We start from the raw sequence: 144,179 nt of genomic DNA on the forward strand, positions 1-144,179 counted from the left end.
GCTTCTTCACCAAACTAGATCTCAGGAGCGCTTACAACCTGGTGCCTATCCGGGAGGGAGACAAGTGGAAGACGGCTTTCAGTACCAACTCAGGCCACTATGAGTACCTCGTCATGCCGTACAGGTTGATGAATGCGCCATCAGTCTTCCAAGCCTTTGTAGACAAGATTTTCAGGGACCTGCACGGGCAGGGTGTAGTGGTGTATATCGATGACATTCTGATATACTCCGCTACACGCGCCGAGCATGCCTGTTCTTCCAGCAGTCTCCTTCCTAGGGTACCGTATTTCCACCTCAGGGCGGGAGATGAAGAGTGACCGCATTTCAGCCGTGCGTAGTTGGCCGACTCCCACCACGGTAAAGGAGGTGCAGCGGTTCTTAGGGTTTGCCAACTACTACCGGAGGTTTATCCGGGGTTTTGGTCAGGTAGCGGCTCCCATTACCTCACTGCTGAAGGGGGGCCCGGTACGTTTACGTTTGCTGAGACGGACAGGGCTTTTGGTCACCTGAGGACTCTGTTTACCTCGGCTCCCGTGCTGGCCCATCCGGATCCCTCTTCGGCGTACATGATGGAGGTGGACGCGTCCGAGGCTGGGATAGGAGCTGTGCTCTCTCAGCGCTCGGGTACGCCACCGAAGCTCCGCCCCTGTGCCTTCTTCTCGAAGAAGTTCAGCCCGGTGGAGCGAAACTATGACGTGGGGGACCGGGAGCTGTTGGCTGTCGTCAAGGCCTTTGAAGGTGTGGAGACATTGGCTTGAGGGGGCTAAAGACCCTTTTCTCATCTGGACTGACCACCGCAATCTGGAGTACATCCGGGCAGCGACGATACTGAACCCTCGCCTGGCAAGGTGGGACATGTTTTTCACCCGTTTTGTTTTCACCCTGTCCTACAGACCAGGCTCCCAGAACGTGAAGGCAGACGCACTGTCCCGGCTGTATGACACAGAGGAGCGGCCATGGATCATACTCCCATACTTCCGGCCTCCTGTCTGGTAGCGCCGGTGGTATGGGAGCTGGACGCGGACATTGAGCAGGCGTTGCGTGCAGAGCCCTCTCCCATCCAGTGTCCCGCTGGGCATCTGTACGTCCCGTCTGCTGTCCGTGACCGGTTGATCTATTGGGTCCACACATCACCCTCCTCTGGTCATCCTGGGATTGGTCGGACAGTGCACTGTTTGAGCGGGAGGTACAGGTGGCCTACCTTGGCTGAGGACGTGAGGGTTTATGTTTCCTTCTGCTCAGTGTGCGCCCAGTGTAAGGCTCCTAGGCACCTGCTCAGAGGGAAGCTACACCCCTTACCCGTTCCACAACGGCCGTGGTTGCACCTGTCGGTGGATTTCCTTACCGATCCCTCCCCTCACAGGGTAACACCGCGATCCTGGTCATTGTGGATCGGTTCTCGAAGTCCTGCCGTCTCCTCCCTCTGCCCGGTCTCCCTACAGCCCTACAGACTGCGGAGGCCTTGTTTACGCACGTCTTCCGGCACTACGGGGTGCCTGAGGATATAGTGTCTGATCGAGGTCCCCAGTTCATGTCGAGGGTCTGGAAGGCGTTCATGGAACGTCTGGGGGTCTCGATCAGCCAGTCTCACCCCGAGAGTAATGGGCAGGTGGAGAGAGTAAACCAGGATGTGGGCAGGTTTCTGCGGTCTTATTGCCAGGACCGTCCGGGGAGTGGGCGGCGTTCGTGCCCTGGGCCGAGATGGCACAGAACTCGCTCCACCACTCCTCCACTAACCTCTCCCCCTTCCAGTGCGTACTGGGGTACCAGCCTGTTCGAGGCTCCTGCGGTGGACGACTGGTTCAGGCACGTGGAGGAGACATGAGAAGCTGCCCGTGTTCCCCTTCAGCGGGCCGTGCTGCCCCAGAAAAACAGTGCAGACCGTCACCGCAGTGATGCCCCGGTGTTCGCACCGGGGGACTGGGTCTGGCTCTCGACCCGAAACCTGCCCCTCCACCTGCCCTGCTGGAAGCTGGGCCCGTGGTTTGTGGGGCCATTTAAAGTCCTGGGGAGAGTGAACGAGGTTTGCTATAGGTTACAGCTTCCCCCCGATTACCGTATTAACCCCTCGTTCCATGCGTCTTTCCTCAGCCCGGTGGTGGCTGGCCCGCTCCAGGAGCCTGAGGTGCGGGAGGTTCCTCCGCCCCCTCTGGACATCGAGGGGGCCCCGGCGTACTCCGTTCGCTCCATACTGGATTCGAGGCGTCGGGCGAGGGGCCTTCAGTACCTCGTGGAGTGGGAGGGGTACGGTCCGGAGGAGAGGTGCTGGGTTCCGGTCGAGGACATGTTGGACCCTTCAATGCTGCAGGAGTTCCACCGTCTCCGTCCGGATCGCCCTGCGCCTCACCCTCCGAGTTGTCCCCGAGGCCGGTGTCGGCGCGCTGCTGGAGCCGCTCGTCAAGGGGGGGGGGTACTGTCACAACTTCCGCCGAAGTCGGTTCCTCTCCTTGTTCGGGCGGCGCTCGGCGGTCGGCGTCGCCGGTCTTCTAGCCATCATCGATCCACTTTTCATTTTCCATTTATTTTTTCTTGCCTTCTCACACACCTGGTCTCAATTTCCCTCATTACATGTTATGTATTTAACCCTCTGTTCCCCCATGTCTTTTGGCGGAATTGTTTTTTGTAAGTGCATGTGCACGTTTTCTCTGGTCCGCGACAGGTTTTATACCCATTTGTTTGTGGTTCTGGTTATCAGTGGTTTTATGAATAAAACTGCTTCGTTGATTACCAAGTTTTGCTCTCCTGCACCTGACTTCCCTGCCGCCAGTTACGCACTCCCTTACATTAACAAAGAGTTGCAGTCAGTTTTGGAATGGCTGGCCAGTAATAAAATGGCCCTGAACATCTCTAAAACTAAGAGCATTGTATTTGGTACAAATCATTCCCTACATTGTAGACCTGCAGTTCTAGACCTAAGTTCAAGTGCTGCAGGCTCAAATCAAATAAAATGTTATTTGTCACATGTGCCAAATACCGCTTGCCGTGCGGTAACAGAGAGAACAGTCTATGACTAGAACAGTCTATGACCTTACAGTGAAATGCTTACTTACAAGCCCTTAACAAACAATGCAGTTTTAAGAAAAAACAAGTGTTAAGAAAATATTTACTAAAACAAAAGAACAAAAAGAAGAAAATATGTGGGGGGTGTCAATGCAAATAGTCAGTGTAGCCATTTGGTTAGCTGTTCAGGAGTCTTATGGCTTGGGGATCTAGACTTGGCGCTCCGGTACCGCTTGCCGTGCGGTAGCAGAAAGAACAGTCTATGACTAGGGTGGCTGGAGTCTTTGGCAATTTTTAGGGCCTTCCTCTGATGCCGCCAGGTATAGAGGTCCTGGATGGAAGGTCCCTCCCTCACCCTCTTCTCATGTCTCCTTCTTCCTCCTCTCTCCCTTCCCCTCCATTCTCTCAGTCCTTCTTTCCCTCCCTCCCTCCCTGCCTCCATCCCTTCCATGCCTCCCCATCCTCTCATCTCTCCCTCTTCTTCCTCTCTCTCCCTCCTCTCTCCCACAGACAGGCCGACAGACAGACAGGCAGACAGACATAGAGACAGACAGGCAGACAGGCAGACTGGCAGTTAGGCCGACAGGTAGACAGATAGACAGACAAATACAGACAGTTTCAAGTCAATACAATTTTTTTACCAATATCCTCTTCAGAATTCATTCAAGAATTCATAACAAGGCTCTTAGTTTCTAGAACTGTAAGGCCATTGTGTCCAATGGACGTCAAAAATGCTTTTAGGTCGATTTACTTAAAATGTCCCGCGTTCACAAATATGTACAATTTGGGTACAATTTGGGTACAATTTTCAACCCTTCGAAACCTCCCATATGACCCCCAATTAAGTCACTTCCTATAATCTAAGGAAGCTGAAATTCAATGTACGGCCTCTTTAACAATGCCCTGAGTTTCTACAGAGGACCGTTCTACAGAGGACGTAAGACAGTGTTTTTGTGATAAAGAGGGTTAAACCAAAATTAAAATTATGTTATAATAAACTGTAAGGTCTCTTCTTCAGGAGACCTCTGTGTGTGTGTTAAAACCTGTTTTGAGTGCTGTGACCTTCAGACACTATCAGAAGGCGTCTACATTCAGACTCCTCCTGTCTGGATCCCACCGTGGTTATCTGGTTTTCTGAGAACACAAGGCTGCCACAGACCTGATGAAACCAGCCACCTGTCAGAAGATGCTTACACTCGTTCACCTTGTCATGACCCTATACTTGTGATGAAAGGTCAAGTTTCGGTCAAACCCACTTTGAGTTTTTACTTGCTGATAAGATGGTTACTGCTGTCAGGGGGAGGTTAGATTTATTAAAATATTGTTACTAGGGACAGTTACGCAAGGGGGATTGGGGAGGCTATATAAGTTACAGGATGTCTTAGACATTTTGCAGAACTTGGGATGAACTATCATATACTGTTATACTGTACTCTGTACCAACCTCTGCCTACAATTGTATTACTAAAAGGAGTATTTTAAACAAAGAGTCTGTGTTTCCTTTCCATTACTAATGTATGTTTGATAATTATATAGACCTGATCATTTGTTGAAGAAATTTACCAACAGTGCAGCTACAGTGCAGAGCTAACTTGGCTCATCTTGGCTCAACCCTTCTGCCGATGTCACTCATAAGCACATTAAGTCTAGGTCAGGCTTCAAGTGAGGCCTACCTTTCTGCCATGTAGTGGAGGGCAAATGTATTAACCTAATCTCCAAAGTGAACCAGTTGATATCGGTAGGCCTAGGCTGAGAAACAGAGGTGACTGCAGTTGACAGGATGAGGGAGAGAAGTAAAGGTCCCGGGGTTTTGAAGGTGGAGTGTCGGTCTGTGGAGGAGAATGTGGCTCTGTTATGGAAAAAACAAAAGCTGTGAGGCCATCCTGATTATAACAAAGTCTTCCTTCGATCAGCCAAGTCCCACACCGATCATCTTATAGAACTGAACTTCAAGACGCTGCTGAGCGAAATACCAGCAGGAAAGGACTATTTCGTCACAGGAAGCGCACAGGTCATGAAACGAGATCAACCAGAAGGACAATGCGGACAAGGACATGGGGTGGACAGACCTACTACATACTGAGGGGCTTCCCATCCCCTACAAGATTCAATTTCAATAGCGCATTGGAATGTTAACGGATGGACTACCTTGAACAATAAATTACGAATAACAATACTAAAATCCTTAAACTTAGACATTATCTCAATAAATGAAACGCATTTGTGTCGGCAAGAAATTATTGATATTGAAGGGTATGTATGGTATGAACACAACAGAAAAACTCATGTGAAAGCCCCCAGGGGTTCTGGGGAAGTGGGAATATGTGTAAAGTCTGATATGATGAAAGCATATAAAATTTAAATGATCAATAAAGCCATAGAAGGAATTATTGGTTTGCGCTTTAAACATAGGGAGTCAGATTATTGTTTTGTTGTGTTCTCATGCTATTTGCCACCTGAGTAGTCCACATGGGGTAGAGATGCATGCTCTTTCTATTGTCATATGTTAAGTCAAGTATACCTATATACAGAAGCAGATGCTATTTACGTATGTGGGGATCTTAACAGTGGGATTGGGAGGTTAGATGACTATATAAATTATATGAATGATATTCCATCATGTGTTGCTTTGGATGACTTTGTTAATCATCATGGGGAAACCCTGTTAGAATTCCTTCGGGACTCTAAAATGTGTATCATTAATGGAAGGATATGCCCATTAAGCGATAACTTCACATCCATATCTGGCAATGCTAAAGCTTTGGTGGACTATATAGTTACCCTCCACGACTTTCTAGAAACTTGTTTGGAATTGAAGGTGTTATCTCCTACACAGATGGTTGAAGAATGCAGATGTTTTGACTTAATTGGACAAAAAAGTAGACTTCCTGATCATTCTCTTTTATTTATGATATTTTCTGTTGGCCACAAACTTTCTCATCCAGGTATTACTGTGCATCACTTGGGGCAAAAAATACATACCCCGCATAGGCCTATATGTAAGAAAATAAATATGCCAAATGACTTTCTATGTTCTGAAATGGTATGTAAAGCTCTGGTGGAAATCATCAAAACTCTGCAAAGATGCCAAGAAACAACATTTGATTTAGATGTGTGGTATGAAACATGTTGTGATATTATATATTCTGAAATGGGGAAAGAATTATGCAAATATAGAATACACCCCCAAGTCCAGGAAGGTTTACAAACCGAACAGCCTTATTAGAATGAAGAGTTAAGGGATCTATGGTCAGTAATGCGCAAGGCTGAGTACTTATTTTTACAGTGACAAGATAGGAATACAAGAGAACAGTGTAGGAAGGAATTTAAGAAAAAACAGCATGTGTTTGATAAAAGACTGCGCCTATTTAATTAAACAGAGATATGAGAGAGGGCAGTTATTACACCTTGAGATACAGACAAGAAATCCTCAACGGTTCTGGAGCCAAATTAACAAGTTAGGACCAAAACGATATAAGAAAATTCCAATGGAAGTCAGGGAAGAGCAGGGGGGGGCTGAACTCTGATATTACACAGGTACCTAAGGAGTGGGAGAAGGGGTTTCCTAGCTTGTTCTCAGGTAACGAAAATGTGGCATATTTTGAGGAAGAATTTTATAAAGACATATGTTCCCTGAAAACTAAAATGGAAAATACAATGTTAGAACCCTCGTTTTTAAATGAGGAGCTGTCTGTGGCAGAAGTTAAGAAGGTGATTGACGCTGCAAAAAATGGGAAAGCGTTTGACATTGATGAACTGCCTAATGAGGTTTTAAAATCCCCTAAATTAATTCATGTCCTATATGATTTGCTCCGAATTTGTTTTGAGTACAGTATACTGCCATCCACTTGGTACAAGTCTATAGTGAATCCCATTCCCAAATCTTCGAAAAATTACCCAAGAGTGCCACGAGAGGCATAAGTTTATAAATTATATTCATCCATCCTCAACAATAGGCTAATTCGATTGTTGGAGGATCAAAACATTCTGGTGGAAGAACAAAATGTTTTTTTTCGTAAATCCAGAGCCTGTATAGATCATAACTTCTCGGTCTGTACAATAATCAGAAATAGATTACACAAAGAGAAACCTACTTTTGCATGTTTCATTGATTACCAGAAAGCTTTTGATTTTGTAAATAGGGATATTTTAGCCTGTGGTTTGTTAAAGACAGGGGTTGATGGGAAATTTTATCACGCAATCCAGTCTCTTTGTGTGGGGTGCTAAGAGGTATTTTAAAAATGAACATGTCCATAACAGAGCAGTACATTACTTTTTAGGTGTCCACAAGTTTGCACCTATACTTGCAATAACTGGGGATATGGGCTGGGAACCCTGTGAGGTGAGATGGAAGGTGTGTATGGTGAGACTATAGAATAGACTGTTGGATATGGGCTGGGAACCCTGTGAGGTGAGATGGAAGGTGTGTATGGTGAGACTATAGAATAGACTGTTGGATATGGGCTGGGAACCCTGTGAGGTGAGATGGAAGGCGTGTACGGTGAGACTATAGAATAGACTGTTGGATATGGGCTGGGAACCCTGTGAGGTGACATGGATGGTGTGTATGGTGAGACTATAGAATAGACTGTTGGATATGGGCTGGGAACCCTGTGAGGTGACATGGAAGGTGTGTATGGTGAGACTATAGAATAGACTGTTGGATATGGGCTGGGAACCCTGTGAGGTGAGATGGAAGGCGTGTACGGTGAGACTATAGAATAGACTGTTGGATATGGGCTGGGAACCCTGTGAGGTGAGATGGAAGGTGTGTATGGTGAGACTTTAGAATAGACTGTTGGATATGGGCTGGGAAACCTGTGAGGTGAGATGGAAGGTGTGTATGCTGAGACTATAGAATAGACTGTTGGATATGGGCTGGGAACCCTGTGAGGTGAGATGGAAGGTGTGTATGGTGAGACTATAGAATAGACTGTTGGATATGGGCTGGGAACCTTGTGAGGTGAGATGGAAGGTGTGTATGGTGAGACTATAGAATAGACTGTTGGATATGGGCTGGGAACCCTGTGAGGTGAGATGGAAGGCGTGTACGGTGAGACTATAGAATAGACTGTTGGATATGGGCTGGGAACCCTGTGAGGTGAGATGGAAGGTGTGTATGGTGAGACTATAGAATAGACTGTTGGATATGGGCTGGGAACCCTGTGAGGTGAGATGGAAGGTGTGTATGGTGAGACTTTAGATTAGACTGTTGGATATGGGCTGGGAACCCTGTGAGGTGAGATGGAAGGCGTGTATGCTGAGACTATAGAATAGACTGTTGGATATGGGCTGGGAACCCTGTGAGGTGACATGGAAGGTGTGTATGGTGAGACTATAGAATAGACTGTTGGATATGGGCTGGGAACCCTGTGAGGTGAGATGGAAGGCGTGTACGGTGAGACTATAGAATAGACTGTTGGATATGGGCTGGGAACCCTGTGAGGTGAGATGGAAGGTGTGTATGGTGAGACTTTAGAATAGACTGTTGGATATGGGCTGGGAACCCTGTGAGGTGAGATGGAAGGTGTGTATGCTGAGACTATAGAATAGACTGTTGGATATGGGCTGGGAACCCTGTGAGGTGAGATGGAAGGTGTGTATGGTGAGACTATAGAATAGACTGTTGGATATGGGCTGGGAACCCTGTGAGGTGAGATGGAAGGTGTGTATGCTGAGACTTTAGAATAGACTGTTGGATATGGGCTGGGAACCCTGTGAGGTGACATGGAAGGTGTGTATGCTGAGACTATAGAATAGACTGTTGGATATGGGCTGGGAACCCTGTGAGGTGAGATGGAAGGTGTGTATGGTGAGACTATAGAATAGACTGTTGGATATGGGCTGGGAACCCTGTGAGGTGCCATGGAAGGTGTGTATGCTGAGACTTTAGAATAGACTGTTGGATATGGGCTGGGAACCCTGTGAGGTGAGATGGAAGGTGTGTATGGTGAGACTATAGAATAGACTGTTGGATATGGGCTGGGAACCCTGTGAGGTGAGATGGAAGGTGTGTATGCTGAGACTTTAGAATAGATTGTTGGATATGGGCTGGGAACCCTGTGAGGTGACATGGAAGGTGTGTATGCTGAGACTATAGAATAGACTGTTAGATATGGGCTGGGAACCCTGTGAGGTGAGATGGAAGGCGTGTATGCTGAGACTTTAGAATAGACTGTTGGATATGGGCTGGGAACCCTGTGAGGTGAGATGGAAGGTGTGTATGCTGAGACTATAGAATAGACTGTTGGATATGGGCTGGGAACCCTGTGAGGTGAGATGGAAGGTGTGTATGGTGAGACTATAGAATAGACTGTTGGATATGGGCTGGGAACCCTGTGAGGTGAGATGGAAGGTGTGTATGGTGAGACTATAGAATAGACTGTTGGATATGGGCTGGGAACCCTGTGAGGTGAGATGGAAGGCGTGTACGGTGAGACTATAGAATAGACTGTTGGATATGGGCTGGGAACCCTGTGAGGTGAGATGGAAGGTGTGTACGGTGAGACTATAGAATAGACTGTTGGATATGGGCTGGGAACCCTGTGAGGTGAGATGGAAGGTGTGTACGGTGAGACTATAGAATAGACTGTTGGATATGGGCTGGGAACCCTGTGAGGTGAGATGGAAGGTGTGTACGGTGAGACTATAGAATAGACTGTTGGATATGGGCTGGGAACCCTGTGAGGTGAGATGGAAGGTGTGTACGGTGAGACTATAGAATAGACTGTTGGATATGGGCTGGGAACCCTGTGAGGTGACATGGAAGGTGTGTACGGTGAGACTATAGAATAGACTGTTGGATATGGGCTGGGAACCCTGTGAGGTGAGATGGAAGGTGTGTACGGTGAGACTATAGAATAGACTGTTGGATATGGGCTGGGAACCCTGTGAGGTGACATGGAAGGTGTGTATGGTGAGACTATAGAATAGACTGTTGGATATGGGCTGGGAACCCTGTGAGGTGAGATGGAAGGCGTGTATGGTGAGACTATAGCATAGACTGTTGGATATGGGCTGGGAACCCTGTGAGGTGAGATGGAAGGCGTGTATGGTGAGACTATAGAATAGACTGTTGGACATGGGCTGGGAACCCTGTGAGGTGAGATGGAAGGCGTGTATGGTGAGACTATAGAATAGACTGTTGGATATGAGCTGGGAACCCTGTGAGGTGAGATGGAAGGCGTGTATGCTGAGACTATAGAATAGACTGTTGGATATGGGCTGGGAACCCTGTGAGGTGAGATGGAAGGTGTGTATGGTGAGACTATAGAATAGACTGTTGGATATGGGCTGGGAACCCTGTGAGGTGAGATGGAAGGTGTGTATGGTGAGACTATAGAATAGACTGTTGGATATGGGCTGGGAACCCTGTGAGGTGAGATGGAAGGCGTGTATGGTGAGACTATAGAATAGATTGTTGGATATGGGCTGGGAACCCTGTGAGGTGAGATGGAAGGTGTGTATGGTGAGACTATAGAATAGACTGTTGGATATGGGCTGGGAACCCTGTGAGGTGAGATGGAAGGCGTGTATGCTGAGACTATAGAATAGACTGTTGGATATGGGCTGGGAACCCTGTGAGGTGAGATGGAAGGTGTGTATGGTGAGACTATAGAATAGACTGTTGGATATGGGCTGGGAACCCTGTGAGGTGAGATGGAAGGTGTGTATGGTGAGACTATAGAATAGACTGTTGGATATGGGCTGGGAATCCTGTGAGGTGAGATGGAAGGTGTGTATGGTGAGACTATAGAATAGACTGTTGGATATGGGCTGGGAACCCTGTGAGGTGACATGGAAGGTGTGTATGGTGAGACTATAGAATAGACTGTTGGATATGGGCTGGGAACCCTGTGAGGTGAGATGGAAGGTGTGTATGGTGAGACTATAGAATAGACTGTTGGATATGGGCTGGGAACCCTGTGAGGTGAGATGGAAGGTGTGTATGGTGAGACTATAGAATAGACTGTTGGATATGCCAACTGCCAGAATAGCTAGTAAAGTTGTTCAATGGGATCTATCCATAGGAGAGCTTGGGTTGGCGCCCCCCCCTTGGGTTGTGCCGTGGCGGAGATCTTTGTGGGCTATACTCGGCCTTGTCTTCGGACGGTAAGTTGGTGGTTGTAGATATCCCTCTAGTGGTGTGGGGGCTGTGCTTTGGCAGAGTGGGTGGGGTTATATCCTGCCTGTTTGGCCCTGTCCGGGGGTATCATCGGATGGGGCCACAGTGTCTTCTGATCCCTCCTGTCTCAGCCTCCAGTATTTATGCTGCAGTAGTTTATGTGTCGGGGGGCTAGGGTCAGTCTGTTACATCCGGAGTATTCTCTTGTCTTATCCGGTGTCCTGTGTGAATGTAAATATGCTCTCTCTAATTCTCTCTTTCTCTCTTTCTTTCTTTCTCTCGGAGGACCTGAGCCCTAGGACCATGCCTCAGGACTACCTGGCATGATGACTCCTTGCTGTCCCCAGTCCACCTGGCCATGCTGCTGCTCCAGTTTCAACTGTTCTGCCTGCGGCTACGGAACCCTGACCTGTTCACCGGACGTGCTTGTTGCACCCTCGACAATTACTATGATTATTATTATTTGACCATGCTGGTCATTTACGAACATTTTAACATCTTGACCATGTTCTGTTATAATATCCACCCGGCACAGCCAGAAGAGGACTGGCCACCCCTCATAGCCTGGTTCCTCTCTAGGTTTCTTCCTAGGTTTTTGGCCTTTCTCAGGAGTTTTTCCTAGGGAGTTTTTCCCAGCCACCGTGCTTCTTTCACATGCATTGCTTGCTGTTTGGGGTTTTAGGCTGGGTTTCTGTACAGCACTTTGAGATTTCAGCTGATGTACGAAGGGCTATATAAATAAATTTGATTTGATTTGATTTGATTTGATTTTGATTTGATTTGGGCAACTGAAATGTCTGACGTTTTTCAAGAGTCTGACTGTGAACAGCTGTGCGAAAACAAAATTAAGGGAGACATAGATATGATTAAAAAACAACTGTTGGCGCAATATATAAAAAATTGGGTGGAGGAGATGAACTATAAACCCAAATTGAGAACCTTTTGTTTGATTAAGGGTGAATTCATGTGTGAGAGATAAATTATGTATAACCTACCTAAAAGCAAGAGATGTGCACAGGTAAGATCAGGGATATTGCCTCTGCGTATTGAAACAGGTAAGATCAGGGATATTGTCTCTGCGTATTGAAACAGGTAAGATCAGGGATATTGTCTCTGCGTATTGAAACAGGTAAGATCAGGGATATTGTCTCTGCGTATTGAAACAGGTAAGATCAGGGATACTGTCTCTGCGTATTGAAACAGGTAAGATCAGGGATACTGCCTCTGCGTATTGAAACAGGTAAGATCAGGGATACTGCCTCTGCGTATTGAAACAGGTAAGATCAGGGATACTGCCTCTGCGTATTGAAACAGGTAAGATCAGGGATACTGCCTCTGCGTATTGAAACAGGTAAGGTCAGGGATATTGCCTCTGCGTATTGAAACAGGTAAGATCAGGGATACTGCCTCTGTGTATTGAAACAGGTAAGATCAGGGATATTGCCTCTGCGTATTGAAACAGGTAAGATCAGGGATACTGCCTCTGCGTATTGAAACAGGTAAGATCAGGGATATTGCCTCTGCGTATTGAAACAGGTAAGATCAAGGATATTGCCTCTGCGTATTGAAACAGGTAAGATCAGGGATATTGCCTCTGCGTATTGAAACAGGTAAGAACAGGGATATTGCCTCTGCGTATTGAAACAGGTAAGATCAGGGATACTGCCTCTGCGTATTGAAACAGGTAAGATCAGGGATATTGCCTCTGCGTATTGAAACAGGTAAGATCAGGGATATTGTCTCTGCGTATTGAAACAGGTAAGATCAGGGATACTGCCTCTGCGTATTGAAACAGGTAAGATCAGGGATACTGCCTCTGCGTATTGAAACAGGTAAGATCAGGGATACTGCCTCTGCGTATTGAAACAGGTAAGATCAGGGATATTGCCTCTGCGTATTGAAACAGGTAAGATCAGGGATACTGCCTCTGCGTATTGAAACAGGTAAGATCAGGGATATTGCCTCTGCGTATTGAAACAGGTAAGATCAGGGATACTGCCTCTGCGTATTGAAACAGGTAAGATCAGGGATATTGCCTCTGCGTATTGAAACAGGTAAGATCAGGGATATTGCCTCTGCGTATTGAAACAGGTAAGATCAGGGATATTGCCTCTGCGTATTGAAACAGGTAAGATCAGGGATATTGCCTCTGCGTATTGAAACAGGTCGGTATTGTGGTGAAATGGAAGTGGAAAGACTATGTAACTATTGTGACCGCAAAGAAATAGAGAATGAAACTCATTTTATCCTCTATTGCCCTTTCTACCACGATATACGCTTGCTCTTATTCCAGAAAGCACACCAGATACACCCTGGCATTATGTGGCTGAGTGATGAGGAGAAATTGCAATGTTTTTTTGTCCATTGTGTATTTCCGTTTGAAGAACATTTAAATAAAGCCTGGAATAAAATTAAATGAATTGTAAAAAAAAAAAAAATGCTTCTAAAATTGCTTCTATGTGGTTAATGTGTGTGTATATAGATGGTGTGTAGGCTTGTCTCCCATATGAATCTTCTATGTGGTTAATGTGTGTGTATATAGATCGTGTGTAGGCTTGTCTCCCATATGAATCTTCTATGTGGTTAATGTGTGTGTATATAGATCGTGTGTAGGCTTGTCTCCCATATGAATCTTCTATGTGGTTAATGTGTGTGTATATAGATCGTGTGTAGGCTTGTCTCCCATATGAATCTTCTATGTGGTTAATGTGTGTGTATATAGATCGTGTGTAGGCTTGTCTCCCATATGAATATTCTATGTGGTTAATGTGTGTGTATACAGATTGTGTGTAGGCTTGTCTCCCATATGAATCTTCTATGTGGTTAATGTGTGTGTATATAGATCGTGTGTAGGCTTGTCTACCATATGAATCTTCTATGTGGTTAATGTGTGTGTATATAGATCGTGTGTAGGCTTGTCTCCCATATGAATCTTCTCTTTGTGCCACACTGGGTTCAAGTGACTTCTGTTTCTTTTTTTTCTGTATTTATTTATATGTTATGTATGTACTGTATGTACAGTTGAAGTCAGAAGTTAACATACACTTAGGTTGGAGTCATTAAAACTTGTTTTTCAACCACTCCACAAATGTCTTGTTAACAAACTATAGTTTTGGCAAGTCGGTTACGACATCTACTTTGTGCATGACACAAATCATTTTTCCAACAATTGTTTACAGACAGTTTATTTCATTTATAATTCACTGTATCACAATTCCAGTGAGTCAGAAGTTTACATACACTAAGTTGACTGTGACTTTAAAAAGCTTAGAAAATTCCAGATAATGATGTCATGGCTTTAGAAGCTTCTGATAGGCTAATTGACATAATTTGAGTCCATTGGAAGTGTACCTGTGGATGTATTTCAAGGCCTACCTTCAAACTCAGTACTTCTTTGCTTGATGGGAAAATCAAAAGAATTCAGTCAAGACCTCAGAAAAAAATGTTGACCTTCACAAGTCGGGTTCATCCTTGGGAGCAATTTCCAAATGCCTGAAGGGGCCATGTACGAACAATAGTACGCAAGTATAAACACCATGGGACCACGCAGCCATCATACCGCTCAGGAAGGAGACGCGTTCTGTCTCCTAGAGATGAATGTACTTTGGTGCGAAAAGTGCAAATCAATCCCAGAACAAAAGCAAAGGACCTTGTGAAGATGCTGGAGGAAACAGGTACAAAAGTATCTGTATCCACACAAAAACAAGTCCTATATCCACATAACCTGAAAGGCCGCTCAGCAAGGAAGAAGCCACTGCTCCAAAACTGCCATAAAAAAGCCAGACTACGGTTTGCACTGCACATGGGGACAAGATCGTAGCTACCAAATACTAATTGAGTGTATGTAAACTTCTGATCCACAGGGAATGTGATGAAAGAAATTAAAGCTGAAATAAATCATGTTCTCTACTATTATTCTGACATTTCACATTCTTAAAATAAAGTGGTGATCCTAACGGACCTAAGACAGGGAATTTTTACTGTGATTAAATGTCAGGAATTGTGAAAAACTGAGTTTAAATGTATTTGGCTAAGGTGTATGTAAACTTCAGACTTCAACTGTATGTATATATGTGTATTATTTACTGCTCTAGGGATGTAATTTACTATTTTGTATGGATTTTTACCTTACTCTCTTTCTTTCTTTCTTTTTTTGTATCTTAATTATTTTATTTTTTTACTATTTATGCAATGCAGAGAACACCGGAAGCATAATTATCATTTAATTACCATAGTGAATCATTGTAATGTTTGTTTATGTGTCAATTAATCTCATAAGGGATGGGTTGCCAATTGGCAATTTGACACGAAAATAAAATTTCATTCATTGCATTGTTTCATTCATTCAATTGTTAATTGGATTATGGTTAAGGTTATGTCTAGGATTAAGGCCCTAGGTTCATGTCCACTTGCAGCTCAACCCTAACCCTAACCCTAGCCATAACTCTAACCCGGCACATCTTCGCTCAGCTCTCGGAGTTAGGGTTGAGCGGACATGTGAACAAGAAGTTAGTGTTAGGGTTATGGCTAGGGATAGGGTTGAGGTGGGATGTGGACAGGAAGCTAGAGTTAGGGTTAGGGTTGAGCTGGGATGTGGACATGATGCTAGGGTTAGGGTTTGGTTTAGAGTTTGCCTGCCTGCCTGTCTGTGATTTTATATATCTGTCTGCTTTCCTGCCTGCCTCTCTTCCTGCATGTGAGTGGAGATGTCTTTCTGTCTGAGATAAAGAGAGATGAGGGAAAAATAGATAGAAGAGAGAGTCATGTCTGTGAAACCTTTCTCTATGCATCCATATTGTGATGCTTATCTTTGCCCATTGAATGCAATGTATCCACTTGGGCATCAACCCTGTGACACTCATATTTTCCCATTGACCACAATGTATTTACATAAGCTTCAACACTGTTTATTTATTGATCTAGGCAAGTCAGTTAAGAACAAATTCTTATTTACAATGACGGCCTACCTAATGACGACACTGGGCAAATTGTGCACCACCCTATGGGACTCCCAATCACGGCCGGTTGTGATACAGCCTGGAATCGAACCAGGGTCTGTAGTGACGCCTCTAGCACTGAGATGCAGTCCCTTAGACCACTGCGCCACTCTGGAGTGACAGTCATCTTTTCCCATTGACTGCAATGTTAAATTAAACGTCAACCCTGTGACACTCATCTTTTCCCATTGACTGCAATATTAAATTAAACGTCAACCCTGTGACACAAACTTTTCCCCATTGACTGAAATGTATTGAGAAAGACGATAACCCTGTGACACTCATCTTTTCTCATTGACTGCAATGTATTGAGAATAACATCAGGTACTATGACATTTTACCTTTTTGCAAAAATGTGCCAGGATGACGTTTTCAGGCTGATAATGGGCTGATGCTGTTTATCCCCTCCCCAGTAGCAACTGTGATTGGATATGATTCATGACAACCAACCACAAATCTGAGAGAGTATTAAAACATAAAGGAACCCGGTTTATCCTGTGTAAATATCACCTGTCTGCATAAAAACCAAATAATCAAAAACAAACACATAAGTAAACAAACAAAACAACAAAGAATACACTGTACAGAATTGAAAATATTTATCACTCATCACAATATTCACTATCTCATGCCAGGAATGGGGCATGATGGGAATGAGGAAACAGACAGGATATGACAGTGGCTGTGTCCTCTGTAATGGCTGACCCAAACTGTTGTGAAACAGGGATGAAAGTTCACCTCTTAGACAGCATCACAAAATAACAGACCAAAGAAATTATGCTATTTACTTTTTTTTTAAAGAACGGAAAAATAATATACATAAAATTATGTATGCCTGTGTGTGTATGTGTATGTTTATCTGCCTATCATCATGCATAAACATACACTCACAGACATACAAGCACACACATACATGCTATGTATACACACAGTCGCATATAACTAAGGCCAATTTTGAGGAAGAAATCAAACTAAATTTCTCTTACCACAATGTTGATTCAGTAATGGCTAAATCTACAGTGCATGACCTGATTCTGCAGAGTTATGTGTATCCCCTTTGGACACAGCAATGAACCCTCTCTTTCTCAGTCCCACAGCAGCACCTCCCAATGCCTTCAGTGATTTTGCTGCCATCCTGACGGTCTATGCACTCAAGTAGCAGGAAAAGGAAGGAAGAGTGAGCTCCTTCCTGTGTCCCAAAAGTTTTACTTATTGGGCATTTGTTACAAAAAAAACCGGCAAATGTGTTTTCAGTGCCTTTTACTCAAGTGAGTAGAGGTGCAGCTCCTGGTATGGGTTAGAGTTCATGTTTTCTTTTATTTCTCTGTAGTATTTGCACCATGTCCTCCTGTTTGGGTGCTCTCTATACTACCTTTTCCCTTCCTTTGTGCCTCACTTTCTCTCATTACTGGTGTTTGAACAACTCCTCTCTCCCCGGGAGAGCACATGGTTCTCCTGTCCCCCCCCTGGCCTGCCCTCCAAGGGGAACACACTATTAGCCAGCATCTTCTGGGAGCCCTCCAGGTGGTTGGCTGCAATGTGGTGGCTGCTATGGGAGCTGAGCTTGGGGCTGGCTTTTCCCAGGAGCCTCTGGGAGGGGTTGGTGCCTGAGCCGTCATGGAGGTGCTCCTCCTCGTCTGTGTCAGCGTCGATGAACTTACTAATGGAAGCGTCGTGGAATGTGAAGACTGTGGGGATCAGGGTCTCATGGGGTGGGGTCCTGCTGCTGGTGGTGGTGTAGACAGACACCTCAGGACTCATGAAGGAGTGGTCAGACAGGGCAGAGCTATCTGAGAGGGCCCCACCCCCTGGACCCTGTCCTGAGAAGGAGGAGGAGGGGCCCACGCCGCCACCTTTGAAGTTGACCTTGAGTGAGCGGTTCTTGAGAGGGTTACTGAAGCGCAGGCCACGGGGGCTGTCAGGGAGGCCGCACGTGGAGCCTCGTCTTTCAGGGAGCTTGGTAGCAGTGTGAGGACCGTCCATGGCCTCATCCTCCAGGGTGGTCTCAAGTACGGGGTTGGCGCTAACCCTCCCTGGTACACTGGTGCTGGGGCTGTGGGAGAAGCGGGCGCTTTCGGTGAAGTCGGCAGCGCAGCTCATGAAGCTGTCAATACTGGACATGCTCCTTATGTCTGTGGTTGGGGCAGGCTCCGTGGGGATGCTTCCCATCTCTATCTCATCTCTCTTCTTGGCTGCTTTAGATAAAGGTCCCTTGTCCTTGTTGTTAAGGTTAGGTTGAGATTGGGTCTTGGCCATCTTGTTGTACATCTCCTCCAGTTTCTGAGCGTTGAGGTGCTGAGGGCTTCCAGGACGGGCTTTGTCTGGTGAGCCGGGCTCAAGGGACTTGGCGGAACCCGTCTCTGAGGTAGTCCGCTTGGGAGTCCCTTTCCTGTAGCTGGGAGACAGGTGGTTGCCCTGCAACTTCCCAATGTTCTCTCCATTATTTTCTACCACTACGTCCATGAGCTCGACGCTGCGTGCGAACGCCTCCTTCATGTTCATGGAAACGATGCTACCGTTTCTCTTGGCTTTCTCCAGGGCCTCCCGCCTCTTGATGGCCTTTTCCTGCCTCTTCTGCTCCTTGTAGAACTCTGAGAAGTTGTTGACGATGATAGGGATGGGCAAGGCTATCACCAACACTCCAGCTATGCAGCACAGACCCCCAATAATCTTGCCTAATAAAGTCTTTGGGTATATGTCGCCATACCCCACCGTAGTCATAGTAATGGTGGCCCACCAGAAGGAGGCCGGGATGCTTTTAAACTTAGTGTCCTCTTCGTCCTTCTCAGCGAAGAAGACAAGACTGGAGAAGATCATGATGCCCATGGCCAAGAAGAGGATGAGCAGGCCCAGCTCGTTGTAACTCCTCCTCAGGGTGAAGCCCAGAGACTGGAGCCCTGTGGAATGTCTGGCTAGCTTCAGAATACGCAGAATACGCATTATTCGGAAGATCTGCACCACCCTCCGGACGTTCTGGAACTGTAGAACACTCTTATTGGACTCAGTCAGGAAGATGGTGACGTAGTAGGGCAGGATGGCCAGCAGGTCAATGATGTTCAGCGGACCCTTGAAGAACTTCCACTTGCTTGGCGAGGAGATGAAGCGGAGCAAATACTCCATTGTGAACCAGGCGATGCACACCGCCTCCACGTGAGCCAGCTGAGGGTTGTCTGTCACCTGGCCAAACTCGTCTATGTCCTGCAGCTCCGGGAGGGTGTTCAGAGACAAGGCAATAGTTGACAGCACGATAAAGAGGATGGAGATGATGGCCAGGACCTGTTGAAACACAACCAAGACAACACGCATCAGTCAAACTTCAGTGCAGTGACATATTGAACATTAATGCCAGAGCATTTCAAGGCTTTTTAGTCTGGATCCAATACGCGATAAAACAACTTTCAAAGATGCTTTAAATATCCTAAGTACAGCTGCAGCAAATAATAACAGTCATTATGTAAAGCTGACGCCTGAAAAATATGATTAATTCATGACCCACTTAGCTCTCTGACTAATTTCTCCTGAACATTATGAAAAGGCTACTGTCCTATCAGGACTAGCGGATTTTTAAAGAGAAAAAAATGTCAAAGATAAATATCATCTAGATGGCCTGGTCATTCAAGTCTGACCAAAAGAATGTTTAGAATGTCAGTGCCATTCCCTTTAAAAAACGTGAACCAAAATACTAGTTTCCCTGGTAACCCACTTTCTTTGCCACCAAATGTTGTATTTTCTGTGGATTGTGATTGACAGAACACACACCATGAGATGAGGGTGCACATTGATCCTCAGATAGTGTGTGTGTATTACCAGCGTTCCCTATCACAGTAGGAGGGTGTGATGGCTGTCAGCTGGCTGTCAGCTGCTATCTCTTCAGCTATGAGTTGTGGTGTGTTATATCCCTGCCAAAATGTGTGCCCTTGTTCCTATCCTGCTTTATGCCTCCTCTCAGTCCCTCCTCATCTGCCTCTCTCCTTCAGACTGACTCCCTCAGACATATTGTCCTAGTTCTTCTACAAAGCACCTTGCAAAGTGAGTGTACTACTAGCAAACTACTAGAGACATAGATTCACAGCACAGTCTGCGACTCCACTGCATGATGACAGCATTTGGACCTGTAAGAAGGTCACAGGGAACAGGATGATGAGTACTACATGCTGAGTACATCAGGATCTGGATAATGTATTGTGGATTAACAGAGTGCATTCAGGGCCGTGTGCACCCTGTTTGTGGCACAACTATTATTCCTCTACCAGCCAGTGTGTGTCAATCCAACACAAGGTCACAGTGGAGGCTGTGTCCCTATCCATGTCCCAGGTCAGTGCAGTGCAGGATTACTCCCTGGCAGTGCTCAGCATTCATTAACTTTAATTAATCCTGGCAGGTGAGGTGCCTGCAAACCCACCCTGGCCTTGAGGGAGAGGCTGAGAAAGAGAGAGAGAGAGAGAGAGATAGGGAGAGTCTGAGAGAGAGAGCGAGAGAGAGACAAAGAGAGACAATGAGAGACAAAGAGGCAAAGAAAGACAAAGAGAGGTAGAGACAAACTGGACTAAAGCGTTTCAGCATCATTTTGATGCCCAAGTTAAAAGAGAGTGAATTAAAGGCCAGACAAGAGTTTAAACTCAATCAGGGCCCCCCCCTAACATGTCCTTCGTCTAGTCAGGATCCTGAGGGACCAGAGTGATGGATGAAAATCTACAAACACATTAGATCCAAAGTGGATTTGCTCCCATGAAAGATTCACTCAACCAATCACCATTAATGACTCAAGTTTCAAGTGTAAACTGCACATTACATATTTGCAAGGACAAAAAACTTTTGAATATGCGGTATGTCACCGTATCCTTATATTTCCATTGTGTTTAGAAGGATACTGTGTAGTGTTTGTGGTTCTTGTGTATTGAACTGACACACCTAAACGTACACACATTGGTTGTTAGGCATACTATACCTCATACATGACTAAGTGCACATTACGCCTGACATCCAGACATGCAATACTGTAACTCTGCCGGTGGGACAAACATAAACGACTTTTCACAATGACTTTCCAAAACTTTCCACACCATTTCACACATTACACACAATATCACGTGAACGGTAACACCTTTAAAGGTGTTACACTACTTCCATGAAATAAAACAGGGATATCTGCTTGTCCTACTGAAATATTAATCTAACCTGCTCGCTGTGTCTAGTCTAGATGTTTATCTCTCACACAAACATACTCAGTGTTGGGTTACAAAGCAGGGATAAGGAGAGCTCAACGATGGGTTAAAACAGACCAGGGACCATGTAAAGGCACAGAGCCAGCTCCAGCGCTGCTCCCCACACACTGAGAATCCAGATAAATTATATCAACTACAATCCGAGCAGAACAGTGTGATGTGAATGGGAACTGCATGCACTCACATGCTCATCTCTCTGGCTAGTGTGTGTGGGTAGAGTAGCGTACTAGGAAACACAGAGCTCTGGGCTCCCGAGCCCTGGTTCCAAAATGGGCCTTTGAGGAGAGGCAGCTGTAACACTCAGGAATATGTGCACGGATGGTGGAGTCTCACCTGGATGGGAGCCTGCGACTGGATGTTGAACTAGATGCGGATGTAAAATTAGCAGGAAGGACATCAGTGCAACCTGGACGTCTTGGGGAGAGCATCCATCTCAGAGTTACATCCAGCATCCAGCTCAGCAACCAGCTGAGTTACATCCATCATCCAGCTCAGAGTTGCATCCAGCATCCAGCTCAGAGATACATTCAGCATCCAGCTCAGAGTTTCATCCACCATCCAGCACAGAGTTGCATCCAGCTCAGAGTTGCATCCAGGGAAAGGGGATACATAGTCAGTTGCACAACTGAATGCATTCAACCGAAATCTATCTTCCACATTTAAACCAACCACTCTGAATCAGAGAGGTGCGGGGGGCTGCCTTAATCAACGTCCACGTTATCAGCGTCCAGGGAGCAGTTGTTGTTGGGGGTTGACTGCCTTGCTCAAGGGCAGAACGGCAGATTTTTACAACTTTCTGGCTTGGGGATTCCAACACTCTTAACCGCTAGGCTACCTGCCAGCATCCAGCTCAGAGTTGCATTCAGAATCCAGCTCAGAGTTACATCCAGCATCCAGCTCAGAGTTACATCCAGTGTGTGCTAGCTAGCTAGTATTGTACTAGCTAGCTAGTGTGTAGTAGCTAGCTAGCTAGTGTGTTGTGACGTAATGCTTGTAGTGACACAATGCTTGTGGTGACGTAATGCTAATGGACATCATACTGTTACAAGTACCCTCAATGGCAGTTGGCGCGGCCTGTAGTAGGCGCGGCGGGTAGTTAATGTAGTCTGCAGATAGATATTATTGTAATGAACAAAGACAGTGTGGGCATGGATATGAGGGTCTGCAACAGAATACATGTGCTAGTAAAAGCTGTGAGACTCTAACTAATGTTACCTGACCATCGCTCCAGCTAACTAGCTTTCGACAGGTTAGTAACAAGGGCCACCAACAAGTCAAGTTAGTGAGTTAGCTAGCTAGCTGCCTTCCTTCAATGCTTTGGTGGCTTTACTGACAGACAAGACAGGGCGCTTATATTACAAGTCACCAAGTATTGAGCTTAAGGCTACAGATAGCTAGCTATCATATCAAAGATGTGTGTACACGTGCACACCTGCGTGTTTCTGTCTGTGTGTGTGTGTGTGTGTACACACTGTGCAAGAATCGATCAAAACTAGCCAGCTAACACAGCTTGACATCCCAAGTTTTGACCTTCACCCTCTCTCTGCCATCAGGTGAGTATGAAGTAATTATCAGCAATTGTCTATATCAGGGAGGGGCAACTCCATTCCTCGGGGGCCTGATTGGTGTCATACTTTTCCCGCAGCCATATAGCTAACACGCCTGATTAAACTAACTGCATTCTAAACAGAAAACCATGATTAGTTGATTATTGGAGTCGGGTGTGTCACTAATCAGGCCCCCAAGGACTGGAGTTGTCCATCCCTGTTCTATATGGTGTAGGTAGCTATAGCGCCCTCAAATGCAACTCTGGACCTCGAAGCCAGTTCCACTGCTTTTTTTCATTGTTCCCCTCTAATCGGGGACTGATTTAGACCTCGGACACCAGGTGGGTGCAATTAGTTATCAGGTCGAACAGAAAACCAGCAGGCTCCTGACCTATAGCTGGTCCTTCCCTCTACCTAATAATGGAAGAGATGAAAGGAGAAGGGCACAGTAAGGTATCTGCGCTGATCATCATGAACTTCATGTAATTACATGACCAATACAGTAAGTTAAAATTAGCTTTTTATAGGTATGGATATGCTTCACCAGCATCCTTTCCTGTTCATTGAAATGCAGACGTAGGCTATACTCTTCAATTGTGAACACAACTATTGTTACGACAATTGGCATACTCTACGAATGTATACAAACCCCTGTCTGGGGGGCTGATGATCAATGACCACCCACATGAAGAAATACTATGGTCTAAATATTTATATGCTATAGTATTCACTGTAGTGTTTTTGCAGACTTTACCGTAGATTTCACTGTAGTGTTTATGCAGACATGGCTGTAGTGTACTATGGTATTCACTGTAGTGTTTCTGCAGTCTTTACTGTAGTATTCATTGTAATGTTTTTGCAGACATGACTGTAGTACACACTGTAATGTTTTTGCAGACATGACTGTAGTACACTAGTATTCACTGTAGTGTTTTTGCAGACATGACTAGTATACTGTAGTGTTTTTGTGGACATGACTGTAGTATACTATATTATTCACTGTAGTGTTCTGCAGACTTTTACATTTTACATTTTAGTCATTTAGCAGACCCTCTTATCCAGAGCGACTTACAGTAGTGAATGCATACATTTCATACATGGCCCCCCGTGGGAATCGAACCCACAACCCTGGCGTTGCAAACACCATGCGTTGCAAACACCATGCTCTACCAACTGAGCTACAGGGAAGGCTTACTGTAGTGTACTGCAGTGTTTACTGTAGTTTATTTGCGGACATGACTGTAGTATACTGTAATATTTACTGTAGTGTTTTTGCAGACATGACTGTAGTATATTGTACTAACACCTGTCTACTAGGGTTAGCTAAAAGGGCACAACTACTAGACTACGGCAGTTACTGTTTGAGGTGAACACCTCAACCAGAACATAAGACACAGGTTAGTAACAGGCCACCTATTGAGTTCGGTCAACAGTTCTGAGCAATGCAACGGACCATAAAAAAACCTTAGCAAAACTATAAAATTTGTATTACAATTGCAACATCTAAACATTAGAGGTTCTAGGCCCATTACAGGGAAACAGTACAGAGGCAGAGAAAGAACAAGCAACATTTATTAAATCTTAGAGGATTAGGTTTGCTTGTTTGACACAGATAGATAAATAACACACATTAACAAGAGTAGACCATAATCACTTCTTAGATATTACTTCCACTAGATAGCTTTTTGAAATATACTGCTCAAAAAAATAAAGGGAACACTTAAACAACACATCCTAGATCTGAATGAAATAAATAATCTTATTAAATACTTTTTTCTTTACATAGTTGAATGTGCTGACAACAAAATCACACAAAAATAATCAATGGAAATCCAATTTATCAACCCATGGTGGTCTGGATTTGGAGTCACACTCAAAATTAAAGTGGAAAACCACACTACAGGCTGATCCAACTTTGATGTAATGTCCTTAAAACAAGTCAAAATGAGGCTCAGTAGTGTGTGTGGCCTCCACGTGCCTGTATGACCTCCCTACAACGCCTGGGCATGCTCCTGATGAGGTGGCGGATGGTCTCCTGAGGGATCTCCTCCCAGACCTGGACTAAAGCATCCGCCAACTCCTGGACAGTCTGTGGTGCAACGTGGCGTTGGTGGATGGAGCGAGACATGATGTCCCAGATGTGCTCAATTGGATTCAGGTCTGGGGAACGGGCGGGCCAGTCCATAGCATCAATGCCTTCCTCTTGCAGGAACTGCTGACACACTCCAGCCACATGAGGTCTAGCATGGTCTTGCATTAGGAGGAACCCAGGGCCAACCGCACCAGCATATGGTCTCACAAGGGGTCTGAGGATCTCATCTCGGTACCTAATGGCAGTCAGGCTACCTCTGGCGAGCACATGCAGGGCTGTGCAGCCCCCCAAAGAAATGCCACCCCACACCATGACTGACCCACCGCCAAACCGGTCATGCTGGAGGATGTTGCAGGCAGCAGAACGTTCTCCACGGCGTCTCCAGACTCTGTCACGTCTGTCACGTGCTCAGTGTGAACCTGCTTTCATCTGTGAAGAGCACAGGGCGCCAGTGGCGAATTTGCCAATCTTGGTGTTCTCTGGCAAATGCCAAACGTCCTGCACGGTGTTGGGCTGTAAGCACAACCCCCACCTGTGGACGTCGGGCCCTCATACCACCCTCATGGAGTCTGTTTCTGACCGTTTGAGCAGACACATGCACATTTGTGGCCTGCTGGAGGTCATTTTGCAAGGCTCTGGCAGTGCACCTCCTGCTCCTCCTTGCACAAAGGCGGAGGTAGCGGTCCTGCTGCTGGGTTGTTGCCCTCCTACGGCCTCCTCCACGTCTCCTGATGTACTGGCCTGTCTCCTGGTAGCGCCTCCATGCTCTGGACACTACGCTGACAGACACAGCAAACCTTCTTGCCACAGCTCGCATTGATGTGCCATCCTGGATGAGCTGCACTACCTGAGCCACTTGTGTGGGTTGTAGACTCCGTCTCATGCTACCACTAGAGTGAAAGCACCGCCAGCATTCAAAAGTGACCAAAACATCAGCCAGGAAGCATAGGAACTGAGAAGTGGTCTGTGGTCCCCACCTGCAGAACCACTACTTTATTGGGGGTGTCTTGCTAATTGCCTATAATTTCCACCTGTTGTCTATTCCATTTGCACAACAGCATGTGAAATGTATTGTCAATCAGTGTTGCTTCCTAAGTGGACAGTTTGATTTCACAGAAGTGTGATTGACTTGGAGTTACATTGTGTTGTTTAAGTGTTAATTTTTTTGAGCAGTGTATAAGGTTTCAAAGAGATTCAGCTGACCAAGTTCATAAGATGACCAAAAACAGTGACAAACAATACTGCACTTCTGAATGTACAAAATAAACAGTTAACCACTGCATTTACATAAACAATACATATTTTTGAAATACAACTGACTTTACATAAAGACAGTCACCTTATTGGAGGGCGCTGCCATAAACTGCCTGGACCTCAAACCAGCAAAGTCTCTCCAAACAAACCCACTGAAAACAAAAGTACATTATAGCAGTGGCTTAACATAATGAACATCGACCACACCCACAATATTTATTCAAGACAGCATGGTCACAAAATGGCTCACAGAAATAAACCAACAGCAACAACCCCATGCAGCCTATACACACAAAGGACCTTCCCAGTACAAAGCTCTCACCTGAACATGTACAATGGGTGCTTTTATACATTTCCTGCATGTCCTCCCCTAATAAGGGTGCCCAGGGAAACACTGACCAAAACTTTGCTTCCTAGCTTGTCACACAATATTCTTCAGTTACAAGACTAACTGATTGAGGTTTAGGGGAGGGTTATGGTGATGCCCCTCTACTGTGGGACTTCAGTTAAAGAGCAGGCAGAGGCAGAGATGCTGTTCAGTTTAAGAGTCTTTTTAGATTCAGGTAATGGAGATGATACATGGCAAGGAATGATTGACAGTTGTTGACGTGATTCGTCTTGAATTGAGACTTGATTGGCTTTGTATGGAGTATGGCTTATCTAAAAGGAGGCACAGAAAGATGCAAATAATAAAGGGCAATAACATCAGTGAACATTCATCATAAATGGGTTGTTAATGGCAATAATAAATGACACTATATCAATGCAATAAGCATATAACATGGGTAAAGCTATGCATAAACATAGCAGCAGTTAACAATGAATGGCCAGAAAGGGTGTGCAGAAGCACGCGGCATGGTAGGCAGAAGCCAGATATTTTATTTATCAATGGCTTCATAGCATAGCTTATATTGTTTGTTTGCTTGCCATGCTAACAAAAATAGCAGGTCTAATTAACATAACAAAGGCATTGCACAAAAAGTGCAAAAAACATGTATATATTTTATTATTTTCCCCTAACCCTACCACCCCTCCCCTATTGGAGTAAAATAATGGACAACAACACTTAGGCTTCTACTTCCAGCTTATACATACTACATACATTTTACAGACACGGTATATTTTACAATAGTTCTCTTTTGTTTGTTTTTAGTCCCATCGTTCAGCTACCCTCAACCCCCCCCATCTATCTCTGAACACCATCCTGTTATCATTTCTATTTGCCATATATTTTCCAACTGTGCTGTTTCACAAAAGTTCTGAACCTATATACATTTTACGGACACAGTATTTTTTACATTAGCGATCTTGTTATTTTTAGTCCCACCCTTTAGCTCTACTCAACCACTCCCATCTATCTCTGAACGCTATTTGCCGTATATTTTTCATCTGTGCTGTGATGATTCTGTTCTGAACCTTTCTAGTCTCATAGTTTCTACAGATTTTAAATTAAAGATGAAAAAAATCTAAGAATAGTAGTGCAACAATTATTAAAATGCATCCATTAACACAACAAGTACCAAGACAACAGGGCCCAGTTACCCAAAAGCATCTGAAAGGCTTTGTCTTATTCTTGTTAAGTTGATCATTAAAACCTTCGTAGGAGCATCGTTAAATCTCAGAGCCAACCCTGTTCCTGGAGAGCTACCTGCCTGCAGGTTTTCCCTCCAACCCCAGTTGTAACTAACCTGGTTCAGGTAATCAACCAGCTAATTATTAGAATCAGGTATGCTAGATTAGGGTTGGAATGAAAACCTACTCTCCAGGAACAGGGTTGGAGAGCCCTGACCTACAGCATGGCCAATGACGTTACTGTTTCAGACATTTTCAGACCACTAAACAACTATTGATTTAGAACACAGGAGAGTTACTGCAAGTTGCAAAGAAAACAGGACCTACCTTCACTATTCCAGCACCATTTCACCTTCAACATTTCAACATTTTTTTATTATTTCAATTCATATGATTTATAAATATATCATCAAATCACTTATGCTTAGTTTAATTCAGTGACAACTAAAATATTCCAAAAACAATATTTGTAAATTATTTAGTCCAATCAACGTAAACTAAAAATCATGTGGCTGTCCATGGTACTGATTTGTGTGTGTGTGTCTGCGTGCATAAGTAGAAAACATGTTGACTCACCCTACTTGTAGAGAAACACCAATGCCATCCTCTTCTCCTCTCTCTCTTTCATTATGCCGAAACGGTCTACACTGAGTATACAAAACATTAAGAACACCTGCTCTTTCCATGACATAGACTGACCAGGTGAATCCAGGTGAAAGCTATGATCCCTTATTGATGTCACTTGTTAAATCCACTTCAATCAGTGTAGATGAAGGGGAGGAGACAGGTTAAAGAAGGATTTTTAAGCCTTGAGACATGATTGTGTATGTGTGCCATTCAGAGGGAAAATGGGCAAGACAAAAGATTTAAGTGCCTTTGAACGGGGTATGCTCAACAGTTTCCTGTGTGTATCAAGAATGGTACACACAGTTGTTCTTTTGTTGTCCTACGCTACCTGGCTAAAATACCAGGCCAGCTAGTTAACATTAGCCTACAACATCTAGCTACATATTGAACTTCCATCCTCTCAGGCCAGGGGCACAACAATGTATGAATTTATGGTTCGATCAGAATCATTGTTATAATCATTGGCCAGTACGGAGAATTAAGTAAAACCACAAGTTCATAACCCTATCTCCATCCATGGCTAATTTAGGAAAGGAAACATTTGAGCTAGCTAGCCACCGGTGGACAACAACACAACGAGATGCAACGATTCCATTATATTTGTCAATGATGTTTAGCTTTTGATGGGATGCGATTGGTGTGAAGCCAAATCACATCACTTGACACTTTTTTTTTTTTTTTTAGCTCAACGCTGATTGGCTATTGTTGCATATTATTTTATCAAGGGAGGCCACATGCTCACTGGTTTCCCTTACATTCAATGCTACGATTCACATCAATATCATACTCTTTTTGACCAGACAGCATCAGATAGATGGGCTACACATACAGAGACAGGGGAGCGTTTATTTCGCATGCTTTCTCTGGTGAGATACATTTAGCCTTTTTCGAATTGAAGGACATTTATGAAATACAGAGAGACAAAGGAAAAATGATTTTGTTTTAAAAAAAAATGTCTTGGTAAAATGTTTTGGGGAAGCCTGGCTTCCCTTGGCAGCCATGAATACACGCCACAGTGTAACTCTGAGCTGGATGCTAGATATAACTCTGAGCTGGATGTAACACTACTCTGAGCTGGATGCTGGATGTAACACTACCCTGAGCTGGATACTGGATGTAACACTACTCTGAGCTGGATGCTGGATGTAACACTACTCTGAGCTGGATGCTAGATATAACTCTACTCGGCGCTTGATGCTAGATATAACTCTGAGCCGGATGCTGGATGTAACACTACTCTGAGCTGGATGTAACACTACTCTGAGCTGGATGCTGGATGTAACACTACTCTGAGCTGGATACTGGATGTAACACTACTCTGAGCTGGATGCTGGATGTAACACTACTCTGAGCTGGATGCTAGATGTAACTCTACTCTGAGCTTGATGCTAGATATAACTCTGAGCTGGATGCTGGATGTAACACTACTCTGAGCTGGATGTAACACTACTCTGAGCTGGATACTGGATGTAACACTACCCTGAGCTGGATACTGGATGTAACACTACTCTGAGCTGGATACTGGATGTAACACTACTCTGAGCTGGATGCTTGATGTAACACTATTCTGAGCTGGATACTGGATGTAACACTACTCTGAGCTGGATGCTTGATGTAACACTATTCTGAGCTGGATGCTAGATATAACTCTGAGCTGGATGTAACACTACTCTGAGCTGGATGCTGGATGTAACACTACCCTGAGCTGGATACTGGATGTAACACTACTCTGAGCTGGATGCTTGATGTAACACTATTCTGAGCTGGATGCTTGATGTAACACTACTCTGAGCTGGATGCTTGATGTAACACTACTCTGAGCTGGATGCTAGATATAACTCTGAGCTGGATGCTGGATGTAACACTACTCTGAGCTGGATGCTTGATGTAACACTACTGTGAGCTGGATGCTGGATGTAACTCTACTCTGAGCTTGATGCTAGATATAACTCTGAGCTGGATGCTGGATGTAACACTACTCTGAGCTGGATATAACACTACTCTGAGCTGGATGCTGGATGTAACACTACTCTGAGCTGGATGCTCGATGTAACACTACTCTGAGCTGGATGCTGGATGTAACACTACTCTGAGCTGGATGCTGGATGTAACACTACTCTGAGCTGGATGCTCGATGTAACACTACTCTGAGCTGGATGCTGGATGTAACACTACTCTGAGCTGGATGCTCTCCACAAGACGTCCAGGTCACTATGCCTTATGGCTTGTTTTACTTCCGCATCCCACTCAACATCCACTTCAGCGCTCCCCCGTGCTCTAGTGGAGGACGTCCATGTGCTCTAGTGTCCGTCTTCCTCAGTGTTACAGACCCTACTGCCTTTGAGGGGAACTCACGCTCATCAGATCCTGGCTAATGTGGCCTGATGAGCAGACAGGGCTGTAGCGCGTGCCTAATGAAGAGTGCTAAATAGGAACGGCAGCATTGAAATTGACCCCAGGTGTGTGTGTGCGCTAACTATAGAAGAGCAGCTGAAGCATGACCGCTCTGCCCCTCTAATCTCTCTCCCATAAAACATCTTCCCACTCCAGTCTCGGTGCACTGCCAGTCTCAGCCAGCCAGCTAGGCAAAGAGGAGATTACGGGGACATGGACTCACAACAGACAGAAGTCTACCTAAGGCACTTACAGCAAAGACAACTCCACTCTACAGGGGTAGAGGGTTTAAAGTGACTGACTGATGCAGGCAGTGAGGCAGAAACGTGTGAGTTTCCTGGAGGAGGAAGTGTGTGGAGATTTCAGCAGGGTCCCAGAGGATGGTGACTTGTGTAGGTCTGGTAGCCAGTGCAGTGAGAGAGGAGTAGGGTTGAGTAGTGGGAGGTATTCCCGTGGGGACTGAATGATGGTATGTTTGTGTGTGCTTGTAAGGTGGACATGTGGGGCAGTGGTGAAAGAACCGCAGGGTTGAATGTGTCTCTGGTGTCTGAGTCTTACGTAAACAGGAAATGAGACGGGATGATTGATAAATGGTTAAAAAAAGTGAGGCCTGCGTCCATAGAGACACACACCAGCTCTACTGGTAGTACTGCTACTCCCAGCAGTACTACATCTGCACTGTTTCACGACGCATCAGTGACATGGCAGGGGGTGTTTTGAAACAATTACTGCTTCCCATACAAGCCAGTGAATTATGTGTTACAGCTGGATGAGTCAACAGACATGGTGGGCCTGGCACAGCTCCTGGTATATGTCCGTTATGTTTATGGGGGTCAATTAAGGAAGACATCCTCTTCTGCAAACCACTAGAAACCAGGACAACAGGAGAGGATATTTTTAAAGTACTGGACAGCTTTATGACATCAAATGGACTTTGGTGGTCACGATGTGTTGGTATCTGTACTGATGGCGCAAAAGCCATGACAGGGAGACATAGTAGAGTGGTAACACGCGTGCAAGCAGGTGCTCCCAACGCCACTTGGGTACACTGCAGCATCCATGCAGAGGCTCTTGCTGCCAAGGGAATGCCTGACAGCTTGAAAGACGTTTTGGCCATTACAGTGAAAATGGTTAACTTTGTTAAAGCAAGGCCCCTGAACTCTCAAGTATTTTCTGCATTATGCACTAATATGGCCAGCGACCATGTAACGCTTCTACACCATACAGAAGTGCGCTGGTTATCAAGGGGCAAAGTATTGATACGTTTTTTTAAATTGAGAGATGAACTTAAAGTTTTCTTTACTGACCATAATTTTCACTTGTCATCATGCAAGCAGTCAGACAAGTTTCTCACATGACTGGACTATCTGAGTGATGTTTTTCTCACCTGAATGAGCTGAATCTAAGATTACAGGGACTCTGCAACTATTTTCAATGTGCGGGACAAAATTGAGGCTATGATTAAGAAGTTGGAGCTCTTCTCTGTCTGCATTAACAAGGACAACACACAGGTCTTTCCATCATTGTATGTTTTTTGTATGCAAATTATCTCAAGCTTATGGACAATGTCAAATGTGATATAGCGAAGCACCTGAGTGAGCTGGGTGCGCAATTACGCAGGTACTTTCCCGAAATGGACGACACAAACAACTGGATTCGTTATCCATTTCACGCCCTGCCTCCAGTCCACTTACCGGTATCTGAACAAGAGAGACTCATTGAAGTTGCAACAAGCGGTTCTGTGAAAATTGAATTTAATCAGAAGCCACTGCCAGATTTCTGGATAGGGCTGCGCTCAGAGTATCCTGCCTTGGCAAATCGGCTGTTAAGACACTGATGCCCTTTGCAACCATGTACATATGTGAGAGTGGATTCTTGGCCCTAACTAGTATGAACACTAAATACAGGCACAGACTGTGTGTGGGAAATTATTTAAGACTGAGACTGAACATTTATTTAAGACTGAACAAATAAGGTTTTATATGTAAGCTGGCTAAATAAAGAGCAAAATTATTTATTATTATTATATTATTATTAGTGCCCTGGTCCTATAAGAGCTCTTTGTCACTTCCCACGAGCCAGGTTGTGACAAACTCACACTTATGTTTAATAAATGTATTGTATAGTGTGTGTGTGTGTGGCAGGCTCACAATGATGGCAAAAAAACTACATTTGAGAGTGCGCTGACCCTGGTGCTAGAGGGGGTACGCAGCTGGAGGTTGAATGTTTGAAGGGATACGGGACTATAAAAAGTTTGGGAACCACTGTGCTAACACATCTGGCCTATATTCACATACAATACACGACACACATTCATTCAAGTGAGGTATAGACACATTCATTCCTGTACACTTGTGTGCATACCACACACACGTCTATAAATTCAGTACAATACATACAATACATACACACACGCAATCTCCCCGACTTTGACTACTGTTCGCTGCTCTGGCACCCCAATGGTGGAACAAGCTCCCTCACGACGCCAGGACAGCGGAGTCAATCACCACCTTCCGGAGACACCTGAAACCCCACCTCTTTAAGGAATACCTGGGATAGGATAAAGTAATCCTTCTACCCCCCCCCCCAAAAGATATAGATGTACTATTGTAAAGTGGTTGTTCCACTGGATATCATAAGGTGAATGCACCAATTTGTAAGTCGCTCTGGATAAAAGCGTCTGCTAAATGACGTAAATGTAATACTCCTGTTTCAGTAATAGTGGTAAGGAGGAGCTCCGCGGACTCTCCGTGTCTGGAAGTAATTTAGCCGTTCAATGTAGTCCTAGCGCTCTGTGGAGTTGCTATTTTCTTGAGTTTTCTCATGTCAATTAACTTGTGACATTCCTGGATTATTTATTATATTAATAAAGTCTAACATAATCAACAAATCAGTGATTCTTGAAAGATGGGACAATCTCAACTTTTTCTTAATATTAATAACATTTGAAATGTATGATATATGACGGACCAAAGTATCAGCTATTACACCATGCAACTAACTGGATTTATGTCAACTCTGTCAGACACCATAAAAGACATTTCATTTTTACATGTATTGTCCAAAAAGTGTTTAAAGACCTTGATTGTTGAATTCTAACATTATTCAAATATGTAATACAAATCTCCAAACTTCTTCTTGTTTTATTTTATAGCACTATATAATGCTCTAGGGCTAATTTCGTTAGCATTTTGACATTTATTTTCTAGATTCAGAAATAAAACAACATTTATAAAGCAAACGTTATCCCTTAGATCTAGCACAGCAAATGCGTCAATAGTTTAAGCATGTTTCAGAACAGTGATAAAAAAAAAAAATCTCTGAATATTGAAAAATATATCTTAAGGGGTTTTAACAGGGTTAGCCATCAGTGATGGAGTTGACAACAAATACTCAAAACAGACATATTTTTGCCTTTAAAAATAAAAGTTAATTAGAAACATTTGTAAAATATAGAAAATTATTAGTTTGAAAATCCCCAATAAAAACAAAACCATTCTATTAGATTTTTCAGCACTCTGACAGAGTTGACAAGCATTTCACTGTTAGTTTACGAAGTATGTGACGAATAAAATTATTTGAGTTGATGTTTTACAGAGTTGACATAAATTGCATTTTTCTTCTTCATTCAAGTGGTATAAAAAATATACATTTCTTTTTCCATAATTGCTTCATGACTCTAAAACACAAAATGTATATCCTATCAGGGAGATGGAGTTGACAGTTTATGGTTGTGACAATGGGGATTTCAATATTCTTTTTTTTTTTTTTTTTTTATTCTATCAAAAGTAAACTTTACAGACCATGAGTGGTCTTGTTGCACTACATGTTATGACTATATGAAATAAGGGTGCTTAAGGTGTAGCTGTCCCTACTCACTCGAGTCATTTTGGATTTTTGACAAATCTGACGGAGTTCACAAAATCCCTGGACATAATCTTTTTGGGAATCACAGTTTGGAGCTAAATATTATTTGAAGTCAGAAAGGGCTATTTCAAGAAACTACACAAGATCATTTTTCAGTTAATATTCATTATTGCAATTTGTCAAATTTTTAAAAACTTTATTTATTTATTTTAGTTTGTTTTGGAGGGTTTGAAATTGCGATCCTTTGCTCCAGACAAGGGCATTTCCTGGGCATAGAGCAAACATGGAAATTAATAATATAGAAAATATTTAGAAAATTCCAAAAGCAAATCTTTCCCCTTATAAAATTCCCCTAAATATAATTTTTCAGCCCAAATTGTGTCACCTGCTCCCTCTCCCCCTCTCTGGCGCTTGAGGGTGCCAGGCTGCCCATCATTACGCACACCTTTCACTATTGTTATGCACATCAGTGCTTCATTGGACTCACCTGGACTCCATCACTTTATTGATTGCCTCCTCTTTATCTGTCTATTCCTCAGTTTGATCCCCGTGTCAGCATTAATGCTGTTATGTTTCCCTTGTCCAGACGCTGTCCGTGTCTTGTTTCATGTCTGTTATTTATTAAATATTCACTCCCTCTACTTGCTTCTCGTCTCCCAGCATCTGTCCTCACAGAATGCTGACACTAATATTGGAAGCATCAGGGAGTTTTTTGTTTTGGTTGGTGACATCGGGTCCGCTGCCGAAGGAATTGGGGATGCATTTGCTGGCTCATCAGGCTTCCATGCCTTAACTGGCCAGAGGTTTTCTTCATCGGTTGGCTTGGCAGGCTCCCATTCCACATCATGCCTCAGCCGGCTCTTCGGGCTTCCACATCTCGGCCGGCTCGTCCTCATCCTATGCCTCGGTCGGCCCATCAGTGCATTCGGAAAGTATTCAGACCCTTTGACTTTTTACACATTTTGTTATGTTACAGCCTTATTCTAAAATTGATTAAATTGTTGTTTTCCCCTCATCAATCTACACACAATACCCATAATGACAAAGCAAAACAGGATTTTTAGATTCTTTTTTGCAAATATTTTTTTTTAAACCTCAATCATCACATTTACATAGGTTTTCAGACCCTTTACTCAGCATTTTGTTTAATCCCCTTTGGCAGCGATTACAGACTCAAGTCTTATTGGGTATGCCGCTACAAGCTTGGAACACCTGTATTTGGGGAGTTTCTCCCATTCTTCTCTGCAGATCCTCTCATGCTCTGTCAGGTTGGATGGGGAGCCTCGCTGCACAGCTATTTTCAGGTCTCTCCAGAGATGTTTGATCGGGTTCAAGTCCAGGCTCTGGCTAGGCCACTCAAGGACATTCAAAGACTTGTCCCAAAACCACTCCTGCATTGTCTTGGCTGTGTGCTTAGAGTTGTTGTCCTGTTGGAAGGTGAACCTTCTCCCCAGTCTGAGGTCCTGAGTGCTCTGGAGCAGGTTTTCATCAAGGATCTTTCTGTACTTTGCTCCATTAATTTTTCCCTCGATCCTGACTTGTCAGCCCAGCCCCTGTCGCTGAAAAACATCCCCATAGCATGAGGCTACCACCACCATGCTTCACTGTAGGGATGGTGCCAGGTTTCTTCCAGACTTGACACTTGGCATTCAGGCCAAAGAGTTCAATCTTGGTTTCATTAGACCAGAGAATCTTGTTTCTCATGGTCTGAGAGTCTTAAGGTGCCTTTCGGTAAACTCCAAGCAGGCTGTCATGTGCCTTTTACTGAGGAGTGACTTCTGTCTGGCCACTCTACCATAAAGGCCTGATTGGTGGAGTGCTGCAGAGATGGTTGTCACTCTGGAATGTTCTCCTGGGTATTGTGTGTAGATTGATGAGGGGAAAACAACCATTTAATCAATTTTAGATTAAGGCTGTAACATAACAAAATGTGTAATTCTTGGTCACGTCCCTGACCAAGGCCCTTCTTCCCCGATTGTTCAGTTTGGCCAGGTGGACAGCTCTAGGAAGAGTATTGGTGGTTACAAACGTCTTCCATTTAAGAATGATGGAGGCCACTGTGTTCTTGGGGACCTACAATGCTGCAGACATTTTTGGTACCCTTCCCCATATCTGTGCTCTGACATGCACTGTCAACTGTGGGACCTTATATAGACAGGTGTGTGCCTTTCCAAATCATGTCTAATCAATTGAATTTACCACAGGTGTACTCCAATCAAGTTGTAAAAACATCTCAAAGATGATCAATGGAAACAGGACGCCCCTGAGCTTAATTTCAAGTCTCATAGTAAATGGTCTGAATACTTCTAAATTATTTATGTTTTTTATTTTTAATACATTTGCAAACATTTCTAAAAACCTGTTTTTGCTTTGTCATTATGGTATTGTGTGTAGATTGATGAGGATTTGTATTTATTTAATACATTTTGGAATAAGGATGTAACATAACAAAATGTGGAAAAAGGGAAGGGGTCTGAATACTTTCCGAATGCATTGTATATCCCATCGAGCCAAGCGGGTAGAGGCTGCCCATTGTCACAGTTCCAAGACCAGTTAGAAATGTCCAGAGCTCAGGACAGGATATAACTGAGTAAGCAGTTGATGCCGGTGTATCTCAAAACTTAACTTGGATCCGCACTAAGTAGCAATGATAACCTTCACCACCATTGTCTTACGACAGACAATTAATAATTGTCAAGTTTCTTTCCATTGAATTTCTTAGTTACATGACTGTATAACTATCAAAGGAGTTTTGATGTTGAAGGTGCAGTATTTATGAAGTTTGACAATGAGGACGACAACTAGCATAGTTCAGCTAGCCAGCTAGTTTAGCCAGAGATGCTGGATACAATGACGAGATTCTTGTGTCTCCACCCTAACAATGGGAAACGTCAACTGCATGTATTCAATGGAGAGTAAGATGCTATGCTAGCCTCATGAATATGCATAGCCGTTTCGAATTTCAACAGCGACAACTCTGATATCGTTTTTTTTCTCTCAAAGTTGCATCACACTTATATCAGTACACCCGTAACAACCTAAGCATTACGAAACTTCTACAAAAATTTTATCTTGACTAAATTCGACACTCTCACATTGAACCCCCCATACAAAAACTCTTCACTTGCTTAATAATTGATGATCTTCTTTACGTGGATAGATTCTGGTTTAGCCAGGGAAAACCAGGGAAATAGAGCTCAGGACAGGATATAACTGAGTGCACATGCACACTAAGGTAATTCAGGAGAATGATATACGTTTTTTATGTCCTGATATTAGGAGCTGGCTACAAAAAGTTTGTTAAAAAAATTCAGAGACTGAAACGAATACATCAAATGACATATCTGAGAGCGAATAGATATACAAACCCAGATATCAGCTGTGACTGTCAATATTAAAACAAAGTTTAAAATGACATTTGAGTGTAACCTGAATCCAGAAAATTAATGGTGGAGTCGCTTCTGGACACGGTAGACTCCTCCTCCTCACCACTTTATGAGACCAAAGCGCCAGCGGCCCCTTCCCCGTCTCCTTGGAGGCAGAGTGAATATTTAACGCCCTGAAGTGTGAGCAGAACCATCCTCCTGCTATAGGATGGGATGTTTTCTATTTCTCTCTTTTATGGGCCTGTCTCTGGGCCACAGAGAGTAAGAATTCAGTTGCACTGCGCTTTATCATGGCTCGTCCATTTCACCACCTGATCTTGTCTGTAGAGGGAACTAAGTCTCTCTGTCTCTCTGTCTCTCTCTCTGGAGTTAGAGCGCCTGTGTTTTCTTCGTTTCCTTTTCTTGGTGGTTTTCCTTTTTCTATGCATGATTAAGTTATTTACTTTTTGTTGTTGGTAGATTTAGGTATATTGTATTTCTTGTTGGAATTGTCCTGGTTTTGGTGGGGATGGCGACCCGCATGGGGACGCCGTCCCTGTCACTTCGGCACGGCTTCAGGTGTGTTACTGAAGCTACTGTCACTGTGGAGGAGATTATGGTCACCATAGGAATGAGAAGGTAGGATATGAAAATGTTGCTTATGCGTAGTGGATGAACAAAGCAGTGGTGGTTTATCTTAAAGTAGAGCGTCTTATCGATCGGATGGTTGAGCATGGCGTACTTTAAGGTATGTTTATTCAAGTAAAGATGCTTTTATCTCCGTCAACAAGGGTAACGATTTCGAATGTATGGCCGTTTTTTCCTAATGAGCTATTGGAGTGCGAGTTATTGTGGTATGGGAAGTTTGCAAGTTGAATTAAAATTGTCCAGTTGGTTTGCAAACACCCGGCTCTGAAACAGGTTATGTCGTTTTGGCGACAGGTGTAGACTTTGATCGTTTATAGTCAAGTATGACAACAGACTATATATGGCTTATGCTAATACGGTAGTCAATGGTGTTTTGAGTGTGGGGATGTTCGCCAAAAGTGACATGCTTGCCCGAAAAGGGAGAAGGCGGAGGGAGGGGCGCAGGTGGTCCTCGTAACGCCTGGGCCCACTGATGTAGGGAGAGGTGGGCCGACAGAGGCAGAGCAGCCACAAGCACCTGTTGCTGAGGAACAAGTTGTTTGTGTTGAGGGTACTGAGTTACAGCTTGTACCAGAAGGGAACATAGCGTCTGATGTGCAGAAGAAAAATATTGTTGTAGGAGATAAGGACGGATCTGGGGAGCTATTTCCCCAGACTGGTGAGGAGATGCCCTGTATGAGTAATGGGGTACAGGAGGGGGTTCAGGTAGAGCTAGTCTCCCAGGTAGTTGAGATGTCCATTATGAGTATTGGGGTACAGGAGGGGGTTCAGGTGGGGCTAGTCACCCAGGCAGTGGAGGAGATGCCCGGTACGAGTGATGGGGTGCAAGTGGGGAGTGTTGAGAGGGATGTTGCAGAGGGGAGTCAGGGGTCTGAGGATCAGGAGAAGGATATGAACATTTCTGATGTCCAAGTTTCCCTCAAAATGGCGCCGGAGAAGAAGGCAGATGTTTTACGTGTCCCCAACCGATTTGTTTTTTTTGTTCATTTATTTGCGTTTTTTGTAACTTATTTTTGTAACGTTATTTTGTACGTAATGTTGCTGCTACCATCTCTTATGACCGAAAATAACTTCTGGACATCAGGACTGTGATTACTCACCACGGACTGGCAGAATCCTTTTTTTCCTTTAACTAGTCTGACGAGCTAGACGCGAACGATATACTGCTTTCTCGGGAACAGGCCCAGAGCCCCGTGATTTGCATCAAGAAAAAATGGGCAAAAGGGTGGGCTGACTTCTGAGAATTCGTAGGCGATCGAATAAACCCCCACTTCCTTCCATTCTGTCAGCAAATGTGCAATCTTTGGAGAATAAAATAGATGACCTACGCGCAACTACCAATGGGACATTCAAAACTGTAATATCTTATCCTTCCCAGAGTCGTGTCTGAACGACGACACTATCAACATACATCTGGCTGGTTATACGCTGTACTGGCAGGATAGAACAGCGGCGTCTGGTAAGACAAGGGGCAGCGGGCTATGTGTTTTTGTAAATAACAGCTGGTGTACGACATCTAAGGAAGTCTCAAACTATTGCTCGCCTGAGGTAGAGTATCTCATGATAAGCTGTAGACCACACTATCTACCTAGAGAGTTTTCATCTGTATTTTTCGTAGCTGTTTACATACCACCACAGTCAGAGGCTGGCACTAATACCGCATTGAATGAGCTGTATTCCTCCATAGGCAAACAAGAAAACGCTCACCCAGAGGTGGCGCTCCTAGTAGCCAGGGACTTTAATGCAGGAAAATGTAAATCCGTTTTACCAAATTTCTATCAGTATGTAAATGTGCAACCAGAGGGGGAAAAAACTCTGGACCACCTTTACTCCACACACAGAGACGCATACAAAGCTCTCCCTCTATTTGGCAAATATGACCATTATTGTATCCTCCTGATTCCTGCTTACAAGCAAAAATTAAAGCAGGAAGCCCCAGTGACTAGATCAATAAAAAAGTGGTCAGATGAAGCAGATGCTAAGCTACAGGACTGTTTTGCTAGCACAGACTGGAATATGTTCCGGGATTCCTCCGATACACTACATCAGTCATTGGCTTCATCAATAAGTGCATCGATGATGTAGTCCCCACAGTGACCGTACGTAGATACCCCAACCAGAAGCCATGAATTACAGGCAACATACTCACTGAGCTAAAGGCTAGAGCTGCTGCTTTCAAGGAGCGGGACTCTAACCCGGAAGCTTATAAGAAATCCCGCTATGCCCTCCGATGAACCATCAAACAGGACTAAGATCAAATTAAGGACTAAGATCAAATTGTGCTACACCAGCTCTGACGCTCATCGGATGTAGCAAGGCTTGCAAACCATCACAGAATACAAAGAGAAGCACAGCCAAGAGCTGCCCAGTTACACAAGCATACCAGACGAGCTAAACTACTTCAATGGTTGCTTCGAGGCAAATGGCACTGAAATATGCATGAGAGCACCAGCTGTTCCGGAAGACTGTATGATCACGCTCTCCGCAGCCGATGTGTGTAAGACCTTTAAACAGGTCAACATTCACAAGGCCGCAGGGCCAGATGGATTTCTAGGACGTGTACTGAGAGCACGCGCTGACCAACTGGCAAGTGTCTTCACTGACATTTTCAACCTCTCCCTGTCCGAGTCTGTAATACCAACATGTTTTAAGCAGACCACCATAGTGCCTGTGCCCAAGAACACTAAGGTATCCTGCCTAAATGACCACCGACCCGTAGCACTCACGTCTGTAGCCATGAAGTGCTTTGAAAGGCTGGTCATGGCTCACATCAACACCATTATCCCAGAAACCGTAGACCCACTCCAATTTGCATACCGCACCAACAGATCCACAGATGATGCAATCTCTATTGCACTCCACACTAGCCTTTCCCACCTGGCCAAAAGGAACACCTATGTGAGAATGCTATTCATTGACTACAGCTCAGCGTTCAACACCATAGTGGCCTCAAAGCTCTTGATAAGCTAAGGACCCTGGGACTAAACACCTCCCTCTGCAACTGGATCCTGGACTTCCTGACGGGCCGCCCCCAGGTGGTGAGGGTATTTAACAACACATCTGCCACGCTGATCCTCAACACAGGGGTCCCTCAGGGGTGCATGTTCAGCCCCCTCCTGTACTCCCTGTTCACTCATGACTGCACGGCCAGGCATGACCCCAACACCATCATTAAGTTTGCCGATGACACAACAGTGGTAGGCCTGATCACCGACAACGACGAGACAGCCTATAGGGAGGTCAGAGACCTGGCCGTTTGGTGCCAGGACAACAACCTCTCCCTCAACATGATCAAGACAAAGGAGAGGATTGTGGACTACAGGAAAAAGAGGACCGAGCACGCTCCAATTCTCATCGACGGGGCTGCAGTGGAGCAGGTTGAGAGCTTCAAGTTCCTTGGTGTTCACATCACCAACAAACTAACATGGTCCAAGCACCAAGCTGGGTCATCTGATGCGGAGCAGGAGCAGATCGTTGGAGGAGCTGGGAGAAAGAGCGGGGATCCAATCATCTTGCCTACTGAGGAAGCTCGTAGCTGAAGTCTGCGAGTCCTTGCCAGTACTTCATCTGCAATATGTGACTGATACTTCCAATTCTGATCGGTGGACGAGGGTTTGGATTATGTGTTCCCTGCGCTGAGTTTTTGTGCTGCTGCGGGGGCATTAGAGGAGGACGTGGGGATGCTGCTTTCCTTCGATACCCCGGAGGGGAATTCAAGGCGGTGGGAAAGAAGGCCATGTACATAATATATGTAAAAGTGTCCCGTGCTTCTTGGCAGGGGTCAAATCTATGAGGTGGGCGGGTGTGTTCGGTCCAGGTGTCTCCCCAAAAGGCTGTTGGCGGTCTTTATATAAACTGCTTATTGATAAGAGGACAGCTGACCTCCAGTGGAGGATGATACATGGAGCTATAGCCACCAATATCCATCTGGCACACATGGATCCTACTGTTGTGGAAGGGTTTCAATTCTGTACTGAGTCTGAAACTCTGGCACATCTGTCTTACATTGTCCCAGGCTGGTCGTGATGATTTACCTGATCACTAGTTGGTTCTCAGCTCTGGGAGAGGTTCTTTTCCCAACTGTTTATATTAAGTACAGGTCTAGTCAAAGGGGTGTAGTTCTCTTACTTAACTTTGTGTCATTGGGCAGCTACATTAGCAATTTGGAAGACACTAAATAACAGTATTCGGGGACAGGGGACAGGGGTCTGTGGATGTGGTGGGAATGTTGGCAGGTTCCCAGACCTAATATATATATATATATATATATATATATATATATATATATATATATATATATATTATTATTTTTTTTTTAACAAACTCTCTCTCTTGCTCTCTCACTTTCTCTCCCCCCCCTCTCTCTGTCTGTCTCTCTCTCTCTGTCTCTCTCACACACACTCACATCATCTCACGCAATTTAGTCTGGGCAGAATGGGTACACATAGTAAAACCCTTTTTTTTATGAATGACAACGTAATGGAAAGGATGGAATTACCCAGCTACTGCCAGTGAACACAGAATTTTTCTACGGCCGATGTGAGAATACCATGGGTTAGTACAGTGTAGACAAAAACATTTACACCCATGGGGGACACAGTCTGTTAGGAAAGTTCCATATTGGGAGTGACCCAGGTGTTTGCAAGTCTACCCTCAAACGCCCCCAAACTATTCTCCCCTCTTTCTCTCTTCCTCCCTCATCGCCTCCCTTGTCCCATTGAAGGGCTGACTGTGATTATGCAATCACTGGGCAATGACAACGAACATCGCCTAAATCAACAAGAACCTCATGCAGAGATGTGACCCCCACCGAGCACGTATGAACCACCCCAACCTTTCCTTCCCACCTCTGTCCTGACCAATGGGTTACAGCTGAGCTGCTCCATACACAGGGGGAGACAGAGAGATGGATGGGCTCCCAGGCAGTGTCCTCTGAAGCTGTGACATGGTGGTGCTGTCGCCAGGAAAAAGGTGTGTGTATTTGTGTGTGTTGGTTTGGTGGGTGGGTGGGTGTAACTCTGAGTGCATGCCTCTGCCTCTCAGCTGTGCTAAAGCTCATTAGCGGGTGTAGGCAGGTAAGAGAGAGAAAGTATGTGTTTGTGAATTAATGAGCATGCACCCCTGTGGGTGGTTTGTACAGTAGGCCTCACTGCATGTCACTGGCCTGCACTAGATCAGCTGTATGACTGGTAAAGGATTTATGACCCTCCTGTCCCCGTCCCGTCCCCCCTCCCTCTCTTTGCTGTATCAGGTGTGGAGGAGGTGCCTCTTTTCTCAGTAAGTGCCTGTTTGGCTGCCTTTGCAGTGGGAACCCTCAGTAGACTGTGAGTGAGGCTTTCCTCAGGGCGGTGGAAAAACCGACAGATTTTGAGGCCCAGTCTCCCTCTAATGGAAGAAGTAATGTGGCTGTGATCCTGATCTACAGGTGATGGGCGTGTGTCTGAGTAGGCCAGGAACACACAACACCAGGAGGCTGACAGCACTCACACTCTTCCTGCTGAAAAAGACATCTCACACCGCTGAGACTGTGCTCAGACTGTTCTTTTGTTCTAATTTCATGCAGAAAGTGCAGCTGTCTTGTTATGGTTTTGACACGCATATGGTACACCAGGGCTGGCAGTAGTGTTTATTGCCAGTGTTTCTCTAGCCAGAAGTAGTGAACTAAGTGGGACTATGAGATTTGAGATTGCCAGCCAGTAAACATACTTAAACAACACCCAGTGTGGGCCATCAGTTCTTGGAGGCCGTGTATAACATGGGGTTTAGATAACTGACAATGTAAGGATTTGATTATGATTAGAGTGACTAAGGCATGTGGAAATATCTGGAGTGACAGAAGGGCTATCAAAACACCCACTGGGCACAGACGTCAATTCAACGTCTATTCCAAGTTGGTTTAACATAATTCAATACAAATTACGTGGAAACAACGTTGATTCACATACAAGTTAGAGATTAAACTACACAGGGCTAAGGGAAAGGGTCATGACCCATGTTCGAATTTGTTTTACGATAGCTTAAGATAAGGCACATTTCTTGGAATGACGTGGATGTCAGTGCTGAAGGTTCAGACTGAGATGAGCCGGAAACATTGGGCCAACATCACTTGAGATGCAACACAGAAACTTGGTGACCACTAGATGCTTGCCATTCTGTATCAAATGTAAATCTTAGAGTTCCTGTGACTAAATCCTGTTGTTTGATTGGTCACCTCCAAGGTTACCGATCACAGCCTGCAGGCTATCGCTTGGCAGCATCTGCATCCTGAAGCTCGATATCGGCCACTGTGCCAAGCTGGAAACAACATCAAGTGATAAGATGCCTCCGCTGATCATGTGCCCGTTGACAGCTAATTAACAGTCACCAATATGTTCCTCTCCGGTGACCCTAGCAACCTGTTCTGTCCTGTTTGATGTTTTTCATAAAGGGAGTTGTCACTCGATACCACAGCAGGTTGTTACAGCAAAACGTAGGATGGATGGACCCACAGAGTTTTCCTGAAAATGGAGAGAGCTTTGTGCCCCAGGGTGACTAGCTATACAGTATTTGAGACAGGGAGAGGGTCATGGTTGGATTTTTTCCTTTAGATCTCTGACAATCAACGGCCCTGATGAGAGGTGGAGAAGTGTTCTCCTGTCCAGTGAGCTGTAGCCTGTGGAAGGCCCATTCAGGACAGTGTCAGTTTACCCACTTAAAGCCTTTTAGAGTTTATTTCAGATCCTCCAATTCACTAAAGGCAGTGTCTCTATAGCAGCCTTAGGGTCCAACTGAGACCCACTCTTTCGTTAACACTGGTGTAGAGCTCCCACAGTGGTCTGTAACTATGGGCACATCAGCAGAAAATGATCAAACTGTTCTCGGTGCCGCACCGGGCCGGTCTCACATTGTAGTCATGACAACCTACTCATGGCTCACCAGGTGGAGTTACTGGATCGTTACTAGTCTGACAACATCACTCTGCTCTTTCTATCTTTTTCTCACCACTTTTATTGCTTTCCTATCCTGATGACCATCTTTTCCAGTGTATCCATTCTGTCTCAGATACATTTTCCTTTTCAAAGCCATTGTCTGTAATGGTTGGTATTGAAGCCATGATGGCACTTTACTCTAAGTGTCAGTTTGTCAGCCCTTTATAACATCTGTAATGGGAAGTAAACATGAGCAGACATACAAATAACCTTCAGTCTCGTTCTGACATGTAAGTGCACTGAATACCTTCTCCGTTGGAGTATTGTCTATTAATCCGACACAGCAGAAAACTTTTCTACCGGTAATACTTCTGAACTAAAGACACATTTTACCATGCGATCTCCTGTTACCTGCAGATCAATTGTTCCATTTGTCTCTTACCAAGTCTCACTCTTACATTACTCTATCCCTATTATTCACACATGTATATTATTCACATCTTGATATTATTCACATCCTGTTATTATTCACATATTGAATATTGATATACAATGCTATCTGTCCCCACCCACCCCGCATATCCATGACATTAATGTACCACGAGTCATGACATGTGAGCTAGAACAGCCCTTTACATCGACGCCTCTCTCTCCACACACACACACACACACACACACACACACACACACACACACACACACACACACACACACACACAAAGTGAATATTACATTGTCTAGAAGAGACACACCTCATTCGTGTAGCAGTCAGTCTGTGGTTGAATAATTCAGTGGGAGAGAACTATAGAGAGGATAACTGGGTCTATATTTGAACCCTCCTGTCCTAGTAAATGGTCATAAATAGAAAGGGGATGTCTCTCTCATGGGTCAGTCTGAGACCACTGCCTCATTGTCTTTCTAATTCATATTCAGCTCCACCAGCTAGACAAGAGATTGAGCTCAGGTGCTCTCTAGTTAGTCTCTAGAAAGAATCCTGCAGTTACAAGTGCACACACAAACTTACACTGGGCTACAGCCTCTGCTATAGAGTCAGACTATCACCTTTACAGTACTGTAAGAATAACAAGGACTGCAGTGGCAACCTTGGTGTGTATATGTGTGTGTGTGTGTACATGTGTGATAATGTTAGCCATAATCCCAGTAGTACTTCATAGAAGCTCTCTTCAGGCAGGTGAGAACTTTTGGAAGTGACATTGAAAATTTGAAAAGCAACTTTTTAAATAATTACTAACCCACCAGCTGATGTAGAGAAGCAAGAGTGTCAATGCAGTGCTTTTCCCAATTACAGACCCAGAGAGTTTTATAACGAAAACAAAACATGCTTTTTCAAGTATTTTCTGAGCTTATGGCCTGTGCAATCATGGAAGTGTATGGCCTAAAAAGGAAGGAAAGAGTGTTAGTCTGACATTTACAATGGGAGCAGTTTAGAGGGATAAAACCTTTAAACATGAACACTCCTTCTTGGCTTGGAGAGCAGCTGAGAGAAATGTAGTCATTCATTACAAATTAGACATTAAAATTGACTTATTCCACATAGGCAGTGACTGTGAAGTCAGTCCCCGCTCTGTCAAATACAGTAATTCAAAGAATTTGAGTATAGTCGCATTGGATAAAAGTGTCTGCTAAATGGCATTATATACCAGTCAAAAGTTTGGACACACCTACTCATTCCAAGGGTTTTTCTTTAGTTTCACTCTTTTCTACATTGGAATCATGTATGGAATCATGTAGTAACCAAAAAAGTGTCAAACAAATCAAAATATATTTGAGATTCTTCAAAGTAGCCACCCTTTGCCTTGATGACAGCTTTGCACACTATTGGCATTCTCTCAACCAGCTTCACCTGGAATGCTTTTCCAACAGTCTTGAAGGAGTTCCCACATACAGTATGCTGAGCACTTGTTGGCTGCTTTTCCTTCACTCTGCGGTCCAACTCATCCCAAACCATCTCAATTGGGTTGAGGTCAGGTGATTGTGGAGGCCAAGTCGTCTGATGCACCACTCCATCACTCTCTTCTTGGTCAAATAGCCCTTACACAACCTGGAGGTGTGTTTTGGGTCCTTGTCCTGTTAAAAAACAAATGATAGTCCCGCTTTGTGCAAACCAGATAGGATGGCATATCACTGCAGAATGCTGTGGTAGCCATGCTGGTTAAGTGTGGCTTGAATTCTAAATAAATCAATGACAGTGTCACAAGCAAAGCACCCCACTCATCACACCACCTCCTTCATGCGTCACAGTGGGAACCACACATGCAGAGATCATCCGTTCATCTACGGTTGGAACCAAAAATCTCAAATTTGGAATCATCAGACCAATGGACAGATTTCCACCGGTCTAATGTCCATTGCTTGTGTTTCTTGGGCCAAGCAAGTCTCTTCTTCTAAGTGGTGTCCTTTAGTAATGGTTTCTTTGCAGAAATTCAACCAAGGCCTGATTCACGCAGTCTCCTCTGAACAGTTGATGTTGAGATGTGTCTGTTACTTGAAGACTGTAAAGCATTTATTTGGGCTGCATTCTGAGGTGCTGTTAACTCTAATGAACTTATCCTCTGCAGCAGAGGTAACTTTGGGTCTTCCTTTCCAGTGGCGGGTCCTCCTGAGAGCCAGTTTCTTCATAGTGCTTGATGGTATTTGCGACTGCACGTGAATACATTTTCAAAGTTCTTGAAATGTTCCGCATTGACTGACCTTCATGTCTTAAAGTAAGAATGGACTGAAGTTTCTCTTTGCTTATTTGAGCTGTTCTTGCCATAATATGGACTTGGCCTTTTACCAAATAGGGCTATCTTCTGTATACCACCCCCACCTTGTCACAACACAACTGATTGGCTGAAACGCATTAAGGAGGAAAGAAATTCCACAAATTAACTTTTAACAAGGCATACCTGTTAATTGAAATGCATTCCAGATGACTACCTCATGAAGCTGGTTGAGAGAATGCCAAGACTGTGCAAAGCTGTCATCAAGGCAAAGGGTGGCTACTTTGAAGAACCTCAAATGTAAAATAGATTTTGATTTGATTAACACTTGGTTACTACCTGATTCCATATGTGTTATTTCAGTGTTGATGTCTTCACTACTTTTCTACAATGTAAAAAATAGCACACATAAAGAAAAACCCTTGAGTATGAGTAGGTGTTTCCAAACTATTGATGTGTGTGTGTGTGTGTGTGTGCGCACACACACACACACACACACACAGTTGAAGTCAAAAGTTTACATACACTTAGCTTAGAGTCATTAACTCATTTTTCAACCACTCCACAAATTTCCTGTTAATAACAAACTATAATTTTGGCAAGTCAGTTAGGACATCTACTTTGTGCATGACACAAGTCATTGTTCCAACAATTGTTTACAGACAGATTATTTCACATATAATTCACAGTATCACAATTCCAGTGGGTCAGAAGTTTACATACACTAAGTTGACTGTGCCTTTAAACAGCTTAGAAAATTCCAGAAAATGATATCATAGCTTTAGAAGCTTCTGATAGGCTAATTGACATCATTTGAGTCAATAGGAGGTGTACCTGTGGATGTATTTCAAGGCCTACCTTCAAACTCAGTGCCTCTTTGCTTGACATCATGGGAAAATCTAAAGAAATTAGCCAAGACCTCAAAAATAATTGTAGACCTCCACAAGTCTGGTTCATCCGTGGGAGCAATTTCCAAACGCATGAAGGTACCACGTTCATCTGTACAAACAATTGTCCACAAGTATAAACACCATGGGACCATGCAGCCGTCATACCACTAGAGATGAACGTACTTTGGTGCGAAAACTGCAAATCAATCCCAGAACAACAGCAAAGGACCTTGTGAAGATTATGTGGATATATTGAAGCAACATCTCAAGACATCAGTCAGGAAGTTAAAGGTTGGTCGCAAATGGGTCTTCCAAATGGACAATGACCCCAAGCATACTTTCAAAGTTGTGGCAAAATGGCTTAAGGACAACAAAGTCAAGGTATTGGAGTGGCCATCACAACACCCTGACCTCAATCCCATAGAAACTTTGTGGGCAGAACTGAAAATGTGTGTGTGTGAGCAAGGAGGCCTACAAACCTGACTCAGTGACACCAGCTCTATCAGGAGGAATGGGCCAAAATTCACCCAACTTATTGTGGGAAGCTTGTGGAAGGCTACCTGAAACATTTGACCCAAGTTAAACAATTTAAAGGCAATGCTACCAAATACTAATTGAGTGTATGTAAACTTCTGACCCACTGGGAATGTGATGAAAGAAATAAAAGCTGAAATAAATCATTCTCTCTACTATTATTCTGACATTTCACATTCTTCAAATAATGTGGTGATCCTAACTGACTTAAGACTGGGAATGTTTACTAGGATTAAATGTCAGGAATTGTGAAAAACTGAGTTTAAATGTATTTGGATAAGGTGTATGTAACCTAACTTCAACTGTATATATACAGTACTGTGCAAAGGTTTTAGGCAGGTGTGAAAAATGCTGTAAAGTAAGAATGCTTTCAAAAATAGACATGTTAATAGATTATATTTATCAATTAACTAAATGCAAAGTGTGTAAACAGTAAAATCAAATCCATATTTGGTGTGACCACCCTTTGCCTTCAAAACAGCATCAACTCTTCTAGGTACACTTGCACAGAGTCAGGGATTTTGTAGGCATATAGTCAGGTGTATGATTAAAGAATTATACCAAACAGGTGCTGATGATCATCAATTAAATATGTAGGTTGAAACACAATCATTAACTGAAACAGAAACAGCTGTGTAGGAGGAATAAAACTGGGCGAGGATCAGCAAAATGTAGCTTACAAGGTGAGGTTGTTGAAGACCGTTTACTGTCAAAGTCATACACCATAGCAAGACTGAGCACAGCAACAAGACACAAGGTAGTTATACTGCATCAGCAAGGTTTCTCCCAGGCAAAAATGTCAAGGCAGACAGGGGTTTCCAGATGTGCGGTCCAAGCTCTTTTGAAGAAGCACAAAGAAACGGGCAACGTTGAGGACCGTAGACGCAGTGGTCGGCCAAAGAAACTTACTGCAGCAGATGAAAGACATCATGCTTACTTCCCTTCACAATCGGAAGATGTCCAGCAGTGCCATCAGCTCAGAATTGGCAGAGAACAGTGGGACCCTGGTACACCCATCTACTGTCCGGAGAAGTCTGTTCAGAAGGGGCCTTCATGGAAGACTTACGGCCCAAAGCCATACCTCCGACATGGAAACAAGGCCATTTTTTTTTATTTCACCTTTATTTTACCAGGTAGGCTAGTTGAGAACGAGTTCTCATTTGCAACTGCAACCTGGCCAAGATAAAGCAAAGCAGTTCGACACATACAACACAGAGTTACACATGGAATAAATAAACATACAATCAATAATATAGTAGAAAAATCTATATACAGCATGTGCAAATGAGGTAGGATAAGAGAGGTAAGGCAATAAATAGGCCATGGTGGCGAAGTAATTACAATATAGCAATTAAACACTGGAATGGTAGGATGTGCAGAAGATGAATGTGCAAGTAGAGATACTGGGGTGCAAAAGAGCAAGATAAATAAATACAGTATGGGGATGAGGTAGATTGGATGGGCTGTTTTCAGATGAGCTATGTACAGGAGCAGTGATCTGTGAGCTGCTCTGACAGCTGGTGCTTAAAGCTAGTGAGGTTCAGAGATTTTTGCAGTTCGTTCCAGTCATTGGCAGTAGAGAACTGAAAGGAGAGGCGGCCAAAGGAAGAATTGGCTTTGGGGGTGACCAGTGAGATATACTTGCTGGAGCGCGTGCTACGGGTGGGTGCTGCTATGGTGACCAGTGAGTTGAGATAAGGCGGGGCTTTACCTAGCAGAGACTTGTAGATGACCTGGAGCCAGTGGGTCTGGCGACGAGTATGAAGCGAGGGCCAGCCAAAGAGAGCATACAGGTCGCAGTGGTGGGTAGTATATGGGACTTTGGTGACAAAACGGATGACACTGTGATAGACTGCATCCAATTTGTTGAGTAGAGTGTTGGAAGCTATTTTCTAAATGACATCGCTGAAGTTGAGGATTGGTAGGATGGTCAGTTTAACGAGGGTATGTTTGGCAGCATGAGTGAAGGATGCTTTGTTGCAAAATAGGAAGCTGATTCTAGATTTAATTTTGGACTGGAGATGTTTAATGTGAGTCTGGAAGTAGAGTTTACAGTCTAACCAGACAACTAGGTATTTTTAGTTGTCCACATATTCTAAGTCAGAACCGTCCAGAGTAGTGATACTGGATGGGCGGGCAGGTGCGGGCAGCGATCGGTTGAAGAGCATGCATTTAGTTTTACTTGCATTTTAAGAGCAGTTGGAGGCCACAGAAGGAGAGTTGTATGGCATTGAAGCTCGTCTGGAGGTTAGTTAACAGTGTCCAAAGAAGGGCCAGAGGTATACAGAATGGTGTCGTCTGCGTAGAGGTGGATCAAAGAATCACCAGCAGCGAGAGCGACATCATTGATGTATACAGAGAAGAGAGTCGGCCCAAGAATTGAACCCTGTGGTACCCACATAGAGACTGCCAGAGGTCCGGACAACAGGCCCTCCGATTTGACATACTGAACTCTATCGGAGAAGTAGTTGGTGAACCAAGTGAGGCAATAATTTGAGAGACTAAGGCTGTTAAGTCTGCCAATAAGAATGTTGTGATTGACAGAGTCGAAAGCCTTAACCAGGTCGATTAATACGGCTGCACAGTAATGTCTCTTATCGATGGCGTTTATGATGTTGTTTAGGACCTTGAGCGTGGCTGAGGTGCATCCATGACCAGCTCTGAAACCAGATTGCACAGCGGAGAAGGTACGGTGAGATTCGAAATGGTCGGTAATCTGTTTGTTAACTTGGCTTTCAAAGACCTTAGAAAGGCAGGGTAGAATTGATATAGGTCTGTAGCAGTTTGGGTCTAGAGTATCTCCCCCTTTGAAGAGGGGGATGACCGCAGCAGCTTTCCAATCTATGGGAATCTCAGACGATTTGAAAGAGGTTGAACAGGCTAGTAATGGGGGCTGCAACAATTTTGGCAGATCATTTTAGAAATAGAGGGTCCAGATTGTCTAGCCCGGCTGATTTGTAGGGGTCCAGATTTTGCAGCTCTTTCAGAACATCAGCTATCTGGATTTGGATGAAGGAGAAGTGGGGGAGGTTTGTGCGAGTTGCTGTGGGGAGCGCAGGGCTGTTGACCGGGGTAGAGGTAGCCAGGTGGAAAGCATGGCCAGCCGTAGAAAAATGTTTATTGAAATTCTTGATTATTGTGGATTTATTGGTAGTGACAGTGTTACCTAGCCTCAGTGCAGTGGGCAGCTGGGAGGAGGTGCTCTTATTCTCCATGGACTTTAGTGTACCAGAACTTTTTTGAGTTTGTACTACAGGATGCAAATTTCTGTTTGAAAAAGCTAGCCTTCCTAACTGCCTGTGTATATTGGTTCCTAACTTCCCTGAAAAGTTCCATATCACGGGGGCTATTCGATGCTAATGCAGAACGCCACAGGATGCTTTTGTGCTGGTCAAGGGCAGACGGGTCTGGAGTGAACCAAAGGCTATATCTATTCCTGGTTAAAAAAAATTTGAATGGAGCATGCTTATTTAAGATGGTGAAGAAGGCACTTTTAAAGAATAACCAGGCATCATCTACTGATGGGAGGAGGTCAATGTCATTCCAGGATACCCAGGCCAGGTCGATTAGAAAGGCCTGTTTGCTGAAGTGTTTTAGGAGCATTTGACTGTGATGAGGGGTGATCGTTTGGTCGCAGACCCATGATGGATGCAGGCAATAAGGCAGTGATCGCTGAGATCTTGGTTGATAACAGCATAGGTGTATTTGGAGGGCGAGTTAGTTAGGATGATATTTGAGGGTGCCCATGTTTACAGATTTGGGGTTGTATCTGGTAGGTTCATTGATAATTTGTGTGAGATTGAGGGCATCAAGCTTAGATTGTAGGATGGCCGGGGTGTTAAGCATGTCCCAGTTTAGGTCCCTAGCAGCACGAGCTCAGAAGATAGATGGGGGGCAATCAATTCACATATGGTGTCCAGGGCACAGCTGGGGGCAGAGGGTGGTCTATAGCAAGCAGCAACGGTGAGAAAATTGTTTCTGGAAAGGTGAATTTTTAGAAGTAGAAGCTCGAATTGTTTTGGTACAGACCTGGATAGCCTGCAGAGTTCTATCTTACTCTCTCTGCAGTAGATTGCAACACTACCCCCTTTGGAAGTTCTATCTTGGCGGAAAATGTTATAGTTAGGGATGGAAATTTCAGGGTTTTTGGTGGTTTTCCTAAGCCAGGATTCAGACACGGCTAAGACATCCGGGTTGGCAGAATGTGCTAAAGCAGTAAATAAAGCAAACTTAGGGAGGAGGCTTCTAATGTTAACATGCATGAAACCAAGACTTTTACGGTTACAGAAGTCAACAAATGAGAGAACCTGGAGAGTAGGAGTGGAGCTAGGCACTGCAGGTCCTGGATTAAGCTCTACATCACCACAGGAACAGAGGGGAAGTAGGTTAAGGGTACGGCTAAAGGCTATAAGAACTGGCCGTCTAGCACGTTCGGAACAGAGAGTAAAGGGAGCAGGTTTCTGGGCATGATAGCATAGATTCAAGGCATAATGTACAGACAAAGGTATGGTAGGAAGAGAGTACATTGGAGGTAAAATGAGGTAAACCTAGGCAATGAGTAATGATTGGAGAGATATAGTCTCTAGAGATGTTTAAACCAGGTGATGTTGTCGCATATGTGGGAGGTGGAACAACATGGTTGGTTAAGGCATATTGAGCAGGGCTAGAGGCTCTACAGTGAAATATGACAGTAATCACTAACCAGGACAGTAATGGACAAGGCATATTGATATTAGGGAGAGGCATGCGTAGCCAAGTGATCGTATGGGTCCAGTGAGTGGTTGGGCTGCCTGGGGACACGGCGATTCAGACAGTTAGCAGGCCGGGGCTAGCAAGCTAGCAGTTAGCAGGCCGGGGATAGCAAGCTAGCATAAGGGCCTTAGAGGGACGTCGCAATGGGGGAAAGTCTGTTTTTGCCTCCTCGTGTGGTGACGTCGATAGACCAGTCGTGGAATTAGTAGGGTTTCAAGTAGCAGAGGGGTCCAAGTCCAATTGGCAAAATGGGTATAGTGGTCCAAGAAACTGGCCGATGGATCAGCGAACAGTCCAAAATGCTCTAAATAGCTAGCAGGCCGCGGTTAGCAGAATGGGCCTTCAGGGGACGTCGCGCCTGAGGGGCCTGTTGGGCTCCTCGGGCAGATTATGTCGGTATTCCAGTCGTGAAGGATCGGCGCGGTTCCGTGCCCCGTACCGGCAGTAGAAGAGGTCCGGATATTGTAACCGAGGAGTGGGCTTCAGGAGTAGCCCAGGAGCCCTAGCCGGGAGATGGGTCTAGCATGGGCTAGCTCCAGGCTAGTTGGTGCTTGCTCTGGGACGGAAACGTTAGCCAGGAGTAGTCAACCCGGGTTGCGGTTAGCTAGCTGCAATGATCCAGATGAAAAGGTTCAGAGTTTGTGGTAGGAATCCGGGGATATGGAGAGAAAAATAGGTCCAGTATGCTCTGGTTTGAAACGCGTTGTACGAACTGGCGAGAGCTTTCCGAGCTAAAGGTTAGCTGATGACCGCTAGCAGTGGTTAGCTGATAGCTGGTAGCTAGTTAGCTAGCTTCAGTTGAGGGATTCCAATTCGGAGGTAAATAGAAAAACTAGAAAAAAAACAGATCCACACCACATCGGGTGAGGTGGGTTGCAGGAGAGTATTTTGAAGTTGAGGTTTAAGAAAAATATTAAAAAGAACGCGAAGAAAAAGATATATACATGGGAAGAGACAAGACAAAGACGTCTGACGGCTACGCCATCTTGTATCCAAGCGACTCAACTATGCACGAAAACACAGAAACTGGGGTGCAGAAAAATGGCAACAGGTGCTCTGGACTGATGAGTCAAAATTTGAAATATTTAGCTGTAGCAGAAGGCAGTTTGTTTGCCGAAGGGCTGGAGAGCGGTACACAAATAAATGTCTGCAGGCAACAGTGAAGCATGATTGAGGTTCCTTGAAAGTTTGGGGCTACATTTCTGCAAATGGAGTTGGGGATTTGGTCCGAATTAATGGTCTCCTCAATGCTGAGAAGTACAGGCAGATACTTATCCATCATGCAATACCATCGGGGATGCATCCGATTGGCCCCAAATGTATTCTGCAGCATGACAACGACCCCAAACATACAGCGAAAGTCATTAAGAACTATCTTCAGCGTCCTGGAAGTGATGGTATGGCCCCCACAGAGCCCTGATCTCAACATCATCAAGTCTGTCTGGGATTACATGAAGAGAGAGAAGCACCCGAGGCTGCCTAAATCCACAGAAGAACTATGGTTAGTTCTCCAAGATGTTTGGGCCAACCAACCTGCCAAGTTCCTTCAAAAACTGTGTGCAAGTGTACCTAGAAGTATGGATGCTGTTTTGAAGGCAAAGGGTAGTCACACCAAATATTGATTTGATGTAGATTTTTCTTCTGTTCACTCACTTTGCATTTTGTTAATTGATAAATATAAACTATTAACATGTCTATTTTTGAAAGCATTCTCACTTTACAGCAATTTTTCACACCTGCCTAAAACTTGCATAGTACTGTGTATATATACACTGACTGTACAAAACATTAAGAAAACATGCTCTTTTGGCCCAGCGTCGTCCGGGTTAGGGAGGGTTTGGCCGGCAGGGATATCCTTGTCTCATCGCGCACTAGCGACTCCTGTGGCAGGCCGGGCGCAGTGCACGCTGACCAGGTCGCCTGGTGTACGGTGTTTCCGCCAACACATTGGTGCGGTTGACTTTTGGGTTGGATGTGCATTGTGTCAAGAAGCAGTGCAGCAAGGTTGGGTTGTGTTTCGGAAAACGCATGGTTCTCGACCTTCGCCTCTCCCGAGTCCGTACGGGAGTTGCAGCGATGAGACAAGACTAACTACTACCAATTGGATACCACGAAATTGGGGAGAAAAAAGGGGTAAAATAAAAAATAAAAATACCTGCTCTTTCCATGATATAAACTAAGCAGATGAATCGGGTTGAAATGTATGATCCCTTATTCATGTCACTTGTTCAACCCACTTCAATCAGTGTAGATGAATGGGAAGAGACAGGTTAAATAGGGATTTTTAGAGAATTGAGACATTGTGTATGTGTGCCATTTATAGGGTGAATGGGCAAGACAAAAAATGTAAGCACATTCGAACACGATATGTTAGTAGGTGCCAGGCGCACCGGTTTGTGTCAAGAACTGCAACACTGCTGTTTTTTTCATGCTCAACAGTTTCCTGTGTATAAAGAATGGTCCACCACCCAAAGGACATCCAGCCAACTTGACACAACCGTTATGTTGATATAGAACTTGTTTTACTGTGGGCATGGATACTTCTATACCTGTTTCCTCCAGCATCTTCACAAGGTCCTTTGCTGTTGTTCTGGGATCGATTTGCACTTTTCGCACATAAGTACGTTCATCTCTAGGAGACAGAACGCGTCTCCTTCCTGAGTGGTATGACGGCTGCGTGGTCCCATGGTGTTTATACTTGCGTACTATTGTTTGTACAGATGAGCGTGGTACCTTCAGGCGTTTGGAAATTGCTCCTAAGGATGAACCAGACTTGTGGAGATATACATTTATTTTTTCTGAGTTCTTGGCTGGTTTCTTTTGAATTTCCCATGATGTCAAACATAGAGGCACTGAGTTTGAAGGTAGGCCTTGAAATACATCCACAGGTACACCTCCAATTGACTCAAATGATGTCAATTAGCCTATCAGAAGCTTCTTAAGCCATGACATCATTTTCTGGAATTTTCCAAGCTGTTTAAATGCACAGTCAACTTTGTGTATGTAAACTTCTGACTCACTGGAATTGTGATTAAGTGAATAATCTGTCTGTAAACAATTGTTGGAACAATGACTTGTGTCATGCACAAAGTAGATGTCCTAACCGACTTGCCAAAACTATAGTTTGTTAACAAGAAATTTGTGGAGTGGTTGAAAAAATTGTTTTAAACTTCCGACTTCAACTGTATGTATGTATGTCTGTCGAATCAAATCACATTTATTTGTCACATACACATGGTTAGCAGGTGTTAATGCAAGTGTAGCGAAATGCTTGTGCTTCTAGTTCCGACCCTGCAGTAATATCTAACAAGTAATCTACCAATTCCACAACAACTACCTTGTACACACAAGTGTAAAGGAATGAATACGAATATGTACATAAAAATATATAAATGAGTGATGGCCGAACGGCATAGGCAAGATGTAATAGATGGTATGGAGTACAGTATATACATATGAGATGAGTATTGTAGGGTATGAAATCATGTAAAGCGGCATTGTTTAAGGTGGCTAGTGATACATTACATCAGGATGGCATAGAGTACAGTATATACATATGAGATGAGTAATGTAGGGTATGAAACCATTATAAAAAGTGGCATTGTTTAAAGTGGCTAGTGATACATCTAATACATCAAGATGGCAAGATGCAGTAGATGATATAGCGTACAGTATATACATATGAGATTAATAATGTAGGTCATGCCTTCTTCACCACGCTGTCTGTGTGGGTGGACCATTTCAGTTTGTCCGTGATGTGTACGCCGAGGAACTTAAAACTCTCCACCCTCTCCACTACTGTCCCGTCAATGTGGATAGGGGGCTGCTCCCTCTGCTGTTTCCTGAAGTCCACGATCATCTCTTTTGTTTTGTTGACGTTGAGTGCGAGGTTATTTTCCTGACACCACACTCCGAGGGCCCTCACCTCCTCCCTGTAGGCCGTCTCATCGTTGTTGGTAATCAAGCCTACCTCTGTAGTGTCGTCTGCAAACTTGATGATTGAGTTGGATGCGTGCATGGCCACGCAGTCGTGGGTGAACAGGGAGTTTAGGAGAGGGCTGAGAAAGCACCCTTGTGGGGACCCAGTGTTGAGGATCAGCGGGGTGGAGATGTTGTTACCTACCCTCACCACCTGGGGGCGGACCGTCAGGAAGTCCAGGACCCAGTTGCACAAGGCGGGGTCGAGACCGAGGGTCTCGAGCTTAATGACGAGTTTGGAAGGTACTAGGGTGTTAAATGCTGAGCTGTAATCGATGAACAGCATTCTTACATAGGTATTCCTCTTGTCCAGATGGGTTAGGGCAGTGTGCAATGTGATGGCGATTGCGTCGTCTGTGGACCTATTGGGTCGGTAAGCAAATTGGAGTGGGTCTAGGGTGTCAGGTAGGGTGGAGGTGATATGGTCCTTGACTAGTCTCTCAAAGCACTTCATGATGACGGAAGTGTGTGCTACAGGGCGGTAGTCATTTAGCTCAGTTACCTTAGCTTTCTTGGGAACAGGAACAATGGTGGCCCTCTTGAAGCATGTGGGGAGAACAGACTGGGATAAGGATTGATTGAATATGTCTGTAAACACACCAGCCAGCTGGTCTGCGCATGCTCTGAGGATGCGGCCGGGGATGCCGTCTGGGCCTCCAGCCTTGCGAGGGTTAACACGTTTAAATGTTTTACTGACGTTGGCTGCAGAGAAGGAGAGCCGGCAGGTTTTGGTAGCGGGCCGTGTTAGTGGCACTGTATTGTCCTCAAAGCGAGCAAAAAAGTTGTTTAGTCTGTCTGGGAGCAAGGCATCGTGATCCGCGACGGGGCTGATTTTTCTTTTGTAGTCAGTGATTGACTGTAGACCCTGCCACATACCTCTCGTGTCTGAGCCATTGAATTGTGACTCCACTTTGTCTCTGTACTGACGCTTAGCTTGTTTGATTGCCTTGCGGAGGGAATAGCTACACTGTTTGTATTCGGTCATGTTTCCGGTCACTTTGCCCTGATTTAAAAGCAGTGGTTCGCGCATTCAGTTTTGCGCGAATGCTGCCATCAATCCACGGTTTCTGGTTGGGGAATGTTTTTAATAGACGCTGTTGGTACGACATCACCGATGCACTTATTAATGAACTCGCACATCGAGTCAGCGTATTCTTCAATGTTGTTGTTCGTAGCAATGCGGAACACATCCCAGTCCACTTCATCGAAGCAATCTTGAAGCGTGGAATCCGATTGGTCACACCAGCGTTGAACAGACCTGAGGGCGGGAGCTTCCTGTTTTAGCTTCTGTCTATAGGCTGGGAGCAACAAAATGGAGTCGTGGTCAGCTTTTCCAAAGGGAGGGCGGGGGATGGCTTTGTATGCGTCGCAGAAGTTAGAATAACAGTGGTCTAGGGTTTTGCCCGCCCTGGTAGCACAACCGATATGCTGATAGAATTTGGAGAGCCTTGTTTTCAGATTAGCCTTGTTAAAATCCCCAGCTACAATAAATGCAGCCTCAGGATATGTGGTTTCCAGTGTGTGTGTGTGTGTGTGTGTGTATGTGTGTATATATATATATATATATATATATGGGATGCCATACAGAACATACACCTCTTATACACCATGTTTCCACTGTTGCGCCAGTTTAACACAGGAGTTTAGTGGTACCTTAATTGGGGAGGACAGGCTTGTGGTAATGGCTGTTGTGGAATGGTATCAAATACATGGTTTCCATGTGTTTGATGCCATTACATTTGCTCCGTTCCAGCCATTATTATGAGCTGTCCTCCCCTCAGCAGCCTCCACTGGGTTAATGGATGACTGTCTATGTTTTCAAGGTGATCCGGAATGTTTGGCAGGAGGCTGAATCAGCAGCTGGAGGTGTGTTAACAGACACTAGGCCAGATGCTGCTGGGAGGAATACAGCTAATATGGCCTGTGTCCAGGTAAATAGACTGGGTCCAATCTCTACAGTACATCACCTCTTCTAGAGGCCCTACTTGAGATAAGACTGTCTGTCATTACAGCGTTGCATTTTATTACCAGGAGTAAATCTGGGGTATACTGTGCTTTTTAGTGTCAAGCACGTCTGAGAGTAACCACCACACCCTTATACAGATACTGCTATCAGTACACCTGCTGCTCATAACTTCCCCTGACCTTTGAACTTGACCCCTCCTATGAGGGGTCATCCCTACAACCCATAGGTTATAGGGATGCATCCAGATTATCCACCTTTCTCATGAAATGTGCACACTTTTTTTGCATGGATTTAAGGCTCCCTCCAGCCAAGGCTTACACCAATCCTATGCTTTTAAATCCATGACAGGGAGTCTGCATTCTTTGCAAGTCCAAACTTCTTGAAATGTAGAGGCTGAGTTGGATGTCCCTTCTGTCTGTCTGTCTCTGTCTCTGTCTCTGTCTCTGTGTCTGTGTCTGTGTCTGTCTGTGGAGGGGAACTCTCCAGTTGTAGCAGATCAGGACAGACAGCCAGTCCAGTGGGCCTGGGTCATACTGTGATCAGCCTGGACAGGGCTGTAATAGGACTGCGGAGTGTGGCCAGCTGGCTGTCACAGTCTTTATTTCATCTCTTAAGCAATGCCCAGCCACTCGATGGGATGAGCATGTGATGGGCATGGGGTCAACATGGGGTGGGTTTGTTGTCTTTTACTGTGAAATCAAGCTGTGTTTGCCCTCTGAATAAAAGGGTAGGGTCTAATCTAATGAATTACAATGGAATAAAGAGGCTTTTTGGGTGGCTATTGTTTAGAGTGGGGAAAACAAAACAACCACATGCACACACCACGTGCTCCAATTTGGAGCGAGGCCTGCAGTGAGACTGACGTATCTTGGCTAGAATTGAAGTAATAGTTGCCATGGTGATGTGAGGCTTTTTTTTTTGCATAGGAAAGGCATTCACAAAAACAGGACAGAACAAAACACAGAGGGAAGAGGACGGCCGAGAGCAGGGATGGGCAACTGGGGGGGAACTCAGTCGGGTTCTCAACTTACTGTTGAGAGTTCCAATAATAGAATACACAAGGTGCATTTTCAAAATTTGGTTGTGCATCAGCAGTCACTTAATTAGCTCATGTCAGCAATTGTTTTTAGATGGGTAAGTTAGTCTAGCTGCCAGCTATCTAAACCTGTCGTAATCATGGTCGAATTAACGACCAGGGGCGTTAATCAGTTATTGATAATCAGTTATCACATTAAAACTGCAAACATGTGTAGAATTGCAGGAAATGAGTTATAACATTGCAAAATCTTCTCTCTGTCCCATGGCAAAATATGTAGAATTGCAGGTAATTAACTTTAAAATTTGAATTTTTTTCTCTTCGCTGTCACAAGGAGGGTGCTAAAATGTTTTGCTTGAAAGGTGGGGGATATGGATACTCAGACCCACAAACCACTGCGGCTCCTCGTTTAATTTGTGGCCCCCACCCCGATCAAAGTTGCCCATCCCTGGCCTAGAGGGATGACATCAAAACTTGGCAGAGAGAGAGAGAGGCAGAGAGAAAGGCAGAGAGAGAGAGAGTGAATTCCACATAGAATTCGAAAACAAACCCAATTTTGATAAACTCCTATATCTACTGGGTGAAATACCACAGTGTGCCATCACAGCAGCAAGATTTGTGACCTGCTGCCACAAGAAAAGAGCAACCAGTGAAGAACAAACACCATTGTAAATACAACCCATATTTATCTTTATTTATTTTCCCTTTTGTACTTGAACTATTTGCACGTCGTTACAACACTGTATATAGGTATAATTTGAAATGTCTTTATTCTTTTGGATCTTCTGTGAGTGTAATGTTTACTGTTAATTTTTATTGTTTATTTCACTTTTGTTTATCTACTTCACTTGCTTTGGCAAAGTTAACATATGTTTCCCATGCCAATAAAGCCCTTAAAAATGTAATTGTATTGAATTGAAATTGAGAGAGGGTGGTGGGATATAGCAGCAGGAGAACACCTCTCAATCTCTACAGAAAAACAACGAGGGCTAAAAGGAGTGGAAAGAAACTCTTTCTTTTTAGTGGAGGAGTGATTACTGTGAGAACTCTGGCTCCGGGGAGCTAGTATAGCGCTCTGATGAACGGGAGCTGGTAAGTAAGATCAGTAGTACCTAAGTGGCCCATACACCCTGCAGAGACTGTGTGTCAGAGTGACTTTCTGATCACCTCTCCCAAACCTCAATCTCAATCCTAGAAAAAGAAACGAGGGAGGGTTTTGATTCCGCCACTCAATTAGTGCCCTCGATTGAATGATTAAACCTAAAGCTTCTGTTGCCTCGTTGAGAATGTGACGGCACACACACACACACACACACACACACACACACACACACACACACACACACACATAAATGGATGTTTAAACGGAGTCATTTAATCCTTAAGAGTCTATTGACGCACTCGTGAGTCAATCTATGTAACATACCCCCTCCACCAATGGCTTAGACTTTTATAGGTTAACGTTTTCTACTCCCCGTTGCCAATCTAAATCCGGCTGTGTCATATGGTTGTGAGAGTGAGAAGTGGTCGTAGTGGCCCCCAGACTGGCAAGGGGCCAGCGGAGACCATGGCAGGCATCCCGTCTCCAGTCTGAACGGCCAGCACATGCCGCTTGTATAAAGAGTGAGAAACAGGCAGGGTGATTTGCAAGCGGAACGGAACACTAAATTACAACAGGATGTGTGTAATGCAGTTGTCATCGCAAGGATCCTGGAACTGCTGAGACAGAGGATGGGATGGAGGAGAAAAGGGAGAGGGAGAACGTATCTGTTTAAGAGAGAGAAAGATACGCGTCCCTAAAAATAGGGATACAAGACACAGGGGTATAGAAAGGCAAGGAGAGAGAGGAAAGCCAAACAGAGAGAAAATGTATCCCCTGTTCTCTAGTCCTAACTGTAGCTCTCCAGTCTCCCAGACATGGTTCGCTAAGTGGGGTCGCCACACTCCGTCAGAGGGAAGGTTGAACAGACGTTAGACTGAGGGTGACACACAGCACACTGGTCACATCCATCCAGCAGCGAGTAAACAGCTTGTCACTCCGGCATGCTTGCCCAGACAGCCCCTGCCATAGATGGAGACCCCGACAAGGCCGGGGAGACCCCGACAAGCCCCCCCCCCCCCCAATCCAGTCAACAATACTTTACTACCTCTTCCTAATGAGGAAGCAATCATAGCCCCAAGCAGTCGAGACCGCAACGCTTCACTTTATAAAGTGAATCAATCGGAGCCGCGCTGAGACTTTTAATTTGCGGCTGTCATCCTCCTCTCCCACCCCTTCCCCACAAACTCCTACTCATCTGCCTTCTCCCTGCTGTGCTGCTGTGGCACACACCACTGCCTGCCTGCCAGCCTGCCTGCTTGTCTGTAAGTCTGATAGTCTGTCTGATAATATGTATGTTACTGTGTCTGTTTGGTATTTGGGTCTGTCTGTCAGTTGGTCTACCTGTTAGCCTGCCTGCTTGTCTGTAAGTCTGATAGTCTGTCTGATAATATGTATGTTACTGTGTCTGTTTGGTATTTGGGTCTGTCTGTCAGTTGGTCTACCTGTTAGCCTGCCTGCTTGTCTGTTTCTGTATCTATCAGATAGAATTTGTCATTCTGCAACTGCGACTGGTATCTTGACGCCTCCAGCTCTGAACTTACCTTGACTTACTGCACACAGCAGTGTTCTCACTACATGAACCCATCAACTCACTGCATTATTGGACATTTGTCTTACTTGCAGAGAACGTTAGATTTTGACAGAAAACTCCAACTACCTGACTTGAAGTGACTTGCCTTGTCAAAATTGGGATGTTAGCTCCTCAGAATGATTCCGTCCCTCATGCTAGAACCCTACATTGGTCATGCTCAAGAACCCTGTCCTGTTCTGAAATCAAGCCACTCCTCTGAGCCCTCTTTCTTGGCCTTGACTTCCTGACTAGAGACCATTAACATTGACCTGTCTTCTCAGTGTGAGATGCTGAGAAGCTGTTGATACTGTTACTGTAATCCCTGATCCTCTAGCTACATCTGTTTCTCCTCACAGTCCGTCTGCGTGGCTTCTCTCTACTTACACAATCAACATGCTATTTATTCACTCTGTGATCTTAATTTCCTGCCTATTGGTTTCTAGCTCTCATTAGTAACAACTACATATCGTGTAGGCTTTTATTCAAAGCCGTCATTACATTTCTTTCCAAGTAAGATATTATGCCAAAACATGAGTCATTGCAGGCATTTCTCTAATCACTTTTTGGCATTAGACTCAGAGAATACGAGATCAGACTAAGATTCGAGTGCAAATCCTTGGATATTTTGTAACACTGTGGCAGACATAATCCACGCGCCCAAAGTTTTCATGGAATAGACCCGGGGGATTTCCCTGTAAATACTGAGTGTGATCTGGGCTGAGGGGTGATGAACACTATCTAATCACCAGCCTTGTCCTCTCATTTCCTCAGACCCCTGTCCTGTCCTAAGGGAAACTCAGCGCCAGTGGGCAAAGACTACAGTACACAGCATTACATAATAGCATTATTATGCAAAGTCTTCAGTTAAAGTTGACCTTTCAGTCTCAAGTAAATATTCCTTTTGAGGTGGCTGTTCAGTATTGAGGATGATAGATAATAGATACGAAGAGGGAGATTGACGTGAATGTTTGATGCAGGTATTTTTGTCCTCTCGTGGGTGACAAGATGACAGTGGAGTGTCCTCTCACAATCATGGCTTTGATTAAGAGGTAGCTCACCAGTCTCTAGTCTCCATTTGGTTACTATGGGCTCTGTCTGTACAACTCTATGGTGTCCTGATAAAGCTATAGATAGTATAGGACAGGGCTCTCCAACCCTGTTCCTGGAGAGCTATAATCCTGTAGGTTTCCATTCCAACCCTAATCTAGCGCGTCTGATTCTAATAATTAGCTGGTTGATAAGATGAATCAGGTTAGTTACAACTGGGGTTGGCGCAAAAGCCTACTGGAGGGTGAGTCTCCAGGAACAGGGTTGGATCAGCTGATGTAAAAAGCTTTAAAAATACATTTGATTGATAGGCCAATATGCAGAGACATTTTGTAGCAGCAAACTAGGAGGAGACATTCACCAATGTAATTATTGTGATGGCTCTGGGATCTTTATAGAAATGGTAGGCTGTTAGTGAGACAAAATTAGAGAGATTGATCCCTGGCTTACGCATGTATTGTATGTGACTGTTTATTCACACACGTTCTAATCATCAGATAATCAACAAATACTGAAAAATCTAATTGGTCATTTATGTCCCAGTTGAGCAGTCCCTCAGCTCTCCATCTAGCTAGATTGCTTGCTCTTTGGGCTACCTCAGGAACCACAAGTGTGCTAATGTAATGGTTGGTAAGGGAGTCAAGTTCCCACAGATCACCAACCCTTTCTATTGAAATCACACTGCTCAGTTTACCTAAGGCCCATCCACTCAGAGGTCTCATTCTCCTGGGCTACAATACACAGCTACTGATAGCCTGGGAAACCAAGCTCCACTCACAATAGACTGCCAGACAATGACTACTGGTCATTTACGAGGACAAATAATAAGAACACCAAATCAATATCTGTAAACACATGCCATATGAGAGATCTGCAGAGCAGCGATATTCAATGCATGTTTTGAGTCAGCAATGTGGCTGTGTAATCTTCACTACACAACTGTCGAGGTGGAGGATGGGCTGGGAAGGAAAAGCAGAGGAAAGAGACGTAGGCATAAGGTAGGCTGGGGGTAGAGAGTGGAAGGGGAGGGAGAGATGCAGGGATGAGAGGGGAAAAGGACAGAAAAAAGAGGTATAAGACATTTGATAAAGACAGGGAGATGGTTGGAAGAACAAAGAGATTGAGGAATGTACATGAAGAAGAGAGGGGAGAAAAGGGAGAAATATATGGAGAAAATAAAGGGGTGAAGGAGGACAGAAAGACAGCAGAGTGAGGAGCGTGCCCACAGTTCAGGGTCACTCATTGGTCAAGTGCCTCTGCCCGCGGCGTTGCATTTCCCCCTTCTGCTTTCCTCTGTCTCTCTCTCTCTCTCTGTTTCTGTCTCTCGCTGTCTCTGTTTCTGTCTCTGTCTCTCTGTTTCTCTGGTTCTGTCTCTCTCTCTCTTTCTCTCTCTCTCTCTCTCTCTCTCTTTCTCTCTCTCTCTCTGTCTGTCTCTCTGTTTCTCTGTCTCTCTCTGTCTGTCTCTCTGTTTCTCTGGTTCTGTCTCTCTCTGTTTCTCTCTCTCTCCCTGTCTCTGTTTCTCTCTCTCTCTCCCTGTTTCTCTCTCTCTCCCTGTTTCTCTCTCTCTCTCTCTGTTTCTCTCTCTCTCTCTCTCTCTCTCTCTCTCTCTCTCCTCTGTTTCTCTCTCCTCTGTTTCTCTCTCTCTCTCTCGCTCTCTCTCTCTCTCTCTCTCCTCTGTTTCTCTCTCTCTCTCTCTCTCTCTCTCTCTCTCCTCTGTTTCTCTCTCTCTCTCTCTCTCTCTCTCTCTCTCTCTCTCTGTCTCTCTCTCTGTCTTTCTCTCTGTTTGTCTGTGTCTCTCTGTTTCTGTCTCTCTCTCTCTCTGTCTCTCTCTCTCTCTGTCTCTCTCTCTCTGTCTCTCTCTCTGTCTCTCTCTCTGTCTCTCTCTCTGTCTCTCTCTCTGCCCCTCTCTCTGTCTCTCTTTACACCCACTCTCCTTCCCTCATCCCCAACCTCCACCACATTGCCTCCCTCTCTCTTCCTAACCATTCATCACATTTTCCTTTTTCTTTTCACCTTTATTCATTCACCTCCTACACATCCCACTCCTTCCCTTTATCCTACTTCCATTTTTCTTCACACTCCTTTACTTTCTCCTTCACTGTCCTTCCCCATTTCCCCTTCCCTCCACCTTCACTGTCTCTCTTTCCTTTCTTTCTCTAGAGAAGCATCCTATCTCCGGCCAGCCCCTAATCTTCCACTGGCTACAGGCCCAGCAGTACATAGCACAGTGACAGGAGCTGGCATGGCATGGCCCACTTAGCTCTAGACATGCTCAAAGAAACAGGCAGAAATATCCCTGTGTCCTGGCTGCTCCATGGTGACTAGGGGAGAGGGGTTGGCGGGGGCTGGAGATGGGGTAGAGCAAAGCCTGAGTGGGATGGAGGCTCCAGCTGTCTGCCTGGGGAGGGAAGGAAGGGGGTCACTGGGACTCCTGCCTGCCTTCAGAGTAATGGGATTGTGATTGAGTCTCATACCGAAACTATACCGTCCACCGACACTACACTGTAATAGAGTCATACAGACACACTACACTGACTCTCACATATAGTACACTATAGTAACAACACCTTTACCAATGTTTCTAATAGGCAGTGACTTTTCTTGGCTTTAAGAGTACTATTCAATCAGAAAGATAATTGAGTGTGACCTCTGAGAGCATATAAGTTAATGAGTCACGCCTTCAGATGTCAATCATTCCCTGTGCAGAGTTGCCATAGGGTTCCAGGTGGGTAGTAGCCTACTTTACTGTAACTACAGGATACTCCTCCCTGGAGATTGCCTTAGTAAAGTCATTAGAAAGGAATAGAGTAGACTTAATCATCTTTAATTGTGTTGGGATGGATGAGCCTCACACAGGCCACCCACCAGTGATATGACAGTGTTTCAGGTCACCACCACTAACACCATACATTAGCATTAGTTCTCATGTAGCCAGCACTGTAAAGAAAGCAGAGGATCCTTGTTCAACAACATGCCACTGATGTCAGTAGTACCAAAAATATTAGCATAGAGTGACCCCAGAGACATGACCTATGCTCCTCACTCACGTTCATATAGGCCCTTCCTTTAAATTCCTAGTGTATTTCTCCAGGTATTTCTCTATCTGCTCCAAAGCAGGTTTATCACAGCAGTGACAACGACTGATATACTACACACACCTCTCTTTAACATACATACTACAGGTAACTGCCAAAATAAAGGAAACATCAACATAAAGTGTCTTAATAGGGCGTTGGGCCACCACGAGTTGCTAGCACAGCTTCCACGTGCCTCGGCATGGATTCTACAAGTGTCTGGAACACTATTAGAGGGATGTGACACAATTTTTCCACAATAAATTCCATAATTTGGTGTTTTGTTGATGTTGGGGTGAACACTGTCTCAGGCACTGCTCCAGAATCTCCCATAAGTGTTCAATTAGGTGACTGAGACCACACACACACACACCCTTTAAACACCCTATGCTCCTTTGAGACCCCTCTTTCAGTCACTGAGATATCTTCTTCTAGCCATGGTAGCCACAATAACGGGCAACTGGGCATTTTTACACCCTAAGTATGATGGCATGTTATTGCTTAATTAACTCAGGAACCACACCTGTGTGGAAGCACCTGCTTTCAATATACTTTGCATCCCTCATTAACTCAAGTGTTTCCTTTATTTTGGCAGTTAACTGTATATGTCAAATGAACATCAGCTTGCTTTTGGCTGAATTACAACCAAAGTGTCAGACAATGTAAGGACTTTGCATTGCAAACTCATCCTGCCACAGAACTAATTTAAAACAAAGGAAAATTGTTTCCTTATCTGCTCAGGTTTAAAGCTGCAATGTGTAACTTTTTGGGCAACCCAATTCACATAGAAATGTGAGTTATAGATACAGTGCATTCGGAAAGTATTCAGACCCCTTGACATTTCCACACTTTGTTACGTTACATCCTTATTCTGAAATTGATTAAATATTTTTTTCCCTCATCAATCTACACACAATATCCCATAATGACAAAGCAAAAACAGTTATTTGAAATTTTTGCAAATGTATTAAAAATAAAAAACAGAAAAATAACATTTACATAAGTATTCAGACCCTTTACTCAGTACTTTGTTGAACCACCTTTGGCAGCGATTACAGCCCCGAGTCTTCTAGGGTATGACGCTACACGCTTGGAACACCTGTATTTGGGGAGTTTCTCCCATTCTTCTCTGCAGATCCTCTCAAGATCTGTCAGGTTGGATGGGGAGCGTCACTGCACAGTTATTTTCAGGTCTCTCCAGAGATGTTCGATCGGTTTCAAGTCCGGGATCTAGCTGGGCCACTCAAGGACATTCAGAGACTTGTCCCGAAGCCACTCCTGCATTGTCTTGGCTGTGTGCTTATGGTCATTGTCCTGTTGGAAGGTGAACCTTAGCCCCAGGCTAAGACGCTCTTATCGCTCTAGTACACGCTCTAGTACATGTATATCTTTTTTTATTTTATTTGTATTTATTTTTTTCAACCATTCGCTGCCCGCACCCGCCTGCCCGACTAGCATCACCACCCTGGACGGTTCCGACCTAGAATATGTGGACAACTATAAATACCTAGGTGTCTGGTTAGACTGTAAACTCTCCTTCCAGACTCATATTAAACATCTCCAATCCAAAATCAAATCTAGAATCGGCTTTCTATTTCGCAACAAAGCCTCCTTCACTCACGCCGCCAAACTTACCCTAGTAAGTTACTCTACTCAACAAACTGGATGCAGTCTATCACAGTGCCATCCGTTTTGTTACCAAATCACCTTATACCACCCACCACTGCGACCTGTATGCTCTAGTCGGCTGGCCCTCGCTACATATTCGTCGCCAGACCCACTGGCTCCAGGTCATCTATACGTCTCTGCTAGGTAAAGCTCCACCTTATCTCAGTTCACTGGTCACGATAACAACACCCAACCGTAGCACACGTTCCAGCAGGTATATCTCACTGATCATCCCCAAAGCCAACACCTCATTTGGCCGCCTTTCCTTTCAGTTCTCTGCTGCCTGTGACTGGAACGAATTGCAAAAATCGCTGAAGTTGGAGACTTTTATTTCCCTCACCAACTTTAAACATCAGCTACCTGAGCTGCTAACCGATCGCTGCAGCTGTACATAGTCCATCTGTAAATTGCCCACCCAATCTACCTACCTCATCCCCATACTGTGTTTATTTTATTTACTTTTCTGCTCTTTTGCACACCAGTATTTCCACTTGCACATCATCATATGCTCATTTATCACTCCAGTGTTAATCTGCTGAATTGTAATTATTCGCTCCTATGGCCTATTTATTGCCTACCTCCTCATGCCTTTTGCACACACTGTATATAGACTTTCTTTTTTTTTACTGTGTCATTGACTTGCTTATTGTGTTATTGGCTTGTTTATTGTTTACTCCCTGTGTAACTCTGTGTTGTTGTCTGTGTCACTGTCACGTCCTGACCATAGAAAGCTGTTATTTTCTATGGTAGAGTAGGTCAGGTTGTGACGGGGGTTTTTCTAGTTTCGATTTTCTATGTTGTGATGTTCTAGTTTTGTACTTCTATGTTGGGTTTTTGTTTGGGATGATCTCCAATTAGAGGCAGCTGGTCATCGTTGTCTCTAATTGGAGATCATACTTAAGTAGGTGTTTTTCCCACCTGGGTTTGTGGGAGATTGATTTTGAGTACGTGTATGTCACGGTTTGTTGTTTTTGTTTTTTCAGTTTATTTTGTATGTATTGCATAGTTTCACAGTTCAATAAAATATGTGGAACGATAATCACGCTGCGCTTTGGTCCGCTCCTTCATCGTACGACAACCGTGACAGTCACACTGCTTTGCTTTATCTTGACCAGGTCGCAGTTGTAAATGAGAACTTGTTCTCAACTGGCCTACCTGGTTAAATAAAGGTGAAAAAAAAAAAAAGAATAATAATAATTGTGCCAATATCAGTTATTTTTAAATCTTGGTTGGAATGATTTATATTCTTTGACTCCATCAAGAACTGCTCTGTTGTCCGAAAGATTTATAATCATAATGTTGTGATATAAAACTATATCTACATTGGTCAACCCAAAATCGCTTTTAAAGCTGTCATGGAAATAAATATATTTCCCATTACCAAGTTATTTATGGTTACTATGCCTTTAGTTTTCCATGTGGGCTATTTTATCGATGAATTCTGGAAAGCTATCCAACGATTGTTCCATGAGGTTGTATTTCTAGGTTCTTGTAAAATGTTACATTTTCTTCCATGTCATTATAGTGTTCCTAACTGTGAAGTTGTTCATGTTCTTAGCTTTATTGTTTGAAAATAGACACTTAAAAATATTCTGGAGATGAGCATGCAGAGGTTAAATTCACCCTCAGGCTTAGGAAGATGTAAAACTTTCCTTTTTATACTATGAATTTTATTTACCCATATAAAGTCTGTTATGACCGAGTATTCTTTTTTAAAGAATGTCTTCGGTGGGACTGTGGATCTGTTCTATGTACACTATTTCTATGCTTCCCGTTCTTAAGTTTTGTTTTTGTATCTTTTACTTTAGGTTTTGTACAACAACTTCAAACAGCTGAAAATACAATATTTTAAGGCAGTTTAGATGATGGTACGATGTTTCTCTACACTAGTTATGTCACATAAACTGAAATTAGGCAAACTATTAGAATTGTAGCAACCAGGAAAGTGTTTCTGGATATTTTATCTTTAAATAGAAATGGAACCAGATACAACGCTTCCCTGTGCTGACCTAGAAAAGTCTCTCTCATTCTCTCACCCCGTCTCTCTCACACATAGGCATACACACACACACACACACACCATTCTTCATCTTATGATCCATGCATTGTCAGGCTGTGAAGTTCTTCCCTTAATTGTGAGCCCAGTGTTGAATTTTGGCCAGTGAGCCAGCCCCTGCAGTATGGGCTGAGCTCTGTTTCCAGACAGTCTCTGCTGCCTGTCTGTTTCTCCTTGCTTAATGGCTCCAGGCTGGGCTCAAGGTACCCAGTAGCCAGCCAGTCCAATATGGTGCCACAGTCAGGGATCAGGACACCACCAATAACGGGGCGGCAGGTAGCCTATTGGTTAGAGTGTTGGGCCAGTAACCAAAAGGTTGCTAGATCAAATCTCTGAGCTGACAAGGTAAAAATCTGTTGTTCTTCCCCTGAACAAGGCAGTTAACCCACTGTTCCTAGGCCGTCATTGTAAATAAGAATTTGTTCTTAACTGACTTGCCTAGTTAAATAAAAAAAATGTATAATAATAATCACCCCTCATGGTGGGGGATATCATTACCTTGTCACAACACAACTGATTGGCTCAAACGCATTAAGAAGGAAAGAAATTCCACAAATGAACTTTTAACAAGGCACACCTGTTAATTTAAATGCATTCCAGGTGACTACCTCATGAAGCTGGTTGAGAAAATGCAAAGAGTATGCAAAGCTGTCATCAAGGCAAAGGGTGGCTAATTTCAAGAATCTCAAATATAAAATATATAAAAATGTGTTACTTAAATTTGTTACAAACTTTTTTGGTTACTACATGATTCCATATGTGTTATTTTGTAGTTTTGATGCCTTCACTATTATTCTACAATGCATTACAGTGTATTACGTATTGTAGACTCGTCAACAGAGATGTTAGAATGTTCCAGAGATTTCTTTAAGTCTTTAGCTGACACTCTAGGATTCTTCTTAACCTCAGTGAGCATTCTGCGCTGTGCTCCTGCAGTCATCTTTGAAGGACAGCCACTCCTAGGGAGAGTAGAAACAGTGCTGAACATTCTTCATTTACAGACAACTTGTCTTACCGTGGACTGATGAACATCAAGGCTTTTAGAGATACTTTTGTAACCCTTTCCAGCTTTATGCAAGTCAACAATTCTTAATCTTGGGTCTTCTGAGATCTCTTTTGTTCGAGGCAATGCTTCTTGTGAATAGCAAACTCAAATTTTGTGAGTGTTTTTTATAGGGCAGCTCCAACCAACATCTCCAATCTCGTCTCAATGATTGTACTCCAGGTTAGCTGACTCCTGACTCCAATTAGCTTTTGGAGAAGTCATTAGCCTAGGGGTTCACATACTTTTTCCAATCTACACTCTGTATGTTTAAATGATGTATTCAATATAGAGAAGAAAAATACAATAATTTGTGTGTTATTAGTTTAAGCAGACTGTGTTTGTTTGTTGTTGTGACTTACATGAAGATCAGATTTTATTTTATTACCAATTTATGCAGAAATCCAGATAATTCACATACTTTTTCTTGCCACTGTACTTAGCATGTTAGCTAACCCTTCACCTAACCCTAACCTTAACCCTTTTAACTAACCCTTCACCAAACCCTAACCCTTTTAGCTAACCCTTCCCCTAACCCCTAGTCTAGCTAACGTTAGCCACCTAGCTAGAATTCGTAGCATATCATACATTTTGCAAATTCGTAAAATATGGTATATTTTGTGAAATTCATAACATACAATACGAAATGTAATTTGTAACATATCATACGGAATGGGTGATGGACATCCACAAATGAATACATATCATACGAAACGTAACATATAATACTAAATGGAGTGTCTTGGCTCTACGTACAGAATAATACGAAATGCTCTGAGACCAGGAGTACATACCTCAATTACCTCGTAAGAGTTCCTGATTAAGTCTTGTCGTTAGGCAAAACTCAGGGCCCTATTTTGACGGTAGATTTCGGATTCTGTTATCGTCTGTCATGTCTAGACTAAAGCCTAAGTACAAATGGACATTACTGTGGAGTCAGAGGACATTATGAAATGCCAGAGCTTCTCTTCTGTCACCATGGACACCAGTCTGTCTCAGCCACTAACACCTACGTACAGTCTGTCTATCCAGTTTGACTAAACTGCCTCTCTCCATCTCTCTCGCTCTGCCATTGAGCTTGTTCAGGTGTCATGTTAAAACAGACGCTGTCCCATCTTCGGGACCAATACAGCAGGCTTTTTACGGTATTTAGTTGAATATGATGTGCTACCTTTGGGAAATCAGATGATTGCCAAACAGTTTGATGCAGCGTGATCAAATGCTTCCATCCCTGTCACAATGAATTAGTTAAGTCATAACCTGGATGTGTCTATTTGTGTGTGTGTGTGCTTACCTGAGTCTGTATACGTGTGTGTATGTAATGGAGGGGAATATATTAGCTAGATCTCCACGTGTGTGTGCCTGTCTACGACTGTGTATTTATAGAAGCCCCGAGGGAGAGTGTGTTACACAAACACACACACACAACCACACACACTGAAGCCTCTCCCAGGTAGAGGCGTGTTGCTGTGTAGAGCTGTCACACCAGGGATGCTGCAGTCTACAGCAGTAGAATATTTACAGTGCACTCTTGGGGTTCTAAAAATTGCCACACAGGGGGATCCTTTCCAGTTCAAAAAGGTTCCTTGTGGAACCCCTCTGAAATGGGTATTTTAGGAACCCCTGTCCAAAGGTTTAAATCGGAACCTTTTTGTGATGGCAGGGATTAAATTTGGAACCTTTTTAATAATATATTGTAGAGGTGGCAGCCTATCAGAAGATTAAAGGCGTGGCATATTGGAGGTGTGGCTCTCAGATAGTTATTTTTGGCTACCCATTAGAGTAAATGTCATTCCTGTTCATCATGTTAAGTTTGTACACTGCAAATCAAAATGTGTCTTTAATATTTATGCACATTGCATATTCTAATATAATATTCATAATTTTAAAATAGCTGATTACATATAGTAATAACGTGGTAACTATTCCAACATTGGGATTTGCATCGGCTCTTGAGGAACTCGTAAGCCTCATTGAAGCTACAACACGTCAGTGTTCAACCTTAACATGGGATGGCAATACAACAGAACAGATGAAAAGGAATTACTTTTACTCCAAATGGTGGCCTAAAAAGATGTATCTGAAAGCCACACCCTTACTAAGCCACACCTCCAGTTCAGGGTTCCTCTTGGCTACATTGAAACATTAAAGGTTCCGCCAAGAACTCGTCAAAGGTGCAAATGTGAACCCACTGACTGCAATGGTTCCTTGAGGATCTCCTGGGTTCCTCGAGTCACCTCTACGAGTGTACCAGGGCTCTCCTCTCCTACATGGTTCTTCTGAATCTCCTTGAACACACATCACATGAATAATTTACTGGACCAGGGAATAGGAATTAGAATCGCCACACGGATACTTCCCATGTCTTCCAGGTCAGAGTTTTGCGAGTGCCCTATCTGGAGTGTCATCTGTCAATACAGAAGTCATCAGACATTCAAACACAGGCAAATTGTTCCTGTTTCCCTCTCTCTTACTGACTTTTCATCCTGTTTTCTATCCATCATTATTGTATTTCTTTGTTTAAATGGGCAATTCCCCTGAAGAGTGTAGCTCTTTCCTGCAGTCAATGACCAAAAGCGCCCTCTTTGGCCTCATGGGTGGAATGTTATTAATATTTTTCATAATTTCATCATTAATAAAGATTATTTAAAAAAAACGGACAAAAATCCGGTGTTTCTATGTCAAACAGTTTTCTTATATTTCAGTCTTCCGTTTTATAAAATGTAATATTGGGATGCAAACTCAAAGTTGAATACATTTCAACTCTATATCTAACTAGGTTAGGAGAGATTGGAGGAGGATGAGGCATTGATTGAGATTTGTTTAAGACTAACAAGAAACTCTGTGTGTCCCTGATTTAGCCCACTGCAGTAAAAGGTTAAGAGTGGATGGTGGAGGAGGCATTGATTGAGAAATCCAGTTGAACTCCCTCTGACTGTTTCCCTTTCACCAGCAGGCCGAGCATCACCTTCGAAACAGAGGCCGGTCTCTATGGCAACCAATATTCTTCCCGAGTCCGTGTAGGTGAATGGAAAGTCAGTAGATCAATGGAGGCCTACACAGGCACCCCTGGACTGCATTATCGCCTATACTGGCCTAAATCTGGATCAGAGCTGATCTATAGTTCTGGGACTCACTGTGAGGTCCCCTGACCCCACTCCCCTTCACACACAACCAACATGAAGACCACCATTACCCCACTAAAGCCTTCTGGAGCCGTGCTTAGCAACAAACCATAAACAGCTCCATTGATGTTGTCATTAATTAACCATTTTCACTTTTCATAAAGGAATATTTTGTATGTCCAAGTACCATGAAATGCATTGAAATGTATCGCTGGAATCAGTGTGCAGATTTCCCTCCAAATCTACATTAATTCTGTCAAATTTGACTGTGTGGGCTGGGCTGTGTTTTGGCTTATGAGTGTGCTTGATGATGTTGACAGGGCTTGTGTGTTTGCTGACTGCTCTGTCTTCTGTATGCGTGTGTTTGTTTAAGAGCAGAGGCCATAGAGAGAGCCTCATTTGGATAGCAGCAGGTTTCTCTCTCACCCATCTGTCTTTACGCCTGCTCTGCTCTGCTCTCTCACCCACTTCGCTATTTTCCAGTCAGGTGTGGCTGGAAATATTTTTATTCTCTAACTAACTCTGATTTGCACTTTAGGAACATTGCTTAGTGAAAGGGGAAAAGCAAAAAAAAATCCTACTGTATATTGCTGCCAACTGAGTTTGACGGAATGTAACTAAAATCTGGAGAATTCTCTTGAACATTTATATTAAGCTTATACATAGGGATGATAGGAGAGTATGAGAAATTATTGAACATACATTTCAGTTGTTATATATCCCCAAAAACTAACAACACAATGGACGATGATAAGATCAGTCCACCATCACCCTCAGCGAAACGGAAAGAGCCTGGGATGCGACTTCCGCTTTTGGACAATAACACTGCATCTTAACTCCTCCTCCACATTTACTGGATTGGTTGAACACTGCAGAAAAGAACCTCCTCCAACATTTTTTTTTCTTGTCAGGACCAGAAAGAAAGAAACACAGCTCAGGCGTTTATTTTACACCTGCTATGTCAGGCAAGTCCAAAATAAAGCTTTATTTAATCTAAATTCTCTGCACCAGAAACATGTTTCCCTACAGCTTTACTGTAAGTCTACAGGTGATCTTGTGTTAATTGAACCATGTTGTTGATTGTTCCTCCATGGAGTTTAACGGAGTTGGGTTGTGTGTCAGTTTCAGGTAATTACAGTTGCCAGGCCGGCAACCACTACAGCACTAACACCAACATAGCTGCAGGGAGGGACAGCAGGTAATGGTCCGAGGGAAAAGGAATGGGAGAAACACTGTGTTATTTTAATAACAAAACACTACATGATCTCCCCCATCCACAGTAAAGAACAAAACAAAAGAGAGAGGAGCAGAGTACAATTATTCTAAATCAACATTCAGCTCAGTACTTATCCACTGAAGCACAATAGCCAAACAGCAGGGATATGGCACTATGTACAGTTGAAGTCGGAAGTTTACATACACTTGGAGTCATTAAAACACATTTTTCAACCACTCCACAAATTTCTTGTTAACAAACTATAGTTTTGGCAAGTCGGTTAGGACATTTGCATGACACAAGTCATTTTTCCAACAATTGTTTACAGACAGATTATTTCACTCATAATTCACTGTATCACAATTCCAGTGGGTCAGAAGTTTACATACACTAAGTTGACTGTGCCTTTAAACAGCTTGGAAAATTCCAGAAAATGATGTCATGGCTTTAGAAGCTTCTGATAGGCTAATTGACATCATTTGAGTACCTGGGGGTGTATTTCAAGGCCTACCTTCAAACTACCTTCAAACTCAATTCCTCTTTGCTGTTTGGCCATAATGACCATCGTTATGTTTGGAGAAAAAAGGGGGATGCTTGCAAGCCGAAGAACACCATCCCAACTGTGAAGCACGGGGGTGGTAGCATCATGTTGTGGGGGTGCTTTGCTGTAGGAGGGACTGGTGCACTTCACAAAATAGATGGCATCATGAGGAAAGAAAATCATGTGGATATATTGAAGCAACATCTCAAGACATCAGTCAGGAAGTTAAAGGTTGGTCGCAAATGGGTCTTCCAAATGGACATTGACCCCGAGCATGCTTCCAAAGTTGTGGCAAAATGGCTTAAGGACAACAAAGTCAAGGTATTTGAGTGGCCATCACAAAACCCTGACCTCAATCCTATAGAAAATGTGTGGGCAGAACTGAAAAAGCTTGTGCAAGCAAGGAGGCCTACAAACCTGACTCAGTTACACCAGCTCTGTCAGGAGGAATGGGCCAAAATTCACCCAACTTATTGTGGGAAGCTTGTGGAAGGCTACCCGAAATGTTTGAATGAAGTTAAACAATTTAAAGGCAATGCTACCAAATACTAATTGAGTGTATGTAAACTTCTGACCCACTGGGAATGTGATGAAAGAAATAAAAGCTGAAATAAATAATTCTCTCTACTATTATTCTGACATTTCACATTATTTAAATAAAGTTGTGATCCTAACTGACCTAAGACAGATTTTTTTTACTAGGATTAAATGTCTGGAATTGTGAAAAACTGAGTTTAAATGTATTTGGCTAAGGTGTATGTAAACTTCCGACTTCAACTGTAGCTGCTTTTTCCTCTAAGAGAACAGCACAATCTTCGACATGATCTGCACAATGACCGGAATACCTTTATATCAAACTCTGCTCTTCTTTCATACCCAGTCCCAGATACCTCTCTACACTCTGAAGGTTTTGACATTTTTACTTTAACCTTCTTTCTCTCGGCCACACCACACAACCATCCCACACCACACAACCACACCACACAACCACAGCATGTCATGGCTTCAGATGTGAAGCAGACAGTGTGTGATGACACCCTACTTCTGGAGCTGGACAATGGAAACTCTTCTAGACTGATCTAGTGGAGGTGTAGCTCCTATTTCACACTAGAGCTGGTGCTTGATAGTGCATGTCAACCTGAATGGGGGTGTTGTGTGGTGTGTAGTTGTTGTGAGCAAATTCAAAATACTCTTTGTTCCACTATCACAGGCTGATGACAAGTAGGTTAAATTACATGTTGCTCTTTGGCTTACTGTAGATTGGAAAAATCAGCCGTCAGACAACAATATAATCAGAGTGCATGCTATTTACAGCTGTGATTCAGATTCCTGTAGAGTGGTGCTTGATCATGTTTTAAATGCACCAGTCAGCTGTGGTTAAAAAGCCATTTAGTTTATATTATTTCATAACTAAATGCTAATGCATGGATTTACTACCACAGTATATTTCTGTGGGACTTTCCACATCACCTCATACCGTGAGGCCTCCTGAGCATACTGAGGAACCCTGACCCTTTGGCTCTCACAGTAAGCGCCTGGCTATACTCCTACATGGGTTTGTGCTAGTTACAGTCACCCTTTGTGCTCGTTACAGTAACCTGCTTCAGGTTCCATCTCCTATTTTTCTCCTATTCTTCTGTTTTACTCAACCTCCGTGTCTGTCTTTGGTTGAGTGATGATTAGGCCTACATTTCTGCCAGGTTGACTGGACCTCTGTAAATAATGAATGAGGGGCTGCAGCAGCCTGCAATGCAGCAGCCATGTTCACATCTTCTCATGTTTTACCTCTCACCTTCTTATGTCACCATTGGAACTTACCTGCAGTACATAATGCTTCTACCCACAGTGTGTAAGTAGCAGCTAGGTGCCCCTACATACCGTAAGGTATTTAGGCAGTCTTAGAATACACTCTCTGCGTTAATAGGTGGGTTGGTCAGTGTGTGTATGTATTACGGTTGAATGGCAAGAACCCAGTTTCCGAGATTTACCGGGATTTACCGCCCAAAACCACTCCATTTTCCCGGGATAAATAACTGTGAGAAACCGGTAAATTATAATACATCATATGAACAGCATGGCGTGAAATGGAACTGTTAAAATATATTTGATGTCTAAATCTGGCATCTCTACGGCCTCTGCATGATGAATCAACTCTCAGGGTGGGGACAGACAGCCCATCTCAGTATGGAGCGCAGTTCACAATGCATGTAGACCGATCATCTCACCATAGTAACTTTTTTTATTGTGACAGGTAGGCCAACATTTGATGCAGAATAGCCTATGTTACAGTAATATAAAGACCGAATTAGCTTCTAATTTACACATGTCCATCTGGCTTTTTCAGGTCACCTTCTTTTTTAATTGTACAGATGTTTTACTTTTATTGCAGCTGCAGATTTTTTACACAGCCTATCACTCGAATATCATTGCTTTAAATCAGTGCACGCGCGACCACTCTCTCGCAGTCTTTCTCTCTCCATCAACTCCCTTCAAATTGCATCCAAAATAGATCATCCTGTTCTAGATTGATATATAGCCCGATACAGTGGCTTGCAAAAGTATTCACCCCCTTTGCATTTTTCCTATTTTGTTGCCTTACAACCTGGAATTAAAATAGATTTTTGGGGGGTTTGTATCATTTGATTTACACAACATGCCTACCACTTTAAAGATGCAAAAAAATGTTTTATTGTGAACAAACAAGAAATAAGATAAAAAAACTGAAAACTTGAGCATGCATAATTTTCACTCCCCCCAAAGTCAATACTTTGTAGAGCCACATTTTTGCAGTAATTACAGTTGCAAATCTCTTGGTGTATGTCGCTATAAGCTTGGCACATCTAGCCACTGGGAATTTTTCCCATTCTTCAATGCAAAACTGCTCCAGCTCCTTCAAGTTGGATGGGTTCCGCTGGTGTACAGAAATCTTTAAGTCTCAATTGGATTGAGGTCTGGGCTTTGACTAGGCCATTCCAAGACATTTAAAGGTTTCCCCTTAAACCACTCGAGTGTTGCTTTAGCAGTATGCTTAGGGTCATTGTCCTGCTGGAAGGTGAACCTCTGTCCCAGTCTCAAATCTCTAGAAGACTGAAACAGGTTTCCCTCAAGAATTTCCCTGTATTTAGCGTCATCCATCATTCCTTCAATTCTGACCAGTTTCCCAGTCCTTGCCAATAAAAACATCCCACAGCATGATGCTGCCACCACCATGCTTCACTGTGGGGATGGTGTTCTCGGGGTGATGAGAGGTGTTGGGTTTGCGACAGACATAGCATTTTTCCTTGATGGCCAAAAAGCTCAAGTTTAGTCTCATCTAACCAGAGTACCTTCTTCCATATGTTTGGTGAGTCTCCCACATACCTTTTGGTGAACACCAAACATGTTTGCTTATTTTTTTCTTTAAGCAATGGCTTTTTCTGGACACTCTTCTGTAAAGCCCAGCTCTGTGGAGTGTACGGCTTAAAGTAGTCCTATGGACAGATACTCCAATCTCCACTTTGGAGCTTTACAGCTCCTTCAGGGTTATCTTTGGTCTCTTTGTTGCCTCTCTGATTAATGCCCTCCTTGCCTGGTCTGTGAGTTTTGGTGGGTGGCCCTCTCTTGGCAGGTTTGTTGTGGGGCCATAATGGATTTAATGGTGATCCGTGGGATGTTCAACGTTTCTGATATTTTTTATAACCCAACACTGATCTGTATTTCTCCACAACTTTGTCCCTGACCTGTTTGGAGATCTCATTGGTATTCATGGTGCCGCTTGCTTATTGGTACCCCTTGCTTAGTGGTGTTGCAGACTCTGGGGCCTTTCAGAACAGGTGTATATACTGAGATCATGTGACAGATCAAGTGACACTTGCACACAGATTGCACACAGGTGGACTTTATTTAACTAATTATGTGACTTATGAAGGTAATTGGTTGCACCAGATTTTATTTAGTGGATTCATAGCAAAGGGGGTGAATTCATATGCACGTACCACTTTTACATTTTACATTTTTTTGAATTTTTTGAAACAAGTAATTTTTTTCACTTCACCAATTTGGACTATTTTGTGCATGTCCATTACTTGAAATCCAAATATAAATCCATTTAAATTACAGGTTGTAATGCAACAAAATAAGAAAAATGCCAAGGGGGATTGTCACGACTTCCGCCGAAGTCAGGTCCTCTCCTTGTTCGGGTGGCGCTCGGCGGTCGGCATCGCCGGTCTTCTAGCCATCATCGATCCACTTTTCATTTTCCATGTGTTTTCTCTTGTTTTTCCTTACACCTGGTTTCAATTCCCTCAATCATTTGTTGTGTATTTAACCCTCTGTTCCCCCCATGTCTTTGTGTGGGATTGTTTATTGTAAGTGCTTGTGCACGTGTTAACTGGTTCTCGATGGGTTTTTGTACCCATGTCTTGTTATATGTATGCCGTTGGTTTTGCTATTAAATTGCTCCGGCTATTACCTAGTTCTGCTCTACTGCGTCTGACTTCCCTGCCACCGGTTACGCACCCCTTACAGGGATAAATACTTTTGCAAGGCACTGTATACAGTACCAGCCAAATGTTTGGACACACGTACTCATTCAAGGGTTTTTCTTTATTTTTACTATTTTCTACAGTCGTGGCCAAAAGTATTGACACCCTTGCACTTTTGTCAAATAATGCACCATTTATTCCAGAAAACTGTTGAAATTAAAAACTATTTTGGTATCCACATATGTATGTCTTTGGTTTGCAGTTGAACAAAACAAAAACATCTCAATAATTTACTAAATGTTAACTTAGTCCACAAAGAAATCCTGAAATGGCCCAGACAATATTAATGTCACCTTCTAGAAATAGTTTGAAAGAATTACATTTCAAGCAGGTGATTCTCATTTACTTTGGAATTTAACTCACCTGTGGTAAGTTGCAGGTGCTTGCAATATAAAAATCACTCATTCAATCAGTTTGAATAGAGAAAATAACAAATTATCCTGTTTTGTGTCACTGTGTGTACCACAATGGCCGCAAGAGAAAACTTGATGGAAGATTGCAGCGAAGGATTGTTCGAATGGTGGAGAAAGCACCTCAGTCAACTGCCACACAGATTCAAGCTGACCTTCAAACACAAGGTACGATAGTTTCAACTTGTACCATCGCCAAATCAATGAAAGGGGGTTATATGGTAGGAGACCCAGGAGGACCCCACTGCTGATAGAGAGATATAAGAAATCCTAACTGCAATTTTCCAGACATGCTGAACATGCCAAAATCCTTCTGGGAAAATGCCCTGTGGACCGATGAGACCAAATTAGAGCTTTTTGGTAAAGCACACCATCTCTATGTTTACAAAAAACAAAATGAAGCCTTCAAAGAAAATAACACCTTCCCTACAGTCAAACATGGAGGTGGTTCAGTGGTTCAGTTTTGGGGTTGCTTTGCTGCCTCTGACACTGGGTTTGAACGTGTGCATGGCATCATGAAATCAGGAGAATACCAAGGCATTTTAGAGTGCAATGTCGGACCCAGTGTCAGAAAGTTGGGTCTCCGTTGAAGGTCATGAGTCTTCTAGCAAGACAATGACCCCAAACACACTTCAAAAAGCACCCAGGAATGGTTCAAGACAAATCGCTGGACTGTTCTGAAGTGGCCAGCACTGAGTCCAGATCTAAATCCCATTGAAAACTATGGAGAGATCTGAAAACAGCAGTTGGGAGAAGGCACCCTTCAAATCTGGGAGAACTGGAGCAGTTTGTACAACAGGAGTGGGACAAATTGCCAGTACTGAGGTGCAGGATGTTCATCAATGGCTATAGGAAGAACTTGATTGCAGTTATTTTGACCAAAGACTGTGCTACAAAATATTAAGTCTAAGGTGTCCATAATTTTGTCAATGCTGTTTCTGTTTATTTTCTGATTTAAATTAATATATTAAGTTGTGAATCAAAAACAAAGGTTATGTGATATTAACAGTGAATTAATGAATTGTGGAGACCAAATACTTCGGTCAATTTCAACATATTCTTAGAGAAAATTGCGAGTTACTTGAAAAAAATTGCAAGGATACCAATATTTTTGGCCATGATTGTACATTGTAGAATAATAGTGAAGACATCAAAACTATGAAATAACACATATGGAATCATGTAGTAACCAAAAAAGTGTTAAACAAATCTAAATATATTTTAGATTCTTCAAAGTAGCCACCGTTTTTCTTGATGAGAGCTTTGCAGATTCTTGACATTCTCTCAACCAGCTTCACCTAGAATGCTTTTCCAACAGCCTTGAAGGAGTTCCCACAAATGCTGAGCACTTGTTGGCTGCTTTTCCTTCACTCTGCGATCCAACTCATCCCAAACCATCTCAATTGGATTGATGTCGGGTGATTGTGGAGGCCAGGTCATCTGATGCAGCACTCCATCCCTCTGCTTCTTGGTAAAATAGCCCTTACACAGCCTGGAGGTGTGTTGGGTCATTGTCCTGTTGAAAAACAAATGATAGTCCCACTAAATGCAAACCAGATGGGATGGCCTATTGCTGCAGAATGCTGTGGTAGCAATGCTGGTTAAGTGTGCCTTGAATTCTAAATAAATCGCAGACAGTGTCACCAGAAAAGCACCCCCACCATCACACCTCCTCCTCCATGCTTCACGGTGGGAACCACACATGCGGAGATCATTCATTCATGTCACGTCCTGACCAGTAAAAGAGGTTATTTGTTATTGTAGTTTGGTCATGACGTGGCAGGGGTGTGTTTGTTTTGTGTTGTTGGGGTTTTGGGGTTGTGTTCTATGTTCTATTTTCTATTTTTTCTATTTCTATGTCTAGTTTATTGTTTTGACCTTCAATTGGAGGCAGCTGTTCCTCGTTGCCTCTAATTGAAGGTCCTATTTAGTAGGGGTGTTTTTTCTATGGGATTTGTGGGTAGTTGTTTCCTGTTTTGTGTTCGTGCACCCGAAGGGACTGTTTAGTGTTGTTTGTTGTTTTTGTATACGTGTTCCTTTTGTTTTCCTTCTTTAATAAAATAAGAAGATGAGTTTACACGTTCCCGCTGCGTTTTGGTCCAATCCCTACGACACCCGTGACAGTTCACCTACTCTGCGTCTCACAAAGACATGGCGGTTGGAACCAAAAATCTTTGAACTCATTAGACCAAAGGACAGATTGCAACTGATCTAATGTTCATTGCTTGTGTTTCTTGGCCCAAGCAAGTCTCTTCATCTTATTGGTGTCCTTTAGTAGTGGTTTCTTTCCAGCAATTCGACCATGAAGGCCTGATTCATGAGGTCTCCTCTGAACAATTGATGTTCAGATGTGTCTCTTACTTGAATTCTAAGAAGCATTTATTTGAGCTGCAATTTCTGAGGCTGGTAACTCTAATGAACTTATCCTCTGCAGCAGAGGTAACTCTGGGTCTTCCTTTCCTGTGGAGGTCCACGTGAGAGCCAGTTTCATCGCAGCGTTTTTAATTTTTTTTGCGACTGCACCTGAAGATACTTTCAAAGTTCTTGAAATGTTCCGCATTGACTGACCTTCATGTCTTAAAATAATGATGTACTGTCATTTCTCTTTCCTTATTTGAGCTGTTCTTGCCATAATATGGACTTGGTCTTTTACCAAATAGGGCTATGTTCTGTATACCACCCCTACCTTGTCACAACACAACTGATTGGCTCAAACGCATTAAGGAAAGAAATTCCACAAATGTACTTTTAACAAGGCACACCTGTTAATTGAAATGTATTCCAGGTTACTACCTCATGAAGCTGGTTGAGAGAATGCCAAGAGTGTGCAAAGATTTCATCAAGGCAAACGGTGGATACTGAAGATACTGAAGAATCTCAAATATATTTTGATTTGTTTCACACTTTTTTGGTTACCCCATGATTCCATACATGTTATTTCATAGTTTTGTTGTCCACTATTATTCTACAACGTAGAAAATAGTAAAAATAAAGAATAACCTTGAATGAGTACGTGTGACCAAACTTTTGACTGTTACTGTATATGTATGTCCTTGCCGACCTCTTTCAGGTAATAAATGAATTACAGTATTAGCCTTATATATTTATCTAATTAATGATGGGTTATGTCTAATAAGCTTCTAATTTATAGCCTCTGTCTTTTGCGCAATACGCATGCACCTGTGCACCGCCGGCCTCTCCTTAGAAAACCCTCAGCTTTTTGAGTCCCATGCAGGAAAGCTAGACTAGAATAGCTTGCTGGACATATTTTTTTACATAATTTTTATATCAAAGAGGGACGCAAGCTCTTTTTTGCTGATTGTTAAATGCAACAATCAATGGAATGGGTAGTTTGAAAGAAGAGCAAACGCGTGATGGCGGTAGGCTATAGCAGTTATTAACTCAGCCCCATAACCCTTCAATCTTCATAAAGAGAAGTGAAGGCCTTCTGCTTCTAATTCTAGTCCTACAGTATATTATTCAAGGATGTCATCAGAATGAGGAAGATGAGGACAATGGAACTTATTTAATTTAACTGATGAAAGCGAGGAAGGAATGAAGCAACAATAGAGAGAAATAGGAAGTCGGCCAATAACATTAGGGGAAATATTATGAAAGGTATATATGCGTCAGCCTACTAATTATATAAATAGGCCATATTATATTTCAAAATCAAACTCGCTAGCCTATACTTGTAATTTTGTAGGCCGCATGTGCTGCACTAGAATCGCACCGTCTCTTCTGCTTTATCATGGTTTGTACGATGTGCGTAATTCCATTCCATACAATACAGTACAGTAACACAGTTCAAACTCAAAGATTAGCCTACTAAATCCAGCCGTGATGGCAGGTATCTACAGTCAGTCAGCTGTTGAAGGCCAATCCTGATGTCCTAATTAGAAGGTGGACCTCCACATTTGTAAGGAAAGCCTTCCCATTCAAAAGGTATTACCATCAGAACATCAGCCTGTGTCCAGCCTATATCCTGCGGATACAAGGTACATTCTAGCCTAACTGTCAATTAGTCCTTTCCTCTTCTGATCTCAGTCCACATCAGGAATAACTTTTGGGTCATTATCAGAAAGTGCATTTAGGACAGTAATAAATTATACGTAATTAACTAATAATAAACTATACTAGTGAGCAGTTATATTCCCATTTCCATAGTGATAAGATACATGTTATCTCTTTCCTCTGTGTGTTGTTTGTATGGTTCTCTATGTAAATGTTTGTCTGTTTCCACCAAGAACCACATTGTCCTCGGGCAACAGTGTCTGTGAGATAAAAAAACCCATCTCAAATAACATCAATCAACAGCCAATCAATACATCACAAAAGGGTGGACAAACAAATAAACCATCTTTGTGTGATTAGTCATACGCTCATCTAAACACAAATCCTGCCCTAAGGATCACAGTGAGCCATGCAGTAGCTGCTGTCCATACTAGTAATAGAGCACCTCCATCAATAGAGGAAGTCATTTATAGATTACAGACATTGAGTCGTGTCCCAGGGAACTGCTTTCTTCACCACTCATAATCTCGATGGAGAGGAAACTGTAGCCCAAAGGTATGACCTCAATTTCAACACATTAACAACACATTTCTCCAGGACCCCACTCTGCCAAATAGCCACACGCTTTTTTTAAAAATAAGGGAGTATCTCATATTGTATGCATCTGAATGTCTGCTTGACAAATGTACAGCAGAATATGACATTATTTCCAAAACGCTATATCCACAATTTTTTTCACATTTTGTGTTTTTTCATCAGAAATTATTTCTGTGGATACCTTCATGTGTGTGTAAACTATTACAGTTGTCAGATTGTTTATTAATATATTTTAGATGCTTTGCAAAACGCTATACAGTGCATTTGGAAAGTATTCAGACACCTTGAGTTTTCCCCAAAAAAATTATGTTATAGCCTTATTCTAAAATGTATTACATTTAAAAAAAAGTCTCAATCTATCTACACACACTACCCCATAATGACAAAGCAAAAACAGGTTTTTAGAACTGTTTGCTAATTTATAAAAAATACAAAACTGAAATATCACATTTACATAAGTATTCAGACCCGTTGCTATGTACTCTGTTGATGCACCTTTGGCAGTGATTATAGCCTCGAGTCTGTAACAAGCTTGGCACACCTGTAGTTTCTCCCATTCTTCTCTGCAAATCCATTTACTGACACCGGCCATATTCAACAGGTGTTGAGCGGTTTGTCAGTTATTCTGTGCTCAGGCAAACTCAGATGAGAGTGGTCTGAAATTGGAGTAGATTGCTAAAGCGAATTTACCAGCGACAGTACTAGTCAAAAGTTTGGACACACCTACTCATTCAAGGGTTTTTCTTTATATTTACTATTTTCTACATTGTAGAATAATAGTGAAGACATCAAAACTATGAAATAACACATATGGAATCATGTAGTAACCAAAAGAGTTTTAAACAAATCTAAATATATTTTAGATTTGAGATTCTTCAAAGTTTGGTATTTGGTATTTTATTAGGATCCCCATTAGCTGTTGCAAAAGCAGCAGCTACTCTTCCTGGGGTCCACACAAAACATTAAACATAATACAGAATGACATAATACAGAACATCAATAGACAAGAACAGCTCAAGGACAGAACTACATACATTTTTGAAAAGGCACACGTAGCCTACATATCAATGTATACACACAAACTATCTACGTCAAATAGGGGAGAGGCGTTGTGCAGTGAGGTGTTGCTGCATCTGTTTTTTGAAACCAGGTTTGCTGTTTATTTGAGCAATATGAGATGGAAGGAAGTTCCATGCAGTAAGGGCTCTGTATAATACTGTACACTTTCTTGAATTTGTTCTGGATTTGGGGACTGTGAAAAGACCCCTGGTGGCATGTCTGGTGGGATAAGTGTGTGTGTCAGAGTTGTGTGTAAGTTGACTATGCAAACAATTTGGGATTTTCAACACTTTAATGTTTCTTATAAAAAGAAGAAGTGATGCAGTCAGTCTCTCCTCAACTCTTAGCCAAGAGAAACTGGCATGAATAGTATTTATATCAGCCTTCTGATTACAATTAACAGCAAAATGTTCTGCTGTTTTCTGGGCCAGCTGCAGCTTAACTAGGTCTTTCCTTGCAGCACTGGACCACACGACTGGACAATAATCAAGATTAGACAAAACTAGAGTCTGCATAACTTGCTTTTTGGAGTGTGGTGTCAAAAAGCAGAGCGTCTCTTTATTACGGACAGACCTCTCCCCATCTTTACAACCATTGAATCTATATGTTTTGACCATGACAATCTAAGGTAACGCCAAGTAATTTAGTCTCCTCAACTTGTTCAACAGCCATTCACTACCAGATTCAGCTGAGGTCTAGCACTTAAGGAATAATTTGTACCAAATACAATGCTCTTAGTTTTAGAGATGTTCAGGACCAGTTTATTACTGGCCACCCATTCCAAAACTGACTGCAACTCTTTGTTAACCTCTTTGGGCTAGGGGGCAGTATTTTGACGTCCGGATGAAAAGCGTTCCCAAAGTAAACTGCCTGTTACTCAGGCCCAGAAGCTAGGATATGCATATAATTGGTAGAGTTGGATAGAAAACACTGTAACGTTTCTAAAACTGTTAAAATAATGTCTGTGAGTATAACAGAACTGATATGGCAGGACAAACCCCGAGGACAAACCATCCCCCCCAAAACAATGTTCAGCCTACCACTGTTTCCAATGGCTGTCATGTTTATTATGAGGCAAAATCCTCCCAGATTGCAGTTCCTAGGGCTTCCACTAGATGTCAACAGTCTTTAGAAAGAGTTTCAGGCTTGTTTCTGGAAAAATGAGCTAGAATTTGTAGTTTTTCTAAGTGGCTCCCATTTTGGCTGTAGTGTTTTTATGCGCGTGGATGAGAACGCGTTCTTTGTTGTTTATCTCCAGTAAAGACAATAACGATTCTCCGTCTTAAATTTTATCGTTTATTTACATATTAGGGTAGCTGAGGTTTGATTATAAATGTTGTTTGACTTGTTTGGAGAAGTTTATTGGTAACATTTGGGATTCATTTTGTATGCATTTTCAAGGAGGGAAACCGGTGGATTATTGAATGAAGCGCACCAGCTAAATTGAGTTTTTGGGGTTATAAATAAGGACTTTATCGAACAAAAGGACCATTTGTGATGTAGCTGGGACTTTTTGGAGTGCCAACAGAAGAAGATCTTCAAAGATAACATTTGAATTGATTTGAAAATGAGACATACGGAACAGACATTGGCAACAACACAAACAATTAAATCCCCTTCTCAGCAGCTTACTGATGGGAGAGATTTTCTCCTCTGCTTGGGCTTTTTAGTTTCTTTGGCCTATCTCCTCCATCTATGTGCTGCTACACATTGATCAAATGCTATCAAAGACATGTCAAAAATCTATAATGTAAATGTTGGTTTGTGTACAAGTCGTGGTGAAGAGGAGCATCTCTGAAGGCTGTGCCCTTGTGGTCATGGATTTAAAATGTAAACAATAAAAACACACAGGTTAAAGATATGTCAGTAACAAGCAGAATCGAAAGGTTAAGAATCTCAAAGATTAAGCTATGCTTTAGGGGCACATAGGGATTTATTGACACAATGAGAGTAACCTACGAGAACCACAAAGCATTTTCACCAAGGCTGCACATTCCTCTAGGAATTTGGGACAGGTCTAATAGCAGACAAAATATGTAAATTGATTTGCTTTGGCTTTCAGCCGTCAGAAAAGAGATTCATTCAAATTCTTCCGACACCATCTTTGCTACCTGGAGAAAACATTTGCGAGGTTAGGCTGCATCAATAATCAATGCACACTTGTTCTTACATGTACATTGCAAGGGAATGATCTCAGGGGCAACCATCACAAATAAAGCTCAAATGCTATGGTGGGTCAATATGAAAGTCATGTCTCAGACCTCATCTATGAAGCATACCCAGGTGCAGGAGGCTTGGCTTTAAGTGTGGGGAATGGTGTTGCATGAGAAGGTGAATTATAAATCTGTACCCAAATTCTGTTCAGGGAGAGCACTGAAAGTGAGACATAAGAAATTACATGAATAATTAAACGTGACATTGACATCGGAGCAAAACAAAACGACTGACAAAGAAGACTCTTAATAGGTCCAGTGTTATGGTGATTTTACATGATTAGGCATGTTTGTATGTTTACCTGATATCTGTGTAAGGGTTTGTATTAATTACTGGATTGTATTTATTGTATCCTTTCATCTCTGTTAGTTGCTAGTTGATATGTTATATCACTATCTCTGCTAAAGAGTGCTGAAATGCTGATGAAGTTATTCTGATCTGAATAATCAGAGCAGAGAGGAGAGAATGAGAAATAGGGACTGCACGAGAGACAAGAGTAAGCTTTTAAGAGAGAGGAAAGAAACGAGTGATGGAGAGTGAAGAGGAGAAAGGGGTGAGATGGAGAGACGAGGCAGAGAGGTGAGATAGAGAGAGAGAGCCTGGGGAATGTAGCTTGGCCCTCAGTGCTCTCTGTCTGTCTGTCTGTGTGCCAACCGGCCCCCTGCGTCAGGCTGGTAAGAGATATATGGTGATTGAATCAGTCAGGCAACAGAAAGGTTGTGTGCCATGGATTTATAGGCATTCAGAAAGCACAGTATACCAGACACCATCGACCCCTCAAAAACATCCCCTTCAACACACTTCATAGGACAGTCTCTCACACATCCTGTCAGCACACAGCAAACACACTTTTACTCTCTCTCTCACACACGTACACGCACACACACACACATCCAAAACCATCCATCCCTGGTCTAATCTTAGGTCCTAGTAGTCATAAAGCTACTGCGACATTAATCACTTAAATAACATAAACCCCACCATGCTACTGTACTGCTCTTGTAGTGTGACCATCCATCCTCAAGTCATGCTGGGCTCAGTGTGAGAGAGAGACAGGTTGGCCTGGAAGTTAGCATGTGAAGCCACACGCCCTCCTGCGGAGAAAGAAATCTCCTCGGCCAGCTGTCCACACACGCTACTCTGCCTCTGAGCCTCTCTCTCCCCTGCCTGCCTGTCCAGGGTGTGTCCTGTCCTCACCCAACCCGACTTACCTTTTATCTTAATGCAATTGTCATTGATTTCCTTCCCCGGCTTAAAACAATTAGTTTGTCAGCCCATACTGGATGAAAATATATGGGACCTGGCGGGAGCTGTAGAACACTGTGATGGCTTCACCCTGACAGGGCACATAGAGCTGTCAACCTCAGCCCAGACGGATGCTCAGTTAACTCCTCACTCACTAGCTGGCTGCTCACCATGAAGCAATATCGTCTCAAAGTGAGGTTTATGGTCAGATGTGAGCAGGTCAGAGGTTCTAATGTAAGGTAAGATGTACAGGCTACAACCATCTGATACACCGTAAGCCTGTCTTATTGCATAGCCAAGGTTTTTATGCACCAGAGCGTGAACTGCGGTCTATAAGGCAGAAACATGCTGAGACATGCTTTAGTGCAGCACCAGCCAGGTCTTCCTGTGGGCGGCAGGTAACCTAGCGGTTAAGAGCTTTGGGCCAGTAACCGAAAGGTCGCTGGTTCAAATCCATGAACTGACCAGGTGAAAAACGCGTTGTTGTGCCCTTGAGCAAGGCCCTTAACCCTAGACACTCTGGATATGAGCATTTGCTAAATGAATGTGACATGAGGCAGGCTGTTTACAGCTGAAGGGAGAGGAGGCTGTTATGTAATTAGTCCTACTGAGTCAGTACTGGCTTGGCAAAAACACTGAGCATCCTTTTTCATAGCTCAAGTCCTATTCTGGGTCCAAACTGCAATAGTTTCTGGGTAGAGCTTTGCACACCTGGAGTTTACAATATTTGCACATTATTCTGTGTTCTAAATCAATAGTTGTTTAGTTGTCTGAAAATGTTGGTAATATTAACTTGATTGACCATGCTGTAAGTCATGTAAATGTTTTTGACATGCAATATGCTTTGTGGACTCTGACACCAGACAGATGTTCTCTACGGTTTTGTGATGAAACAAAGGTGTGGTATTCTGCCACTGTGTCTTCTTATTGTCTCGGCCTTAGTTCTATGTATCACTGTGTTAAGGCATATGAATTAAGAGGTTATAGAGCAAACAACACAATTATCACAACACATTAGTTGTAATATGGCTTTTTTCCCCTGGCTTGGCTTCCCCAGTGATTTTACCCATGCATCGCTACTGCATGATATAGGACTTTGTTTGATTTAAAACCAAATTATTTGCTAGAAACCATTTTTGCAAAGTGTTAAAATCATCATGGAGAGTTGCTTGTATCTACAAAATATTTGAACCTGATATATAGCGCACTATCATCAGCATATAAGGGATTATGTGTATTCTGACAAATTAGAGGCAATTCATTTCTGATTATAGAGAAAAGAAGGGGGGCCAATACTGAACCTTGAGGTACTTCTCTACTGAGTCCAAGAAGATGTGATTTGTGTCCTTCTATGTAAACACATTGTTTTCTATTGCTAAGATATGCATGAAACCAGTTTAGTGATCTGTTAGTGAAACCAATGTTTTGAAGTTTTGCTAGTAAGATAGAATGATCCTTTTGATAAATCAATAAAGATGGTACCAGTTAGTTTGCCTTGGTCAGATGAAGAATGTATATCATTAGTCAGTTTCACTAATGCTGTAGTGGTATAATGGTTGGGTCTAAATCCAGACTGAAAGGGTGAAATTAAATGAAATCTATCTAGGTACTGACACATTTGGGAATGAATTAATTTCTCAAAGATTATTGCAATTCAACATATTACTGATATAGGACTATAGTTATTTGAGTCTAAGGAGTTTCCAGCTTTATGAAGAGGGGTCACTCAGGCACATTTTGTGTGTAAAAGTATTTCACAAGTCGGTAAAGACAAGTTGAATAGATCTGCTAGGGCAGGGGCCCAAACTGGCTCTGGAAGTAACGTCAGCACAAGAACTGTTCATCGGGAGCTTCATGAAATGGGTTTCCATGGCCGAGCAGTAGCACACAAGCCTAAGATCACCATGCGCAATGCCAAGCATCGACTGGAGTGGTGTGAAGTCCGACAGACAAATCTGGATTTGGCGGATGCCAGGAGAACGCTACCTGCCCCAATGCATAGTGCCAACTGTAAATTTTGATGGTGGAGTAATAATGGTCTGTCATGTAGTGTATGTTACAAATTGCAATTTGTACAATATGTTACAAATTTGCAAAACGAATGATACGTTACGAATTCCAATTTGTTGTGGCTAACGTTAGCTAGGTGGCTAACATTAGCTAGGCTAGGGGTTAGGAGTTAAGGTTAGGGTTAAGAGTTAGATTAAAGTGTTGAGGTTAGGGAAACATGCTAAGTAGTTGCAAAGTAGATAAACAGTAGTAAATAGTTGCAAAGTTGCTGATAAGCTAAAATGCTGAAGTTGTCCGTGATGAGATTCGAACACGCAACCTTTGGGTTGCTGGACATTTACGTTATACGCTTACCCATCAACCCCACCATACTTTCCAAATGTACATTTACCATGTTATGTCTAGTCTATGAGACCAGGCTGGGCAAATACCTGACAGAGGACATGGCCCTTAGCTTCTTTTTTCAGCCCTATTGTATGTGTGTATAAGTCCCTTGGGAGGGTCTTCTCAGAAACTAAAATAACATCTAATACACAGTAGGCAGAGCAGGTGAAGTCCATTGCCAGTACAAATCAGGAAGGGAATGATCCATAAACTCTACAAAGTCTTCATAAAAGGTTAATGCTGCATTGGTAACAAGTAAGCGGAAAAAGGTATAGAAAAACAAAGCAAACACTCACATTTGCCACGCCAGCTGTATAATGATACCTGTACAATATTGATCCCCACATTCCAAATTATTAATCTATTTACAGTTGTTGTGTTCAGAACATGTTATTGCATTATTATTATTAATGTAAACTGAATATTGATATAATAAAACAGTAGTTATCTTAACACGACTGTGTCCATTGGTCCAGCCCAGTGAATGTGTTGCTTTGCTTTACGGCTGCAGCGTGAGCTATGAGCCGATAAATTTCATCAAGGATCATTTTACCAGGAATAATTTCCCAACTACATACATTCATTATGACATCCAAAAACAAGAATAAGTTTGTATACTCGATTAAACTGACGATAATCAGTTGAAGAGTTTCATTTATGTATTGGTTTTGAATCATGCATCGATTTTCTCCTGTCCCCTGAGATGCAGTAATAAGATATATTTCTCTCTCCTTCCTCTTTCAATTTGCCAATAAAAATATGAACTAACATCCTGAAACAGGTTGCCTCTTCAGTTCAAGAGACCTTTATAAGAATCACACTGGGTTTGAAATCAAAGAGACCGTTGGAGTCTGAAACCGACAGAGAGGGACAAGATCATTAGAACTGCATGCATTCAATCACACACTGATCACCAACTGGTCCTTGTACCTGTGCTTCCCACTTCCCAGTAGGCTACTGCCCACTTGTCTCCAGACAAAAATCAGTATTCTAAGTTTTAAATATGAGGGCAACATCAGCTATATGCATAACATCAGATCAGTCTGTCATGATGGACCTAATGCTCCGTTTAATTGGTATTGATTGGTGGCTCCGAGGTGATGGGAGCCACCCATGTATCAGAGACAACAAAAGGCTTTATGTCAACCTCATGAAGTCAACCTGCAATGACCTGCTACCTCACAAACACACTCATAGTATGAGTCCTACTGTAGCACTTACAAGTCTAGAAACTTAAAGTATTCAATGCAACACTAGTCTTATTGCTTGAAGGCTTATTTTGATTAAATAGATAAATCAAAGTCAACATTTGTTAGTTATGACTTTCCTCTTCAGAACAACTCTCCCCCTCAAGGACAGGCCATGTCATTGTTGAAAGATTAACAATGTAATAAGCAAATTATTTGTCAACAAAATGTGGCACCTTTTTATTATTTGTTGAATGTAATACAAAATACAAAATTGAATTGTGTAGACTGGCAGTAAGCCACCAATAATGTTTACCTAGGAGGACCTAGGTCAAGTTACATTCGCTTATTCATTGCTGATCCACTTAAAGTGAGATGACACGCAATGCATAGCAGAGCAATAAGCCCATGCAGGAAAACGTTCAGATTAACTTGAAGAGGTAGCCTACCTGTCTTAGTGCTTACCTTAGCAGCTAACGATGAGCTAGGCTTCTCCAGGAGATCCCAAAGTTTCTTTTGCTTCTCAGAACAACATGTGGTATCAAAATCCTCGCCTTCCCTGGTCTTCATAGACTCAGCCTCTCGTTTGAGCTCCTCATTCATCTGTTCCTTCTTCTGGTGGTACCTGGCCTGACAGCAGGACTCCAGGTAGATCTCATCTATACCCCAGTAGTCCAGCTCCTGACTGAACGACAGAGCACACATCTCCTCCATCATGTGCAACTTTCCCGTGCGGGAGAAATTCAGAATGGACGTGAAAGCCCCAGGGTGTCTGTCGAAAAAATACTCATTATCATCTAAGCTGTAGTCATCGCATATCTCTATGAGAGACTCGTGGGTGTTACAGTCTCGTAGTTTGCCCAGCCTTGTTCGGGGCAACCTGTCCAGCGTTCTCCATAGAACTTCGTGAAGAAGACCACCAACATTGAGTGTCACCCGGCGGGAGTGCGACTTGCTACGGATGATTTCCACCGGCTCCGGTGGAAGCGATGTGGTCGACCGAGAGCCCCCTTTATTCATTCTCATTCAAGACGTTCGGCCACTTGAAATTGAATAATGTCCAAAACTATAGGGTCAGACAGGTCCAGAAGACACGATCCTACATTAAGGTCTGTTCTCCCCCATTCCTGTGGCTGCGAAAAGAGGAAAATAGGAACATCAGTGGTCACTATATCAAATTACCATCGAATATGATAACCTACAGACCTGATAGAGAACGTTTCTCACACAATGTCAGGTGGTTTATCCATTCATTAGAGAACCAAACAGACAATTTAATCAGCTTTAAGATGCACAGCCGATTTCCTCGCTGATGAGTGAGCAGAGTGAGGGAAGGCAATGATTAAATCGGCTCTACTCGCGAGCGCTGTCTAGTGCTGAAAACACCTAAAACTGTCAATACAGAAAACCATCAAATTTCCCCGCTGTGCGCTGTCCCTAAACTTTGGTGCTGAAATCATTTAACTTCAGCACCACATAAAAGAGCGGGGTTTCACGAGAGCGAGGAAGCTGCGACCTGACATTTGAAGGTGTTCTTGAACTCATCTCACTAAAGAGATACAGTATTAGCCCTACTAACACAGATAAGCAGGGGAGTTCAGACTCAGCGAAAACTAAATTAGGCCTACTCTTTGCAAACAATGCAAATTATTATCTTGACCAAGTTTTCTATTTAATTTGAGCAAATAACGAAGGTTATCATAAACAAATAATACATTATGTATATTTTGTAAATTTCACACCATTTAAATCACACCAAAGTTTTGAAATGTATTTAGCGCAACTTCCATGTAGCTTACATAACCTACAATAATTTGCGCAAAACAGACTCGACATTAGTGTGATAATTAACCAGCGATTTGTGAGAAAATATCTGCGTTTTAATGAAGAGAATTCTAAGCATTGCTCGGTTAGGCTTTGGCTAAAACATTTGGACCAGTCAAATAGTGTGCCCAAAAGTGCATGTAATTCTAAAAAGTAAAATGGTTCACAAAAGCGAAAGAAATTACACAATTTCCAATCACAATTTGAATTACTCCAATCGATGGTCTGATCATAACCAGATTAGGCGTATATATGGGTTATCTACAACATTATGGTCAAAGTGCAACAGATGAAGACGAAAATAATGTCAGATATTATTGTCATGATACTTACATATGTTACTTTTAGCCTGAGAGTGTAAGAAGAAACATTTCAACATCTTAAAAAAAACATTGCGCTGAATTGTTGCTCCGCTCACCGCCTGTCTAATGGAGGCTGTTTTTAGAGACATCACCCCCGCAACAGACATGTTTAAAATGGGGTTACACGCGCTGTAAAATCTCAGGTCGAACCAGTGTCCTGCTCTTCCCTTACGGAACGGATCAACAAGTATGATGTGAATGCACCGATTCCTCTATACCTGGTTGCCGAGTTGTGTGCCTGTACCGTGCGTGACGGGCTACGGTCCAGCGGGGTTCTGCAGGGTCTAATTTCGCCGAGGCTGCGCTCCTCCAACCAGAAGCTGTACTGCCGGGGGGATACAGCTTAAACCCATTCGGTATCAAAGGGGCTGCGCTTGCACATCCTCTACAACCCAGAGTCTTCCAAAAGCCAGTAAACACAAAACAATCATGAGGTAATACATTTACTACATAAATAGGTAACCTTCAGGCTTCAGCTGCAATTATTTCTTGTAAAGCGCAGCTAGGGCTATAGCGTGATGAGAAATTACGCAGTTGCTCTCTCTTTGTGCCCCACTCTTTGCGACATGGAGCAACAGTGTGCACTATACTATAATAAAAAAAAAAGATGTTTACAGTCTTGACAGGGCACAGTTGTTTTGGTCAACATATACACAATGACACAAAACCATAAAGACTACAAATCAAGCAGCAATCACTGGGTTCAGCACTATTGTGCGCAATAGAGGACAGGTGTTTGTTCGTTTCCATCCAATTGACAAATGATTTTCATGCTAATATTCTAAAATGCGCATAAAAACAATATGCGCTTTTTTCACCATAGGTGTGTTTCCTTCAAATTGACTTGTTCCGAATAATTTTTTTTTTTTGTGGTTACAGTCCCATGTACCGAATAAATAATACAAGTTAAATCTGTTTGATCGCACTTTCAACTCTACTGATGGTTTTGCCACAAAAAAGGTTGCGTTATATGTACCCACTCTGGTATTGAGAAGTGCGCTCTAGCCCACATCTTGCAGATATATTGCGGATACAACCTACATGATGAGATTATTCAGGATGGATCGAAATTTACAGAATGGTCACATGGAAGAAAATGGGGGAGTGTCATGCTTTTTCATTTTCAGTCAAGAGGATGGTTTCGTATTTTTAAAATCTAGTCCAGGGGAGGGTCATATAACTTGAAATGTCAATATTTCTTAATGTTTTAGAATTAGTTGTTTAATTAGGCTATATCAGTGGCGATTTTAGCATTTGAATATTGGTGGCGCAAACATAAAACATTTGTTTTAGATGCACGCCAGCAAAGCCACTACACAACACAAAATTAATTGCACTATAAAGGTGGCCCACAAACTGTTAGAGCTTATATAAATCTGTCCCAACACCTTACCACTGCTAGACCTGACTATCAGCAGAGCCTTGTCTGGCAGTGAAACAGTTCATTCAGCCTAATTTACTGCCTTAAAAAAACACATCGCTAATATGGCTGACTTGCTTCAACAAGTGTGGTTTCAACTGACAATTGAGATGTACAAACTATGGCATAAGGGGAAGACAAGCGAATAAGTGGCCATCCTTAATTTTGATTAAGACATTAATGAGCGAGCTTGGACAGACTAGTCAATATAACTGTTTGTTTAGCACTTTTGAAATGTACAGGATAGAATTCAGAACATGGGCACTTCTTACAGTATTCTCCCTGTACACCAAAACAGAACCATAGGATAAATAAAGGGGGCATATAAGCAGACAATGAAAGCTCAATATTCAATGATGACATTTCTCTAAAACAGGGCTATAGGCTACATGTGCACCACTAAGTCAGAACAGCAGGCTAAATTATGAGGGTGAGGTGCATGGGCTACTAACAATTTACTACACAACATACACATAGTATTACTTTCTTAGATACAGTATACATATCTCCCTGGCATATTACATAATTTATGCAGCAGCATACAATACATTTTTGGACTCACCTTGATGTGATGTGGTGGGCACATTTTGTCATCAAAGTTTGGCATTCTCTGGATTTATGGTGCTTTCAAGACAACTGGGAACTCTGAAAAAAACATGGTTGAATCATGACGTCAGTAATCTTCAGGTCAGAGCTCTAGAAAGAGGCCTGAGTTCCCGACTTGGTATTTCGAGTTGGGATGACCATTCAAAATGTATTTTCCCAGTCGGAGCTCGTTTTTTTACGAGTTCCCACTTGCTTGAACTCACTGAAGTCTGAGATTTCCCAGCTCTGAGTTTCCAGTTGTTTTGAACGTGGCAGAAGTCATGCTGGATTGACAGCATGGCCAATGTTGAATGTTTATCCTTTTAAGCTTGGAAAAGAGACCCTTAAACCCAGACTTGGACCACACACCCACTCCACTGAATAGCATTGGTTTGCATTGGTTTGCAATGCTTGCAGATAGCCACTGATTCCTTCCAAGCCACTCATTTTGGAATTTGCAATTTCCAACTTGTTGTGTAATGTTTATGTCCAATGGCCGATCATCACCAATATGTTTTATCTATAATTTATCTTCATATGACAAGGATCGAAAAGGATTTGCCAGTAGATTGTCAACTTGATTCATGATGATCACTGCTGGCTTGCTAGCTAAGATTTTGAAAGTATGATGTTGACATGATCAGTCCAATCAAAGCTACGGTAGATATAACGTGATTTGATAATTTTATGTGTGGCCAATGACCTTGAGCCTTCTTGGATGGGCACTTCTTTATTTTTCTCCCCAATTTCGATCTTGTTTCATCGCTGCAACTCCACAACTGGCTCGGGAGAGGCGAAGGTCGAGTCATGCGTCCTCCAAAACATGACCCGCCAAACCGCGCTTCTTAACACCCGCCCGCTTAACCTGGAAGTCAGCTGCACCAATGTGTCAGAGGAAACACTGTTCAACTGATGACTGAAGTCAGCCTGTAGGCGCCCGGCCCGCCACAAGGAGTCGCTAGAGTGCAATGAGCCAAGTAAAGACCCCCCCGACCAAACCCTCCCCTAACCCAGACGATGCTGGGCCAATTGTGCGCCACCCTATGGGACCCCTGGCCAATTGTGACACAGCTTGGGATGGGACCCGGGTCTGTAGTGACGCCTCAAGCACTGCGATGCAGTGCCTTAGACCGCTGTGCCACTCGGGAGGCCAGGATGGGCACTTCTAATGTAACTCTATGGCAGCACCCAAGGGGCTTGAATTTCCGAGCTCTCCCCGTAGATTTTGCGGTGACGTAGTGTCGCCATGAGTGACAGAACACTGAGCCAATCACAGCACAACTAGAGAACATTACCAACCCCTACACTCCGTATATTCCGCTGGCTGCCCAACCACCACAGAAAACACTGAGCTAGGTTCAAACTCCTGCATTTTGGAGCTGCCTTAGTCAAGAAAGCAAAAAAGAGACCATGTTTGTATGCAGCTTTATTAACTGAACATTTTTTTTTGACATTGTTTGCAAACTGATTGGGTTGATGTCGAGTGATTGTGGAGGCCAAGTCATCTGATGCAGCTTTCCATCACTCTCCTTCCTGGTCAAATAGCCCTTACATAGCCTGAGGTGTGTTTTGGGTCATTGTCCTGTTGAAAAACAAATGGTAGTCCCTCTAAGCACAAACCAGATGGGATGGCGTATCGCTGCAGAATGCTGTGGTTGCCATGCTGGTTAAGTGTGCCTTAAATTCGAAAAAAAAACCACACACAGTGTCACCAGCAAAGCATGCCGACACCATCCCACCTCCTCCTCCATGCTTCACGGTGGGAACCACACATGCGGAGATCATCCGTTCACCTACTCCGCGTTTCACAAAGACACGGCGGTTGGAACCAAAAATCTCAAATTTGGACTCATCAGACCAAAGGACAGATTTCAACGGGTCTAATGTCCATTGCTTGTGTTTCTTGGCCCAAGCAAGTCTCTTCATCTTATTGGTGTCCTTTAGTAGTGGTTTCTTTCCAGCAATTTGACCATGAAGGCCTGATTCATGAGGTCTCCTCTGAACAGTTGATGTTGAGATGTGTCTCTTACTTGAATTCTAAGAAGCATTTATTTGAGCTGCAATTTCTGAGGCTGGTAACTCTAAAGAACTTATCCTCTGCAGCAGAGGTAACTCTGGGTCTTCCTTTCCTGTGGAGGTCCACGTGAGAGCCAGTTTCATCGCAGCGTTTACATTTTTTTTGCGACTGCATCTGAAGATACTTTCAAAGTTCTTGAAATGTTCCGGATTGACTGACCTTCATGTCTTAAAATAATGATGGACTGTCATTTCTCTTTCCTTATTTGAGCTGTTCTTGCCATAATATGGACTTGGTCTTTTACCAAATAGGGCTATGTTCTGTATACCACCCCTACCTTGTCACAACACAACTGATAGGCTCAAACACATTTTTAAAAGGAAAGAAATTCCACAAATGTACTTTTAACAAGGCACATCTGTTAATTGAAATACATTCAAGGTGACTACCTAATGAAGCTGGTTGAGAGAATGCCAAGATTGTCCAAAGCTGTCAAGGCAAAGGTTGGCTACTGTCACGACTTCTGCCGAAGTCGATGCCCCTCCTTGTTCGGGGGGTGCTCGGCGGTCGACGTCACCGGTCTTTTAGCCATCATTGATCCATTTTTCATTTTCCATTGGTTTAGTCTTGTTTTCCTACACACCTGGTTCCAATCCCATTCATTACTTGTTGTGTATTTAACCCTCTGTTTCCCCTCATGTCCTAGTCCGAGATTGTTTGGTTGTTATCGTTTTCATGTATTTTTGTATTGGTGAGCGACGGGTATTTTTTCCCCATGTTATTTTTTATGTACATTGGTTTTGGAGTTCGTGTTTGTTTATTATTTATTAAACTACTCCAGTTATACCAAGTTGGTTTCTCCTGCGCCTGACTTTCCTGCCACCTACACACATGACGATGACAGCTACATTGAAGAATCTAATACTTTTTGGTTTTTACATGAATATATGAATGTGTTATTTCATAGCGTTTATGTCTTTAATATTATTCTACAATGTAGAAAATTGTAAAAATAAAGAAAAACCCTTGAATGAGTAGATTTGTCCAAACTTTTGACTGGTACTGCATGTTTTTTTTTTTTTTTTTACTCAACAGGTGGGGCTCAAACACGGTGGGGCCCTGACCCACCTGCCTTTAATGACGGGTCGCCACTGGGCTATATATCGATGTGTGCCTGATGCTGCCCCTCATCTCTGATTCTCCTATGTGCGCGCAATATCAAGTGGGCCTATAAGCTATTTAGTGTGGTCTCAATCAAATGATCCATAGCCTATAGTCTACGAACTGCATATAGGCGAAGCACAGAGCAAAGTTATATTTCTAAGATCACTATCCCAGCAGTTTACATAAAACCAGGCTGCATTACACACAGCAATGGATATTCCAACCCTGTGACCCGGCCTGCTCTGCTCTTGCTGATGGTTAAAAAGTGTGTCCTGTCTAACCAATGGCTGTGCTGTGTAGGGCTATGGTGGCAGTTCAGGAGATTCAAAGGCTTTTTCAGAAAATGTTTTGTTTATTAGGCTTAGTCCAAAAAACGCGCTATCTTGCACACAGACCAGCCAATAGCCTATGTTATGTTCAGTTTTAGAAGGAGAGTGTGGAGATGAGGAAGACCAGAGGTCAACTTTGATAGCTTTCTACTACTACAGTGTAATTGTACTATATGCCTACCTTTCATTAAAGAAAATGGCAAAAAGCACAGGCGTACCCCTTGTTAGTTTATGATTTTGAATAAGATAAAACGGATCCGATTACATAAAGCGCTTTGGTCCGAGATGCTTTACGCTAGAAACAAACAGTAAAATACCCGGGAAAGACGTGACTCCGATATGGGGATAGCAAAGGCTAGACAAAAAATGGACTTTGCTTGGGAAGTAATCTAATTCTGTCACTATCTATTAATTAAGATATTCACTTTCTGTACAATAAAAGATGTTAAACCCAGACAGATTTTAGGAAAACACATGTGACCTCTCATTGGGTTAAGCCATGTAACCAGCAGTTAAAGCTTACATTCTGTGTCGGTAGGCCTACTCTGCCTGGGGTGGAAAGGTAGGCCTAGCTTTTGAAAGTATCATGCTTAGATTCCTAATGACGTCTTAGATGTAATTATTTGCAAACAGGGACAGTTTCGTTGCAACTCAATATTACAGTAGGAAGGTGTTTAATGTTTGAACACTGTGTATTTTGCTGAAGGGATGGCCTGCCATTTTCATTTCAGAGGTCTGATTTTCTCCATGTAACCCTTATTATAAATAACGTTCACTCCCTTATTACATTTTTTGGCGGCCAATTTTCATGGGAATATTAAAAAAACTGCATAAAGAAAATATGCACATTTCCCCTACAAGTGGTGTACTTCCAAAATCACTGCGTGGTGATGTAGTGCACACAAAATGTACTTCTTCACTTAAGTTTTCACGTAGCGAAGAAAAACCTAAAGTTAAATGCGATGGAAACGCATTTTCATCTTTACGGATTGTTTGGTCATAAAAACGGTTGTGCTAAATAGTAAATGTGTGCCTAATATGGTCTTGGCACGTGCGCTCTAGCCAACAGTTTGCAGATACAGTGCAGGTAGGCTAGTCTACATGAGATTATTATGGATAGTCTAAGAGCAAGAATATTTGTATTTGTCAAATGGCAGTCAAGCATCTATTATCATGTCACTAGAATAAGACCCTTGATATTTATTGAAAAGCAGCATCAATATCACCATGCACTCCCATCACCCTGTGAAGTTCAAGTTATTCAATCCGTAGCCTAATAAACTGTGTGTTTTCCCGAGTCGTAGTGGGAGGACCACACACCCTATCGTGCGACTCCAAGTTTACTTCGATATGATAGTTCTATCAATATTTGAAGCATAAAGGCGTTACCACCGCCATTTATCGCATAATTAATTTGACACAAAAAGATCCCACCATGTCGAACGAACAAATTATCCGTCTGCATTTTAAAATGTTTTACCGATAATTAGATTTGTTTTAAAATGTATGATTTTACTCTCTGCGTATGGAAACATGGTTAGTGTGACAAATGTGTGGTTTGATCTGTTTAAAGAGCGCCAGCCGCCCAATTACTCCACCAAATAAATAAAGGGAAAGGGGGATACCTAGTCAGTTGTACAACTGAATGCCTTCAACTGAAATGTATCTTCTGCATCTGAATCAGAGAGGTGCAGGGGCTGCCTTAATCGACATCCACGTCTTCGGGGCCCCGGGAACAGTGAGTTCCCTGATGCAATGGACACAACCATCATGGGACTAAAGGGGATTTAGGATACTTCATCACTGGGATAAGCTCCAAATTGGTGTTTTGTTGTGAAAATGTTTTTACAAATAATTCTAATTAGGGTGGTGCAATAGTTTATACATAACGCACTTTAACCTCTTGACGGTCGCCTAGGATAGGGGGCGCTACAGTGATTTTTGAAAAAAATTTGTGCCCATTTTAAACGGCCTCCTACTCAAACTCAGAAGCTAGGATATACATATAATTAATACTTGTGGATAGAAAACACCCTAAAGTTTCTAAAACTGTTTGAATGGTGTCTGTGAGTATAACAGAACTCATATGGCAGTCAAAACCCCGAGACAGATCGTAACAGGATGTGGAATTCTGAATTGCGGACTCAACTTCATCACTTTGCCTATAAATCACACCGTGAGCTATGGTTCATTGAGCACTTCCTATTGCTTCCACTAGATGTCCCCAGTCTTTACAAAGTGGTTTGAGCCTTCTACTGTGAAAACTGACAGAATGAGAGTCTGTGGAAAGTCGTCACATGGGGAGGGCCATCACCATTATGACGCCGGCGCCCCTGGCTACCCTCCCCTTTCGAAACGTTTTGAAAGACAATGCAATCGTCCCCCTTGAATGTTATTGGAGCTCTGGTTGAAAAGGCCCTAAAGATTTATGTTATACAACGTTTGACATGTTTGAACGAACTTAAAGAAAATAAAAATCAATTTTGGTAAGAGAGGAGTCCCGCGCACGACGGTACTTTTGGTGCAGCCTTCAGAACGCGCTAACAAGAAGACATAAAGGATTAACTTTTTCGAATGAAAATACATTTGTTGTGGACCTGGGATTCCTGGAAGTGCCTTCTGATGAAGATAATCAAAGGTAAGGGATTATTGACAATAGTATACAAGACTAGATTTGATATGCGATTGTTCCAAGATGGCGCTGACCTGTATTGCTAGCCTATTTTGTCTGAGTATCGCATCCCATTTATCGCAAAGTGTGATTACCCAGTAAAGTTATTTTTAAATCTGGCATTGCAGGTGCTTTCAAGAGATGCTAATCTATAAATCTTAGAATGACAATATTACATTTTAAAAATGTTTTCGAATAGTAATTTAGGAAATTGTAGCTCTGTTTCACCGGACGCATTTGAGGGAAAATAGTTAGTCAACGTCACGCGCCGATGTAAAATGCTGTTTTTATATATAAATATGAACTTTATCGAACAAAAGAATGCATGTATTGTGTAGCATGATGTCCGAGGAGTGTCATCTGATGAAGATTGTCAAAGGTTAGTGCTGCATTTAGCTGTTTTTTGGTTATTTGTGATGCATGTGGTTGGTCGGAAAATGGCTATGTGGCTACTTCTACAATATACTCCTCTAACATAATCTAATGTTTTGCTTTTGCTGTAAAGCCTTTTTGAAATCGGACAACGTGGTTCGATTCAGGAGAGGTGTATCTATAAAATGATATAAAATAGTCCTATATTTGAAAAAATATATATATTAAATTTTGTTATGCTAATAACGATAGGATTTTTCGCTGGATGTCCGAGCCCGTCCAGAGGTTAAACACTTGAAGCTGGTTTTATGGAGCCAGGTTAATCATTGGTACAACTTATTTTACAAACAAAATAGTCTAGAACAAAAAACAATTTTATTGTTATGAAGTGACTATTTTAAAGTGAAATATATACATTATAATTAAAGATAAATAACACATTACACTGTACATTTGTGCTGATACAAAAATAGATACAATACATTATATTGACATATGCCATACATTTTTTGAAATTAGCCTAAAGTGAAGTCTGGTTTGAGAGATCTCAACACCATGTCTTCAATGTGAATGTCTAGGTTTATATCTGATGGCCAGGTCTCCTTCAGGCTGCAACATTCCAAACCCAAAGCGACTGGTGTTCACCTCTGGCATCTGAGCCTCTGAGTCACACAGCTCCAGTTCCAGATGAGACAGGACCAGGTACACAAACCTGAACACACAGATAAAGACACAGCAGGTGAGTTGTTGGCATAATACATTATAAATGTGCCTAAACTGTAACATTGACCATTGCACACACCAGTTTTTGCAGAATCCATTTGTATTTTATTTTGGCATGTTCCATTTGCATAGCAGTGAAATTCATGTCACTGTAACCCAATCTTGCATAGACACCTGGAGAAGCCTGCGCAGTAAAAGACAGCTGCTAAGCCTTCCCTCTTCCTATAATGGCATTTGCTGTGAGGTGAGCTAATCAATCCCAGAATTAAGTCTGTCCTTGATTCTGGTGAAATGGGGACCTCTGACTCTCTCTGACCTCTGCCCTCCCCCTAAGACCCACAAGGAACACTCAGAGATACTCACTGTCTGATGGAGCTGATGGCAAAGCGTTTGCCCACACAGCCGTTGGTGCCTGCGCCCCATGGCATGGTGTAGTATTTGAGCCGTCTCCCTCCTTTAAAGAAGTCATTCTTCACAGATCCGTCCTGGTTGAGGAAGCGTTCATACTTGAATCTCTATGACAGGAAACGCAGGGAGGTAAAGCAGTGAACCCAGCTCATACTGACAAATGATGATCACACCTGACTGTTCCCCCACGCTTCCTGCTGCACACAACCATATCATATCAGATGGCAATAATAGCCTGTTACTACCTAATCATTTACTACAATTTCCGTGTGTATTCCACTAACTGGCTGGTACTGTAGGGTGAAGGACAAAGCAATGATTCAGCTGTGTAACAAGCTAACTCCCTTCCCACTCCTATTTCTGTTTGTGTTCAAGTGACTTACAATGTCCTAGGTTTAACCCCTCTCTCTGTATCTTGGGTAAGCCAGGGGCACTTTAGAAACTGTGTAGGTGTGCTTCCTCCTTACGTAAACAAACGTCAATGCTTATTACAGTACCTTATCTTTAACCTGTGTTACACAATGAATACAACTAGGGTTGTTGGATAGACAGAACATTATTAGGGAGCTATTATTTGTTCATGTGTGAGAGGCAACTAACATCCATACCTGTGGTTCCTGGTGGATCTCAGGATCCATCTGAGGGCTAATGAAGGGGAACAGACACACTCTGTCCCCCCTCCTGAGCTGGTACTTATGCCCATTGGCCATTTGCAGGGTCTTTTCCTGCACTACCTCTCTGGTGATGAACGGGGCAGCACTGAGCCTCAGAGTCTCCTCTAAGGCACTGTCTGGGATAGAGTAGACAAAGAAAAGAAGACGATGAACACTAATGTACACAGACTCATTAAGCATAGAGATGTTATGTCCTCATAATAGATTCGCTAAGGTCATTCTCATTTAAGGAGTCCCTTAAGAATAGTTATGAATAGACTTGCCTAGTTAAATAAAGGTTAAATACATGTTTAAACTTTAAAAAGGGCTAAAGCCAGGTTTCTATCTTCAGGTAGGTGGCACTTTCCTTATGTGCTCATTATTTGCACCAGAGGTTAGAGCACCTGTTGATGGTGACATGGGAGCCATTAGATCATTGAGAGCAACTTTCAGGGTCTGAGCAGGTGGATCTGCCCTGGTCCTTTAGTCATTGAGCTCATTAGGGTCTCAGGCAGAGACTACTGTATGTGTGGCCACTCACCTGGGAACAGTGTGTGTGTGTGTGTGTGTGTGTGTGTGTATGTATGTATGTATATATATATGTGTGTGTGTGTGTGTGTGTTTCTCTTCAACTGCCCTCTCACCTCTCCCCCCACCCTCTTTTCTCTCTACTCTGTTCATTTGGGTACATTTGCCCATAGGGATGAAGCTCCTTGTCTTTGTGCTTATACCCAGTAAACAAGAAACACTCACCAAACACAGGTGTGTGCTGCAGCCTGTCCAGTAGGGGACACTGTGCCGAGTCCTGCTCAGAGATGCTGCTGAACTCTCTTCTCACCGCCCTCATGGCCTCAGGGTTTGTCAACAGGAAACCTAACAGCCAGAATGCAGCAGGTCCAACGTTACCCTGGCAACAAATGAAGGTTGACATGAAGGCAATGACACAGCGAGTTCCCTTTCCGATGGTTCTCACAGTGAGACTGTGCAGGTAGCAATTATATAACCGGAGAAGAGAGCATTACACACCACATGCCAGCTCTTACTATTTTCTCTCATAGGGGAAACCATCACTTGTTAATATAGTTAAATCACAAGGCCTAATGAATTAGACTGGTTCCTTTCCTGTGTCTATGATAGAGAACCATGTTATGGCTACTGTCAGAGAGTAAGTGCTGTAATGGTTACTATAAAAGCAAAGCCATTAGATACCAAAGAGACTCAATATGGAGTGTTCGAGGGCACACTGGGCTGTCCTGGCCATCTGTCTGTGTTTATACATGAGTGGAAAGACCACTGAATTTACATCGACTCCAGATTAAACAATGTTTGCCATGTATGGTGTTGAGCGATTAGTGCTTTTTGAGGTCGGTTCGATCATGAAAAAAAAAAAAAAAATCGCTATTTTGTTTTGACATTACATGCACTATGCATTATGTGGGTTGGAAGCTGTAACACAGAATGAAATAATAAAAGTCCCATGATGGTGGTGACTGCCCATTATTGCTTATCACTAATTAACTATAATTTTTTATTTGATTATTTCATTCCACGTCATCTTCTCATATAGAGCGGCTGCCTACGCGGTCTGACAAAATCACTATTTTAGTAATTCTTCAAAAGGAAATAAGGCATACTTTTAGGACTGCTGAATGCCAACTATCAATCACTTAGCACTCCGCTTGCTATCCCTCTAGATAGTACGTTCTCAGTCTCTGTGTCTTGCTCTGCACAGACCGGACAAGTTTAAGCAAGTGCGTAATGGATTATGGTCATTGTAGTTTTTTACCACTACAACTCCATCGCACAGTCCAAGCTTGATCTGATTTATCCCTACAGAAACTGTACATCGAGCTCACAGAAAAAAACCTGAAGGAAATGGAATTCAAATAATTGAACCGACGTCGGTCAATTAGTTGTAAAAAACAATATTTAGAAAATACATTTTGGTTAATCTCTCAGCACTAGCCATGTAATATGCTGCACTATACACTATACAGGAATTACATACAATATAATACACACATTATTTTTTGTGGTAACACCTTATGTTCTTCACTACATTCTTAGGGGAACTGAAAAATTACAATCAAGAGTTGCATGATGATGGTAGATCATGTGGCTGTGTGAAATTGTAGATGCAGTTATCAGTGCTCAATGGGTGAAGTAATATGTCTAAGCAGCAGGGTTGGGGTAATTCCATTTGAATTCCAATCAATTCAGAAAGTAAACCAAATTCCAATTCTGAATGTTCTTCATTGAAAAGCATTGAAGACAATTGGAATTTCAGTGTACCTTTTGAACTGACTGGAATTTAAATGGAATTAACCCCAACCATGCTAAGCAGGAGCTGAGTACTCAGAGTGTACTCAGAATGTTTTTGGTATCATAGTGTGTACTTTTGCCATCTTGGGATTCCCCCAAAAAGTATCTGTTTAGCTGGCATCAGACCCTTTTATCTAAAGGACATAAACAGGCTACTAGTGCACTCTTGTGGTAAAGATGCGTATTACACTCATTACCATCTTTAATTAGGGAAGTCAGAGCAGGAGGAGCAGACAACAGTAGCTCTGTAACAACAATTCTAGCAGCAAAGAGAGCTTGAGAACATCCCACTGAGGCCATGTTAAGTTGGAGCCCACTGGGACTTGCAGTAGTCTAACATAGGGACAGGATGTCTGTCCCCTCCTGTGTGGCTCAGTTGGTAGAGCATGGTGTTTGCAACACCAGGGTTGTGGGTTCGATTCCCACGGGGGACCAGTATGGAAAAAAATGTATGAAATGTATGCATTCACTACTGTAAGTCGCTCTGGATAAGAGCGTCTGCTGAATGACTAAAATGTAAATGTAAATAACAGTTCTAGGGTTTTTCCATACACTCCAGTGGTTGAGAATACAGCATTAGTATTCATCTTAAAGAACTGAATGTGCTAGTATTTATTTCTAGTCTTTCAAAAATAATCACTAATCACAAAAGTATTCTGCAGTGGTTGGACAAAGCGTAAGGTGTGGTTGACAAACAGGTACAGTATAATCAGAATTTGAGAGGCACACCGTGTGGGTAGCTGTATTTCACAAAGGGTAACATCCTTAATCAGTCCAGTCTAGCATCTGACATTGGCATGCGAGTGTCTTTGTATTGGAAAATGTTCATGTTTAAGATGGCTGCTTGCATGCTGCTGTATTACTAGGTATCATTGTTGGCCCACCTCCAAAAAGCTATTGAATAGAAAGGAATTTTTCTATGGGTGCAATGGAACAACAGGGATTTTCACCAATCGTTCACAAGACCTATTCAGAACAGCTTTAAATAGCTGGGCAGCCGTTGCTTTGTGACAATGACAGGCCACTACTCCTCTTAGAGAGGTGAGGTGAGATGGGGGAGTGCCTATGACTCACCTGTGTGGCCCACAGCTGCAGCAGCAGGGCTCTCCTCTGAGTTTCCTCGTCAACTCCCTCTTCCTGCAGAAGGTGCCTGTAGTCTCTCAGCCAGGGGCTGGACCCGGAGCCCTCTCCCAGCCCCGCCGGGGCCAACAACTCCCACAGACGCCCCCTCACACTCTGGGCGGTCCGCTTCTCCTCTGACACACACACACAGACAAGAACACGCAGGCAGGTGAGTCAAGAGTAAACACAGACACACATTGGTAAAACAGATGAGATCAGACTGAGCTAATTTGATTAGTGAGTCAAGTGTCGATAGAGAGATACAGGTGACATAATCCTGAAAACAGAGATGGGTGGGAGAGGTGTGTAACATGAACATGGGAAACATGAAGAGTGAGTTATAGGTGTGACATGCAAGATAAGACAGATTAACAAATATGCCATTTGAATAGAAAGAGGTGAGTGACATCAGTGACACGGGTGGGGCAGAAACAGGAGATATGTGGGAGTAAGCCAGGAGGTACAAACAAATATAGTATGCATAGTTAGAGAACAGTAAGATCAGATATAAGGAGGTGAAAAGGACAGGTGACAGTGAGAGGGTGAGAGGACAGACAGGTGTGTCAGGTGACATCAGATAGAGCCTGTAGATGAAGCAGGTGTATGACTGAGAAGAAATGACATAGGGACCATGAGTAATTAAGCCAATTGGAGTCGGAAATGAGATTCAAACATATGACCCGCTTAGATAAAGTCATTCACTGCAGTGACCGCACCATGGCAAGCAAGAAACAAACTAAAACCCTTTTACTGATGAGGTCACCACAGTGAGTCCGTACAATGACAAATATGACAAATCAAACAGCCAGCCGACTCAATGATATGAATACAAATCTGAGTCATAAAGTGATCGGAGATAACACAGATTGAATTATTCCTCTATTCAGTTTTTATAATAAACTCAGCAAAAAATGAAACGTCCTCTCACTGTCAACTGCGTTTATTTTCAGCAAACTTAACATGTGTAAATATTTGTATGAGCATAACAAGATTCAACAACTGAGACATAAACTGAACAAGTTCCACTGACATGTGACTAACAGAAATGTAATAATGTGTCCCTGAACAAAGGGGGGGTCAAAATCAAAAGTAACAGTCAGTATCTGGTGTGGCCACCAGCTGCATTAAGTACTGCAGTGTATCTCCTCCTCATGGACTGCACCAGATTTGCCAGTTATTGCTGTGAGATGTTACCCCCACTCTTTCACCAAGGCACCTGCAAGTTCCTGGACATTTCTGGGGGGAATGGCCCTAACCCTCACCCTCCGATCCAACAGGTCCCAGACGTGCTCAATAGAATTGAGATCTGGGCTCTTCGCTGGCCATGGCAGAACACTGACATTCCTGTCTTGCAAGAAATCACGCACAGAACGAGCAATAGGGCTGGTGGCATTGCCATTCTGGAGGGTCATGTCAGGAGGGAGGAGGATGTCTTCCCTGTAACACACAGTGTTGAGATTGCCTACAATGACAACAAGCTCAATCCGATGATACTGTGACACACCGCCCCAGACCATGACGGACCCTCCACCTCCAAAATCGATCCCCCTCCAGAGTACAGGTCTTGGTGTAACGCTCATTCCTTCAACGATATACGCAAATCCGACCATCACCCCTGGTGAGACGAAACCGCGACTCGTCAGTGAAGAGCACTTTTTGCCAGTCCTGTCTGGTCCAGCGACGGTGGGCTTGTGCCCATAGGCGACGTTGATGCCGGTGATGTCTGGTGAGGACCTGCCTTACAACAGGCCAACAAGCCCTTAGTCCAGCCTCTCTCAGCCTATTGCGGACAGTCTGAGCACTGATGGAGGGATTGTGCGTTCCTGGTTTAACTCGGGCAGTTGTTGTTGCCATCCTGTACCTGTCCCGCAGGTGTGATGTTCGGATGTACCGATCCTGTGCAGGTGTTGTTACACGTGGTCTGCCACTGCGAGGATGATCAGCTGTCCATCCTGTCTCCCTGTAGCGCTGTCTTAGGCATCTTACAGCATGGACATCGCAATTTATTGCCCTGGCCACATCTGCAGTCCTCATGCCTCCTTGCAGCATGACTAAGGCACGTTCACGCAGATGAGCAGGGACCCTAGGCATCTTTCTTTTGGTGTTTTTCCAGAGTCAGTAGAAAGGCCTCTTTAGTGTCCTAAGTTTTCATAACTGTGACCTTAATTACCTACCGTCTGTAAGCTGTTAGTGTCTTAACGACCGTTCCACAGGTGCATGTTCATTCATTGTTTATGGTTCATTGAACAAGCATGTGAAACAGTGTTTAAACCCTTTACAATGAAGATCTGTGAAGTTATTTGGATTTTTACGAATTATCTTTGAAAGACAGGGTCCTGAAAAAGGGACATTTCTTTTTTTGCTGAGTTTACATTAGGGTAAAACAATCAAACTATAATACCACATCCAAACTGAATTAAGCCCTAAGATCGGACACACCAATTTTGTTAATCAACTCCCACACCCAGCTACCACTGTACCTTTCCACAAATGTAAATCCTTGCGGCTCATAATGTTTCTTTCAGAGACCATGTTTCATGTAGTCACCTGGTTTCAGTGTGGTCCTGGCCATTTTTGTCAGGAGGTTGTCAAACTTCCGGTACTCCTCATAGACGTTAGTGGGGTCTGTTCTGTTGTTGTTCAGCTCCCCTCCAAAAAGTGTGAGGTACCCTGCCCTGAGAGAGAGAGAGAGGGATGGTGAGTATGTGGTTGTAGAGTGGCATGTTGAAAAAAACATTTGGTTCCTAGTAGCAGTTAAGCTTAGGAAAACATGTCATTGAGTGATCATTAAACTGATTGAAGATGTTGCCTTAAAGATGGAATCCGCAGTAGGCGGAAACAGCGCCATGGCTCTGCCACCACCGTTGTTATTGTTTTTGTTGCCCAGCTGAGGAGATGTCGCGTAGCATGGTAGAAACAATTGCAGTACATAATAGTGTGCTCGTCTATCTCGCGTGCAATTATGTCCGAGGGGAAAAAACTGTGTTCGTTGTTTGCAGTAACTTCTTTGTTCTTTGTATTTAAAACAGGCATGGCAGTTTCACCATTAAGCATTTTAGTTTTAAGTGATTGTTAAGAACCGTTTCCGATCGATGGAGGAATACCTTACCCACAGTGGCATCCTCCCACTGAAGGTCAACAGGAACACTTCCTGTGTCACACCGGCCACTGCCCACCCACCTAAACTGTGTGGGGTACTACTAGTATAAACTTCCTATTTAGTATAAATCTTCTTCATCCTAGATTACTTCACAGCAGGGGTTTTCAAATGTTTTGGGGCCAGGGACCTCTTTTGTGTTAGTAAATTCATCAGGGACCCCGACATAATTAGAACACAGCTCGAGTGACATAATAATAGCATACAAGGACTTCTACCAAGTCTCGGTCCCTGGGAAGGAACATTATAAAGGCACGCCTCTTGGCATTGGAGAGAAAAGGAAGCAGTTTTCAAGGTAATATTCTGCAATTATACACATAATGCCATTTTTTTAAAGCTTACATTACAGTGCATTTATGTTAACAATTTTTTGGGGGGAAATACAAGAAGTATCCAGTTGAAAAATGTATAATTGGTGGAGTACTGTGAATACCAATATCCCTGTGAGCCTCACAGGCCCATGTTGCCCAGGTATAAGAACATACTATAACTTGTAGATTACAATTATTTTGGCCAAGGGATATATTAATCGGTTGTTGTTAGTAATATTAATAAAAAATACAACTTAATTCATGTTATACTTTGAGATCTGCCTGTGGACCCCATGCAGTACGGCTGCAGACCCCACTTTGAGAACCCCTGCTTCACGGTGTCTGACCTATTAAGTAATGATGTTGCCTAATGCTAACAGAAGTAATGACTAAATCATCTGGTCCCCATTAGGATGCTGAACGTTTAAATGACCTTCTCAAACATCTCTGGCAACACTATAAATAAAAACCCTTTTAAAGTGTGTAGCCAGGGGAGTTCTACAGGAAGGGCAGCATGAAAGAGGAATTTCATGAGTGGCACTGCTCTTTCTTTTCATTAGATGCCTCTTATGTGTCACTAAACATTCTTACTGTCACGACCTGACCATAGAGAGCCCTTGGTTCTCTATGGTGTAGTAGGTCAGGGCGTGACTAGGGGGTGATCTAGTATGTCTATTTCTATGTTGGTGCTAATATGGTTCCCAATTAGAGGCAGCTGTTTATCGTTGCCTCTGATTGGGGATCATATTTAGGTAGCTATTTCCCCACCTGTGTTTTGTGGGATATTGATTGTTTGTTAGGCACTAGGTCCTCACGGTCTTTGTAAGTTTTGTTATTTTGTTTTGTTTCACTTAAATAAATATGTGGAACTATACTCACGCTGCGCCTTGGTCCGCTTATTTTCAAGAACGTGACACTTACTGGTGTATTTACAAACAAGTGGCTTGTGGAACGGGCTGGTAAGTAAGCTGTTTATCCCAGGCGTTTGATGTAGGCCCTTGGGGAAGCGTGGGTGAATGAGTGAGGGAAGGAGGTATAGGAACTCTTCCGTTTGTACCTGAAGAGAAGACTGTAACAGAAGCTGAAGAGCCCGTCCGTGTTCCAGTCGGTCTGGTTGTGACAGGGCCTCTGGGCTTGCAGCAGCAGGGACTGGAGGTGGCGGTGCATGGTGCTACTCAGGCAGGATAGGCTCCCGCCCTCGAAGTGCCTGAGGGTACAAAGGTTTAAGGTCAAGAGAATTGAATGTTCGTCATATATGATGTCACCAAGGCCAAACCTGTAATTCACTTTTACCTAATTGTGTCCTAGACTAGCATTCTGTCCAGGGGTTTACTATGGGTCGCTTTGACTCGGACAATGCTTATTTACTTAAGTAATGGCACTGTGAAGACAGGTGTAGTATCAAGCCTCTATGGAATAACACCATAAAACATAGGTGGAAATACTGTAACTGATCAGTCTGAACTATAAACTGGGGGCTGGAGGATATGTCAGTGCAGTACACGTGTGTGGCAGGGTACAAAATGCTGCTCTGTAGATTCAACATCCATTACAGAGAGGTTGACATCTATGCTCTATAAAGCCAGAAGAAAAGCACTATAGCACTGTGACCTACACAATGGCCTAGATATTCTGCAAGACCATATGACTGTGAGAGATTGAGATCGTTCCACAAGAGTGCCAATCAAAAGAATGGTGGGAGGTGAGTGCATTTGCTCCGCACTCTGACACAGTATGCATTTATAAACCATAACATGAGGCTAATCAGGCCATGGTGATGGTAGTGATATCTGTGATGGTCGATGTGGTAATCCCTGGTCCCAGGCACCTCTGTCTCAGGAAGTGAAACTTTTGAGTTAGACTACGGTGGAGCCAGGAAGCAACATCACACACACACACACACACACACACACACACACAGAGTAGCATATTATACCTGTGTAAGGATCCAGTTATTGGCTGGACAATGCTGTCCTTAATCGTTTATATGTCAAAAGTTTAATTTGTCATTCTCTGACCGTATCAATGTGCATGTACAGCTGTTTTTGGGCTGACCACACAGAAAGGAGTGTGTGATAAGGATAGGGACGTACTGTTTTGTTAGGGCCTTCTCTACAGCAGGGTTGTGATGGGGGATCCGCAGGCTGAATATTCTGTCCATGAGAACCTGTGCGTAGCGTGTGAAGTCTAGGGACACAGAGTCCTCTATCACAGCATCATAAGAGCTGGGGTCCAGTAGCACTGTCACATAGCGCCCAGCCACACGCACCTACACACACACACACAATCAAAAAGTGGAACACACCAACACACTCACACTCATCATGAATGGTGAGGAATTTACATCTGCTATAGGTGTATTCAGGGATTTAGGCAAGAACAGATGACCAGGTTCAGGTACATACATATTAGGTAGATGATGTTGAGGAGTGTTTCATATCACCATTCTTACCGTGAAGATATCGCCATGCTTCACCTTCATACGGTTTAGAAACTTGGCAGCATCTCTTCCAAACTCAAGGGCGTGGCCTAACCATGGAATAACTCCTTTGTCTAAAGGTGGCTCTTTCTCTGACCTGTATTGAAAGAAAACCCATGTAATTTTGAACAGCTAATATTCAAACCTATATATTTGTTCATACCAAAGTTACTGATTACACAGATGTTGTCTGTTGATGTAGTAACTGTATCCGAAATCAATTGACTATTCAATATTCACATGCCTGGCTCTTATCAGTACATTGTGTGACACAGCTGTGAGTAAAATAGATACAGTTTAGCCAATAAGTTTTAAAGCTGGAACTCTCCCAATAACATTTATAATAGAATGAGCCCATCAATTTATCCAGCAATATAGCAGTAAGCAAGGATGAAAACAGATGTGACTTTATGATCTTTGAGACACACAAGTTTACATTTAAGACTGGCCAGTGAAAATAGTCCTTAATAGCACTTGGTTTTATAGTTAATCTCTGGATTATTTCAACCTTCCCTCTCAAAAAGGAGTTACATGAGTTGTCGCCTGTCAATCATCTACTGCTCAATACAACTATGATATTATTAAGATGTATTTGGATTACTTTAGGTTTATGGTAAATACAACTTTATGCTGGGTTAGTTTATACTAGGTAGGCAATACACCTATTAGATAAGTAGGCTAAACAAATATGTGCACAGGTAAAAACAAGTTCGAAATGTCCACAATATAATACAGAACGCAAGCATGCCTTATTCAATGTATGCAGTGCAAGCATAGAAATTAGCCCAATAGAACATTCATTTTAGAAAAGGGCACTCACCTGGAGCGTTTCGAAACAAGTACGAATAAGAGAAGCATGCCCTGGACAAGCAAAAGTATCGTCCAAATCATAGCGCAATTTGTAGAAAGATGTACCTGCACGTTGGTGCGCGCAGTGAATGTATGTGAATAATTTAAGACTACAGGCTTGATCAGATGTAGTGCTATTTATTTTGTCATCCGATGACGGCGTTGCAGGGTGTTCCCTGACGTCATATTACCTCATCCATCTTCCTATGTGCACGAGTTCACGTAGGACCTACGACTAGGGAGTGGATTCATTTCGTATCGCGGGAGATCCGTGTTAAAATGTCAAGGTAATTTCACGATTGCACCAACATATGCAGCGTTTACCGTGAATGTAGTCTCCGCGACCGCGGGAACATTGCCTTAATTGTCAACGGTGCTATAAAGCTGATACTCAGGGCTATGAATTTAATGGAACCGTAGATCCATTTCCAGATACATCCAAGGCTAAACAAAACAAACCCACCCATGTGTCTGAATTTAAATCAGATTAGGTTTGATAATATCCCAAATAATGATATTCCACTGATATCGTGTCTTCATGGTGGCTTCCATAGAGTTGAGCGCAGACTATTTGAAAGAAATGTACCTTTGACTCACTATGCAGTCGATACTTCAAAAATGTAAATTCTTAAACTCTTACCATGTACCTAAGTTTGTCCCGTGCCTTTTTCTTTGTTTACTAAAATCATACTTTTTAATAAAACGTTAATCAAAAACAAACACCGACTGTTTCCTCATTGATATTCAATTGGCACATTGACATTTGCGCTGAGTTGCCATCTTAGAGCAACAACAATGAGGAAACAGTCAGTGGTTATATTTGATTGACGTTTTATTGAAAAAGTATGGATTTCAGCAAACAAAGGTGTGTATTTACTAGGCTACATCATGGGTTGCCTACCTCAATAAATTACACTTACTTACATGTTATTCAGGTCAACATTTTAAAACGGATATTTCAATAAAATAAGCTGAAATGTACCTAGTCTGTCATATTTAAACAAAGCTTGCATAGCCACTTTTATTTCAGTTGATGATGTGGTGATTATGGTGATGTGTCAAACTCACAAATGTAAAAAGAGGTCGGCTGAGGTCACATCAATGGTGTACCTGTTTCACAACAGCAGCAGACATAACTGATGTAAGGATGAGACACTTGTCATTGAATGAGACACTGTTGTCATTGAATATGCAGCTGGGTGATGCATGAGAATGAGTGTACAGTCTAAGTGTCATAAAAAAGTCCATTACATCAACATCAACTGATCTAGGCATGTTTGGATACAAGTTTTAGTGACCATAAGAGTCATTGTACAGAACCTACCTGCCTACCTACAAGTCGTCAATGGAGTAATTTGAACACATTCCCTCAACAGCACAATTGGGGTAACTCAATATCCTTGCTTACCTACTGTAGCTAAAAGAACCTTGGATGATTAATGAATTGCATTTATATAACTGGCACTCAGACATACCCCAACAACTTCTAATAACACTGGGGTTTAACATGAAAAGGAAACTGGTTGTATAAATAGGCCGTCAACATTTTTTCACTCAACCCAAATGTCATCTGTCAGTAAGACTTAGGAATTGCTTCCCTATGAGACATACACACTTTTGGACCTTCAAGAACATAAAATAGCAAAATAGGTTAATCAAATAAATAATGTCAAAAGGTAATTTTTTTCAGCCATTTCTAAAGTATATTGCTGTATAGGTGGTGCTTAACTTCTATGGGCTACGTGGGACGCTAGCGTCCCACCTGCGGGACACAGCCAGTGAAATATCAGGGCGGCAAATTCAAAAACAACAAAATGTCATAATTCAACTTTCTCAAACATACAACTATTTTACACCATTTTAAAGATACCACTTCTCCTTGATGTAACCACATTGTCCGATTTCAAAAAGGCTTTACAGCGAAAACAAAACATTAGATTATGTTAGAAGAGTACATAGACAAAAATAACCACACAGCCATTTTCCAAGCAAGGACATGTGTCAATAAAACCCAAAACACAGCTAAATGAAGCACTAACCTTTGACGATCTTCATCAGATGACACTCCTAGGACATTATGTTACACAATACATGTATGTTTTGTTCGATAAAGTTCATATTTATATCCAAAAACAGCATTTTACATTGGCACGTGATGTTCAGAAAATGTATTCCCACCAACGCCCGGTAAATGTGCACATCAATTTACAAAAATACTCATCATAAACGTTGACAAAATATAGATAGACTACTCCTGGATGCAACCGCTGTGTCAGATTTTAAAATAGCTTTACGGAGAAAGCACATTTTTCAATATTCTGAGTATATAGCTCAGCCATCACGGCGAGCTATACAGACACCCGCCAAGTTCGGGGCAACCTAAACTCAGAATTAGAAATATTCTCTTACCTTTGCTGGTCTTTGTCAGAATGCACTCCCAGGACTGCAACTTCCACAAGAAATGTTGTTTTTGTTCCAAATAATCCATATTTATGTCCAAATACCGTTTTGTTTGTGCGTTCAGAGCACTATCCAAAGGCATAACGCGCGAGCGCGGTACCAGAGACGAAAAGTCAAAATGTTCCATTACCGTACTTAGAAGCATGTCAAACGCTGTTTAAAATCAATCTTTATGGTATTTTTTACGTAAAATTGTGATAATATTCAAACCGGACAATAGCGTATTCATTCAAGGAGAAAAAGAAGGAGGGGCGCGCTCGCAGGATCGAGCATATCCAATCCCTTTGTTGCCAGGCAGTCCACTCAGAAACTGAGCTCCTATTATCTGCCCAGTGACAGGAGAATGCTCAAACCACTTTCTGAAGCCTTTAGACAGCCAATGGAAGCCTTAGGAAGTGCAACGTAACCCCACGGATACTGTAGTTTCGAAAGGGACTAGAAAGAAGAACTACAATTCTCAGATCCTCCACTTCCTGGTTGACTTTTTCTCAGGTTTTTGCCTGCCATATGAGTTCTGTTATACTCACAGACACCATTCAAACAGTTTTAGAAACTTCAGACTGTTTTCTATCCAAATACTAATAATATGCATATTCTAGTTTCTGGGCCAGAGTAGTAACCTGTTTAAATTGAGTACGTTTTTCATCCGGCCGTGAAAATACTGCCCCCTAGCCCAGACAGGTTAACTTGGCCACTTATCCTCCTTTTCCTTTGCTGCTTTTTCTTCTAGTGGGACCCGGATGTTTTCTGGGGTTTGGACAAAGATCCCTGCTGTCTGTTTGAGGAGGAACACCCCTGCGTGTCGGCCACCTACATTGACCCAGACAGTGTGATGCTTCCGCCAGAGTCCTCCCATCCTCAATATGGCATGAGGAAGACAGATACACCCCGTCACAAAACTCATTGCACAAATCATTAACGCTAAAACACCACAGTATTGCTTGAAGAAAAGCCATCTGGCCAAGGGCCCATCTACACCAGAAACAGAGTAGACTCAGTCCATACTATACTCTCACAATAGAGGTTTGTTCACACAGATAATATTGTTGTGGATTAATGAAATCAATATGATCCAACTTCCTCAACTACTCATTTTTTGGAAACCCTGGAATTTTCCAGATGCCTTTCAGAACAGACAGGTTAGGACTTGTCTGTCCACCCCACTCCACCATGAATTACACAGTCTTACTGTATATATGTGTGGTACATTACCTTTTGAAAGCATTTCTTATCCTGGGTCAGGATGACAGCCTTCCCTGAGCCTGGTCTGGACACCTGGGCCATCTCTCTTACACAGGACGGATACAGGTTCCAGTTCTTCTTTCTGGAGCCCATTCTATAAGAAAACCACACAACATACACATCAGCCATGTAAACAATATGAATACATTCAATTAATAAATTACTCCATTGAAGACTTGTTGGTAGGTTCTGTCAATGTTGAGTGTCCTAATTGAAACAGTGGTATCTACCTCTTCCCAAAGGGCATGTCAGTGATAATGATGTCCACGCTGGTTCTCATGGTTAGATGACACGTGTCTATGGGCAGCCCTGGTGTACTGCAGAGGTGGGGAGTATATACAGTGAATTCGGAAAGTATTCAGACCCCTTGACTTTTTTCACATTTTGTTTGGTTACAGACTTATACTAAAATGGGTTTAATTGTTTTTTTCTCCTTCTTCAACCTACACACAATACCCCATAATGACATAGCAAAAACAGGTTTTTAGACATTTTTGCAAATGAATAAAAAAATGAAAAACAAATATCCCACTTACAGTTGAAGTCGGAAGTTTACATACACTTAGGTTGGAGTCATTAAAACTCGATTTTCAACCACTCCACAAATAAATGTTTTGTTAACAAACTATAGTTTTGGCAAGTCGGTTAGGCCATCTACTTTGTGCATGACACAAGTCACTTTTCCAACAATTGTTTACAGACAGATTATTTCACATATAATTCACTGTATCACAATTCCAGTGGGCCAGAAGTTTACATACACTAAGTTGACTGTGCCTTTAAACAGCTTGGAAAATTCCAGAAAATTATGTCATGGCATTAGAAGCTTCTGATAGGCTAATTTACATAATTTGAGTCAAGTGGAGGTGTACCTGTGGATGTATTTCAATGCCTACCTTCAAACTCAGTGCCTCTTTGCTTGACATCATGGGAAAATCAAAAGAAATCAGCCAAGACATCAGAAAAAAAATAGTAGATCTCCACAAGTCTGGTTCATCCTTGGGAGCAATTTCCAAACGCGTGAAGGTACCACGTTCATCTGTACAAACAATAGTACGCAAGTATAAACACCATGGGACCACGCAGCCGTCATACCGCTTAGGAAGGAGTCCTAGAGAACATACTTTGGTGCGAAATGTGCAAATCAATCCCAGAACACAGCAAAGGACCTTGTGAAGATGCTGGAGGAAACGGGTACAAAAGTATCTATAGCCACAGTAAAACAAGTCCTATATCGACATAACCTGAAAGGCCGCTCAGCAAGGAAGAAGCCACTGCTCCAAAACCGCCATAAAAAAGCCAGACTACGGTTTGCAACTGCACATGGGTACAAAGATCATACTTTTTGGAGAAATGTCCTCTGGTCTGATGAAACAAAAATTGAACTGTTTGGCCATAATGACCATCGTTATGTTTAGAGGGAAAAGGGGAAGGCCAAAGAACACCATCCCAACTGTGAAGCACGGGGGTGGCAGCATCATGTTGTGGGGGTGCTTCACAAAATAGATGGCATCAAGTGGAAGGAAAATGATGTGTATATATGAAGCAACATCTCAAGACATCAGTCAGGAAGTTAAAGCTTGGTCGCAAAAAAATGCATGAAATGAAATGGATGCATTCACTACTGTAAGTCGCTCTGGATAAGAGCATCTACTAAATGACTCAAATGTAAATGTTTTCACGTGTTTCTGAGTTATTGGAATTCAAGCAGGCGGAAATCTGGCTTGGATATGATGTAGCACCGTGATAAAGACTCACCACACTGGAAGCTAATAGGAATAAGACTTTTAGATCACGAAAATGTCTATCATACATGTCAAATTTCAACACTGGCAGATGTCATAACTTCAGAGGATATCTTCTCAGGAATGAGCCATTGATCACATTTTCGTAATATTCCTACCTCAAGAAAATGTGTAATTTAATGGAGGGTCTAGCAATCTTTCCTATATGTCTGCCTCTTTGGTCCTTGAAAGAGAGCGTTCCTTGTCCCAGAATCGCCCAGAATGCACTGCGCGGCCCACGTAGCATGGGAAACGTTTACCATCTCCTCAAAAGTATATTTACCGCTGCGAATGTCAGACTCAACTCTGTGAGGTCCATCGATCTATAGGTTGAACATGGTGAGATTGTAGACTCCAAAATTGATAGTGCAGATTGTTTAGGAGATTTTACAGCCAACTAGCTACTTTACATGCGGATATTGTCTTTTTGGTATTACTGTGTGAAGCTACATTTGCTAACTACCTACCTAGCTAGTGTCGTGGAAACTCTACACATGGGACACTAAGTCAATCTTAAATTAATATTTTTTTATTAACAGCAAGCTGGAGAGGTCTGTGATAGAAATGTTATCTTGTGAAGAGACAGCCTTGAAAATGATGGTTATCTCGTTTTAGTGTCATAAATAATCCTTGGTTTCTACCTGTGCTTGGTAAAAATATGAGGGTGGGGGGCGACATGACCCCCTCCTTAGGACTATCTAAGAATATGTTCTATAAAGATAGGAGACGGTTCCAGACACATGACAGAACCAACCCAATGAACTATGCCTATGTAACGTGTCTGTAACCAGTATATAAGAGATGTAATGGGACTGATCGACATGCTGCATACTTCAAGCTGCATACTGGACCCTATTCCAACTAAACTACTGAAAGAGCTGCTTTCTGTGCTTGGCCCTCCTATGTTGAACATAATAAACGGCTCTCTATCCACCGGATGTGTACCAAACTCACTAAAAGTGGCAGTAATAAAGCCTCTCTTGAAAAAGCCAAATCTTGACCCAGAAATTATAAAAAAAACTATCGGCCTATATCGAATCTTCCATTCCTCTCAAACATTTTTGAAAAAGCTGTTGCGCAGCAACTCACTGCCTTCTTGAAGACAAACAATGTATACGAAATGCTTCAGTCTTTTTTTAGACCCCATCATAGCACTGAGACTGCACTTGTGAAGGTGGTAAATGACCTTTTAATGACGTCAGACCGAGGTTCTGCGTCTGTCCTCGTGCTCCTAGATCTTAGTGCTGCTTTTGATACCATCGATTACCACATTCTTTTGGAGAGATTGGAAACCCAAATTGGTCTACATGGACAAGTTCTGGCCTGGTTTAGGTCTTATCTGTCAGAAAGATATCAGTTTGTCTCTGTGAATGGTTTGTCCTCTGACAAATCAACTGTAAATTTCGCTGTTCCTCAAGGTTCCGTTTTAGGACAACTATTGTTTTCACTATATATTTTACCTCTTGAGGATGTCATTCGAAAACATAATGTTACATTTCACTGCTATGCGGATGACACACAGCTGTACATTTCAATGAAACATGGCGAAGCCCCAAAATTGCCCTCGCTAGAAGCCTGTGTCTCAGACATAAGGAAGTGGATGGCTGCAAACTTTCTACTCTTAAACTCGGACAAAACAGAGATGCTTGTTCTAGGTCCCAAGAAACAAAGAGATCTTCTGTTGAATCTGACAATTAATCTGGATGGTTGTACAGTCGTCTCAAATAAAACTGTGAAGGACCTCGGCGTTACTCTGGACCCTGATCTCTCTTTTGAAGAACATATCAAGACTGTTTCAAGGACAGCTTTTTTCCATCTGCGTAACATTGCAAAAATCAGAAACTTTCTGTCCAAAAATGACGCAGAAAAATTAATCCATGCCTTTGTTACTTCTAGGTTGGACTACTGCAATGCTCTACTTTCCGGCTACCCGGATAAAGCACTAAATAAACTTCAGTTAGTGCTAAATACGGCTGCTAGAATCCTGACTAGAACCAAAAAATTTGATCATATTACTCCAGTGCTAGCCTCCCTACACTGGCTTCCTGTTAAGGCAAGGGCTGATTTCAAGGTTTTACTGCTAACCTACAAAGCATTACATGGGCTTGCTCCTACCCATCTTTCTGATTTGGTCCTGCCGTACATACCTACACGTACGCTATGGTCACAAGACGCAGGCCTCCTAATTGTTCCAAGAATTTCTAAGCAAACAGCTGGAGGCAGGGCTTTCTCCTATAGAGCTCCATTTTTATGGAATAGTCTGCCTACCCATGTGAGAGACGCAGACACAGTCTCAACCTTTAAGTCTTTACTGAAGACATATCTCTTCAGTAGGTCCTATGATTAAGTGTAGTCTGGCCCAGGGGTGTGAAGGTGAACGGAAAGGCTGGAGCAATGAACCGCCCTTGCTGTCTCTGCCTGGCCGGTTTCCCCTCTTTCCACTGGGATTCTCTGCCTCTACCCCTATTACGGGGGCTGAGTCACTGTCTTGCTGGTGTTCTTCCATGCCGTACCTGGGAGGGGTGCGTCACTTGAGTGGGTTGAGTCACTGACGTGGTCTTCCTGTCTGGGTTGGCGCCCCCCTTGGGCTGTGCCGTGGCGGAGATCTTTGTGGGCTATACTCGGCCTTGTCCCGGGATGGTATGTTGGTGGTTGGAGATATCCCTCCAGTGGTGTGGAGGCTGTGCTTTGGCAAAGTGGGTGGGGTTATATCCTACCTGTTTGGCCCTGTCCGGGGGTTTCATCGGATGGCCACAGTGTCTCCTGACCCCTCCTGTCTCAGCCTCCAGTATTTATGCTGCAGTAGTTTATGTGTCGGGGGGCTAGGGTCAGTCTGTCACATCTGGAGTATTTCTCTTGTCTTTTCCGTTGTCCTGTGTGAATTTAAGTATGCTCTCTCTAATTCTCTTTCTCTCTCTCGGAGGACCTGAGCCCTAGGACCATGCCTCAGGACTACCTGGCTTGATGACTCCTTGCTGTCCCCAGTTCACCTGGCCGTGCTGCTGCTCCAGTTCCAACTGTTCTGCCTGCAGCTATGGAACCCTGACCTGTTCACCGGACGTGCTACCTGTCCCAGACCTGTTGTCCCAGACCTGCTGGAAACCTGACCTATTCACCGGACGTGCTACCTGTCCCAGACCTGCTGTTTTCAACTCTCTAGAGACAGCAGGAGCGGTAGAGATACTCTCAAAGATCGGCTATGAAAAAGCCAACTGACACTTACTCTTGTGTTACTGACTTGTTGCACCCTCGACAACTACTATGATTATTATTATTTGACAATACTGGTCATTTATGAACATTTGAACATCTATGCCATGTGCTGTTATAATCTCCACCCGGCACAACCAGAAGAGGACTGGCCACCCCTCATAGCCTGGTTTCTTCCTAGGTTTTGGCCTTTCTAGGGAGTTTTTCCTAGCCACCGTGCTTCTACACCTGCATTGCTTGCTGTTTGGGGTTTTAGGCTGTGTTTCTGTACAGCACTTTGTGATATCAGCTGATGTAAGAAGGGCTATATAAATAAATTTGATTTGATGTGTACTTGGAGCATTGAGTTGGTTGGAACCTCTCCAGCGCGCTGATAATAAACAATGATTCATTTAAGATTGACTTTGAGTGTCCCATGTGTAGAATTTCCCCGACAATTTGGCATCAACGAACAGGATGATGCGAGGAAAACCGGTGGCACATTTTATGACCGGTGGCACATAAAATGAAGCGTGAGGGAAATTCCCATCTGACCAAAAGACCAGACCCTTACTGTGAGCTGCTCATGAGGAGACAACATTTGCAAACAATTGAGGGACGTCTTCTGATTTCAGTAAGTCAATTTAAATGAATTTGAATAAAAAAAAATAATACAAAAAATCAATAAAACTAAAACATAAAAATGGAGGAGGCTACCACTAGTCCTAAGTCAAGTAATAGCAAGTGAATGTGGATGTGAGTTGTGTGAGTGTGGAAAGTATTAAGCTGATTGAAATTGGGATAATAACAGGATTTCAATTTGGCTATTAAGCTGATTGAAATGTGGATAATAGGTACTGAGTGAATGTATGAAAGTATGTGTATTATTCTATATGTACGCGGCAAGACTATAGAGTCTATAGAGACCATAGCATTTATGACTATATAAACTATTGATATTATGGATGCTCAGGGACTATAGATGCTGTAGGGAATATGATGCTATAGGGACCATAGATACTATGGATGCTATAGGGACTGTGATGCTATAGGGACTACGGATGCTCAGACTATAGCTACTGTAGAGACTATGGTTAACTTTAGACTTTATTGGAACCATGGTAGTGATACATATGACGTAAGATGGCTAGAGCTAGTCTTATAGAAAAGACTAGAGCAAGTAACGGTACCATGGAAAGCCCCACAGACAGCTGTCTATAGGCATTTATAAGGGATGTGTCTATGTGGCCTGCAGCCACTACTAATAGCACAGTGCTATTATATATGTTTGTGAAAGATATATATGGTGCAGAGATGCACATGGGGTAATAAGGGAGATTGCTGAGTGTGTTTGCGAATAGTGAATTTGGATGTGAGAGTTGTGTGAGTGTGAAAAGGATGTGTTAAGCTGTCACGTCCTGGCCAGTATATAAGGTTAATTGTTTTGTAGTTTGGTCAGGGCGTGGCAGGGGGTATTTGTTTTATGTGGTTCAGGGTGGTGTGTTTGGTTAAAGGGTGTTTGATTTAGTATTTCCGGGGTTTTGGTTTATAGTCTATGTTTATGTATTTCTATGTCTAGTCTGGTGAGTGTGTTTCTATGTTGTGTTGATTGGGGTTGGGACTCTCAGTTGAAGGCAGGTGTTGTCTATCTGCCTTTGATTGAGAGTCCCATATATTAGGGTGTGTTTGTGGTTGTTATTTGTGGGTGATTGTTCTGTGTTAAGCTTAGCTTGGCCAGACTGTTTGTAGTTGTTCGTTCGTTCGTTTCTTTGTTATTTTTGTACGTTCATTTTTTGTAGTCAATAAAACTCAAGATGAGCAAACACGTACCTGCTGCGTATTGGTCTACCTTTTCAAATGACGATTTCGCATTATCGTCAGAAGACGAAGACGACAACTGTGACATAAGCTGATAGAAATATGGATATTAAGCTGATTGAAATTTGGATATTAAGCTGATTGAAATTTGGATAATAGAGATGTAGAACAATCACATATATTGTTACTATTAAGTACTGAGTGAATGAGAGCTGTCAGGGGACATGCTCCGGTGTGAAAGAGGTAATATGGGAGATTACTGAGTGTGTGTCTGAATGGATACCCCAACCAGTTCTATGAGCTGAGTTTTTCAATTTCTAATGTTATCTATGGTTATTATATATGTTTAGGAAGTAGCGGTAAGCTAGTCTTAGGAGAACGCTAGAGTGAGGGCAGGAGGCCCCACTGACAATTGTCTGTAGTGATTTATAAGAGAAGTGAGAAGTGTCTACGTGGTCGGAGAACCACTGGAACTGTTGAAGATACATTTGGTGAATACCTCAGAAGTGTCTACATGTGTCTGCAGTCACTACTCACATGTGTAATGATAGTCTACATGGTCTGAAAACCACTGATAATAGCAAGAGGTGTTATTGTAGGCATTTCGAGTTGTTGATGCACATGAGTGGTGTGGATGTCTGTAGGCATTCATGATCTGTAACGTTATGTAGGGAATCTGTGTATGTGAATGTGAGAGATATGAAAGGAGAAAGTACTATTCCCAAATATGCTGTTAAATATAACAACTAGTGTAAATATCTAAACCCCTGTATGAATAGAACTTGTTCTCAACTGGCCTACCTGGTTAAATAGAGGTGAAAAAAAGTCTAAAGGAGGAATTGGTGAAGTATACTCGGTTACTAGAGATTTGATAAAGTCACAATGGAGAAAAATAGTAATAATTATATACAACTTGCACACCCACACGTAGACGTACGTAAGTGGTTTAAAAAGCATTAAGAGAAATTAATAGTATAATGATTAACTAGATTTGATAAAGTAACAATGTATGAAAGTATAATGGGTTACGAGAGTTTAACTAGTTAGGTAGAGACTTAGTAGGGGACATCGATAGGGGACTGATCGACAGCGCCAGCTCGCTTGCGTCCCACCTACTCAACAGCCAGTTGAATCCCGTGGCGCGTTATTCAAATACCTTAGAAATGCTATTACTTCAATTTCTCAAACATATGACTATTTTACAGCATTTTAAAGACAAGACTCTCGTTAATCTAACCACACTGTCCAATTTCAAAAAGGCTTTACAACGAAAGCAAAACATTAGATTATGTCAGCAGAGTACCCAGCCAGAAATAATCAGACACCCATTTTTCCAGCTTGCATATAATGTCACATAAACCCAAACCACAGCTAAATGCAGCACTAACCTTTGATGATCTTCATCAGATGACAATCTTAGGACATTAGGTTATACAATACATGCATGTCTGTTCAATCAAGTTCATATTTATATCAAAAACCAGCTTTTTACATTAGCAGTTGACTAGCATGTGACTAGCATTCCCACCGAACACTTCCGGTGAATTTACTAAATTACTCACGATAAACGTTCACAAAAAACATAACAATTGTTTTAAGAATTATAGATACAGAACTCCTCTATGCACTCAATATGTCCGATTTTAAAATAGCTTTTCGGTGAAAGCACATTTTGCAATATTCTAAGTAGATAGCCCGGCATCACAGGGCTAGCTATTTAGACACCCAGCAAGTTTAGCACTCACCAAAGTCAGATTTACTATAAGAAAAATGTTATTACCTTTGCTGTTCTTCGTCAGAATGCACTCCCAGGACTTCTACTTCAATAACAAATGTTGGTTTGGTCCCAAATAATCCATTGTTATATCCAAATAGCGGCATTTTGTTCGTGCGTTCAAGACACTATCCGAAATGGTAAATAAGGGTTACGAGCACGACGCATTTCGTGAAAATTTCTAAATATTCCATTACCGTACTTCGAAGCATGTCAACCGCTGTTTAAAATCCATTTTTATGCCATTTTTCTCGTAAAAAAGTGATAATAATCCGACCGGGAAATCGTTTTTTATTACAAAGAGAGAGAAAGTAAAAGCATGCTATCCCCTCATGCACGAGCCTCAGTCTGATGGCCCTCTGATAGAGCACTTTGCCAAACGTGCTAGTGTGTTTCAGCCTGGGCCTTGAATTACGTCATTCAGCTTTTCCCGGGTTCTGAGAGCCTATGGGAGCCGTAGGAAGTGTCACGTCATGCCAGAGATCCCCTGTTTTTGTTAGAGATGATCAAGGAGGGCAAGAAATGGTCAGACAGGCCACTTCCTGTAAGGAATCTTCTCAGGTTTTGGCCTGCCAAATGAGTTCTGTTATACTCACAGACACCATTCAAACAGTTTTAGAAACTTTAGGGTGTTTTCTATCCAAAGCCAATAATTATATGCATATTCTAGTTACTGGGCAGGAGTAGTAACCAGATTAAATCTGGTACGTTTTTTATCCGGCCGTGCAAATACTGCCCCCTAGCCCCAACAGGTTAACTAGTTAGGTAGAGACTTAGTAGGGGACATCGATAGGGAACTGATCGACAGCGCCAGCTCGGGAATTGTGAAAGTTGATCCCAGAAAGAGTCTCTAGTCTCGAGTGCTACCTTAAGGAAGCTCCCTCCAAAGTTTCTCTTTCCTTCTGAATTGGCGGATGTATTTTATAAATTCAGCGCATTACATGTTAATCTTAAAATAATATACATTTAATATGTTTCAATATAAGGTCACATGATGAACAGAGGGATTGAGCATTGGGACTGATATTAAATTAGAGGCCACCATTTGGTGTTTGGGTTAGAGATAAGTTTCCTGTGGAACAATAGATTGCAGCCAGTACTAACTGAACTCAAACAGGCTGTAAGGGACACAGTGGGGAAATTTAGGACAGAGGTATGAATAAGACATTTTTGAAAAGATCCAATTATTATTCAATGTAATAGTTTTATACTTTTATAGTTATAGTTTGGGTAGCACAAATTATTTAAGTAAGGTAATGTCACAGGTTTCATATTTTGACTACTTTATGTCCCAGGGACAGTTAGTACATAACTGTATGTCAATGCAACAGGTCAAAAAAGATTACAATTACAAGTAAGGGGACCTGGGATTGTGTCCTTTAGAAGGTTCCTATTCCGCTTTACGGGAAACCGTATCATCTGTTGTGTCTGAAGTATAATTCTGTATACACATGGTTTTATCAAGACTTCAAATCCAATTCTATTTGTCACATGCGCCGAATACAACAACAGGTAGACCTTACCGTGAAATGCTTACTTACAAGCCCTTAACCAACAGTGCAGTTAAAAAAAGTTATAAATAAAGTTAAAAAAAAAAGTTATAAATAAAGTAAAAATAAAAAGTAACAGTAGAATTACATAACAATAACGAGGCTATATACAGGGGCAGGGTACCGAGTAAATGTGCGGGGGCACAGGTTAGTCAAGTGTCATGACGTTGGCCTCTTTGGCTACAGGAAGGACAGTTGACCCCCTCCCCTTTGTACCATCACCCAACCTACCTTCCCCCCCAACCCAGGGTTGTAAAAATTCCAAGAGGAGAATCTACTACAACATGTTTCATAGAGAGACAAAGGAAATTCTTCCAACTCATAGAATTGGAGAACCTAGCGACATGTGTGTTCTGGAGAAGATATGGAAGATTGATGAAGACTCCAGCTACGAACTGATCCGCTTGGTACAATTTTGTGATACTCAGAAGAGACAATATAGCCATATTACCCTAAAACGGTCTACATGATAGCCTCAGCGATGAGACTGAATCCACATGGGTGTATACAATGTATTATTAAGGATAAAGCTATTTGTAATACATTGAGATGCTATGTACTGATGTTAATGTGATAGAATTATATTTCTGTAACCAAGTCTAGCTCAGTCATAGGCACGCCCCCAGGGACACATACAGGACCAGGCGTCATTTGACAAGCCTGTTCTCTGGGTACTATAAAAGACCCCCTGATTTACATTTCTACAGACCAGGCCTACACTCCATTGCGAGTTGGCTCATAGGTTTGACCATCCAAGTACTCTACTGAAAGTGAACTATACCACGTGGTTAACTTTTACTATCGAGACCGACAGAATAAGAACAAGTCTTTGATATTAATTATTAGTCTGCAGCTAAGTAAATTATATCATCGAACGCGAAGACCAACCACATCCATTCTATGACGACATTCATGAATGTCGCTCTGACAGATCCATTCTAACCGAGAGAGAGAGAGAACGCTGACAATCTCTCCATCAGAACAAAACTCTCCAACAAGAATCCCGACGACACATGAGCGTAAATATATATTGATTGCAAAGGTTCCCGAATGAGTGAGCCTTCAATTGGCAATTGTTAATATTAATGAACTCTGTGTAACTTCTCAGCTTACCGTTTTATGACCCATTGTCTAACAGACCAGCCATGCTTGTTAGCCAGTAGGGCACATTCCTATACCCATCATTGGTGACGATAATTACTGTTTGTATGTTTTCTGTTAATTACTTAGTGTAGTAAATAAATGATTTTAAGACAATTGATGTATGGATGATTTTAGTAAAGACTGGGTTCGTGCAGATAACCAAGAATTACAACTTTCATGATGAGACTGAAACAACATACGGGTTAAGATTGACTGCTATCGATGTAAAATATTACTAAGTATTTTAAGAGTTTATTCAGAGGATAACAGCTCTATAAACGTTCTTCTGTGGTGCCCCGACTTTCTAGTTAATTACATTTACATGATTAGCTTAATCAGGTAATATTAATTACAGAGAAATAATTTTATAAGTTAGCATGTCATATCACTTAATCCGGCATAGCCAAAGACACGACATTTATGGAGCCCCCGTGCGAGGAATCTAAGATAGAATTGGACTTTGCTGTGAAATTCTATATATCAATTGTGCAAACAGAATTGTACAAACAGCCTGCTATCTAAACAAAGTGATTGTGCATTTTCCATTGAGAGAAGCTATTTAAAATAGCCCCGGTCTTATATCGATAGCAGTGAGGAATAAATTCCAGTTTTAGTCCGTTAGGCCAAACGGTACTATTTCTGTCGGTAATTATTAACTTCTAGAGTAAGGTTAGAATTTAGAAGTTAACTGTCCGGTAACCGAGCCGAATAATTTGCCTACCGCACTAAGACAGTGGGCAGACCGTATGCGTATCTGTATTTAAGTACCGTGTTGCTCCGGTCAGCATAAACGCTAGCACAATATGCTGAATGGGGTTAAGGTGAGACGTCACTAGAAAACCCACCCTTTCCACAAGTGAAAGGATCCTATTTTGGTGCTTGGAAGGATACTTCTGAACCAAGTAGCAATAGCTTAGCATTACGGGCAAGCTAACAGAGAGGGAACATTTCCTCTCTCCGTACCACGTTTAAAATTCCTCCGTAGCGCGACGGAAGTCCGACCTTTGTACTTCCGTTTAAATTTCATCATTCTGCACCCTGGTGGTGAAGAATTGCCAGCACATCTCTAGGGGAAATTCAAACGTGGAGCACGGGATATGACGTCTCATTCAATTTAACTAACAAGTGAAATTGCCAGATTTACCTTTTCAAGTGGATCTTTTTTTTTTAAATATCCAAAATTGATTGGGCGTCCATAATGAGACATGATTAACTTTTTCCAAACTTAACTTAGATGAAGCAAGGCTCTCAGGTTAATTGAAAGTTAATTCCCAGATAGCCTATACAGGTTTGATATATCATAAATAGATTAATCAGTAAAATCTGCTTTAGCAAGGCACATTCAGTAAAACCCATTACTGACGGGAGTGAATCCCATGTGGCTTCGGCCTTAAGGGAAAGTATAGTGGTGAATGTACTCTAAACATTTAAACCACATTACTGTTATGATAACTCCGCAATCTGAATTGCTTGGGTATCATTGCCTCATTCAATTTATTTAGTTAAATTGTCGAACATACCTTTCTAGGTTCTTCCAACTGAATGAGACAACTTAAACTTTGCATATTAACCTTGATGAAGCAACCTCTCAGGTAATTCAAAGTTAATTCCCAGATAGCCTATACAGGTTTGATATATCATAAATAGATTAATCAGTAAAATCTGCTTTAGCAAGGCACCTTCAGTAAAACCCATTACTGACGGGAGTGAATCCCATGTGGCTTCGGCCTTAAGGGAAAGTATAGTGGTGAATGTACCCTAAACATTTAAACTACATTACTGTTAGGATAACTCCGCAATCTGAATTGCTTGGGTATCATTGCCTCATTCAATTTATTTAGTTAAATTGTCGAACATACCTTTCTAGGTTCTTCCAACTAAATGAGACAACTTAAACTTTGCATATTAACCTTGATGAAGCAACCTCTCAGGTAATTCAAAGTTAATTCCCAGATAGCCTATACAGGTTTGATATATCCTAAATAGATTAATCAGTAAAATCTGCTTTAGCAAGGCACAGTCAGTAAAACCCCTTTACTGACGCTCAGCCCAGGTAGGAGCGTACCCTAGTGGTGAAGGGTCCCAACATTTGACCTACGGTTTACACTTATGATATCCAATCAATGGAGATTGTAGGAACCAATCGTCTCATTCAATTTAATAAGTTAAATTGTCGAACATACCTTTCTAGGTTCTTCCAATTAAATGAGACAACTTAAACTTTGCATATTAACCTGGATGAAGCAAACTCTCAGGTAATTCAAGTTTAATACCCAGACAGCCTACCCAGGTAGGACTAATCATTGGCATTGATTAATTCAATTTGCTTTTGCAAATTCATTCACGCCCAACTTCCACAGTACTGTACCGTACTGATGGTTCATTAACGTCTATAAATAGATTAAAATCGTCTTTGCAGCTCCCCACGTTCCAAAACCAAATTTTGGAAAATTAGGAAAAACATTTTTCCTTTCAAATGTTCTAATAATGTGCAAGCTATCAGAGGGGGTGGTCCCCACTCGCCCGCTAATTAGTGAACCTCCACCCGTAAATGGATTGATCTCTGACCTCAGCAGCGATAACAACCCTAATTATGCCATAAGTGGAAAAGCAGACAACAATGTTTTCCAAAATCAACCATCGGGTGCAGGCCTTGTAAAGGTTCTCTCCAGTCTAGCTCTGATGTCTTGCCATCCGAGATTGCCATCTGTCCAATACCGCAGTGCACAGCTGAAGCACGAGCAGGTAATGGTAGACATAAAGGGACAGGTGGAGAGAACCGGGAAACCAATGACCAAGGCAGACAAGGGAAAAATTCTGCTAGCTATGGAACTGCGTTCGAAAACTGAACAATTAAATGTAATTGCAAAAACGTATGACGATGAACAAGCACAAGCTCTTCAACAAAATCGTTTTCTACAGGAACAAAATCATAGGCTACAGGAACAACTCGATTTAGCCAAAACTAAATACGATGATGTCCACGCCAAACTAGATAAATCTGAAGAGTTATCTACAAACAGGAGCGCTCAACTTGACAACATGCATGCTGTTTTGTTGAATGTTACTCAAAATAACACGGTGCTCCTCAAAGCGCTGCAGACCAAAGACGATCAGTTAATGAACACAATGACAAAGTTGGATGATAAATCAGCAGAACTTATTGAAGTCGCTGACCAAATGAATGATGAGAGAACTCAGGTGATGAGGTTGGAAATATTGATTTCTAAGCAAGCAGAGGAAATCTCATCACTGAATCTCTCGCTCCGTACTCAAGACCTCTATCTGCAAACCATGACAGATAAGTTTGAGACCGAAAGGAGCAGGTGTGACACTCACGTGTCCAAAATCAGTACTCTAAGCGCTCAAGTGGACTCTGCAATGCAGCAGAATTCCACCCTTAGGTACCATCTGGAGGAAATCCAGAATGGTCACGCTCTACAGCGCGACTTCCCATCCAAGCAACAGGAGCCCTGTACTCACAGGAGTGAAGACAATAGGTTTCAGACATTGCCTCCCTCATGTGTCCCTCAGTCTTCTCCTCTTTTCCCTTCGGCACTGAGTTATATGGCGCCTCTTGGCCAACAACAACAAGGCTTGGCTTCCTCTCTTGGCCTTTCGGCCCCAATCTCTCCACAGGATGAAGCCAACCCTCTCCGCCCGCTTGGCGCGGAATACCTTGACAAACTCGTCAAGAATTTCCCCACCTTTGACCCCATTCCAGGTCAGCCAAACGATACTGAGACGTTCCTAGCTGACATAGAGGATGCGTTGGATGGCTACCCGAACGCTACGGGTTCTGACAGGGTTTACCTGTTGAAGCGAACGTCAAATAGACACGTGACAAGGTTCATTCGTCTACAACAGCAACACGTGCTAAATGACTACACTAAACTTGCCACAGCTTTGAAATTAGAATTCAGTGGTTCTGCGACTCGCAAACACGATAGCTCACTGGCTAACACCGTCAAACAAGCTCGGAACGAACACCCACAAGCTTACTATCATAGGCTTCGTTCAGCTTACTTTGGCCTACTCACAGAAACAGGAATGGAAGAGCTTTTACCATTCAAACAAATGTTTCTGTCGAACATGTATCCCACCTTCATTACCTACTTGGGCCCTGCCGCCCACGTTGGCTTGCCTATCTTACAACTCAGAGAGCTTGCAAGCACAGCTTTTGAGGCATCAAAAGTTCACAACGCTAAGAGCTCTGACCACTCAGTTTTGAAGTTTAACCAGGAGCACTCACTCCAGTTAGAGGGTGCATTATCAGGTATTGGAGCGTCGAGAGATGACGCACAACAACAGTTTCTACCACGAAACCATGATTCCAATGATCTCCGCGGTCGAAATAACTGTAAAGTACGTAGCCATCAACATGACTACCGCTACAATCGACCCGTTCGCTACGTTCCTGCACCCAACCCACAAAAAGTGTCAGAGCACAAGGGTAACAAAGGGTTGAAGGACGATCAAAACGTAGACCAATGTTCTCCAGAAGTCCCACTACGGGAAGAACTTAAGCGAGAACAATTTGAGAAAAGGGTAAAAGATAAGTCACAAGGACTAGACGGGGAATTACCGGACACCAGGTCCGCAGGAATTAACACCCATAGCAAGGACGTTAAAGTTCAAATTTCTCCCGCTCTCATTCAAGACCCTATCCAGGGCCCGCTTGATCAAGAAACAAGCCCCCGGGCTTTGTCTATAGACTCTGATACAAAAGTTGCGAAGATAAAGGTCAAACGCTTCGTTAAAGCCAAGCCCACTCAAAATCGGAAAAGTCAATCTGCTTCCATCTTGAACAGACATGGCACATCACGTCGTTGCGAACGACCACTCCACTTTGTGGGGAATATGTCCACTAACCACGAATCTAAACGGCCATACCTGGAAACAGTCCTGGAGGACTGCTTAGCTTGTCATGCGCTAATTGATTCGGGTGCGACAATATCACTCATCTCTCAAACATTGTTTGATGATCTCAAAAGGGCTTTGAAGCCAACTAAACGTTGGTTAAAAGTGGAACGATGCGACACTAAACTTCGAGGGGTCACTCAGACTACCTCGCCTCTCACATTGAGAGTCATGCTGAAACTACACTTCCAGGACGTATCGCTCGTTCACCCTGTGTATGTTACCAGCCTCGAAGCTGTAACCCTCCTACTTGGAGCAGACTTGATGGATCGGTTACTCCCATTGATGGATTGGAAACCAACCAGGTATGGTCACAGGCCACAGTGCCTTCTCCACTGACCACACTGTCTTCCCCTAACGCTAGCTGCAACGCAGTCCTTCACGAGGGGTATCTGTCGAAAGCACCCCTTGGGAAAAAGACGTTTAGAAACCTCTTGGTACAAAATCCGATCCATGGAGATAGTACGATATCTCGACACATTCCATCAGCCAACCTGATTGACCATTCTTTTCATGATTTCGAGCCAGCTGCCTCTGTGAATAAGCAACTTCCCTCCTCCTTGCAGTCGTGCAATACGATAGTTGATATGAACTTCTCTTGCCCTTTGGACACTTCCGCAAGCACTGCGGCCGTCTCAGCAAGTAAAACATTGATGCACAGAGTATACTCTGCTTCCGATGATACACCTTCCGCTTTGTTCGGGACTGTCACCCCTTACAATGACACTAATGGCGTCAGTCCAGCAACTGACCCGATGACCCCCACTGGTGAAACACTTTGCGATATCACAGACCGATATCCTCGTCTCAGTTCGCAGGTAATGAAGAGGTTGCCACACGCGGACGCGATGGGGACTGACATGCCTCGACAGCCACTGAGCGTTTTGAAGCACAAACACCAGGAGATTTGGTTGAAAGGTTACAGCCATTCTCATAACAACGCGGCCGCTGAAAACTCGTACGTAGGGTCCGATCTTCTTGTTTGCGCATCGGACACCAACACCACCCGCTGGTGGGGGGGTCCCGAGGCACAAAGGGGGGGAATAGTAGCCCAGACCCATGATGAGCCTCATCGAGGCCGGTGGGGGGGTCAAGACTACGGACAACACCGTACGAGGCCGCCAGAGCATAAATCAAATCTAGTTGTAAACTCTCCTATGAGAACAGTGAGGAGCAGACAGGCCCCTAGACGGGGATTATCTTAGAACACATCTAAGATAGTACTGAGGTGTACCACACTGGTCGTAAAGGAAGTCCAGTGGACTTGTCCACCTCCAAAACAAATGGCATCAGTAATCATTCTTTGCCATGTGTAGGTTCAACTACCATACAACTAGTAAAATGCTCCAATCATGTGTTCCGGTAGATAATATTTCAGAATAAATCGGTAGGATAACTGGTCCCCTTGAGTACCAGTACCAATACTAGCAACAGTCAGTCCAGCTACAATCAGTAAGAAGGTTAGCGATTTAACCAATCAAATTACCATTGACAACAGCGACATAGGAGTCACTCAGAGTGCAAAACGTGGAGGGGAATCTCCAGTGCACTCTTCCAATGGTTAACACACATGCCACTAATAAATAGGACCCTCCATTCAGGAGGAAAATTATTAGAAGTCATGAACCATGATCACACCACGTATGACTGGTCCAATACTTAAAGAGTACTTCCGTCGTGAGGTTAGCTCCTCCGTGGATAACATAGCTATGAAATAGACTTCATACCTATCGCCACTACAAAAGTGGAAGAAACAGTGACTTGTAGAAAAACTACTACGGACTCCCTTGACACCAATTCTGACTGACCTCCAGGCATTGACCTGAAAATTACCTGACTACGTCAGACTCATTCTGAACAAGTTGTAATCTGCCCGGATACTTGGTTTTCTTCCCTTGACATGCGCGCTTGTGTAAGCAGAAGCGCACATGCACAACGGAACATCCAATTAGGATTTATGCTAGGACCACTTAAGGGCCCAAGCAATATACCAGCCTTAGTAAAGGTGAACATTTACTTCTAGGCCTTTGACTCTACAGCACTCACCAGTTTTCTTCCCAGAAGTCCATAGGTCATCCCTGTAGACTGCCCAAAACTAGTGCATTACAGCTGTAGACTTATCATATAGTTATCAACTTAGGATAGCGCCTAAGCAACACACCAAGTAGGAAAACCCTAGATATGGCATTAGAGACAATGCCATGATAATCATTTTGCCAGAACATTGGACTTATATAGAATACAGTCCAATTAGATGATTTTTTTTTGTTGTGTGAGAACTATATTTTGTATATTTTTGTTTTGTTTATGCTTTCATTCCTTTTCGGTTCAGTTCCTTTGACACATAGGAAGTGATAGAGCCATAAACAAAGTCCCCATACAACCATCACTTAGTGCCACAACGCCGCTCATTGGGGAATGAATGTAATCATATATATTTCATGAGTGTGTGTGCGTTGTTAACATCTGCCTAAGTTACTGCCCAGATCTTCCAGTCTGGACGACGGGTCCGGAACGGCTACCCCAAATCCGGACACCCACAACCTATCCTTGTGGCGGCATGCCCGCTGTCAGAGAGACTACCAAGGTAAACCACCAGAGGGGGGGACCGCAACGGCGATCAACAACCAGGACATCCCCTGGCCCTCCCTGGGGTACTTTACAGCTTCCAGGGAACCTACCAAGGTACGCCACTAGAGGAGACCGCATCGGCGATCACCAACCGGACCTCAACTGCCCATCCTTGTGGTGGACGGCTCCGCTTTCAGAGAGCCTACCAAGTTCAACCACCAGAGAGGACTGCAACGATGATCTACCAATGGGACATCACGTGGTCATGATTTTATGTTGATTTGTAACTTGCAGGATAAACAAGATCCAAACCACCAGGGGGGGTATGTCATGACGTTGGCCTCTTTGGCTACAGGAAGGACAGTTGACCCCCTCCCCTTTGTACCATCACCCAACCTACCTTCCCCCCCAACCCAGGGTTGTAAAAATTCCAAGAGGAGAATCTACTACAACATGTTTCATAGAGAGACAAAGGAAATTCTTCCAACTCATAGAATTGGAGAACCTAGCGACATGTGTGTTCTGGAGAAGATATGGAAGATTGATGAAGACTCCAGCTACGAACTGATCCGCTTGGTACAATTTTGTGATACTCAGAAGAGACAATATAGCCATATTACCCTAAAACGGTCTACATGATAGCCTCAGCGATGAGACTGAATCCACATGGGTGTATACAATGTATTATTAAGGATAAAGCTATTTGTAATACATTGAGATGCTATGTACTGATGTTAATGTGATAGAATTATATTTCTGTAACCAAGTCTAGCTCAGTCATAGGCACGCCCCCAGGGACACATACAGGACCAGGCGTCATTTGACAAGCCTGTTCTCTGGGTACTATAAAAGACCCCCTGATTTACATTTCTACAGACCAGGCCTACACTCCATTGCGAGTTGGCTCATAGGTTTGACCATCCAAGTACTCTACTGAAAGTGAACTATACCACGTGGTTAACTTTTACTATCGAGACCGACAGAATAAGAACAAGTCTTTGATATTAATTATTAGTCTGCAGCTAAGTAAATTATATCATCGAACGCGAAGACCAACCACATCCATTCTATGACGACATTCATGAATGTCGCTCTGACAGATCCATTCTAACCAAGAGAGAGAGAGAACGCTGACAATCTCTCCATCAGAACAAAACTCTCCAACAAGAATCCCGACAACACATGAGCGTAAATATATATTGATTGCAAAGGTTCCCGAATGAGTGAGCCTTCAATTGGCAATTGTTAATATTAATGTACTCTGTGTAACTTCTCAGCTTACCGTTTTATGACCCATTGTCTAACAGACCAGCCATGCTTGTTAGCCAGTAGGGCACATTCCTATACCCATCATTGGTGACGATAATTACTGTTTGTATGTTTTCTGTTAATTACTTAGTGTAGTAAATAAATGATTTTAAGACAATTGATGTATGGATGATTTTAGTAAAGACTGGGTTCGTGCAGATAACCAAGAATTACAACTTTCATGATGAGACTGAAACAACATACGGGTTAAGATTGACTGCTATCGATGTAAAATATTACTAAGTATTTTAAGAGTTTATTCAGAGGATAACAGCTCTATAAACGTTCTTCTGTGGTGCCCCGACTTTCTAGTTAATTACATTTACATGATTAGCTTAATCAGGTAATATTAATTACAGAGAAATAATTTTATAAGTTAGCATGTCATATCACTTAATCCGGCATAGCCAAAGACACGACACAAGGTAATTTGTACATGTAAAGTGTTTGTAAAGTGACTATGCATTGATGATAAAACAACGAGTAGCAGCAGTGTAAAAACAAAGGGGGGGGGGGGGGGGGGGGTCAATTGAAATAGTCCGGATGGCCATTTGATTGTTCAGCAGTCTTATAGCTTGGGGGTAGAAGCTGTAAAGGAACCTTTTGGAACTGTTGAAGATACATATGGTGAATACCTCTGAAGTGTCTACGTGTGTCTGCAGTGTGTCTGCAGCCACAACCACTGATAATGTAAATAGTATGGGTGGCCATTTGATTAATTGTTCGGCAGTCTTATAGCTTGGGGATAGAAGCAGTTAAGGAGACTTTCGGACCTAGACTTGGCGCTCCGGTACCGCTTGCCGTGCGGTAGCAGAGAGAACAGTCTTTGACTTGGATGACTGGAGTCTGACAATTTTTTGGGCCTTCCTCTGACACTGCCTGGTATATTAGGTCATGGATGGTAGAAAGCTTGGCCCAGTGATGAGTTGGGCCTTATGCACTACCCTCTGTAGCACCATACGGTCAGATACCAAGCAGTTTCCATACCAGGCAGTGATGCAACCCGTCAGGATTCTCTCGATGGTGCAGCTGTAGAACCTTTGAGGATCTGGGGACCCATGCCAAATCGTTTCAGTCTCATGAGGATGAAAAGGTGTTGTCGTGCCCTCTTCACAACTGTCTTAGTGTGTTTAGACCATGACAGTTTGTTGGGGATGTGGACACCAAGGAACATAACTCTCGACCCGCTCCACTTCAGCTCCGTCGATGTCAATGGGGGCCTGTTCGGGCCTTAATTTCCTGTAGTCCACGATCATCTCCTTTGTCTTGCTCACATTGAGGGAGAGGTTGCTGGCTTGGCACCACACTGATAGGTCAAAGACCTTCTCCCAATAGGCCGTGTCATCGTTGTCAGTGATCTGGCTTACCACTGTTGTGTCATCAGCAAACATAATGATGGTGTTGGAGTTGTGCTTGGCCACGCAGTTGTGGGTGAACAGGGAGTACAGGAGGGGACTAAGCACGTACCCCTGAGGGAAACGGTGTTGAGGATCAGCGTGGCAGATGTATTGTTGCCTACCCTTACCACCTGGGGGCGGCCCGTCAGTATCCAGTTGCAGAGGGAGGTGTTTAGTCCCAGGGTCCTTAGCTTAGTGATGAGCTTTGTGGGCACTATGGTGTTGAACGCTGAGCTGTAGTCAATGAACAGCATTCTCACATAGGTGTTCCTTTTGTCCAGGTGGGAAAGGGCAGTAGGGAGTGTGATTGCGATTGTGTCATCTGTGGATCTGTTGGGTGGTATGCGAATTGGAGTGGGTCTAGGGTTTCCGGGATGATGGTATTGATGTGAGCCATGACCAGCCTTTCAAAGCACTTCATGGCTACCGACGTGAGTGCTACGTGGTGGTATTCATTTAGGCAGGTTACCTTCACATTCTTGGGCATAGAGACTATGGTGGTCTGCTTGAACCATGTGGGTATTACAGACTCAGTCGGGGAGAGGTTGAAAATGTAAGTGAAGACACCTGGTCTGCACATGCTCTGAGAACACGCCGTGGTAATTCATCTGGCCCTACTGCCTTGTGAATGTTGAATATTGACCTGTTTAAAGGTCTTGCTCACATCGGCT

The 144,179-nt window shown here is 42.9% G+C and overlaps 2 protein-coding genes and 1 long non-coding RNA gene across 4 annotated transcripts; 1 reads left to right on the forward strand and 2 right to left on the reverse strand.

The window, feature by feature from the left end:
• Positions 1 to 16,694: 16,694 nt before the first annotated feature.
• On the reverse strand, positions 16,695 to 98,150 carry LOC115150521 (potassium voltage-gated channel subfamily B member 1). Of its 2 annotated transcripts, none has more exons than XM_029693924.1 (3): positions 97,989 to 98,150; positions 96,050 to 96,717; positions 16,695 to 19,398 (listed from the first exon to the last, which is right to left on the reverse strand). In XM_029693924.1, exons 2-3 carry the CDS (start codon positions 96,608 to 96,610, stop codon positions 17,515 to 17,517), a joined length of 2,445 nt encoding a protein of 814 aa, XP_029549784.1. In that variant the 5' UTR covers positions 96,611 to 96,717; positions 97,989 to 98,150; the 3' UTR covers positions 16,695 to 17,514. The 2 variants fall into 2 exon arrangements, with proteins under 2 accessions (XP_029549784.1, XP_029549783.1); XM_029693923.1 differs by lacking the exon at positions 97,989 to 98,150 and adding an exon at positions 97,742 to 97,847.
• Positions 98,151 to 106,684: 8,534 nt separating this feature from the next.
• On the reverse strand, positions 106,685 to 118,460 carry LOC115150522 (prostacyclin synthase). Its single transcript, XM_029693925.1, has 10 exons — positions 118,324 to 118,460; positions 117,477 to 117,600; positions 117,118 to 117,293; positions 116,082 to 116,231; positions 114,104 to 114,231; positions 111,509 to 111,690; positions 108,866 to 109,019; positions 108,068 to 108,249; positions 107,415 to 107,566; positions 106,685 to 107,040 (listed from the first exon to the last, which is right to left on the reverse strand). The coding sequence occupies exons 1-10, from the start codon at positions 118,392 to 118,394 to the stop codon at positions 106,890 to 106,892; spliced, it is 1,470 nt and encodes a 489-aa protein (XP_029549785.1). The 5' UTR covers positions 118,395 to 118,460; the 3' UTR covers positions 106,685 to 106,889.
• Positions 118,461 to 118,569: 109 nt separating this feature from the next.
• LOC115150523 (uncharacterized) lies at positions 118,570 to 122,229 on the forward strand. Its single transcript, XR_003867120.1, has 2 exons — positions 118,570 to 118,639; positions 121,543 to 122,229. It is a non-coding gene; the product is annotated as an uncharacterized LOC115150523 (long non-coding RNA).
• The last annotated feature ends 21,950 nt before the right edge of the window (positions 122,230 to 144,179 follow it).

The sequence above is a fragment of the Salmo trutta genome, chromosome 16 (assembly GCF_901001165.1).
Source record: "Salmo trutta chromosome 16, fSalTru1.1, whole genome shotgun sequence".
Taxonomy (NCBI): Eukaryota; Metazoa; Chordata; class Actinopteri; order Salmoniformes; family Salmonidae; genus Salmo; species Salmo trutta.

Excerpts from the sequence above, each read along its gene's own strand:
- LOC115150522 (XM_029693925.1), bottom strand. The coding sequence starts at position 118,394 with ATGATTTGGACGATACTTTTGCTTGTCCAGGGCATGCTTCTCTTATTC. Across the intron at positions 111,691-114,103 it reads CAGGACCACACTGAAACCAG|AGGAGAAGCGGACCGCCCAG; the intron begins GTGACTACATGA and ends TGTGTGTGTCAG. Across the intron at positions 107,041-107,414 it reads GCCATCAGCTCCATCAGACA|GTTTGTGTACCTGGTCCTGT; the intron begins GTGAGTATCTCT and ends CTGTGTGTTCAG.
- LOC115150521 (XM_029693924.1), bottom strand. The coding sequence starts at position 96,610 with ATGAGAATGAATAAAGGGGGCTCTCGGTCGACCACATCGCTTCCACCG. Across the intron at positions 19,399-96,049 it reads GCTCATCGTTAGCTGCTAAG|GTCCTGGCCATCATCTCCAT; the intron begins GTAAGCACTAAG and ends GTGTTTCAACAG.